This window comes from Sphaeramia orbicularis, chromosome 10, assembly GCF_902148855.1.
Source record: "Sphaeramia orbicularis chromosome 10, fSphaOr1.1, whole genome shotgun sequence".
NCBI classification, from domain to species: domain Eukaryota; kingdom Metazoa; phylum Chordata; class Actinopteri; order Kurtiformes; family Apogonidae; genus Sphaeramia; species Sphaeramia orbicularis.
In genome coordinates, this window is record NC_043966.1 from 50,509,598 (window position 1) to 50,653,776 (window position 144,179).

The 144,179-nt window shown below is 39.8% G+C and overlaps 5 protein-coding genes across 8 annotated transcripts in view; 2 read left to right on the forward strand and 3 right to left on the reverse strand.

Moving 5' to 3' along the window:
* The first annotated feature begins 6,492 nt into the window (after positions 1 to 6,492).
* On the forward strand, positions 6,493 to 27,177 carry ugl (ureidoglycolate lyase). The gene is made up of 15 exons (XM_030145088.1): positions 6,493 to 6,498; positions 7,614 to 7,742; positions 7,841 to 8,059; positions 10,164 to 10,254; positions 13,227 to 13,303; positions 13,782 to 13,892; positions 14,505 to 14,564; positions 14,864 to 15,020; positions 15,171 to 15,369; positions 20,088 to 20,166; positions 20,260 to 20,352; positions 20,515 to 20,587; positions 25,071 to 25,138; positions 25,347 to 25,471; positions 27,012 to 27,177. The coding sequence occupies exons 1-15, from the start codon at positions 6,493 to 6,495 to the stop codon at positions 27,175 to 27,177; spliced, it is 1,653 nt and encodes a 550-aa protein (XP_030000948.1).
* Positions 27,178 to 28,149: 972 nt separating this feature from the next.
* enpp6 (ectonucleotide pyrophosphatase/phosphodiesterase 6) lies at positions 28,150 to 78,505 on the reverse strand. The gene is made up of 8 exons (XM_030145970.1): positions 78,234 to 78,505; positions 42,455 to 42,634; positions 41,405 to 41,516; positions 37,663 to 37,804; positions 37,367 to 37,546; positions 35,473 to 35,610; positions 35,165 to 35,288; positions 28,150 to 31,736 (listed from the first exon to the last, which is right to left on the reverse strand). Exons 1-8 carry the CDS (start codon positions 78,484 to 78,486, stop codon positions 31,522 to 31,524), a joined length of 1,344 nt encoding a protein of 447 aa, XP_030001830.1. The 5' UTR covers positions 78,487 to 78,505; the 3' UTR covers positions 28,150 to 31,521.
* Positions 78,506 to 79,213: 708 nt separating this feature from the next.
* On the forward strand, positions 79,214 to 82,320 carry LOC115427420 (uncharacterized). Its single transcript, XM_030145969.1, has 8 exons — positions 79,214 to 79,428; positions 79,883 to 80,061; positions 80,220 to 80,353; positions 80,816 to 80,963; positions 81,079 to 81,232; positions 81,359 to 81,453; positions 81,582 to 81,852; positions 81,997 to 82,320. Exons 1-8 carry the CDS (start codon positions 79,240 to 79,242, stop codon positions 82,198 to 82,200), a joined length of 1,374 nt encoding a protein of 457 aa, XP_030001829.1. The 5' UTR covers positions 79,214 to 79,239; the 3' UTR covers positions 82,201 to 82,320.
* Positions 82,321 to 82,504: 184 nt separating this feature from the next.
* On the reverse strand, positions 82,505 to 88,318 carry LOC115427419 (uncharacterized). Of its 3 annotated transcripts, XM_030145967.1 has the most exons (12): positions 88,017 to 88,318; positions 86,605 to 86,829; positions 86,076 to 86,314; positions 85,829 to 85,935; positions 84,943 to 85,106; positions 84,669 to 84,860; positions 84,499 to 84,585; positions 84,130 to 84,380; positions 83,921 to 84,040; positions 83,503 to 83,643; positions 83,279 to 83,396; positions 82,505 to 82,795 (listed from the first exon to the last, which is right to left on the reverse strand). In XM_030145967.1, exons 1-9 carry the CDS (start codon positions 88,132 to 88,134, stop codon positions 84,026 to 84,028), a joined length of 1,398 nt encoding a protein of 465 aa, XP_030001827.1. In that variant the 5' UTR covers positions 88,135 to 88,318; the 3' UTR covers positions 82,505 to 82,795; positions 83,279 to 83,396; positions 83,503 to 83,643; positions 83,921 to 84,025. The 3 variants fall into 3 exon arrangements, with proteins under 3 accessions (XP_030001827.1, XP_030001826.1, XP_030001828.1); XM_030145966.1 differs by lacking the exons at positions 82,505 to 82,795; positions 83,279 to 83,396; positions 83,503 to 83,643; positions 83,921 to 84,040 and having other exon boundaries at positions 84,060 to 84,380; XM_030145968.1 differs by lacking the exons at positions 82,505 to 82,795; positions 83,279 to 83,396; positions 83,503 to 83,643; positions 83,921 to 84,040; positions 84,943 to 85,106 and having other exon boundaries at positions 84,060 to 84,380; positions 84,669 to 84,853.
* A 16,055-nt stretch (positions 88,319 to 104,373) lies between these two features.
* LOC115427090 (storkhead-box protein 2-like) overlaps positions 104,374 to 144,179 on the reverse strand; it is a 78,153-nt gene continuing 38,347 nt past the window's right edge. For both annotated transcript variants that reach the window (XM_030145486.1, XM_030145487.1), the window contains exons 2-4: positions 128,545 to 128,697; positions 115,253 to 117,686; positions 104,374 to 111,024 (exon numbers count right to left, since the gene is read on the reverse strand). In XM_030145486.1, coding sequence (XP_030001346.1) covers positions 110,820 to 111,024; positions 115,253 to 117,686; positions 128,545 to 128,697 — 2,792 coding nt within the window. In that variant the 3' untranslated portion in view covers positions 104,374 to 110,819. The remainder of the gene's footprint in view (positions 111,025 to 115,252; positions 117,687 to 128,544; positions 128,698 to 144,179) is intronic.

Consider the following 144,179-nt stretch of genomic DNA (forward strand, 5'->3'; position numbering starts at 1 on the left):
ACTCAATTAATCCCACAACACAGTTGCCACTGCAGCCTTCCAGACACCTAGAGCTGATGCATTTCACACCTGTCACTGACAAACAGTCCAAGAGACCATCTCCAGTCTGAGTTCAGCCACATGTTGCCTCGACGAGTTGCCCTCTAGATTTTGAAAAATCTGTGCTGAACAGTTTGTTACCTCAGCTCACTCACTTAGTTAATGTTTCATTACGATCTGGAACATTTCCCAGGGCCTTGAAAACTGCTGTCATTAGGCCTCTCCTAAAGAAGAGTAGTCTTGATGCAGCAGTACTGACCAACTATCGGCCCATATCTGCCATTTTTAGGTAAAGTCCTTGAGAGAGTTGTTTACCAGCAGCTCTCTGACTTTCTTCTATTGAACAATTGCTTTGATGATTTCCAGTCAGGTTTCAGGCCCCATCACAGCACTGAGACTGCTCTGATCAAAGTGACAAATGACATCCGTCTGAACACAGACACAGGTAAAGTAACAGTCTTAGTCCTGCTGGATCTGAGTGCTGCATTCGATACAGTTGATCATGTGATCCTGTTACAGAAGTTAGAGGACTGGGTAGGCATCTCTGGTCCTGCCCTGAAATGGTTCAAGTCCTACCTTGAGGACAGGAAGTATTTTGTTCAAATTGGAAACTGTGTGTCAGACCAAATGGCAGTGACCTATGGGTCCCCCAGGGGTCCATCCTGGGACCCCTCTTGTTCAATCTTCACATGTTGCCCCTGGGCCAGTTAATACGCAGTAATAACGTGTCCTACCATAACTACGCAGACGACACTCAGATTTACATCTCGCTGACAGCAGGTGAACATGGGCCTGTGGACTCACTCTGTGACTGCCTCCAACAGATCAGTCTAACCCTAACCCTCCAACAGATCACTGTGTGGATGCAAAACAACTTTCTCCAACTAAACTCAGACAAGACTGAAGTCATTGTCTTTGGCCCACAAAAACCCAGGGAAAGTGTCATCACTCATCTGGAATCTCTTACTCTAAAAGCTAAAAATCAGGTTAGAAATCTAGGGGTAATAATGGACTCAGTTTCAGTTCTGAGCTAAACTCTTGAACAGTCTTCCTGATGATGTGAGACAGGTCTCTACTCTGATAATGTTTAAGTCCAGGCTGAAAACGGCTCTGTTCAACTGTGCATAGAACAACTGAAAGGGCTCTATCTGCACTCTCCTCTTTTACTTTGTTTTAATTGATTAATATTTGTTTTATTGATTATGTTTTAATTGTAATTGTGTGTTTTTAACCTGTCTCTTTTCCATTGTTGTAAAGCACTGTGAATTGCCCTGTGTATGAATTGTGCTATACAAATAAATCTGCCTTGCCTTGCCTAGAAGTTTCAACTTCAAACTACAACATGAAAGTCATGGAACATAGAGTCTAAGCTTTATAACCAGATGTTTCCAACCTTTCTCTCTATGAGATAGCATTTTTCTGTCCAGTGAATGAATGCTTAGTCCTACTCAAAACTCAGGTTGGAAGGTTCATGCTTTAACAACCTTAAATCACAAGCTCCTGAGAACGTATTTCACATAAAACATGAAAAGGTCTTGCACCAACATTTTCTCAGCTCTGTCACAATAGCACTTCTGCTGCTTAAACAACTGAATTACAACAAATTACATCAAATTTTGACAATATGGATTAATATGCAGGCTGTTCCTCTGTTTTAATTAAAGGTGCGGGAGACTTTCGTGAGCAATTTCGAAGTGCCATCCACCATAAACAAATACCATGTGTTTACATTCAGAACCTGGAGGTAACTCGGGCATCTGCGGAATTTTTTGTTGCAACGTGCATTGTGGGAAATGGAGGCTCGTGCTGCCACTGCAGGGAGGTTCGCACAGCCGCCTCCATTTCCCTCAATGCACATCGTGACAAAAAATTCCGAAGATGCCTGAGTTACCTCCGGGTTCTGAATGTAAACACATGGTATTTGTTTATTGTGGATGACACTTTGAAATTGCTCACCATAATGCAAGAGATTCAGGTGAGTAATCACAGAAAGACTTACAGATTCGTGATACTGAGGATATGACTGAGGTTTTACAGATTTGATGAAAAATTGCTCACGAAAGTCTCCTGCACCTTTAAACTGACCTGGTTGACAAAATAACACATTTCGAACAATGAAATGACAGCAACTCGATCAACAACCCATGATATCAGTACCAATGTCATAAGACATAAAGGACAAACAGTGCACAAACAGCAACACACTTTTTGAAAAGTACGACATGAAAAACTAACCACCTGATACCTGGAGCAGTAGCATAATTATTTGAAATCCCATTTTAGACTTAAAGCTGGTTTTTCAACAGGTTCAATTAATGATCAGCTCATCATCAGGCTCTGCAGAAGCCCGATAACGATGTAATGGCTTCCAGGTGTGATGGAAGAGGGAAATATCTAAAACATGCAGGATACCAGCCCTCGAGGACCGGAGTTGGACACCCCTGCGTTAGAAGTAGCCCCTCCTCCTCCATTAAAACATAAAGTCAACCATTGAAATGGTAAATTGTGAAATACATTGTCAAAATGAACTTTCCCACAAACAGCTACATCTACAAAGTCCCAGACACATCAAGCTGACTTCAGAGATTAAATCTCAACTGCAGCTCAGTTTGCAATTTGGAGCAAAAGATGCAACTGCTCATATGTACAAGTTAAAATGGTGGCCCTTCACAACTCAGTGGAGATAAAAAGGTGTGGTCATGAATAAAACTTAGTGATTTAAATCCATTCAACTTAAACTTTTTCATACTTTCGACTATGTCTACAAATTAGTAGAATATACTTAACATTTTATTGTAATGTAATAAAACTTAAATCATTTAAGTACAGTACATTGTAATTAAAGCATTTTAGTGAATACAAAGTCCAGGCTTACAGTGTAAGTAAACCATCTCTGCTCACTGTACTTGTGATGCTTTTTCATTCATTTAGAAAGTATTTTATTGCATGGTATATTATCATTGCCACTGATGTCATCTGTGTGGAAAGTACTTTTCCTGGACCTGCTAATGAGAGATTTTTCAACACCTTCCAGCAGTTAGGTCGGCCATGTTCTCTGATACAGCCAGACGTTTCATCAGACTGTGCTAACATCAAGCTTCTGCTCAAGTCAATCACAGTTGATACCAACACTTCCAGAACATCAACATGCAGTTAGTTCATCAAAACTGACATGTGATATAGCTGTCTGCAGTTGCATATACATACTGTACATCAGCAGTTGTAAGTGTAGGCTGAGAGGTTGGTGTTTCAATGATGAGCAGTCAATCAGTCATAGCCATGTAAAAACAACAGCAAAAAATGAACAGTATGCATGTATCAAAGACAGATGAAAATAAAAAATAAACAACTGTTACAATAGTAGAGCGCATGGGAGTTTTTAGCCCATTTTGGGGGATGCTGAAGGACCCCTAAATTGATTCCCAGCACCCCTAAAATATTTTAAGGTTGCTGAAATTTTTCTTTTTTCTTGTTTATTACATGTCCATTCTTAACATGCTAGAAAAATGTCAAAACCATATACAGTACATGGTTGAAACGTAATATTTTAACAACAAGAATGCAGCATCCCCCCACCCATCTTGTCTCAAAAATGGTTTGATCCACTCCATCCCTCCCCCCTTTCCCTGACTCAGACTTTGGGCTCCACCTGTATAGAGCAGTGCGCAGGCGCTGCCTTCTAGAGTTGAGTACAATAGTAGTGTAAGTACCTGGTTTAAACCAGGACATTTGTTTACTTCTACCACTTAATACCAACACATTATTATCATTGCCAGTCCCTAGTTTTGCTGCATTGAAACATAGATCACTGTTTATGCTGTAAGGTGGGAGTTAGCTGATGTTTTTTCTAGCTGGGAAATGTTCCATGTGGTTCAGCCAACCTCTGTCCTCTGTTTGAACTAGACTGAGAGAGGCTGCTGTTGTGTCATGTGCATGTGTTCATATTAAAGACAAGGGGCTACTGTCTTTATCTGACTGGCTAACTGACTGGAGGCCCATTAACTCCTATCCATTTAAGCCCTCTCTGGTGGTAATATGACCCCATAATATGACAGGAAAAGTTCAAGAATTTTACGTACCAGACTTCAATGAGAAAATGGTTTAAATTAGTAAAATACACTACAAATGTCAAACATCACCAGTTTTCTTCTAAATAAAATGCTGACATTTTATATGTGTGTTTGTGTGTGTGTGTGTGTGTGTGTGTGTGTGTGTGTGTGTGTGTGTGTGTGTGTACAGGAACATACATTGTTTTGTTTTGGGGGTTTTTTTCTGAAAAAAAAAAAGAAAAAAAGAGCCAGATTGAGGTAAGAGTGTAAAATCAACTTGTGTATCCTCACTTTTCACAGCAACCAAATATTCTATTACAATGATGTTGTGAGTTGAATAAATGTACCAGTTTATTTCTCTTATTAGATATAAAACACATTGTTACCTCCGCCAAGGACGTTATGTTTTTGCCAGCTTTGGTTTGTCTGTCTGTCTGTCTGTCTGTGTGGAAGATAACTCTAAAAGTTATTGACGGATTTGGATGAAAATTTCAGGAAATGTTGATACTGGCACAAGGAACAAATGATAAAATTTTGGTGTTGATCGGGGGGGGCACTGATCTGCCTTGGCGGAGGTCTGCGCTCTCTGAGTGCTTCTAGTTTGGTTATTTGCCTTTTGGTTAAAGCACAAAGAGAGAGAGGAGAGCAGAGAGACACTTAACATATACACTTGTATACAGTTTTTTAGAAATTATCTGCCTCAGATTAAATGTGCTAAATGTTACGTATCTTAATCATAATAATTGGAAAACAAATGACAAAAGTGCTGGTTTGCTGATGTTTTGACGGTATGATAAAGTGTTATTCCACATATATGTTGGTTTATGTACATTTCTAAACAGATTTATAAATGTTCTACTGATAGAACCTGTACAGTGAATGTATTGTCATGTACAGACAGTGTTTTGAAGTAGATCTGGTAGCTCTGACACTAATATTCCTCTGGAGTTAAACGCATTCTCTCGTATATGTATATGTTGAGGAGCTGCTGTATCAAAATGGAAGATTGTCTTCCACCAGAAATTAGGGTTAGGGTATATTTCTTTTATGATTCAAATCCATTCCTCTTTTATTGTAGCTCAGTATTTATGTTTATGTTTATGTTTATGTTTACGCATTTGGCAGACGTTTTTTTCCAAAGCGACTTACAGGGGAAAACCAATTAAATCACTCAATCAATCAAATTTTATTTATATAGTGCCAGATCACAAAAAAAGTTATCTCTTGACACTTTAAATATAGAGTTGGTCAAAACCAGACTCTAAGCCAATTTACAGAAACCCAACAGAATCCTCCAGGAGCAAACACTTGTGACTGGTGACAGCGGCGAGGAAAAACTTCCCTTTAACAGCAGAAACCTCGAGCAGACCCAGACTCCTGGAGGATGGCCGTCTGCCTTGACCAGTTGGGGTTAAAGAGAGAGAGTAGAGAAGGGGAAAAAGAGAGAACGATAGAGATAGAGACTGGGGGAGAGGGGGAGAAGGGGGGAGTAGGGGGGGAGACACATGGAGGCCGTTGAGGATAAGTGAGTGGTGATGATGAGGGCAGTGAAGAGGCCGGACCACCGCAGCAGGTCCAGAGATAATCCTGGAAGAATCTGTGGTTATCCTGGGAAAAACCTTATTAGAATATTTAAAATGGAATGTTTGAAAGTGCTAGGATAGGAGGTGCTCTCGGAAGAGCTGGGTCTTCAGGAGCTTCTTGAAGATAGGCAGGGATGACTCTGTTCTTGTGGCACTTGGTAGAGCGTTCCACCAACGTGGAACGACCCATGAAAAGAGCCTGGATTGTCTTGTACAAGGTCTGGGGACCACCAGACTACATTCCCCAGACGAGCGGAGTGGTCGTGGGGCGACATAAGCTTTTATTAGTGCACCTAAGTAGGTAGGAGCAGACCCACTGAGAATTTTGTAGGCTAGGATTAAAGATTTGAATTTGATAAGGGCAGCTATGAGTAGCCAGTGTAACTCAATGAGTAAGGGGGTGACATGTGCCCTTTTAGGGTGATTGAAGACCAGACGCACTGCTGCATTCTGGACCATCTGTAGTGGTCTGACAACACAAGCTGGGAGGCCCATTAGAAGAGCATTGCAGTAGTCAAGACGGGATCATCAGATTTGATGGTTTAATCACAGAGTTTCTCATACCCAAAAAATGTTATACTTTTCTTTCAAAAATGTGGGAACGATGGCCCAAAATTGCATTAAAATGTACAAAACAGTGAAATTTCTCTTGCCTGGCCAGCCAGCACTCTGGGTGCTCAGCACCCCTGAACCTCAGATCCTAGAATCGCCCCTGCTTTAAACCCAAAATCCAAACAAACATCTTCCTGGTCAAACAATAACCAAAGTCAGTCCACTACCAAAGTCCACCTGTACTGAGTGAAGCCAGGTTACCCTTCAGCATGTCCGTGAGTGAATTTATTCTTATATATAAGTTATAGATGAAATTATGACTGGACTGGAAAACTTATCACTGTATAGGAATAAAGGAAGAAAATAGAACGATATGTGGTTGGACATTGAACAGCAGCAAATATCTGAGTACAATCTGAAGTTTTAAAGGGAAATCTTCTTTAATAAGAGTCTGCCTTTTGGCTTTGTCAGTTAGCTCCAGTTAGTTCATTACAGTCTGCTTTTTGTATGCCATTATAGTGAACAGTGAAGTAGGTAATCACATATGTATGTAATCAAAGTTTTGTTAGTTTGTGAATGTTACAGAAGTAGAACTTTGTTGACTGCTTTGATCAAAATTTAAGTTGCATTTATCTTTTTATCTTCCAGCATGGGGACAGCATTCAGTCCTTCTGTCTGTTTCTCAATCATCATTTTGTTTTCAGAGCATAACTGGAGAACCATTCAGCATTTCACTAAACTTGCTGCAATTTATCAGTATGTGTTCGGGTAGGACTTTTTGCTATTTAGAAGCCTGGGGAACACTAGGGGGCAAAAGAATAAATGCAAACTTGGTATAACTACGTGGTTCATTTAAAAAAAACCCAAAAAAACAATACAAGTAAGTGAATCATAAGGACACACTGGGGTCACTGTAGAAAAGGACTGAGCAAGAGGATGAAGTGTGAACCATGAGTTAGTGGAGACCAAAACCAGATTTAATCATAACAAATTAGTTCTGACATTCATCATTTGAAGACATATTGACCTTCAAGCAAACACTCTTGTTTGATTACAGCTTGTTTGACTGCTGCTTAGAAGAAAAAAAAAAATCAATTTTATGCAGTAGAAAGAAAACATTGCTAATGAGTAAAGTACAGTAAGTTTTTGATTACCCCTGCACACATTTGACCTCAGCTACTCCACATTGTACTGCAATGTCCTTTGTGCAATTGTGACTGTTAAGGTTGAATTCACTGTCAGATTTAAGAATATGTTAAGAAATGTGGTTTGTGACAGATTTACAAATATGGATCCCCTACCTTTGGGACTTGCATAATTAACACAAAAGTGAAAATCCTCTCCATATTATTCACACTCTGATATATGGATCTAAACCTTTTCATGACAGGGACCATTGGGCTTGGAGCTGTTTCCTCCTCCCCAAGGATTGAAAGCAGAGTATGACACTCTTTTCACCAAAGACTGCCTCCTTTTCCTTCACCAGTTAATCTCTACATTCGATAAGGAAGTTGATCAGGTAGGGTTGCTCAGTAATCTCATTGTTTTCAAAACCGAAATTGATGAACTTGTACTTCATTCAGGTTTGGAACTTGGCTCTGCTTTTTCTCCATTCAGGTTTTGCGTTTGCGAGTGTCTAGAAAAGCACACTTGGACTTATCTGGTGACCTACCGGGTTTCTTAGAAAACACATCCCATGTCAGGACAGACCCAGACTGGAGGGTGCTCCCTGTTCCCCCGAGGCTCTGCAGGAGGCATGTGGATATTGGGGACCTGGCTCCTTGTGATACACAGCGGTTTATCAAAGCTCTGCAGTCTCCAGCACAAGGCATACAGGTACCGTATCTGGAATGTACTGAGTGTACAAACAGCAACAGTGACACGTGTTGACATTCATGTAGTTTAGGTGGTGTTTCAGCTACATGTTAACTAGAAATTAGAACTACAAACTAGATGATGTTCCTTTTTAAATCAAGTGTAATACATGCATGTTGGCCTTCCACTTCTTTTATAATCATACTAACAAAAAAAGTGGACGTTAAAATAATAATAATAATAATAATAATAATAATAATAATAATAATAACAACAACAATAACAACAACAACAACAAGCAATGTTTTAAATATTACAGTAAACTAAACATCAAGGGACAATGGAATACCTAGTTTGGTCTTTTGCAAATCTGATTCATTATTACACAGAGAATACCCCAAGTGTTTCCATGTAACAACACAGCACCAAACAAATTATTTACACACTATTACCTTGATGAATTTCAGTATTATAAAATGGCAATTCAACAACTTTGACATTCAGTATTTTACATTTAATAATATTATCACGCTATTAGTCTGGTTATTACTTTGGCAGTAACATGGTATTATTTAATAAGTATTTCTTTATTATCACTCTTTTATAATTCTACTATTATGTTAGTACAAAGCTGTAATGTAAAGTGCTACCAAATGCAAATGATAACATTTGACAATTGGACAACATGTAGCTACACAAAATTATAAATTGTTTCAAGCTATAATGGATTGCATTGACTGTTTACACATAGTAGATGGAAGAACTGGGATGTTGCCCATTTGTTTCTGAATTGTAATCAAAATTTTGTGATTTGGCCATTATAACATTGGCTTTGTTGATCCAGAAGTGACCAAATTTGGGAATGCTGCAATGCAAAGGGTCAGAGGTGAGCTAATGTTCTTACACTAGCCTAGTGACTTGGTACAGTATTGAGCTTCATCAACAATCATAACAATAAAGTCATTTTGTAATCTATTAACCACAACTATAGTTGTGCTGTGTGTCAGGAAACAAATGTGTCTTTATAAAATCAAAAGACTCTCAGAAAGTCTTACTTGGAAGAGGAGTGAACTGTCATACAGATCTGAGAAGTGTACCACTCTGCTGTGTTAATTGAATAGATGCTTCTCCATAATAGAAATGTATCGTTATACCATTAGAATTTTGCACTAATTACCTTTAGGTTCTCGGTAACACTGCAACAACCCAAACCTCTAGCCATAGCTTCATCCATCAGCATTAGCCATAGTGACCAATGGCATTATAACCAGTCTTGCATCAACCCAAGTAACCTTACCACACCTGGTGTTCTGAACAAAAGTCATATTTACGTTAATGTTAAAATTCATGTGGATAATTTTTTAACATATGCAATTGCCATGATTCATTGGGGGGGGGGTGATAACATGTTTTAAGGTGGTCCTGAGCACAGTAATTCTGGCCATTAGAGTCATCCAAATTTACAAAAACTTCAGTCAACTACTGGATAAATTATAATGAAATTTGGTTCTGACATTAATTTTACCCAATTAATAAACTGTAATAACTTCCTCTGACCTTTCAGTTAGCAACATTGTTATGTCACAGTTTTCTGCTGGTGTAGTTCATAATTAAAATGCCTGTTTCCGTCAGTTTTGCTGCTCTTCACTGCTTGTTAGAAAAGATGAGTTTCAGTTTAGTTTTCATTTAGCGGTAGTTTTCTTTTTATATGAGGGAAGGCTTGAATAATAGAGGATGCAAAAAATAGAATGAAAGAACACATGACATCAAATAAGATTATAATTTACTAAGGTATGGAGCTAGTTTCTTGATGTGCCATTCATACAAAACATTTTTATCATAATATAGTAGTTAAATTAATTGCGTAAAACAAAGGGGAAAAGCTGATTTCACCTGGAATTTGTTTTCAATTTAGTTCACATTTGTACTTTTTTTAAATTGTGGTTTTATTGACTTTGTTCTTGAAAACCATTAGTCTTTAGTCCATTTTTCTCACATATAGTGACCATGTTCCCCTTACACCATCACATTGTACACTGAAGTGTTCTTCCATCTTTTTTGTCTGATCTGACTTTTTATAAATCTCCTCAGTTATGCTGATGTGGACATGCTTTGGTTTTGGTAGGTTGACTTTGATGATGGAAACTGCCCAACATACCACAACCAGATCAGAGGGATCCATAATGTCTTGAAAGCAGTCCACAACCAGTTCTCCGGTGAGTGCTTTGTTTCACATCCTGTATGGTACAGCTAATTAACACTTCTGCTCCAACAGTTCAAAAGCACAAGAAAATTAAATGTGGTCTCCTGAACATCAGATTTTTGTCATCCAAAACTGTACTAATAATTTATATTATATCAGATTATCATACAGATTTATTTTGTTTGACAAAAACCTGCTTTTTGAATACTTAATAATTGTCTAGACTCAGCAGCAGCCTGACAAGACTTAGTCTTAGCCTTTCTCACCCAATGTAGGGCTGGATCTACTAAAGGTTTGCGTGTATAAAAATGTGTACAAAGTCATTGCACAGATATATTAACAGTGCGCACTAGGGGTTGTGTCTTTCAAAGGTGCAAAACAGCACATCTGCATCCAGTTAGTATGTTTGCCGCAATGAATATGCAATATGGGGTGTTTACACGCAATTGCGTCTCTGCTGGGAGGAAAAATGTAAATATATTAATTTAGCACTCGCAAAGTGATTTATCAAACCTGAAAGGAATTTTGCTCTTAGAAACTGCATCTATATTTAACACATCTCAAAGGGAGTTTCAAATGGTTTGCATGTATAATTGCACACACATGGCTGCAGTTATTGTTGCAAGAAGGACACATCAAAATGATGAAACAAGACGCAGAGAACACATTTTTCACCCTTATGTTAACGCAAATTTTTGATGACATTTAACCAATATAATGTATATAATGCACCTTTTTGGTGTCTGCTTCTCAGTTTCTCTTAGATGTCTTAGTGGGGCAAGGTGGGCGAAGAAATCTTTCCGTTCTCTGTTCGGTCCGGTTTTCTGATTGCGACTGTGTCCAGGCAGGTGGAAGCATAGTAAAGCACGCAGTCACATAATCAGGTCAATCAAGATATGCCCTCTCAGATATTATATCCAGCATTTTATTTGAACTTGATTTTTATTAGGAAAAGTTTGTGGTGTTTGCATTATAATGATATATATATATATTGAATCATTAAAAAATATTTTTTATTAGTATTTTTTTTTTTTTTTAATCAATTACTAGAAATTTCAGGTGACCCCATTTGAATTCCAGGCGACCCCACGTGGGGTCACGACCCCAAGGTTAAAAAACACTGCCCTACTGTATAAAACACTCCACTTTGCTGTTTGTCATAGTGTACCGTAATCCTGGTCCATACACTGAGTTTTTATCAGAGTTCCTATCCTGTGTAGTCCTTAAAACAGATAATGCTATTACCATAGGTGCCTTCAGTATTCATGTAGGCAGTGAAAATGATAGCTTCAGTGATGCATTTATGTCATTATTGGACTCAACAGGCTTCAGTCAGTGTGTACATAAGCCCACTCATTGTTTTAATCTCATTCTTGACCTCGTCCTGATCTATGGTGTGGAACTTGAAGACTTAATAGTCTTTCCACAAAAATCCTCTCCTCTCCGACCACTATCTAGTAACTTTTGAATCTTTATTATTCAATGATTCCCTTCCTTCTAAAAATGTTTATAACAAGACATTTTTATCAGATCATGCTCTATCTAAATTTAAGGAGGAAATCCTTACAGCGCTAAATTTGATCCCACCGCTGAACTTCACAATAGATTGTTTCTCAAACTCAGTCAATTTTAGTCCACCTCAATTTGATGAGTTTGTTGATAGTACAACACACTATGAAAAACATTAGATCTAATCACTCCAACAAAAAAGATTATAAAACAAGACAAGTGGGGTCCCTGGTTTAATTCTCATACTCGCCGATTAAAGCAACTAACCCGAAAACTTGAGAGAAAGTGGCGTTCTACTAAACTAGAAGAACAAAATTCAGTCTGGTAGGACAGTCTAAACTAGAAAAGCACTTGGAGAGTGCAGACCTCCGCCAAGGCAGATCAGTGCCCCCCCCCCCACTCACCACCAAAATTTAATCATTTGTTCCTTGTGCCGGTATCAACATTTCCTGAAATTTTCATCCAAATCCGTCCATAACTTTTTAAGTTATCTTGCACACAGACAGACAGACAGACAAACCAACGCTGGCAAAAACATAACCTCTTTGGCAGAGGTAATAAATAAAGGAAGGTGTTCTGCTAGAGCAGCTAATTCATCACAAATAGAGGAAAACAAGAACAGTCACTGGTTTCTTTTCAGTACTGTAGCCAGACTGACAAAGAACCACAGTGTATATGAGCCTAGTACTCCTGCAACTCTCCATAGCAATGATTTTTTTTAACTTACAGAGATAAAATGAATTGCCTCTTGTCCTCCACAAATTCTAGTTCATCATTAAATCCATCAGACCCAGGAAGAGTTGACTGTTGACCCATTTGGCTATATGGATTTCTTTTCTCCCATAGAGGTCGATCAGCTAATTTCAAATCAAGAAACTAATAACTACCAATAACTAGTACAAATAGCCAACCTGTAACTGCTATTACTACTACTCTAAATACAAGTGCTAACAGTGGATATACTACAACTGCAGCTGTTAGTACCAGTAATAGAAAGCTCTACCATCCATGTAACTGTATGATAAAGACTATCACAACTATATGGATAAATTAATAATAACTAGAAAAGCACTCAGAGAGCGCAGACCACCGCCAACGCAGATCAGTGCCCCCCCCCCCGATCAACACCAAAATTTAATAATTTGTTCCTTGTGCCAGTATCAACATTTCCTAAAATTTTCATCCATAACTTTTTGAGTTATCTTGCACACAAACAGACAGACAGACAAACCAACACTGGCAAAAACAAAACCTCCTTGGCGGAGGTAGTGATGGAGGCAGGATAGAGGCAGGACCACAGCAGCAGGTCCACAGATGATCCAGGGAAAACCTGTGAGAACATAACGCCTGATTTTGTAGATACACACACATCAGTGTTTGTATGAAAACAATTTTGTGAATACTTCAGGTATAACATACAGATGCATATCGCATAGTACACACATGTATGTTCCCATCCTGTTTCTTTGTTAGCAGATGTTCCTCACATATCTGAGGTGCCAGTGCTGATGCTTCGGCCTCGTGCCTGGAACATGGTGGAACCCAACATGATGGTAGGATTATCTTATCAAAAGAAACTATGGACTATGGTGCAGGTTTGGGGTCTGTTCAGATGTTTGAAACCCTGTGGGAGGTACAAAACCTACACAGTCTCATATTCCATTTCCTTTTTAAAATTTATTTTCACCATGAAAATCATTTTTACAAATGCTTGAGTCATCTACCCCATAGGTGTTGTTATAATCAATGGTTTGATTGTGCATATGCATGTTGTATTATTATTCTAAGAAGGTTTGTGAGGGGAAAATAAGTAATTGTATCAAACTCAATAATTTCTAACATGTTAGCCCTGGATGTTGAATGCTTAGACAAAATCTGTACTAGTTGATTGGTTCAGGATTGACTGGAATGGTGATAGCAGTAACTTAAACTGCATTTCGCTGTTTTGCTCAATTTCATATGAACGTAAATGAATACAGTGGATCCCTTTTTCTGGTTTGCTCAGTGATTTAGTTTGTGTCTGAATAACAGGTAGAGGGGAAGCAGGCTCCTGGTCCACTTTTTGACTTTGGACTTCTCATGTTCCACTGTGGAAAGACACTGTTTGAAGAACAAAGTGGACCCTTTTTCTACCTATCAAAGGTCATTTACACACAATCATTTACACACACAAGGTCATTTACACACAATTTACACACAATGCAGTTCTTTGCATGAACAGATTCTTTTAAATTTATGTATATATCACAGAAGTAATATACACAATAATCATTTTCCAAATCATCTCCTTGGGAGGGTCACAGGGCTGCTAGAGCCTAAAATACTATAGACATAATGTTACTACTGATTTAATTTTTAATAGTATCATTTTATCAGAGGTGGCCTATATCCACTCCTTTCCTTCAGTGAGAACACAGATAATTGTTTAAAAAATACTCTGGTACAAGCTCTGAAATGTACTCAAAGATTACAAGTATTTATAAGTATTTAAAATATACAAAAATAATTTTCATACTCTACAAAGCACAGAAACAAACATCTGGTAACAGAATCTCATTAAACGGATGTTATGTTTTTTCTGTGGACTGATTTGCATGGTTACATCCTTTGTGTTTATACACACACACACACACACACACACACACACACACGTATTTATTTATTTATTTATTTATTTATTTTTTTTATTGTTATATCTGATCCACTCTGCAAACATGCAGAGCATGTAAGCTCCTGTTCTTTAATGTTCTTCAGGTGGAGAGCTTCATGGAGGCAAGACTGTGGAATAACATATTTGTGTGGACGCAGCAGAAGGTCAGTACCAAGACCATTCAGGACACCACCTAAGCCAAATGAAATACAATCAATATGAAATCAATATAAGAAATCAATGTGGAGAGCATTAACACTGAATTTTGCCAGATTTACCTGATAAAGCTGGTCTGTAGTGGATTTCATGAGAAAAGGTTCCTTTCAAACTTTTTGGATATTGGTTTTGTGGTGTGTTTTTTCCAAAAATTTTAAGCACAAATATGATAATCACAATAATCTTAAATTATGTTAAATTCAATTTTTTTAATTAAAAAAAAAAAAAAAAACATTTCTGTGTGCAGCTCGATCTTCCACTGGGTACCATCAAGGCCACAGTGCTCATTGAAAACATCTTGGCAGCTTTTGAAATGGAGGAGATTCTCTATGAGCTGCGAGATCATTCAGCAGGACTCAACTGTGGAATCTGGGATTATTCAGCCTCCTTTGTCAATAAGTTTGGTAAAACAATCACGTGTGCTTGACCAATCTATGAACACAGTTTTCCAGTGAGCTTCTGGACTGAATCACTGCTTCAGTGTCATAATCACGAGTTACCTTTATATGAAGTCTACAAAGGTGTGTGGTCGGTTCATTGTTTCTGTGGTTCAGGTCATCGTGAGGCCTTCCTGCTGCCCGACCGCAGTAAATATGTCAACATGGAGAAACGCTTTCTGCGCAGCTACATGGACTTATTGGTTCAGACATGTCATCGTCGGGGAGCACTGGCCACCGGAGGCATGGCTGCCCTCCTGCTGCCTCAGGACACATACAGCACCTCCTACAGGACAGTACTGGACACTGTGACCAGGCATGAACACCAAACACACCCTCATGTAACTGAACCAGCCTAAACTTCACACCCTGCAGCACTCATAAACGAATGTTAACCACAAGACCACTCAAATGAGCACAACAGTCCACTCTTCTACTTCTTCACCTATGCGTAAACTACAGACAAACCTCTATTTATGGCCTGTGTTTTGGTGTCACTGGTTAGATAAACCAGAGACAATTAAGATAGAGGAAGTGTATTTATGGGTTAAATTTAAACAGATGGTTAATTCAACAAGTAAACCTAAGAATGACCACCTGAAGATTACTAGATTATAGACTTAATTTATATTTTTATGCATATCTTGAATAGATTTACTATTTTGGATAAAATCCCACTGATTCACTCATACTAACAAACTGAGCGGACAGGAGGATGAGTGTAAGTGACTGGTGGTGCAGGTTTAGCCTTTATTTAGGCCTATTTCTGTTGCAACCTTGATAAGGATGTCACATTGATAACCCTGTTGTCCACGTTTATGTCTTCCATTCACACAGAAATGGAAACGGAGATAGGATTTTGTAGTCTATCTTAAGAAGTTTGTAGTTTCACCATGGACCATCCATTTAGACTTAAGAGCAGCCAGATTCTCTCAACACTGCAGCATCTTTTCCTTACAAATTCTCCATTTTATCTTTCCTTTACACCATGATGTCTTTCAGTGAGGTCAAGTAAAAGGGGTTAATAAAAATAGATAGGTGGTAATTTTGGGGGATTTTTCAGACATCCTCCTGGTGTTGGTCCCTGGGAGTCACACAGTGACAACTCATTGCTCTTAATGTACCTAGGATATATCAAATACTGTTTCATACCTTAGAGTAAAGCTAAGTCCTAGATGAAAGTTGCTATCCCCAGGGGAACATCCCTGTGTTTCAGTCGTTCAGTAGATGTGAATCCAAACTGCCTTTAACCTTTTAACACCTAGAAGTATTTTGGTGGCAACCTCCAAAAGAACTTTTCTCTACCTCTCCTAACTGATTGATAGCCATTTATTATACTATCCTTTATTTTGTATTTTTCAGTGAAAGCCAGATATTTTCCTTTATTTCATTTTCCAATCATATAGCTGTGCATATTAGAGTCAGAGGGCATTATGTTGAAGCACAGAAAACTGAAGAAAAAGTGCCATTTTCAGAAAAATATGTCATTAACTGAACATAAAAACAAGGGTTTTCTACCGCTGTCATATGTGGGTTTTACTGGTGAATCAAAAATGCAGAAGATGTGTTTCCATGTTCAATACAGAACTCTTGAATGTCCAAATGGGTGATATCTGATGGTGATGAAACACTAAGAGGCTGCATTTTGATGAATTGTTTTCATGTATTGATAGAATGAGTAGTTCAGATGTTATCAAACATTTTAGATCAGTAGATGCTGGCAGCTCTTTAGGTCTTTAAAGGCTCAGTCACAAATGTAGTTACAAACTGCTACAAACACCGTGTGAATGATTTATGGACCATTTCATACGACCTGTTCAAGGTGGACTTATAAAAATGGAGAGTTCTTGGACCGTTCCTCAGTTCGTAGTCAGGTGGATGACTTTTGCAAGATTTTCTACAAACGCACTACAAAATCTCCTTTCATAGGGCGCCCTAACGAATGCTTTATGAACAACCTAAGAACAATGCACGACGTTCATGGGTCAGGAGGCTATTCCAGAACCCCATGTTCCTGGATTGGCCGCAGGTAGATCACAAGAACACAGTGCGTTGTTATTAGGGGTGTTTTATGGCATTTACACCAATGGACGTACAAACAGAGATTCACATGGCGTTCTTAAGGTGGACGTAAGGTGTTTATAGGCAATAGTACATCATTCGTGCAGCATTCATGGCATTCTTAGAGGGGGTCGTATACAAATTTTCAAGATGCAGTAAATGTTACGGACAGTTAGTGTTTTTAATGTTCATTTCTCTCTTATTCTGGTGTATCTTTGTTTTATTCTTATACCTTCTACTTCAAATTTCTTCATTTGATGTCTTATTATGACTCAAAATTTTTCTTATGTTTAACAGTGCTTGTCAGTTTCCCTGCATATTCTCTACGGGAGTGTGTAATTCAGCACCATGGACAGCACATGATCCCAAACATAAAACACATGCTGGGTCATATTTTAATCACATTAGTTCATATATCAATGTTCCTCTAACTTCTACCTTATTCCTTTATTCTGTTACCTACGGAAAAATAATTGGAGGGTAGTAATGAGTCAGGTCTTAGGCTCATAGAGTCTCATACTGTTCGTAGAGGCGCTGCCTCTTTATCCATGGCTGTACCCACCAACATCTCTGTCTTCTCTGCATCTTTTTCAGGACATTCTAAAATACTTAATGTAAAAAAGCCTAATGTAGCTTAAAGCTATACCGTATGATATGGCATTTTTACACTTTTCTTTTGTCATCTTAAAATGCTCCTAATAAGTGTGTGTCAAACTAAAATGTAAAAGAAATCCACCAGGTATTGAAACTCAAAAATGTTTAATTCTCATATATTTCTGATAAAAGTCTGACCAATCATTTTAGTCGGTCCGAATAAAATAATTGGCCGAACCTGACTGAGCCTCCTGTCAATCATCCATTACGACCATCCAGCTTCCGATCCATTATCGCCGTCTCACATCCGATATGTGTCCCTCTGAATCTGACGCTTCACTGGCGCTGCTTCTCCTGTCACTGACCACAGTCTACTGACCACTGACCACAGTCTGCTGTCCACTGACCACAGTCTACTGTCTAGGATGTGTTTGGATAGAACTGACATGCACATGTGGAAGGGAAAAAACTGATTTATGAACAGAAACAACAACTGAGGGGCACAGACAGGAGTCTGATGAATGAAGGATGGAGATAAAAGTCCGGAAGTCAGCTGTACTGGACTGAACAGGTCTGCATAAAGCTCAGCTTTTATGACGGTGGGACTCATACAGGTGCAATTACATGGTGTCACACAATGTAAGATGATGTAGGATGATAATTGTATGGACTATGAAACTTCAAATGTCCACGGAAAATTCGCGGAGGCCGCGCGTTCACAGTGCGCGCGCCCATCCCCTGGGCACTCCAGTGAAAACACTGACCCAGTACTGCACAGACCAGGTCTACTGATGGAACAGGTCTACTGATGGAACAGGAGCCGTGGGCCCGCGGCAGGTGGATGATGCGTCTGATTACTGAGGGAGGGGTCCGCGGACACGCCAAAACGGACCGGACCTCCACCTCTGCTTCCTCCTCCGTTTCCATCGCGCATCAGGAGAGAGGAGGAGGAGCCTCAGAGCTCAGGCAGCGGGAAGGGGGCGGGGCTTTGGAGGGAGGCAGGTTGTTCATGTTCAAACTTTTACTAAGTGCTGTGAGAAATGCCACATCGGTAGGTAAAGCTTTAATGTCTGAAAAAAGCGATCATCACCAAATTATGCGTAGACATCTCTAATGCTGGGAAAGGCTCCAGCTGCCCCCCAACCCTCTCTAGGATAAAGCAGTTCAGAAGATGAATGAAAAAAAAAAACCTCTAAGATTAAACTATGTTAATTTTTTTTTTAGCCTATGGAGAGGAAAAGGCTTAATGTGGACAGCAGCTATAATTCTGGGGTTTTGACTAGAGATGTCAAGCTGAGGCAAAAATCCAGGAAAGTAGCAAATCAAACTATAGAGCCAAAGTTCATATCCTACCACTGAGGTGAGCAGACAATCTGGCAATGAGTGGTGCAGTCAACCAGGCTTACATACAGAGGAGTGGAAGTGGCTGATTGTTGGCAGGTGGCTTGATTGAAGATGGTGTGCAGGTATGTAGGTGAAAGGTAACAGGTGAACTCCAGCCCTGTCCAGCTCCAGACAACACACACACGCAAATAAGACAGGGAAAGAACAAACAAGACACAAGCCCACTAAAGGGAGGGAGAACACAAGAAAAAACACAATATCCTGACAGACCAAAACAGCGGCCACAACCACTTAATTTTTCTTTTCTACGTCTTTCAGCAGAAGTTTCAGTCTTGTGGGCATTATAACCATCTTGAATGCAATGATCACGACACTAGACTTTTAGTACATGGCCACTGTTTATGTACTGATCTAAATATTCTGAAAAAGCATAAGATCTTCCTACCATTGACTTGAGAGTGCCGTGAGTTGCACATATGGGTGCCATACAGCCATCTTACAACAAAAAAATTCATCAAGTGGCTGTAGGTATGATGTAGTAAGGTCCCGAGGCATCCTTATGTGGAACGTGACAACTGTACGGTCTTTGTACAACACAAAATCATGTCATTTTCTCACGGAGGCATCAAGTTCCTCTTACGATTTGAATGGCAGCCTTATCAACTTTGTAAGATGGCTGTAAGAAACCACTGCTCCCTCCACAAATGTCTACAAACTCCAGATCTTGTACGAACCGGGAGATTCATATGAACCCATCGTTTGTAAGAAGCTTTGTGACTGAGGCTTAAGTGTTAAAATTCTAGTATGTCCCGTTTACTTGTGGATAGAATGGTAACACTCAGAACAGGTCAGAAGGTGAATATACAGTTTAGGATTTATCCTCTGGAGACTTTGGATTCTCACATGGAATTGTAGGTATTGAAGAATAAGAATGTATACATAAAAAATAAGAATGTAGACATAATCATATGGGTTGTCACTCTGACCTGCAGTTTCTTGACATGTTTTACTTTGTGTTGCCTTCGGATCAATTAGACTTAAGTTGCTGGAGATCCAGGCCGGTGTGGATGGTTTCATGGTATATGACCTAAGGTTGATTGAGCCCATGCAGGAAGTAAGTACTGATTCACAAACACACAATTTCCCACAGAAGATGACATGGATTGTCACTGTTTTTGTTAATGGTGTGATGCTTAAAATGTTGCAGCTCTTCAGACTCCACACTGAAGGGGACAACCAGCTTCAGCAGCTTCGACACGATGTTATTGTGTCTCCTGATGACCTGCTGTCCATGCCATCAGTTAGTTCTTTAATGTCTCATAGTAGCTATGTTGTTCCCATATATTTGTACTAAGTACCACCACACAAACACAGAGCTCTTTCTGGCTTTTATTTGCAGTATTTTACAATTTTTTTTAGAAAGACTAAAATGTACTGACGGGCTATATTTTACTTCATTTAGGGGGGAGTGACTCTTTCTGGACTGAAGCACAACATTGCAGTCAGTGTCCTCTTCATTAATGCTTGGTTATCAGGTCAGTATCTTCAGACGCTGTATTCACAACCACTGACAACCATGTTTTTAGACGGTCCTATCTAAACATTTCTAACATGGTTTCATGATTTAGGATTTATAATTCCAAGAGCAACTGAGATTAAAATGTTTATCTCAGTGAGAAAGTGGCATTGACCTTGTTTTTTAGGTATGACTCACCTTTTTAAAAGGTGTGACTGACTGAAGACAAAATGGCCATAGAATGGAGAGTAAAATCATCAGGACTAAATAAATCAGTGGCAGCTCATCAATAGAGGGCACTAGGGCACCGCCCCATATGTCTCACATGAAGAAGAAGACAATAGGAATTACATCAAATAATTTTACAAAAACATTTATATTTAAATAAATGAGCTATACATGATACAGCCTGTGAGTACCATGTATAATCTGCATTCAAGTGTAGTTTAAAACTGTTTTTGGTCATTTAGTGAGCAGTCAAGTAATGTGTTTCCTGTTTGGGACGCAAAAATCTGCACCTGAGGCTCTCCCTTGACCATAACAGACTATCATTATAAATGGCGCATGTGCAGTAGATCCCCCTCCACTACAAGAGATATGCAAGAGATAGGAGAGCCTCAGGGCACAAAAAATTGTGCCCAAGCACCACCCACAGGAGTAAACATCACATCCCTAAAAGAATCAAGACCTTCCTCAGAAATGGAATCGGCAAATAGGTCGGTAGGTAACACTACTGAACCACGCCTAAGCAGTTGACCAGCTCAATCATTAATGCAACTGGCTTTGATGTGGGAGACTGGGGGGATTCCCAGCACGAGAGGTATCGCAGACATGTTTTAGCCTGTTGGTTGATTTTCTATTTTTTTTAATGCCATGCGGTCTACTTGTACTACCTTCACCTCTGGTCTAAATGCTTTGTCCATACAATCAGTGGAAAAGACACTTGTCAGAGACATGCCTGACTTTAACAATGGAGTCATAGAAGAATTTGCATGTTTGAAGAATAGATGGGGGAAATTTACATACAAAAAACACATGACCGAAAACACATGCTGTATATTTTTATTTTGATTTAAATTAATATTTTAAAATACTGGTCGTGGGTGCAGCAGCCTCAGCAGAGAACCCCAGACAGCCCTCTCCCCAGCCATTCCCACCAGCTCTTCCAGGGAAATCCCAAGGTGTTCTTCGGCCAACCCAGAGAAATAATCCCTCCAGTGTGTCCTGGGTTGGTCCCAAGGTCTCCTCCCGGTTGGACACGTCCGAAACACATTCCCAGGTAGGCGTCCAGGAGACATCTTCACGAGATGCCTGAACCACCTCAACTGGCTCCTCTCGACATAGAGGAGCAGCAGCTCTACACTGAGTGCTTCCTGGATGTCTGAGCTCCTCACCCTATCTCTAATGCTGAGCTTAGCCACCTTGCAGAGGAAACTCATTTTGGCCGCTTGTACTTGTGCCATCATCCCAGATGTGGAAGCATGGACCAGCTCTGTACCCTTGCCAGGGTGCTGGAGATGGCATGGGAGTTTGCCTGTCCAGTCCACACGTGTTTTGTGGATTTGGAGAAGGCTTTTGGCCGTGTCCCCAGGGGCATCCTGTGGTCCAGGAGTACAGGGTGGATGTCCCCTTGCTAGCAGCCATTCAGTCCCTGTACCAAAGAAGTGCAAGCCTGGTCCTCAAAGACAGTAATAAGTCTGACCTGTTCTCAGTGAGTGTTGGGCTCTGCCAGGGCTGCCCTTTGTCACCGGTTCTGATCATAACTTTTATGGACAGAATTTCTAGGCACAGCCGGGTGGTGGAGGGGGTCGTGTTCAACAGTGGGAGGATCTCATCTCTGCTTTTTGTGGATGATGTGTTCCTCTTAGCTTCATCAAGCAGCGACCCTCAGCTCTCACTGGGGCAGTTCGCAGCTGAGCGGCCGTTGTGGTGAGGAGGGAGCTAAGCTGAAAGGCGAAGCTCTTGATTTACCTGTCAATCTACATTCCAACCTTCACCTATGGTCATGAGCTCTGGGTCATGACCGAAAGAATGAGGTCGTGAGTACAAATGGCCAAATTGAGTTTCCGTCACAGGGTGGCCGGGCTAAACTTCAGAGACAGGGTGAGGAGCTCGGACATCTGGGAGGGACTGAGTAGAGCCACTGTTCCTCCATGTCAAGAGGAGCCAGTTGAGGTGGTTTGGACATATAGGGAAGATGCCTCCTGGACGCCACTCTGGGGAGGTTTTTCGGGCTTGTCCGTCCAAGAGGAAACCTTGGGGCTGACCCAGGACACCAGAGATGTGGACTCGAGTCACATGACTTAGACTCAATTCACACTCGAGTCATTAGTTTGATGACTTTAGACTCCACTTGACAAAATGTAAAAAGACTTGCAACTCGACTTGGACTTGAACACCAGTGACTTCACTCGGACTTCAGCCTTATGACTTGAAAAAACTTGATACATTACCCAAAACTTTAAGATTAAAAAGTGTGTCATTAAAAAAGTGTACTAATCAAGTCATTTCATACCTTGCACCCATGCACTGAGCAATGCAATCCACCTCTCTTTCTCACTGCCTTGGTGTGCTTGAGTGACCTGTCAGCAGTAGGGGTGGATACTGAGCGTTATCATTTCTTCTTAACAATTCTCTTATTGCCCAGCTCGACGTTTTCTGGTTTTCCCAAGGTCGTGTCTTGGTACACACGGACCACACAGACTGCATGGACCGGGTCTGAGCACATGGTCTGCGATGCCACGAAGGGAAAACCAGAAAATGGGACCTCTGGAGTAACATGACCACATGCCACTGTTGTGATTTGTCTGTCACTCACCAATGTCACCACTGACCAGTCTGGATCATATCACCCTAACATGTTTTAAAGTCGTCAGAATTTCAGAATATTTACATTTATAATATTAAACAGTTCAGGAAAATATGATTGTGCTTTACTTTCTGTTTATATGTGTACAATGGTGAATATGTGTGACATTGGGAATGATTTGATGTGAAAAATGGTCAAATAATCTCCACTACAACCTGTTCAACTACTTTTTTCCCATTCAAAAAAAAAAACACTCAGAAAACAATAGGGAAGGAATAATAAGGAATTGGATTGTTAAGCAGAATCGACAATGGCATTGATACTGATAAAATCCTATCAATTCCCACCCCTGATCAGCCCTTTGTTTTTGTACATTTTGTACAAGTTATCAGTTCACTTATTTTATCAAACATGTTCTGATGAATAAATGCGAATTTAAAAAGTGTATATGATCTGTCATCTAAATGTGATATATTATTACTGTTAAAAAGACTTGAAGGACAAATTCAAATTGAAATTCAAAGTTTAGGACTTGGGACTTGACAGTCTTGACTTGGGACTTGACTCGGGACTTGAGGACAAAGACTTGAGACTTACTTATGACTTGCAAAACACTGACTGGGTCCCACCTCTGCAGGACATGCTGGAGGGATTATATCTCTCGGCGGGCCTGGGGATGCCTCAGGATCCCCCAAAAGAGCTGGCGGAGGTGGCTGGGGAGAGGGCTGTCTGGGCTTCTCTGCTGAGACTGTGACCCAGACCCAGATAAGCGGATGAAGATGGTACGGTACGATACTCATGCCCTTGTTCTTTCGGTCATTGCCCAGAGCTCATGCCCATAGGTTAAGGTTGGAAAGTAGATTGACCAGTACATCAAGAGCTTCGCCTTTTGGCTTATCTCCCTCTTCACCAAAACGGACCGGTTAAGCACCTGCATCACTGCAGACGCCGCCTGATCTGCCTGTCAATCTTTCGCTCCATCCTACCCTCACTCGTGAACAAGGTCTCGAGATACTTAAACTCCTCCACCTGAGGTGGGACTCCCCCCTCAAAGAGGGCACTCCACCCTTTTCCAGCTGAAGCCTCAGACTTGAGGGTGCTGAATTTCACCCCAGCTGCTCCACACTCGGCTGTGAACCGCCAAAGCGAGAGCTGGAGGTTGCTGCTCGATGAAGCTAAGAGGACCACATCGTCCACAAAAAGCAGAGACGCGATCCTCCCACCATTGAACTCGACCTCCTCCACCACCCGGCTGCACCTAGAAATTCGGTCCATAAAAGTTATGAACAGAACCAGTGACGAAGGGCAGCCTTGGCGAAGTCCAACCCTCACTGGGAACAGGTCTGACCTACTACTGGCTATGCGAACCAGACTCGCACTCCTTCTGCACAGGGACTGAATGGCTGCTAGCATGGGACTAGGATGTATACTAGTGTTGATATGTGGTTACAGTGCAGCTGAAAACTGACTTGGATACTGTGCCCCACCAAAAAATAATTTCACCAGCCACCACTGCTCTGGAGTATACCTTTTTCCCTAAAATAAAATACATTTCAATGTATAAAAAGAAAACATAATCATTCAAAATCAAACACCATTTCAAAAGACAAATGTGATTCTTTTGTGGCTTTTCACAAATACAAACCCTGTTTTTATGAATCCAGTCCAAACTCAACTCCACTCTGTTTCCAAGGTAAAGGTCATTACTTCTACAGAGGCCAGGTCGAGGATTCAGCTACAGCAGAGATATCCAGGTCTCAGGTGAGTTTATGATCACATGCTCCATATTTAACACCAGGTGATTGTGTGCCACAAAATATTAATTCATAACAGTTCTTCATGGTGTTTTACATCCACAGATCCACAACAAAATAAAGTTGTTTTTCTGTATTGTGTTTTTAAATGTAACAAAATATAAAGATGAAGAAGGAGTTGCGTGTATGAACAGTAGATGTGTGTTGTGTGTTAGGTGTGGCAGTGGATCTGTCATCAGACTCAGCTGGAGGATGACAGTAGACTGGTGAACCGGACACTGGTGACTGAACTCATCAAAGAAGCCCTGACAGAGCTCAGTGTATTCTGTCAATCTGCCAGGTAAACATACTCCATTTCTCAAAATAACTACATGACAATGAGTGAACACCTGTGGATATTACCAGTCAGAACCCATGCAAGAACATTTTTGCAGTCACATCTAAACTTTCTCCTACTTTTTTCATTATAATGGGTAGGTATTCCCCTTCATCAGATTCAGATCATCAAATTTATAAGTTGAGAATATCATGTAAATAGACTGCATAAACACGATAAATGAGCTTGTATCATCAGCTGTATCAAACAGAATGTCATCAAATTATGTTGTGTAGAGTGTTTTCAAACTGATGAAATTATTAATTTAGCAGAAGAGTGATACCTGATATTTCAAAATGTGAAAAAAATTGTAATTACAGCAAGTTATCGTAAATTACTTGAATGCAGCATGTCATAGCAAATTTGATAGTACTAGTGGTTCTTGCATGAGGGGTTGTGTTTTTACATCTCACACAATGCAAAACTCCATGGGAATGCTCAAGAGGGAAAAATAAAGGACACAACAAGTCTGCTGTAGCCAACATTGTGTCCATACTTAGCCCTGAGTTTTGTCTCAGAGTGTCTCAGAGTATGAAATGAGAAGAGCAGCTGTATTTTTTTTTATACTGTTTTGTTGCACAATGCTGTTACGAATTGGCTGGAGGTATGAACTCACACGTTGACCGCCAGAAATGTCCAAAACTCAGCAAAATAAAAAAGTATTGCATGCATGTAAATCCACCTCTACAAAATGACACAGGATCTATAGTGATGATGAACAAGGACAATTATTGTTTGAATCTACATAGGCCTTTTTAAGAAAAATGTTACATACTTCGCATTTAAAATTAACTAAACTCACTTCAGAAGTTCAACCTACCTGTATTGCTGTCAGTACAGCAATCCATTTTAATATACTATACAGTCATTAGATTGGGTATTTATTGCACAAATCCATCATTCATTTTGTCCCAGTTACAACATTTAAATGTTGTGTCATTGCACAAAATTCCACAACTTTCCTTCAGCAAATTTTAATAGAAGTAGTCTGAGAGGAAACAAGAATTCTACCTCCTCTGGACTCTGTTTTTAGGCTCTGGAGAATCTATCCTGTGATTGGAACTTTTAGGGCTAGAATATAATAGGGGTAAAATATGGTTAAGTACGTGACTGACAGCTGTAATTATTGATTGCTGTTCAGATTCAGTCAGACATCTATTTTCATATTTAGTCTTCTAATTCAAACTGAGAGATGCAGAAGGAAGGGCTGCATATTTCTGCTGGTTTGAACTCCTGCACTTTTGAGAGATCCATAGTGACATTCATCTATCAGTAACATAATTCCCCCAGGGACAAATGACATCACTTTTGTCATTCATGTGCATTTCAGTTTCAGACATCCAGAATGTTCAGTCAGCAATAGAATTACAACAAAAAAGTCACATTCTCACATTTCAGATATCTACATTCCTATTAGTAGTCCTGCATTTAATTTACTATTAAAACCTTTGTTAACAGTAGAGCATCCTTGGTATTTATTCATTACTTTTTTCTCTCTTTTCAGGGAGAAATGGAGGTTACACACAGCAGCAGACATGGTCCTGGAGGTGGTCCTCAAGAGAGATTTCCCAGAATTTATCACCACCTACCTGAGTCAGGACCACACCTTTCTGAGCTCACACAGCAGAGGACGATCAGTGGACTCAGTCACAGACCAATCCAAACTATGAAGTGTGAGCATCATGTTTTCACTGATGACCAATGCCTGCTCTCCATGGTCTAGGTTTTACTGTCAGATTTGTCTTACTGCAACTTTTACTTTTTTGAGTGTCTTTTGTAACATTTCTAATTTTCAATTTGTACCTTTTGCATAATTTTTGCCTTATTAAATCTTGTTGAATCTTTCACATTGTTTTTGGGTTGTTATATCTATTGTTGTTGTTCACAATGTGTTACATTTGTTTTTTGTGACATGCACAACTGGATTCACCATGGGTCATCTGTTTTTTGGTGTTATTGTCTGAGGAGCTTGGGTTGAAAACAGTTTTGATCCTGTGAAGTAGGGCAGTGATGCAAAATAAAAATATCTCCCTGAAATGCATTCAAATTAAACTAAGTAATAAAAAATAAGAGAGCCCTAAAGTGTGATTTATTCAGTGTTCCTTTGTTTCAGCAAGAGGTCTATCTGTATTTTGTAGGTAAACAGCAGCTCACATTGGGAGCACATCCTCCTCTTCCACTCCATCACTCTTGACTTCTTCTGACTGACAACATAACCTCTTATTCAGTAGTTTTCATTCACCTGACTTTATTTTAGCCACATAGAACTTCCTGTTAAGTAGGTAGTCTGAAATATGCATAACTTAGAATAGTGCTGACCTTCAATACCCCACTTTAACCACTAGATGGGGATGTTGCCTAATCTATTACCCTCATCTGGGTCAGGGGCTTGCGTTGTCAATTCACTTGAAGTCCATCAGTGGGTCACTGTCATTCTTTTTGTATACTGAATTTATTATCCCATCAATCCAGTTTACATACTACACACGTGTACTGATTACAGACCACCACTACTATAGCAGGGAATGCATAATAAGACCAAAAGAAGAACTGCCCACTATATTGCCTTTCCTCTCCTTGCAGCATGAATGTGTTGGGCAGACTGATAGAATGTTGATAGAAAACACATAATCACACAATACTAAGTTAAAGCACATTTATTTATAAAGATTTCTTCATAAAATACAGTCTTACACAATCAGATGAACAACATGAGTAACTAAAGGCTCAGTCACAAAGCTTCTTACAAACAGTGGGAGATTCCGGGAGAACCAGGAGATTCGTACAAGATCTGGAGCTCGTAGACATTCGTGGAGGATGCAGTAGTTTCTTACAGCCATGTTACCAAGTTGGTACAGCTGCTGTTCAAATCGCAAGAGCACCTTAAGGCCTCCGTGAGAAAATGATGTGATTTTGTATTGTATGAAGACCACACAGTTGTCACGTTCTACGTAAGGGTGCCATGGGACCTTCCTACATCATACCTATGGCCACTTCATTAATTTTGTTGTTGTAAGGTGGCCCTATGTACAACTCATAGCACTCTCAAGTCGATGGTAGGAAGATCTTATGCTTTTTCAGAATAGTTAGATTGGTATATAAACAGTGGCTGTGTACTAAAAGTCCCGTGTTGTGATCATCACATTTAAGATGGCAATAATGCCCACAAGACTGAAACTTCTACAGCTACAGCTGCAAGATGAAGAAGAGGAAGATCAAGTGGTTGTTATCACTGTTTTGGTATGGCAGCTGAAGAAGAGGGAAATTCTAAAATACTTAATGTAAAAAAAAAGCTTAATGTAGCTTAATGCCCAAGAACAGTGATCAATCATCACCAAAGTTCGTGTGGACATCTCTAGTCATGCCCACTTTCACCTCTGCAAAATCACAATGACAACCCCAGAATTATGGATGCTGTCCACATTAAGCCTTTTCCTCTCCATAGGCACAAAAAAAACAAAACAAAAAAACTTAACATTTTAATCTTAGAGTATTGTTTTGGTTTTTTTTTCATTCATTTATTCATCTTCTGAACCGCTTTATCCTGGAGATTGTCGGGGGGCTGCTGAAGCCTATCCCATCATTAGAGATGTCTACACATAAATTGGTGATGACTGATTGCTCTTTTCAGACATTAAGCTATGTTAAGCTTTTTTACATTAAGCATTTTAGAATGTCCTGAAGAAGATGCAGTGAAGACAGAGACATTGTTGGATGCGACCATGGATACAGAGGCAGTACCTCTACAAACAGTATGAGACTGTGAGTCTAAGACCTGACACATTACTACCCTCCAAGTACTTTTCAATAGGTAACAGAACAAAGTAATAAGGTAGAGGTTAGAGGAACATTGATTGAAGTAATGCAAGTCAAATGATTAAAATTTGGCCAGCATGTGTTTTATGTGTTTGGGATCATGCGTTGTCCACGGTGCTGAAATTCTCACTCCTGTAAAATATGAGGGGAAAACTGACCTGCAGCGTTAAACATAATAAAAATTATAAGTCATAATAAGACATCAAATGAAGACATTTGAAGTAGAGGTTATAAGAATAAAACCAAGACACGCAAGAATAATAGAGGGAACTGAACGTTAAAAACACCAACCGCCCGTCATCGAGTGCCTAACCCTGTCTGTCATGCACATTCTCTCCATCGCCCTGATCCTCGTCACCCAGTGGACTCTGCATTATCTCCCTCCAGGTTTTGTGTTGTTTCTTCATGTTAATTTTTCTGTTAATAAACACTTTCCCTTCAGCACCACACGACTGAGTCCAGTCATTCATTCCGTTTGTGTGAATGCCGTAGGAGGCCCCTAATAACAATGTAATATGTTCATGTGATCTACCTGCGGCCACCACAGGAACATGAGGTTCTGGAATTGCCACCTGACCCGTGAATGTCGTGCATTGTTCGTAGGTTGTTCCTAAGGCATTCGTTAGGGTGCTGTACGAAAGGGGATTTCATAGCGCCTTTGTAGAAAATCTTGCACAAAATCATCCACCTGGCTATGAACTTAAGAATGGTCTACGAACTCTCCATTCTTATAAGGCCGCCTTGAGAAGGTCGTACGAAATGTCCATAAATTGTTTGCACGGTGTTTGTAGCTTCATAATGGCATTTGTGACTGAGCCTTAAACTAAACCAGGTCAAACACAGAGACTCTGACAATAGTTATCAAAAAGGATGAAAATATCATTTGAGGGAACCTTGGGAAAAAGTCTGTGGCCGTAAAACCACTGCGGGCCACTTTATCTCAATTACTTTCATCTAAAACTACTCCTGAAGTTTACAGTAGGTATACAGACACCCTTCTGCATGAATGTTACGACTTTAAATGTACTCTTATGTGATTTCTAAAGTTTTCCCTTCTGGTCTGGATATCCAGGGGGTTGATGGTGTTTATGTTGTGTTTTAGTCACATGTTAAACACAGAAACTAGAAGAGGTCAAATAAAAGTCTAATACAGCCATGGCAAAAAGTTTTGGCAATGAAAATCCCTTATTGCATAAATGTGATTTATTTGCCAGTAAAAGTCTTTAAAACTTAAATTGCCTGTACTTGGTCTTCAGTGTACCTCAGAAACTCATGGTGAAAATGTCTTTTAAAAAATGGAAGTAAAACAATTCATATAATTTGGTTTTAAATGTTTTCTGTTTCAAGCGTAACCCTAATCCTGAACTTGGCTTAACTCATGTATTTTAAGTTCTGTTTCAGCCACATTAAAATAAGAAAATAGACAGAATTAAACTTTACTAACTCTTCCGTGGAAGTAATTGATTTTAAGTTAAAATATTTGTTTGTTTTCTTTACTTTACTTCATTTTTATGCTCTTTTGTCAATAACCACTAGTGTGCTAACTGCAAGAAGGCTGAACTCACAATTCACATCAAGGAACTAGACAATTTACTAATGTTGAATGTCAATTTCATCACAGTTTAGGACAAAACACAGACCACTAGAGATTCAGGCAAGACACTTTAGAAACTCCTTTGTACAGTACCAAAGTGAACTCAACTGGACTGACACTACTTAAACAGAAGTGAATCTTATCTTATTTGCTGATGGCAGCCTTAAAGATTAAATATCTACTTATAGGTGCGTCCCTGGTTAAATAAAATCAGTACATTGATTGATTCAATCAGCTGACCATGGACAAGCATCTCTTCTGTCCGTCAATATTCAACAAATAATCAAAATGTAAGGCCATAGCTACAAATCTGTTGTGAATGTTGAAGTATTGTGGTTGCAGAGGGACTGAACTAATTCACTGTCAAAGGGAACATTTGGATCCCCTTGGTAAGGCATTGTGGGACATGTAGGACACTTTATCTGCATAGGGGAATAAGGTCCTGAATCAAATTTCCAGGCTTCAAATTCTCTATCCATGAGTACATTTGACAACTTTCCAACCAATTTCCCCTTCCGTTTAGGCTGCATTTACTTCATAGTTTCACTTACTCTTTTTAGGACATCACACCTATCCACCACCTGAAAGCAGAGACAGATGGTTTTTAGTCCCATAGCAGAGCAAGCAGTGTCCCTAAGAGGCCCATACAGCAGGTCCAGAGGGCTGTGGGTCCAGATGGACCATGAGCACTGTTCAGGAAGTACTCTACCCGAGACCAGGACCCGTTATTGGGTAAAGGCTCCACGCCTAATGTCCAGCACATCAAGTTATAGATGTCCACTGCTCTAATCGGTGCTGCCCTAAAATTCCTCTTGAAGTCTGGAAAGAATACAAATGTAAACAGAGAACAGAAAATAAATTAAACATATGAAGATCAATTTTGGATACAATTCAGAAGCCATAATAACATACTCCAATAAATGCCATTTACCCACACCTGACTGAAAACCCTTGTCATGAGTTAGTAACTGATTTAGTTCATTTTAAGATTCAGTGAATAGCTGATTTCTTGTTGACAGTCTAACTTTTGATGACAGACCAATGTATAATCAAAGAATGCAAAAACGTGCCATGGTGTTCTGGTAAAAACTATCCTCGACCAAATGTACTCAAATCAGGGTTCAGGCCTGTGACCCTGACTGAAAATCTGTAAAATGTCAAACTTTTGGGTCCATTCTGTTTCAGTGGTTTTGTGCTAGATCCAATAAATGCTTTGACATCCAAGCTAAAACATCAACATCATCATCTCATCTGACCATCTTTTCTGACCATCCTTGAGGAGCATCTGGTCCTGTTGTATAATAAAGGCAGACAGTAGCAGAGGACCATGGCCATTGGTCTGCTTCAGTCTGGTCAGAGCAGAGCACCTGAGCTGGATCTAGAAGACTGAATGGCAGTCAGTCTATCATTATGATTTGATGCATTTAGCCAATGGCCACCACGCTTCCCTCCAGTGAAAAAGAAAACAGCTCGGTGCTGCCTCATAGACAACTCATTGACAGTCGACATCAATGGGGAATTCAACAGTGTAGGCTACTGATACAAGAACATATCTGGGAATTCATGTCGGAAAGCAAACAATAAACAGCTGTCTAGAATGACATAGCCATAAAATTGGCTCTATGCACAGCCTCACTACTTCCTCACTACTTACTTTATTTCCTGTCCTTCATTACTGGACACACTTATTAATCCAAGTGTGCCTGCTACTTCTCATTGTGACTACTGATTAATCAGGCACACCTGAATTAATCAGTGTGTCCAATAATGAAAGACAGGAAATAAAGGACCCACTTGAAGTTCAGGAAGTAGTGAAGCTGTGCAAATGTAATTTGTATCTTTATTGTAAATTCAACAGTGTAATTCTGCCCATTTATTTCCTGAAATGTTTGGGGAAGTTCAGCTTCCCTTGCTGTCTAAAAGCAATCGCCTCTGGTTACAATTTGCTAAATTGTAACTACTGTAAATCTTAATTCTTACTTGTTTCTTGCATGATTAGTAGAATAAAAATATGCTTAAATGTTGTCAAGACCTTTCTTTTCAAAATCCGTAAACGTTCATATTAGTGTACCTTCATGATCACAACTAAAGTTGAGATGTCTGCCTGGAAAAAAAGTCTTCAACTGAATAAAGTGTACACGAATCTGAACTCCATATTTTGGTAATAATTTAGTCACATTTACAGGAACTGCACTGCCAGGCCAATAAATGTCTTCAACTGGATTTAACTCTTTCAATGCCGTGGGCCGATTAAATCGGCTTTACGAAAACAACCTGTAAAGTGCCACGGGCCGATCAGATCAGCTTTGGAGAACACGCCACATTTGTGTACAAACAAACCATCCACCCCCATTTCTTTCTCACATTTCGATGACATTCTTTCTGTGTCCCCCTTTTGAGACCAAGCAGACGGGAATTTGAGGTCACGCGACCAAATAATATTTTTCTATCTTTTTAATGTTTCTTATTCTCCGGTGTTTCATCAGAGGGAGCCCTCCATGCCGGGGGGCGGCTGTGGACTCCGGGGGCTGTGGCGCCTTCTCTCACTGGGGTCCGCTCCTTTCTGGTGGGTGGGGGTCCCAGTTGGCCCCCTCCCACTAGTTGGGATGCGGGGCTGTGTTGCTGGTGCCTGGTCGCCGGGGTCGCCGGCTGCATCCTGGTGCGGATGGCTCCCTGAGACAGCGCCTCCTAAATTGATGTTTTACTTTTACTTGTACATTTTTGTTCTGGTCTACCCGTGCTCAGTCAGTCTTCTTAAGTATGTGTGAGCTTGTGGGTTTGCATGTATATGTGTGTGTGTGTGTGTGTGTGTGTGTGCGGGTGAGTGGGTGGGTGTGGGTGGGGGGCGGTACTGATTTTTTAACTGATATGTAAAGCACTTTGTGCTACAGTTTTTAATGTATGAAAAGTGCTATATAAATAAAGATTATTATTATTATTATTATTATAAATTATGCAAATTACAATCAATAATGAATCGGCTGCGTCCGGTGCGTTTTGAATCTAATCAGCAATCGGTCGGATGTTACCAAGCGGTTTCCTGCAGGATTCTTCAAATATTATAAAAACGACGCGAAATACTGAAAAACGGCCAAAATCTGTGGCACTTTTAAGGCTTATTAGCCCCTTAACTGTCTGGCACTTAAAGAGTTAAGTCAGTAGTCAATAGTTCAGATCCTTCCATTGGATAATTACTGCAGTGATTAATATGCTTCAGCTTCAACAAGTTCTGTAACTCTAACTGATGCAGTATGTAGCTTCTCATTCCTGAAACAACCATGAGTTTGATACAGAGCAAAAAGATTGGACAGTGTTTCAATGGAAAAAGTTCATGTGGTCTGATGAGTCTAAACCAACCCTGTTCCAGAGTGATGGACACATCAGGGTGAGAAGAGAGGCCGATGAAGTGAATACCCACCATGCCTAATGTCTACAATACAAGCCTGTGGAGGTAGTGTTACAGGTCAGGTCTAGGTTCAGCAATGTTACATGTCTGAAAAATGATGGAAATAAATGTTGTGACATTATATGAGCTTATCAAAACAATGAACAATGAATGCCAACTAAAATTAAAGCTAAAGGCAGTACAATGAAATATAAAAGCATGGGACTTTTTTGGCCTCCCGGTGGGACATGCCCGGAACACCTCCCCAGGGAGGCATCCAGGAGGCATCCGAAACAGATGCCCGAGCCACTTCAGCTGGCCCCTCTCGATGTGGAGGAACAGCGGCTCTACTCCGAACTCCTCCCTGGTGACTGAGCTCCTCACCCTATCCCTAAGGGTGCGCCCAGCCACCCTATGGAGGAACCTCATTTCGACTGCTTGTATCCGGGATCTTGTCCTTTCGGTCATGACCCAAAGCTCATGACCATAGGTGAGGGTAGGAACGTAGATTGACCGGTAAATCGGGCATGTCCCATGGGGAGAAGACCTCGGGGAAGACCTAGGTCAAGCTGGAGAGACTACGTCTCTCGGTTGGCCTGGGAACGCCTCGGGGTCCCCTCGGAAGAGCTGGAGGAGGTGTCTGGGGAGAGGGAAGTCTGCGCATCCCTGCTTAGACTGTTACCCCCATGACCCAGTCCAGATAAAGCAGAAGATGGATGGATGGATGGATGGATGGATAGATTTTTTTGGCCAGGCTGTATATTTCCTGACAGTCAGATTTTAGAAACTGTCTTGTCTCTCTCTCACACACACACACACACACACACACATATATATTGTCAAAAAAGGATTCTTTCATTACCAGGCCCTGTTGCCAAAAAGAATCCTCTCATGTCAATGAACTCATTGTCATAACCATGCCATCCGTTTTGCCAGGCAGACGCCACCCCGCTGTCATTCTTCCAATATGGCAAGCTAGTAATGTTCTGGAAGAATACACAGACACACAAAAGAAAAAAAGGAAACAAAGGCTTTACTGACTGAATGCTTTTTGTCACATTCTTACCTTTTTAAACAAGAATATTTCAAAAAAGTAAAACCAGTTGAAGGTTTCTTTCATAATACTATAATAGTGACTGTCACAATAGTTGAGTCTTGTTGGTTTTGTACCTCAGTAATAAACCAGCCAGGCTCAGCCACCAGCGTCAGGGGGGAAACAAACTTTCCTCCTCTGTAATGGAAACGTTCTGGTATCTCCTGTCTGGCATAGACATTCATGTTAGGGACCTGGGACAATGCAGCATACACCTGGTGTAACACACATACACACTGTTAGTGGCATCATGTTAGTACTTTCAACAGGTTCAATAAAGTACAATGTTGATGACTTGAACTGGTGAATGTAAATAATTTTGAGGAATGCAAGATTTAACAAATAAGGAGCACAAGAGGGCAGCAATTTAATGGATGTGCCAAGTCAGGTTTCCCTGCTTCAGGTAGACGGGGAGTGAGATTGAAAGGCTTGTTTAGTGGAAGCTTGAACAGCTGGCAGATGAGATCAATGCAAGCAGAGACAGCATTGGTATAAAAATGCTATTATTTTAACAAAACTTGAATGTGAATTGTGAATTGAAGAGTGAATCGTTATCTAGTTATTTTGGCTGTTTAGATTATGAACATATGAATTAATGCTTCATTATGTGATTTGTTTTAGTTTATTTAAACTGAGATTTCTTGTGGCAATTTGTTGAAACAGATTAAAAATATATAATTTATAGCTAAATCTTAATTTAAACATTTAACAAACTGAACACATTAATCTAAAGTCTTAATTCAGAGTAAATATTTATAATTTTTTTAATTAACAGTCTGATCATGGTTTATTTAAAATAAAATATTTTCAATACTTTATTGAACTTCATTTAAAGTCATGTTTGTTTATATTTGTTTTAACAGGTTAACAACCATCTCGTGCCTGAAATAAAATTAAAGTAGAAAGAAAATGAGTTGTCCAGTGTCTTCTGATGGTTGCTTTGCCTGTTCGACTTCAGGCAGGTATTAATCAAATAAGTAAATCGACAAGGGTCAAAAGACACTGCATAGTGACTGATGATAGGTAAGTAACTTCTCTTTTAGTTCTTTAGGGTTTTTTAGGTTTATGTAGAGCACGTTGTGCTTTCTCTTTTTGTTATCCTTTTGTGCTTTTGATTTTTTGTAAAATAAATCCCTTTTTGACCACTGATCCTTGAGTTTCTTTCCATTTGGGTCCACACCAAGTGTTGTGCCGTAACATCATCTGCCTCTCTCCTCACCCTGATGCACCCATCACTCTGGAATAGGGTCAGTCTGGACTCAACAGACCACATGACTTTATTCCTTTGAAACACAGTCCAATCTTTATGCTCTTTATCAAGCTAATTGTTATTTAAGAAGAGAGAAGGTCCTCACTGCATCAGTAAAGGGTTAAAGAACTTGTTGGAGTTGAAACATATTTATCACTGTAGTGTACAAAATAACTTGAGAAATCATAATAAGTTAACATTGACAGCAACTATAATTCATAATATCCATCATCTCTGTATCATGATCTGTTCGTGCAATTCCCTCAACTACTGGTAGTTACAGCATATTGTAGTTATAACACCTGTTTTGTAAGATCACACTGGAGTTGACCTTTGTTCACTGAACTGTAATCCGTTCATTCTTGTGGAATGTTCCTGATTTTAAGAAGCTCACTTAAGATGTCCCATAACCACAAATTTACCTTTAGTCCATTCATTCAGTTCTTGGAACCTTGGTGGTATTTCATAAACCTGCTCATGTTTCCACTGGTTTTGAGCAAAAACTTTGTAACCAAGGATGTGTTATTCATGGAGGACACTGCCAATGCATCATTGTTCATTATATGTTAACAACTCCACTTCAAGACAACTCTTAACCAGGAGCATTCTATGTTGGTAAAAAAGGGATATAATACTCTTCATATTGTCCATCAGCAACCACTAAGCCTTATTATTAACTAATCAAGGAGTGCAACATGGGGGAAAGTAAAAGTGACACTCACCTTTTGATAACTACCACTTTTTGGCCACAGATTGACTACTGGCCCTCTGTCCATCATCTTCATAATATCTGACATACTGATGTACTTGTCCAGTTCTATGACCCTGTCCATCCACTGGATCTTGGTCATTCCATGGTCTGAAAACAGTATAATGTTCAGCTTGTTGGCCAGGTTTTTCTCCTGCAACAATGGAACCGGAAACAGATGAAGATGAGGAAACCACTGGACAAGAGGAAGCTGCTGTATGACAATGTCATGACAGTGATATAACAGTGAATAATAGAGATTTTACTGACTTTGATTTTTCTGTTGAGAGTCTGCATGGCCACATCCAGCTGTAGAACAGCTGTTCTGACCTGCTCAGAGTCTGGACCAAAGTGATGACCCTCCACATCGATCCTCTCATAATATATGGTTGCCATGTCTGCTTGGCCTGACCTGTGTATACACACACACACACACACACAAACTATTATGCATTCACTGCTGTCGTTGTGAATTTTCCAACAATTTTAATTGCGTAATCCATAAAATGATATAGTGAAAGTAAAAGATCCAAGCTGTAAATTTTCATAAAGAAAAGGTTGGACATTTTCTGAGATTAAAGAGGTACATTTGTGAGACCCCCTGCCCCAACTGCACAGACAGTGCAGTCTGAAATTACCAGTGACATGCAGTCAGGGAAGGCAGGGGAGGAAAATAAGAACAAAAATAAAAATAAAATGTTGATAATTGTCCGCTGATCTGTACTATAAAAGTAAATTCTGTGTGATTTCAATAATTTGGATTATTTTTTAAGCATTCAAAATCGCAGAATTTCCACATTTCCCATTCAAACACAGGGAAGAGATATGCAGTATGGCAACAACAAACTCTGCCTCACCTTGGATGTGTAATCCCTTACAAACTGTGCTAGCAACCCCTTGCAATTAAGGTATGTTGCTGTCTCTCTGTAAATCACCGATAAAATGGTTTCAAACACTGTGATTATACACCCTGTCAGAATATTGTATGAAATGTATGTGTGCAACTTGTTCAATCTAGTAGATCAATCATAAAACTGCATAAAAAAAGGCACTCAGTGAGGCAGCCTACTCCTGCCTCAGAGGGCCCTCCTGAGCCCACAGGTACCTCTTGCTACTATGCGAGTCAAGTGCAGCGATTCATTCATTTTTCCTTCTTGCCCCACCTTTATCTCAAAATGGAAGATTACACATCCAACATAATTTGACTGAAAATTACATCTTGACCTCATTTGAAATATGTGTCATGTATGTATGTGTAAAGAATGCTGATATGAGATATGACACATAACCTGTTAACTGTTGCCAATCAAATGGTAAATAAGATACTCTTTTGGGTTCATATATTTGTAGATTTGACTCTGGAAGAGTCAGTGCCCCACCAGCCATGAACCTCACTGCATGGCACTGGAAGTTACAGCAATACATTTCTGAAAAGAGATCCTTTGATATTCTCGAGATATAAGAGGTCAGTTTATTGGATGAAAATGATGAAAAAATGACTGTCCCTGTTGTGTTCTTATTACTGTTTAGTATAAGTGTCCCAATGTCTTATGGTCTGTGTATGTCCCATGGTGTGATTGTTCTTTGTATTGAGAAGATGATATTCTCGTCTTAAGATGCCATACTGTGTGTCAACTGTTATTGTTATCATGTGCCTCATACATAGTAAAGTGCCTGATGTAGCAACTTTTGGGTATAGAAGTGTGCTCTTTTGGATGGTCGGCAGATATTTCTCCTTACACCTCAACTGTCCTTGCTGTATGAGCTCTAATCTGTGCACAAATGAGGCTTTGAAATAAATAAAGCATCTGTTGTTCAAGCACCTTGTCTGGTGAATTTCAGTCTTAAAATCCCACAAAAAACTGCAACATGTGCAACATGTCAATTTGCAAAATCCTTCTATATCTGGGGTGTCAAACATAAGGCCAACCAAAGGGTCCAATCCAGTCCGTGGGATGACAGAAATGCAAAAATTACACTGAAGATATTAACAATCAATGGTGTCAAAATCATTTTAGTTCAGGGGCCACTTAGTAGTTCAGTTCAATCTCAAGTGGATCAGACCAGTAAAATAACATAATAACCTCTAAATAATAACAACTCCAAATTCTCTCTTTGTTCTGGTGTAAAAAAGTAAAACACATGAAAATGTTAACATTCACAAACTACCCTTTCACAAGAAATGTGAATAACATGAACAAATATGAACCTGAAATGCCTTGAGATAAATAAGTTCAATTTTACCAATATTCTGCCTATTACTAAATGTTTTGTGTGTTTGTAGATCCACTGTGATCTGTAAGTTGTAATGCACATGTGTAAATGATTAGTTGAGGCATAATATTGCTAAAATTGCACTGATTTTTCTCAAGAAATTTCAGGTTGTTTGTGGTTGTTCCTGTTATTCACATTGTTTGAAGGGTGGTTTGTAGATATAAACAATTTCATAATGTAATTTCACCTTTTTCACTCTATCATTTATTTATTTATCTATTTATTTATTTATTTGGGACAGTGCATTTTAATGAACATCTACAACAATTGCAGCTGTAAATATGCCAGACTGAAGCAACAGTGCTAATTTCCATCTGTCAATGAAAATGTTTGGAGTTGATATTTATTGGTTATTATGTGAAGTCCGGCACACTTCAGATCACATTGGGTTGTATGTGGCCCCTGAACTAAAATGAGTTTGACACCCCTGCTCTATGCGTTATTTTCTATGTAATGTTTTCTTGAAGCCAAAAAAGCATTTACAGATTCTATTCCACAGAGTAAATATCCACATGTATCGGGCTCGTGCTGTGCTTTGCTGGTCCTTTGACAACAGCACAATGTACATCAGTATCATCTGATAAAGTCTCGGTTTACATTTAACCAGATTGTCATTATGTGCAATATATTTAGCATGGTGCAATAAAACAATCAAGCCATATACAGATTAGATGAATTTAACTCTTTCATGCATGATGTCCACATTTGTGGACACATAGTTTAAGATCACTTTCCAAAGGGTTGTTAAGGCAATATTCTCCAAACTACATGGGGGCAGTCTCTATAGACCCTAAGCAATACAATGAAAAAACAGTACCATTATAGTTTTAGACTTCTGACTGCTCTGTGATCTCATAAAGTTAACCTCCTAAGACCCAGCTGTGGGTTTTCTGTTCACATTTGTGGACTAGAGTTTCACAGCTTTATACAAAACAAATAAACAAACAAAACTAGAAAAGCACTCGGAGAGTGCAGATCTCAACCAAGGCAGGTCATTCCCCCCACCCCCATCCACCAAAATTTAATCATTTGTTCCTTGTGCCAGTATCAACATTTGTTGAAAATTTCATGAAAATCCATCCATAACTTTTTGAGTTATCTTGCTAACAGACAAATAAACAGACAGACAGACAGACAGACAAACCCTGACAAACCGTCGCCATTACACTTGGCGGAGGTAAAAAACTGTCCACTGTAAAGGACATTCCATAAAAATGTTAAAAAATGCATCTGAAAAAACTGTTGCATCCTAATGTTTCCAATAGAGGCAATTATTTAATTAAAAAAAGCCAAAACTGGTGCTTTCCTGGGTCTCAGGAGGTTAAAAATCTTCTTAATAAAACCATATTTTTTAAAAATTCAAAATGCATTTCAACTTTAGCCTAATAATGAGTACTAAAATCAATCTAAAAAAAAAAGTAGATACTTTTTTCATAATTCATGCATGAAAGGGTTAATGACTTGCTTGTAATTCTGCCAATTGCAAATGCTACACACTCATGTGCTCGTGTTCCTTTCTATCTGTTGTTTTCCTCAGCCTAACGCTGTACTAAGTCTAATAATTAACACATGTGGCTGTAAAAGCCTTGGGTAATACAGCTTTAGATTTATTACTATAGGGTTTTTCCATATATAATTAACCACAACTTTAACTGCAGCAAAGGCAGTAAAATGTCAGCAGATGACCATCAGCAGAATCTCAGTAGCTGCGAGTCAGGGTTAGATACAGGATGGTTACCGTAGGACATTGAGAGCATTCTCTATGGAGTCAGTGAAGTTTTTCTCTGATGGGTTGTAGACATATTCTTCGCAGAATGATGGGCGGACACCAAGAATCTCCACCTCACAGCCTGAGGAAATGTACATATACATGAGATTAGTTTTCAAACTTTGGAGACGGTCGCATAAAGGTGTTGACATTAACTCAAGTATGTAACTGAGCACCAGCCTTTATTTATTCCTGCCCATCACCAGTCATTATAAGATATGCTGCTTGGAATTGACTCCCAGTTGTCATTTTAAATGTATTTTTCAGTATGAACATGCATACTGCCTTCATCGTGTTGAATAAGAAAAATGATTTTATTCACATATGCCAATGCATTCACACTCAGGATGTGAATATAAGATAATCAGATAGAACCCTTGACCCTGCATTCACAGTTTTTGGATAGTTGTCTTATGTTCCAGGTAGATGTCAACTTCCCTCAGATTAACTGCTGTCATTTTGGTTGTGGTTGTGATGGGTGAGTTTTTTACCTCCGCCAGGAGGCATTGTGACCGCTTTCCTTTGTGTGCGTGTTTGTTTGTTTGTTAGCAGGATAACTCGAAAAGTTATGGATGGATTTTCATGAAATTTTCAGGAAATGTTGATACTGGCACAAGGAAGAAATGATAAAATTTTGGTGGTGATCAGGGGTGGGGGAGGCAGAGGGAGAGCGCAGATCTCCACCAAGGCGGATCAGCCCCCCCCCCAATCTACCAAAATGTAATCATTTCTTCCTTGTGCCAGTATCAACATTTCCTGAAAATTTCATGAAAATCCGTCCACAACTTTTTGAGTTATCTTGCTAACAAACAAACAAACACGCACGGGAGGCAGATCTGTCTTGGCGGAGGTCTGCACTCTCCGAGTGCTTTTCTTGTTTTAAACAGAAATCATCCCAGTACTGAACAATGTCAGCATATGTTGTAGATTCTTTCTCTGTGTCACATCATGAGTTATTTTGATTGCCATTCTTTGTAGCAGTGCAGTTGTACCTACAGGGTGAACTACAGCTCTACTCACCAGGCCAGTAGTACATAAAAACCTTCTTTCCTAGCTTCTGCATGGTGACCCACAGTGGTTCTGATCCATCCCACCACAGAGATAAGCGGCTGTCAGCATTTGTCCCAATCAGAAACTCCTTGCCAGAACCCTCGTCCCACATATAGTTTCCAGTCATCTGGTGAATATCACAGTGACGACCTGCCAAAAACATACAGTGAGGAGAACCTCTGCTCTAATGTAAGGTATTTTAGGATCCATAAATGCAGTGGTTGCTTGTCAGTAGAGGGCGCTAGGGCGCTGCCCCACCTGTCTCACATGAAGAGGACGATAGGAATCACATAAGATAATTTTACAAAAACATTAATAAATAAACAACCTATACATGATACAGCCTGTGAGTACCGTGTATAATCCCCATTCAAGTGTAGTTTAAAAATGTTTTTGTCATTTAGTGAGCAGTCAAGTCATGTGTTTCCTGTTTGAGGTGCAAAAATCTTTGCCCAAGGCTCTCCATTTAACCTAATACACGTGTTACAAATGGCACATGTGCAGTAGACCCCCTCCAATACAAGCGATAGGAGAGGCTCAGGACGCAAAAAATTGCACCCAAGCACCGCCAACAGGAGTAAACACATCCTAAAAGAATCAAAACGTTCCTCAGAAATGGAATCAGCGAATAGGTCCATAGGTAATACAACTGAACCCTGCCTAAGCGGTTTCGACTATTATACAGACTCTTATACTAAATGAGTTCTCCTCTAATTTGATCACTTTACAGTATTGTAAATAAATGATGACATTCTACAGGGTGAGAATAGTGTAAATACAAATAAAAGTAAGGGATGTGGAATAAATCAAATTCATTCAATAGACTTTTCACCTCTAAATCAATTATTCTGTTTATTTTAACCAATGGTGCACAATAAGAACCTTACAAGTGCTATGTTTTACAGTTCATATTGTACAAAGATGATGTGTAGATTTAATAAAGAAATCTGAAGAAAAAAGTTTTTTAATTAATTAATTTGTAACAATCACTAACCTTGAACCCATCCATTTCTGAACTGCTTATTCCTTGTGAGATTTGTGGGGGTACAGGAGCCTATCCCGGCATCCCCTGGGTGAAGGTGGGGTTCACCCTGGACATGTCGCCAGTTCATCACAAGGCTCACATACAAACAACCATTCACTCCCACATTCACACCTATGTAAGGATGGGAATCGTTAAGAATTTAACGATTCTGATTCCATTATTGATTTTGCTTATCGATCCGATTCCTTATCGATTCTCATTGGGTGAGGGAATAAAAGAGTACAAACGGGTGTGTTTGCATTAACTGTCTTAAATTTCCATCTCTGCACAGAAAATATAACATATACAGTATGTACAAATAATAATAACAGATGACGCCGGGCCCGGTTCGGAGGGGTGTGGGGGGGAGCATACAGTGAAAGAGAAACTAAAGATGCTTTACTAATTCCTCTATTGCCGCATTTCTACTACATGGAACCAGTTAGACTCGGCTCGTCTCCCATTGTTGTGCACCTCATTTCCTTTCCTTTTTTACTCTCAGAAACTTGTATTTGAGGAGTTACGACGTTTGTTGCCCACACCGGAACCGGCCCGGCATTCACTTTGCCGTTACATTCACAAGCGCCGCTAAGTAGCTTATTTCTGTGAATGATTCACATGCTGTGGACAAATGTTTGAGGATATTGGAGGTATTCCACTCTTTTGAAGACATGGAAGCTTTGCAAGTATTCCAAGCAAGTGGACCTGGTGTCATCTTTTTAGACCGTTTCTGCCTCAACGTTCTGTTTTTTTTGTTTTTTTTTTCCAACTTTATTTAAATATCAATTTACAAACTTTGTCAAACATTTAACATATAACACAATACATACAATACAAGAGAATACAGATCTAAAAACAAAATACAATCATAAAATCAATATATGCACAAAATACATTTTCAATAATTCATATACAAAAAATAATAAATACATATATACATACATACATACATACAAAATTTCTCACCTAAAATTTCATCAAATGTCAGAGGAAACCTTAAATAACTTATAACTATCAAGGAATGTCCTATTTTTTTTATTATTAACAAGAGTTAATGATTTATGAAGTCAATTAAATTCAATTAAAAAATGAGGAAAGGTTGGTTTGGAGGCTGAAAATTTTTGTTTATGAATAAAATATTTACCAGTAAAATAAAAAAAAATAATAAAAAAAAAAGAACTAAATATTGGAGACATTTGTTCTTATTTTCATAATAACATATAACTTCTTTCAGGGAAAAACAGTATAACATGTTAACTTGGGTGAAGATATAAGAACACAAGTCAGACCAAAATTGCTTTGTGATATTACATTCAAAAAACAAATGGTTTAAAGTTTCATCAGCATGTCCACAAAAAACACAGGAGTTATCCACATCCTTGAACTTTGAAATGAAAGAGTTGACATGATATATCTTGTGAAGAATTCTGAGATGAATTTCTTTTACTTTGTTATGGTTACAGTATTTTTCAGGTAAAAACCATGCTTTTTCCCAGTCTATGTCCTCGAAATAAGAGCACCAATAAAATTTTCCTCGTGGTGAAAACCTCTTTTTATCTTGAAAATTTTTTCTTATATGTTTATTGTTACATTTCTTGTCTTGTATATTGATACCATTCAAAAGCAACACAGACTGGCCTAATTTCTTGACAGAAGGATAAGTGACTTTTCATTAAATTAAGTAAGCCAGAGGGGATTGCTTTTATCACAGAGTTATATTCTTTGAAAGGTATAGGAAAATTATGACGAGTTATAAAACTTTCATAGGACAGTACAAGACCATGTTCATCCAAAACAGACAAGATATTATCAATACTTCTCTCAAACCATTTGGGATAGAAAAGAGACTTATTTCTTATTTCTACACTCGTTATTCCATAACAAAGTTTTGTGAGGAGAAAAATTATGAGTGAAGCACAGTTTCCGGGAAACAAGTGACTGCTGATGAAATTTAGACAGTGAAATCGGAAGTTTGTCGAGTGAGTAGTTATAGTTTTGGCTACGTTCTGACCAAAACAATGCAGCGTATGTGTGACGTCATCACGCATGCACAACGAAGGCGGAATCGATAAGCAGAATCGTTAAGCAGGCAGGCAAACAATTCCAAGGAATCGAGCTACTGGGAACCGGTTCTCAAAAAGAACCAGTTCTCGATTCCCATCCCTACACCCATGTGTGATTTCGATTGACCAGTTAACCTATTAGTGCACATCACAGAAGGTAGCTGGAGTACCCAAACAGAACCCACTAACTGATCGATATCACCTCCTGATTAAAAAAAAACTAAAAGATCTAAGTGTGGATTGTTTTTGATTTTACACCTATAGATATGCAATAATAAATATTTTGTAAACTGTCCTATTGGAGGTAATTAATTAGCCTTGGTGTATCTCTGCTTCATAGGAGAAGGTAGTGATGCTACCTGTGACACCGAAGCTTTGAAGCATGTGTCAAAAAAAACAAACCAATTTTCAGCAGAGCTTGATCCATTTTTTGCTGATCATGTGACCCATGACGTCTGAAGCGTCATTTGACACATATGCCACGTGACTAGTTCAAACACTGATTCAATGGTAGCAGTTCACACTTCATTGCTGATAAATCTGTATGGGGGTTTTGAAAATAAATCAAATAATGAAATCAAATAAATAAATGAATTAATAAATGTATGATTTGTCCACATCACTAAAACCCGATGAAGTAAATGGATGTGAACGTGTGTGTATCAGTGGCGGCTGCTTGTCTTTCAGAGAGGGGAAGCTCATGTCAGCTTACGTCAAAAAAAACTATCAAGTTATTTAAACATAAATTCGTCCCTCCGTTCCTTTTTAAGAAAATGGTCAGTGACCTTATCGTACCAAGTAGGCGTCTTTTCCAGGGAACTGATGGCTAGTTCACTCCGACCTAGCCAACAGTATGATTGATTTAACTATCTACAAAACGACATTAAACTCGAACAAGAAATGATTAAATTATGTGACTGAAACAAGCAAACGTTGAAATTATGTTAAACTGAAACAAGGAAGTACAATGAGTTTACAGTGCAAGAAATGAACAAGTCATTTTGTAGTGGTTTCTCTCTCGATGTCACAGCAGAATGTGCGACAGTATTAAACTGAAATCTGTCAAGTGAAGGAGTATATCTCAAAATAGCTGTCAATCAAACAGGATTCAGCCTTTCGACCGATCCTCCAATCAGCATGTGGAAGCCCAGCCCGGCCGAGGTCCGCCCACAGCTCCATTCACCCCCAGAGACGCTGAGCATCCGGGGGCGGGACAGCATCATGGCATTTATCCAATTACCATCCAGTTTTGAGGCAGTGAAAAAAAGGGTTCCATGAAGTCCTATTGAAGTGCATGGACGCTGAGCCTCTACGGGCAAATGCATTGACCATAGATCATATGAGAAAACAGTGCAACGGGAATGTATGAGAAGTGAACAACATCGAGTTCGTTGATTTGTGATAAAGCTGATTCTGAACAAACTCGTCTTTGAGATGAACATGTTCTAACACATTTGTAGTCAATGAAATGTCAACACAACTGTACATATTTGACCATTTAATTTTCATAATTTTAGGGGAAGCTGAGCTTCCCTTGCAGTCTTTGAGAAATCCCCTCTGGTGTGTGTGTGTGTGTGTGTATATATATATATATATATATATATATATATATATATATATATATATATATATATATATATGGCCTGTAACGGTACACAAAATTTTTGGTTCGGTACATTTTTGATTTTGAAAGCCACGGTTCATTTTTTTTCAGTTCGGTTCGAGAAGAAAGAAAGAAAACCCCTCAAAATGTCCTTAATGCATTTATGAACTTTTGAACATTCTTCTACCAATTTTTGGAGACAACAGAATATAGAAAAACAAGAATAATATAATTCTGTTGCTATAAATCAAATAGAAAATAAAATATTACTAAACGTATTTTAAACATTAGTATTGCTCTTTTCCCTGAAAGGGAGTTTTGAACAATCAACAAAAATCTAATCACAGTTCTGTTAGTTCACATTCTGCATTAAAATAACGAAAAAAAAATCCACATGAAGTGCAACATTAACAAGAGAGCAAACTGGTATTCTGTTTAAACAAACTGAAGAGCAACACTGACAAATAAATTAACCTAATTATTTATTTTAGGACAGATAAACTGTTTAGGCCACTTTGTGTACTTGTGTGTGTGTGTGTGTGTGTGTGTGTGTGTGTGTGTGTGTGTGTGTGTGTGTGTGTGTGTGTGCGTGTGCATGCAGGGTGCGATTTGTCAAAAACACATGGGGGGGATTTCTTTTTTTTCTTTTGTCGGAGGTGGGGAGGGTTATACGTGGGGGTTCGGTCCATGACTAACCTAATAACTAACGCTGGCGTGAAACGAAAGTGAAACTTTACATCCTTTCAACTCCTTTACAACTTCCAACTCCTGGGTTCTATTCCTCTATTATACAGCGTGTGTGTGAGCGAGAGAGTGTGTGTGAGAGAGAGAGAGAGAGAGAGAGAGAGAGAGAGAGAGAGAGAGAGACAGAGCTAGTGTCAGTGTTTTAGAACTACCGCAGCTCCTAGGGGCCAAACATCGTCTGTCTTATCAGCGTCTCTTTCCCTGTTGTTGTCTTTCACCTGAACCTGTACTGATCCCAAACAGGACTGTAATGATGGTGGAGGGTCTTCAGTCTCTTCCCTTCAGGTTGACATCATATTTGTTGTTTTTCTTTAACCTTATGGAAGCTGTTATTTCATATTTCGAGTCATTGTGCGCTAGTTCCATATGTCCGTGTGGAAGTTGCACAGTTTTAAAGTTCCGCATTGAACGACGCCTTTCGTTCCTTTCTCTTTGTAAGTAAGTAAGTAAGTAAATTTTATTTATAGAGCACTTTTCACAGACAGTCACAAAGTGCTTTACCAATTCAAATCAGAATCAAATCAATTCAAATCAAAATCAAATCAAGTTTACAGAGACCCAACAGAGTCCTTCAGGAGCAAACACTTGTGATTGGTGACAGTAGCGAGGAAAAAGTTCCCTTTAACAGCCGAAACCTCGAGCAGACCCAGACTCCTGAAGGATGGCTGTCTGCCTTGACCAGTTGGGGTTAAAGAGAGAGAGTAAAGGAGGAGAAAAGAGAGAGCGATAGCGATATAGAGAGACTGGGGGAGAGGGGGGGGGGGGGGGGGGGGGGGGCACATGGAGTACTTTATGATGAATACATAGAGTGTAGTCAGTCTGTGGTGGCCCTGGGTCAGGTGGGAGACTAAAAAGCCTGTTTGAACAGGAGGGTTCTTTTTCTAACTTCGCTCGGTGTTTCACTATGGGAAGCGCTTTAGGCGTGACCATCAACTACGGAAGCTCCAATGACATCACGTCTGTCAATGACAGACAGGTCGAGCCGTGCTTGGGGACCCGCTCCCTTCTATTACCACGGTCGACCCTTCCCTCCTAAATCATTCTCGCTTTCTTCCGTGAGAAACTACATTGCTCCCTCAATGCGTTCCAGGATTTTGGCTAGCTGCTTAACAGTTCTCAAACGTTCCGTCAAGGAGTACGTTGTCGAACGCAGTTTCCATTTTAGTCCGGATCGTGCTGAGTAAGTACTTCACACGAGGTACCAGACTAACACGTCAAGGCGAGTTGAATTTTACCGGTTTGGGTAACATTAGGTTGTTATCCGAACTTATTACTCTGAGCTTAGCTAACGTGTTATGACGAGCTAACTCATAACATTGCTATTGCTAGGCTATAGCTGCGCTATTAGCTCTAGCTTGGACAGGTGCTACGTGTCGTTACGAGCCGAGTCTTATATTTACCCCCCCTTTCCAAAGTATGTCTACGGCCGCTACCCCCGCCAAAGGGTCGGAGCCGAAGGCTAAAGAAGCTGTATCCCGCCCGTGTCCCGCGTCATGTGGTGCCACCATTTCGGGCAGGGACCCTCATCCAATGTGCATAGCGTGCATGGGCCCTAAACACACCCAAGCTTCGCTAGCAGACCCACTATGCTGTTCTCACTGCGCTTCAATGCCGGAGAAAATTTTGGAAAGGAGGCTGAGAGTAGCGGTAGCCAACAGTCAGGACCTCTGTCTGGCGGCCCCGACTTCTAAGGCTGACGTCCATCAGGCGCGAGCTCCGCTGAGCTGGGCGGACATGATGGACGCAGAATCCCCAGTTATGACCCCGCTGTTCGAAGGTTTAGATCAAGGGCTACTGGGTGATGAGGACGCAGAGTGTGATGCTAACTCTGACCTCCTCGACATGGGGGATATGGAGGAAGAAGAGGAGGATGACTCTCCTTTCCCACCCCAGCAGTCCAGACCTTCAAGTGCTACTGAGGTGGTTTCACCCATGGACGGCAACTTGTACGAGGTCTGCAAAAGGGCTGCAGCCAAGCTGGGAATTCCCTGGCCAGCAGCCCAGGGTGCTAAGGGGATGGAGCGGGACCTGTATGATGGTAAGAGGCTCCCGCCAGCCCAGCCTCCACCCAAACAGCTTCTTCCAGCAGTACCTGCTTGTATGAAAGAAATGAGTCGGTACTGGCCCAGCCCCTTCAAGAGCAAACTGCCTACCAAGGGCTGTTCCAAGCTGGAGGTCCAGGGGATGAGTGAGCTGGGGCTGGCCGAACCCCCAGCTGTGGAGCCTTCAGTGGCTCCCCACCTCCACCCCAATCGGAAATCACTCTCAGCATCTTCTAGTATTTCTCTGCCCAGTAAATCAGATCGCCTCACCGCATCGATTTACCAGAGGATGTACAAATACGGAGCGCAGTCAGTGTGCTCCCTCAACGCTGTCACACTGCTGTCTGCATACCAGGCTGAGATACTGGAGGAGATGGGTCGTCAGCTGGATTCTCAGGCTCCGAACCCCATCCTCTGGGATGAGATATGTGTGGTGAATGACCTTCTCCTACACTCCTCTAGGGGAGCAGTTCAGGGTTGTGGCCGTGTTATGGGGCTAGCAGTCACAGGTGAGAGAGCCCTGTGGCTGAATCTGTCTGGTCTGGGTGATTCTCAGAAAGCTGAGATCATGGATGCAGCATATGACCCCACCAAGGGTCTCTTTGGCCCTGCATTGGAGAAGATGAGGGAAACAAGCACTCGCAGGAAGCAGGAGGGAGAAGCTTTTGACCTCTGCTTGCCACGTAAACCCCAGCCACGTCCATCTCAGCCCCCCAGTGCTGGCTTTGCAGCAGCAGCTATGAGGGGACAACACAGCGGCCCCAGGGCGCATAAGCCGGGGCCAGCACAGCAGACAGGCCACCAGTCTAAGGCTGAGAACCCAAAGCCATGGGGAAAACAGTCCTTTGCAGCCGTGGCAGTGAGGAATAGGCCATCTTCTCACCCCGGCGAGGGGAAGAAGAAGCGTGCAACCTAGCACAGCCTTTCTCTCCACCGTTAAAAAGACGGCAGGAGGGATTCAGCCCCTTAATACTAAGTTTGGAGGCTCCTATGGTTCCCTGTTCTTCAGGAGCCCTCCTTCAGTCTCTCTCCCCACAGATTCAGGGAGTGGAGACGCAGGGGCAGGTTACACAGTGTCACCAAGCACTTACGAAGTGTCACCACATGGTTCCAGGGTCTCTGTTAGTGCCACCAAACACTTTACAGTACCATCAGTCTCTTTGTTCTCTCTCAGGGGAAAAAGAAAAATTAAAGAATGCATCCCTGCATCCAGGCATGTTGCCAAGGGCAGAATGCTCCCCTCAATTAATGAACAAAAAAATGTTCATAAAAGAGAAAAGAGAACATTGCTGTGGCCGGCTGTTCCCGATAGGGGGAGCCAAAACTCCTCCGACAGGCAACAACCCTATTCGTCGCGGGTGGATGACGTCACTCACGTGCGACGTTTTGGGTCCGCTGGCTCCACGAGTGGAACAGTGGCGGGCATGCGCAGCTCCTCCATGGGTGTTGTCAACTGTTGCCAGGGGTTACAGACTGCAGTTTGCTACAAGGCCACCCAAATTCGGCGGCGTGTTAACTTCTGTAGCAAACGGAGCTTCAGCTCGGGTCTTGGAAGAGGAGATTGTGTCGTTATTAAACAAACACGCAGTCAGACCAGTCCCGAGCGAGGAAAGTCATCAGGGTTTTTATTCCCGTTACTTCCTCATTCCAAAGAAGGGCGGCTCATCCCTGAGGCCCATTTTAGACCTCCATATGTTAAACAAACATTTACGGAAATACAAGTTCAGAATGCTGACACACAAAGTGCTCTGCAGTTCGATCCGTCAAAACGATTGGTTCGTGACGATCGATTTAGCAGACGCGTATTTTCACATTGCCATTTATCCAGCACACAGGAAATATCTCAGGTTTGCCTATCGAGGAGCAGCCTACGAGTTCCAGACAATCCCATTCGGTCTTTCTTTAGCTCCGAGGGTGTTCAGCAAGTGTGTGGAGGCAGCGCTGTTTCCATTAAGGAACAGCGGCATCAGAATATTTTCATACATAGACGATTATCTCATATGCTCCCACTCATGGGAGCAGGCGGTCAAAGATTCTGTTACAGTGTTAAATCACCTCAGGGACCTCAGTTTCAGTATAAACGAGGTAAAGAGTCGCCTGGAGCCGGCACAGAGTACGGAGTACCTGGGGCTCAGTATAAACTCCCTCACTTATCGCGTCAGGCTGTCAGAGGGGAGGGAGACGGCTTTCAGACAGTGTCTCACACTTTTTCAACTACAGAAAGTGGTGACATTCAGACTGTGCCTCCGACTTCTCGGACTCATGGCGTCGGTTATATCTGTGGTGCAATTAGGGCTGCTTATGATGAGGGATTTTCAGAGATGGACGGCGTCTCTGCGCCTCTGCTCTCAGCGTCATCTGTACCGCAGAGTGAAAATAACGGCGCAGTGTGTCGCGGCTCTCCGGGTGTGGAGAGACCCGGAAGTGCTGACGTCAGGCGTACCTCTGGGAACGGTATCGTCCAGGGTAACCATGACAACGGACGCTTCCCTGTCGGGATGGGGCGCGACGCTGTTGGGCAGAACGGCCAATGGCGTGTGGTCCCGACGGATGGCTCAGCTCCACATAAATGTGTTGGAAATGCAGGCAGTGTTTTTAGCACTCAGGCATTTTTTGCCTCATCTACAGGGGCGTCATGTGTTGGTGAAAACAGACAACACCACTGTGGTAGCTTATATCAACCGTCAGGGGGGCACTCGCTCTCTGCAGCTGCACAAGCTGGCTCAGAGGATAATTGTGTGGGGCAGTACACGGTTCCTGTCCCTCCGAGCGACCCATGTAGCAGGGATTCTGAACAGGGGAGCGGACATATTGTCCAGGGGGAACCCACTGTACAGGGAGTGGAGGCTTCACCCACAGGTGGTGCAAAAGATTTGGCAGAGATACGGCCGGGCAGATGTAGATCTCTTCGCCTCTCAAGAAGACACTCACTGCCCACTGTTCTTCTCCGTCAGATGTGAGCGCACCTCTAGGCGTGGACGCTCTGGCCCACCCCTGGCCGAATGTCCTTCTTTATGGTTTTCCGCCACTCAGCCTGATCTCTCCGACGCTGGCCAGAGTGCGGGAGCAGAGGCTGTCACTAATTTTGGTTGCTCCTCGGTGGCCATCCAAACACTGGATAGCAGAGATAATGCAGCTTCTGGTGGACGAGCCATGGCCGCTCCCCATACGCAGGGATCTTCTTTCCCAGGCACGGGGTGAGATTTATCATCCTCACCCAGACCGCCTCTCTCTGTGGGCCTGGCCCGTGAGAGGTGGAACTTGAATGCTGCAGGGCTGCTCCCTGAAGTAGTTGACACTATTCAGAATACCAGAGCCTCCTCCACCCGCTCACTTTACAGTGGTAAGTGGCAGATTTTTGAGGAGTGGTGCAATAATAGGGGCACTATCCCTTTCCAGTGTTCTGTGGCGGAGGTGCTTTGTTTTCTGCAGGAGTTGTTGGATAAAGGAAGAGCTTTTTCCACAATTAAGGTCTATTTGGCAGCAATTTCAGCTTGTCATGTAGGTTTTGGTGAGAAGTCGGCGGGGCAACATCCGTTGGTACGTCGCTTCATGAAGGGGGCCCGCCGTAAGCTCCCAGTGTCCAGGCCGCTGGTGCCTTTGTGGGACCTGTTGTTGGTTCTGGACGCCCTTTCACACCACCCATTTGAACCCATTGAGGTGGTGGGGTTAAGATTTCTTTCAGTGAAAACTGCTTTGCTTCTGGCTCTGACCACTGCGAAGCGGGTGAGTAACCTACAGGCTTTGTCGGTCCACCCCTCCTGTTTGCAGTTGGCTCCTGGGCATGCTAAAGCATGCCTTCGGCCTAATCCAGCGTTTGTACCAAAAGTAATGGAGCCATCATATAGATGTCCTACTTTAGAGCTGTTAGCTTTTCACCCTCCACCGTTCTCCTCAGAGGAGGATGAACGCCTTCACACCCTATGCCCTGTGCGGGCTCTGGGGGTCTATGTTGATAGAACAGCTGGGTTCAGGAGAACCAATCAGTTGTTTGTTTCCTGGGCCACCCCTCATAAGGGCAGGCCACTATCTCGTCAAAGGCTGTCACACTGGATTGTGGAAGCCATTTCTATTGCTTACAGGTGTAAGGGCTCTCAGCCACCTCTGGGAGTGAGAGCCCACTCTACCAGAAGCATGGCCTCATCGTGGGCCTTATTTAGAGGAGTGTCAGTTCAGGACATTTGCACAGCAGCAAGTTGGGCTACGCCTCACACGTTTGTGCGCTTTTACAGACTTGATGTCGTTCACCCGTCACTGTCTCATGCAGTGCTGGAGGCAGGTACTGACGGTCTAGCGTAAAGGTCTCTCATGAAGTCGTGTAGGGTCACGGCGTCAAGGAGCGGTTGCAATTCGGGAGTGGGCTATATCTCCCATAGTGAAACACTGAGCGAAGTTAGAAAAAGAACGTAGGGTTACTTGCATAATCCCTGGTTCTTTGATAACAGAGTGAGGTGTTTCACCAACATTTCCCTCCTTGCTGGCATGGAAGAAACCGGCTTAAATGATTTAGGAGGGAAGGGTCGACCGTGGTAATAGAAGGGGGCGGGTCCCCAAGCACGGCTCGACCTGTCATTGACAGACGTGATGTCATTGGAGCTTCCGTAGTTGATGGTCACGCCTAAAGTGCTTCCCATAGTGAAACACCTCACTCTGTTATCAAAGAACCAGGGATTACGCAAGTAACCCTACGTTTTGAGGTGTTTCTTAAAGCTCTCTACAGAGTCCATGGACCGTAGGTGTAGAGGCAGGTCATTCCATAGATGTGGTGCCACAGCTTTAAAAGACCTGTCACCGCGTGTGCTAAAACAGGTGCGTGGAACCATCAGCAGGTGTTGTTCTGAAGACCTCAAGCTACAAGTTGAGCTGTAGGGCTGGATCAGGGAAGCAATGTATGCAGGGGCCTGGCCATGTAGAGCCCGGAAAGTTAGCACAAGAATTTTGAAATGAAAACGATATAGAACAGGGAGCCAGTGGAGAGATTTAAGAATGGGAGTGATGTGGGTTCTCCTGTTTGTGCGGGTCAGGAGCCTGGCAGCAGAGTTCTGGACAAACTGTAGACGGGCCAGCTCCTTCTTGTTTAAGCATGTAAACAGGCTGTTACAGTAGTCTAAGCGAGAAGACACAAAAGCGTGAACGATCATCTCGAGCTCATTGATGGACAACATAGATCTGAGTTTGGAGATGTTGCGTAGTTGGAAGAAACAGTTTTTAACTAGGTGTTTGGAGTAGAATTCTAAAGACATGTCCTGGTCAAAGATGACACCCAGGTTCCTCAGTTTGGTCTTTACCAAAGAACTCAGGTCTCCAAGGTGATGTTTGATCCCTGGGATTGCACTATCCGGGGCAATGATGAGGGTCTCAGTTTTGCTGGAGTTCAGCTGGAGGCTGTTATCATTTAGCCACAGCTTCAGCTCTGACAAGCAGTTGATTAAGGAACTCAGTTTGTGGGGCTCAGAGGAGTTAAAGGAGCAGTATATCTGGATGTCATCCGCGAATAGATGATAGGAGACATCACTATACTGTCGGATAATGTGGCCAAGTGGGAGGACATAGAGTAAGAATAGCATTGGTCCCAGGACAGAGCCTTGGGGCACACCACACAGTAGATCCGCTGAGTCAGATTGGAAGTTGTTTATTGACACAGTGAAGCTTCTGCCGGTCAGGTAAGAGGAGAACCAGTCTAGCACAGGACCTGACATCCCTACCAGGTCCCTCAGTCTCTCAATCATTATGGTATGGTCCACTGTGTCAAAGGCCGAGGAGAGATCTAGCAGGACCAAGACCGTGGATTTCCCGGAGTCAGCCGCCATCAGGATATCACTAGACACTTTTAATAGTGCGGTTTCTGTTGAGTGGCGTTGTCTAAACCCAGATTGAAAAGTGTCAAAGATCTGGTGTGTCTCCAGAAAAGCTGTAAGTTGTTTAGACACTGCCTTCTAAGGATTTTGGCCAATAGGGGGAGCTTTGAAATGGGCCTGTAGCTTTTGAAGTCTGTGGGGTCCAGGTTGGTTTTCTTTAGTTTTGGCTCTACGATGGCCTGTTTGAAGGAGCTGGGAAACAAACCAGTTGAGAGCGACAGGTTAAAAAGCTTTGTGACCCATGGTCCAATAGTGTCAAAGACACCGACAAGGAGCTTATGGGGGAGGATGTCTGCAGAGTTGGAGGAGGGTCTCATTTTGGATAAAAGTGCTGAGATGTCCTCCAGTGTGACAGGGTCGAAAGAGGACCAGGTTTGCAGAGGGGGATCAGCTCAGGTCAGACAGCCAGAGGGTGGTGGGATATTGTGTTTAATATCCCTGATCTTGTCTGTGAAGAAGTTTAGGAAGTCATTGCTGTCAGCTTTACAGAGCACAGGGGCAGCAGGGACAGCAGGGGACACAATGGACTGGATTGTGTCAAAGATTACTTTGGGGTTTTTCTTGTTTGTGGCTATAAGTTTGTGGAAGTAGCTGGATCTTGCCTCCTTAATCATTTTATTTAATGAGGTTATGAGATTTTAAGATGTAACCTGTGTACCTCCAACTGGGTTGATTTCCAAAGACACTCAGTTTTGCGACAAGTTCTCCTTAGGTTTAAAATGTTTCCATTTATCCAGGGACAAGACCACTTACGAGTGACATTGGTTTTCAGGGGAGCCACCTGGTCAAGAATAGAGCTGCAGTGTGTGGCAAAGCACTGGATAAACTCATCAACATCGGGACACTCATTAAGAAGACTAGGGTTAAACAGGGCACGGAAATCCTGGGCTGTGGACTCTGTAATAATCCTCCTCTTGGCCCTTCTAGGTGCAGGCTTGGGCTCAAGAGGCACACATAAGTCAAAAAACACACCACAATGATCACTTAAGTGGACATCCTCAACACACACATTTGTGACGTGTAAGCCCAATGAGAATACCAGGTCCAGGGTATGTCCTTTCTTGTGGGTGGGGCCAGATACATGTTGTTTGAGGTTAAAAGTGTCAGTCATGGCTAAAAGTTCCATTGCTGGGCTGGATGAATTGTTGTCGATGTGCAGATTGAAATCCCCAAGAATTAAAACCTTCTCTAGTTTTATTATTGATGTTAGGAAATCACTAAAATCGTTTAAGAAGGCACCAGCAGGGCCAGGGGGCCCTCAACATACCGTGCCATTTCAGTACAGCTGTGTACCAAACCGAACTGGTGTGTACCGAAATGGTTCGGTTCGGTACGTGTACCGTTACAGGCCTAAAATAAATAAATAAATAAATAAATACACACACACACACACACACACACACACACACACACATATATATATACATATACAAGGTCCAAAGGTGTCACAAGGACAAACAAGGGTCTGTTGCACTGGTCGCTTTACTATCAGAACAGTATTGGTTACTGTTAGCCGTAACCATACCAAAACAACAGACAGAAAAATTATTACGAATCTTAACTGTTGGATCTGTCTCGCTCTGTCTCTTTCTGCTTGCACCTGACCTCTTTCTCTCTCTCTCTCTCTCTCTCACACACACACACACACACACACACACAACCACACACACACACACACACACCCTGGTTCACTGGTTCCACCCCCATATCTTTCTCATCCACTCACCTCTCCATCATAGCCCCGTACACACTCAGTGCATTAGACAGTAACTGACACATATTCAAACACTAACATTAACAGAACAATTACTGCAGGGTCACTACTATACATGTACTTCCTTGGTTTTACTAATGTGGATAAACCATGCATTGATTTATTCATTTATTTGTTTGTTTGTTTTGTTAATATTTTTTATCAAATCACCCATACAGAGTTATCAGCAGTGAAGCATGAACCACTACCAGTGAATCAGCGTTCGAACCGGTCATGGTGTATATGTGTCGAATGAAGCATCAGACGTCATGGGTCACATGATTCAAACAAGCTTCAAGTAGTGAACTTTTTTCTATACAGTTGTGATGAAAAGGCTCATTACTTCAGAAAGCTTCAGTTTTCCCATCACTAGGAGAAGGTACATTTCACTGAACTTACTGACCTCTGTGTATTCATTAAGACAGCCTTGACCTTTGTACCATCTTTATGGTTAACCATCATCTTTCCTTCACTTATGATAATGTTTAACTTACCATAAGTGAAACTTTTAAATGCATTAACTGAAAAATCTAAAGCATAACTGCAAAACACAACGTTAATGACTGACATGGTGTTAATTAGTTTTTTCTATTGTACCGTGTGTAAATGTACACATCCTCTTTCTCATTCCGGAGATCCATTTATCCTTTCAATTGCTTTGTGATGCTGCAGCCAGCTGAGAACACCAAAGTGAACATCAGTACTAATGTTTAACTGCCAAGTTCATTCATTACATTCAGTCCATACATTCAGAAACACATTGCAATAGAATGTGCTATGGAAAAGTACAAGAAAAGCAAAATAGGAAAAAGTTCATTTGTGATTGTTGAGAACTCTGTATATGAGCTCTGCCAATTAAAGACATTTCAGAGTTTTCAATCTGTGCAGTTCACTTTGTGGACTGATCTGTTTTCTGAAATGTGAAGGAAGAACCTAAGAAATCCAAAGCAGCTCCGATTAAATAAACAGACAAAACGAGAGCAGATTGCATCCATTTAATCTTGGTGTTTTTGTGCAACTATATCTTCAGGTCAGCTGCAAATGCAGTGGAATCCATTCTTTATGGATTTGGTCTTATGTCTTATTTTTAAAGCTCATGGTCCCAGTGCAGAGACGGAACTCACACAATTCATATTTGGGGAGAGGGGGAAAAAGTGGGCCACACAGACATTCCCCCACAAAAAGTGGTAATTTACAAAGCTGTTTGCACAAGGGGCCTGGGGTGATCCACTGGGTAGCCCCAGAACAAAGGGTTTCCTGTTGATGTACCATTACCAAACTGAAATTGACTGCAAACAGAGGCTGTTCTCCTAGGATGGCTTGGCTTCAGCCTCAGTGAAAAACTGAAATTCCCACTTGGAAACTCAGTAATTGGGCTTTGTGCTTTGTCATACTGTGCCCCAGGTTTACAGGCCCTTCTGGAACTAAGTTTACCTGTCATTTTTACATGCCAAAGAGTCTGCAGGCGGTAGTTTCCTAAAGTTTGGCACCAGAGGGATACTCTGGCCATATCTCACTTAAAAACACTCACATTAATGCACAAACAAAATGTCAAACATGCCATGCACCATCTTTCTACATTCATGACGAAAATAATTTTTACTTCACTACATTTATCTGACTTAGTAGTTATTTTTGACATACAAGAGAGCTTATAAAGCATGAAACACTGAGTAAATGGCACTAACAAACTATTTAAGAATCGTTTAAGTATTATTTCAAGTAAGAATATCAGTTCTAAAATACCTGTCATTTTTGATTTTTTTTTTTATGCTTTTCCTTTCAGTGATTTTGATCATTTAGTAGGGGTGTAATGGTACTTGTAATTGTCCTGTACTGTGATGGTATGGCCTTCACAGTTCAGTACACAGTACTGCATGATATACATTATACTTATTGAAAATGCCCAGTTTTAAATTTTTTTCAATGAATTCATTTGTTTTACTTAAATTACTTAACCATTACTTAAATCTAAGGCTTGTTTGAGTAAACTTTGAGTATAATTTAAGTAACTTGAGGCAAAGCTGAGTGTCCACCCCAGCACAACAAGAAATTTTTATTCTTATTTCATGAATCTTGTGTGTTTGCTTTCATTTATTTATTTCTGTTGTGTGTCTGTTAACAGTCTGCACAGGCAGGTGCAAGTAGCAAAAAAGTAAAGTTTACTACTCTGTGTTCAAAATGAATGACAAGAAACTTAGGCATTTGGGATTTTTTGTTGATTTTTCTGCTTTTTACTATATTGTATTGTACCATGGCCTGTGACCAAAAGACTGTTGTACATACCAAACCATGATTTCTTTGACACCGATATTAATTAGGGGTTTGGTCTATTGTTTGGACTAAGCACCAATGTGTCACTTTGAGTGTCAAGACTATTTTCTGAACACTTTTATGTGGTACAGAGACTGACTGTAGGGACTGAAAATCATAATACAGAGGTTTTTGGAATTTATTTAGGCTATCTAACAGGGGCTATAAAGAGCAAGCAAAACATGACACACATTTCCATTATTATGTTCTGTTACTGCATTGTGGACACATCTTAACGTGAAGAAGGTAAATGCCTCTGTGTGGAATTTTGTACTGCTTCATCACATAGCGTGACGTTCAGGAATCCCAAGCCTATAGCTTAGAAAAACAGCCTCTCGCTGGCTGTCTACTGAGGCAGTGTGACGTTTTGTGCGCATGTGTGTCTGGTCAGTGAGTTGCAGCAGCAGAATGAGCTCCACCAAAACACACACATCAGCACATCATCAGTGAGCAGGCACCAAAGCTCACATGCCGATGTTCAGGAGAGGGCTGTTGTTTTTGGGGCTTAGTAAAGGGTGAGACTGGACACACAGCTTCAGTTTCCATCCTCCATCATGAACTACACAGGATGTGTTCAGTTTTACATTTAATTCCCTCTCAAAGTTAGTTTGTGTGTTAAAGACACTCTGGTCTGATCACTAAGAAAAATGTAGGAGTAGATCAGTGGTGGCTGGTTTTCTTCAGAATAGAGGATGCAGAAGTAGCATTTTTTCCAAATCATAAACTTACGATTTGTATGTGAATTCCACCCTCCTTTTCTTCTTCTAAGGAATGATTAATCATCCTATCAGACCAAACCGGACTTTTTTCCAGACTTATCAGCAATTTCCTTTCAATGAACTCCTTCAGTGATTCTTAGAAGAGTTCTCTAGCAAACAGACCATGCTGCTGAATGATGAAGATGTGGCAAATGACACTTAAGAGGACTACCAGGCACAAAAAAACTCCCGTCTCTGTTTCATCCAATCACAAGTGAAAGCCTTGAGTCCTGTCATTTCGATGGTCCTCACGGGGTTTTCAAAACTCGCCCTGCTCTATTCATCCTTATTGATGCAATGGGTCTGGGAAATGACTTATTTTACGTATTGTGTCCAATGACTGACTAGATTTTTTTTCAAACGCTCCCACCTTCCTGCTTCAATAGATTTGACATGAGAGCAACCTCTGTTTCAATGTGAGAAATCCACTAGAACCATTGTGCTTTACAAGAAATTACTTCAAAAAGGCTAATAAGTACAGATTTAAAAATGTGGTGTTCATGGGGGAAACAGCTTTCATGAGAATAAATCTTCTGGCACTATCCATATTTTTTTCTGCAAAAATTTTGGGGGAAGCATTTCTTCCCTTGTAGTCTTAAAGCAGCCGCATCTGGAGTAGATGTAGATGGGAATTAGTAGTAGAGACTGATGGATTCAATGGATTACAGGTTACTGGTACTAGCAAAACTGGCTTCAACAGAGGCTGATGGATAATATTAGGTTTCACAACTGGAAATTACTGATTTTGAGGGTTAAAAAAAAAATACTTGCAGAATAATTTTTTTTTTACCTGTGTCTATAGCAAATCTCTGTTTAAAAATAAATAAATAAATAAATACACAAAAGTTCTCTCAGTCTGACAGACTGAGAGAATGTGCATAAATATTATCTTGGGAGCAAGGATGAACTGACACAACGGTCAAAACCACAGTCACCTCATGTCTGTCCATTGTTATGAGTGTCATATCTCAGGAACATCTTGAGGAAATTTCTTTGGTACAAACATTAACTTGAAATCAAGGGTGAATGGAAACATTTTGATGGCCAAAGATCAAAGGTCACTATTTCTATGACTTCTTATCTGTCCACTCATAATAATGGAACATCTCAAGAACATATGTCGTATTGTTTTTCCCTAATTTGGGAACACTCACTCAGACTGAAGAATGAACTGATTATTGTATAGTGTCCAAAAAGTCAAGGTTGATTTGGCCACACAAACATACTATGGACCCTGCGAGGGATTGACAGAACTGTACAAACAGATTGTCACAGAAAGATAGTAGGTGCATTTGATTCAACTTCTGTTTTTTGTCTATGGTTGATATTCTGTTTCACATTTATTGACTCCCTGCTTTGATTCTGATGTTTAGTTCAGCAGATACAGTTCAGTGATACAGGTTTGTTTATTAAGGAACTTACTGCATTAACTTTGCATTAGCAGATATGTCATCTCTAACAAAGAACAGTGAATTTTGTTTTACTACCACCAACTATTGTCATAAAAATCCACTCAATCAGTTAACCTCTCTTCAGCAGTCATTCAGTAATCGAAAGATGAGAGCCAGAGATGTACAGTTGCCTGCTTTTTTTTTTTTTTTTTTATTTCTGAACACACCTATTTTATTATTTGTGTTTGCAGCTATATTATTTTCTGGTGTCCTTAATCATTTTTACAATTTTAAATTCTTAACTAAATTAGGTTCTATATAAATTTAAATGTAATGTGAAATAGGTCATTTGATATCAATGCTCTATTAACTGAATTTACAGAATGTGCTGTTGTGTATTGTTATCTGCAGCTATGAAATAACTAATACCAGGAGACAGGTCTATGTGCAGTCATCGCTGTAGTCCAAAGCACTGTCTGACAGCATAAAGCTTTGCACTTTACCCAACAAAGTACAACTGCACAATTCAGCCACACACATGGCAACAAATGGTGGTGTCTGGATGAGAGGAGTCATGTGACTGGGATCAGCTAGAGGGTTCAATAGTGAAAATGTTTCAAGTGCTTTCAACTTTTATGCTTCAAATCAGCTTTTTGGTACTTTTTATACTTGTTAACATTCTCATTTCTCACAGACTTTTTCTTGCAGAGTTTTTTCAGATTTTGTGCCCCCTTCAGTTCTTGACCGAACTCTGATGCAGGTTATCATGAGCTATCTTAAAAAGCATTGTACTTGGTCAATTTCTGTCATTTATAAATACTTTATAAATGATTACACAAATGTGGTGATGCTGTAATTTTTTTTTAAACTAACAACATTACTGTTTTGCATAAGCAGAACTGTGCATTATGGTCAAGACTGTTGCAATGATAACTAGAAGCACTCGGAGAGCGCAGACCTCCGCCAAGGCTGATCAGTGCCCCCCCCCCGTGGGCCCCCCCACCCCCGATCACCACCAAAATTTAATCATTTCTTCCTTATCCCATTTCCAACAAACCCTGAAAATTTCATCCAAATCTGTCCATAACTTTTTGAGTTATGTGGCACACTAACGGACAGACAAACGTGCCCCCCCCCCCCCCCCCCCCCCCCCCCCCCCGTGGGCCCCCCCACCCCCGATCACCACCAAAATTTAATCATTTCTTCCCTATCCCATTTCCAACAAACCCTGAAAATTTCATCCAAATCTGTCCATAACTTTTTGAGTTATGTTGCACACTAACGGACAGACAAACAAACAGACAAACAAACAAACCCTGGCAAAAACATAACCTCCTTGGTGGAGGTAAAAATGACAAGTATCATATCAGTCAATATCAACAATTAGAACTAATAATAAATCATTATTTCTTTCCTGGTCAAAGGCTTATGTTTGGCCCTAAGTGAAAGCTGAAGAGACCTGTGGCCTCATGTATAAAGTGTGCGTACGCTCAAAAACCTGGCGTACACCCTTTTCCACGCTCACGTTCAGATGTACAAAGACTGAAATGACCGTGGAAATGTGCGGTCCTCCACGCCAAGTCCATAGCTGGCGTACGCACGTTTCTAGTGCTTTGGAACCATTGGAGACACTTAGAGGTGACACTGAGAAACTGTTAATAATGTGGAAAAGGTCATTCCTCCGATTGATGGGCACATCGGAGATACACAGAAGAACAATGAACACACCGGCACATCATCCTACTGTCAGAGCAGCACATCCACCAACAGAACCAGAACCAGAACCAATTAGACCCTGTATCCATCAATGCCAATCCTGCCCGGATGGACATTCAGCAACAGCAAAGAGACAAGGACATAAAATTCATTGGTTGATAAATATAGTCTTCATGTCTGTGAGAACATTTATTAGTCGGTCCAGTCGCTCATTGACTCCGCCGATTGTCCTCACGATGTCCTAATGTGACTCGGGTCAGCACAGACCCATGCCGGTCGGATGGGCATCAGCAGTGGGCTGTGGCGGACCGGAGGACCGGCTAACACTGGGGAGTCAACAGAAGCCTCTGTGACAGGAGGATGATACTGGGTCTGACTGTCTGCTCTCTCATTGTTGGAAAATAATAATTTGAGTGATTAAACATGAGTCAAAGTCATTGATTTCCTCTTTGATATCCAGACATGATCACACATGAACCTTTATCTAGTTTGGCTGTGATCAGACTGTGTATGACCCATAGAATGAACTAATGTGTGACTTACACTAATACTAAATATATATTTATCTTGGGGGTGATCCGCATCAGCCCTGTGAGAAAAGTGTCACAATATCGGCGACTCTTTCCTCAAACAGTCTCAGTTCGTCTCTTTTCTCCTTCCGCCCGTTTTGGCCTCCGCTTCGCGTCCACCTTGATGTCATCATCTGATCCTGCAGACTGGGGAATCCCAGAGGGAATCCCACCTGCAGACCCTGTTTATACTGATTTGTATATTTAAATGTGGGCGTGGAGAGGGAGGAGTCAGGCATTCCAACATATGCGCTCAATTCCACGCTGATTGGGATGTATAAAGGAAGTGTACTTGGATTCGGGCGTACACACAGTTTTATACATCTGGATTTTTTTGTGCGTTCGGACTTTTCTGGATTTGGGCGTACGGCAGGTTTCAGTATGAAATCCACGCAAGTCTTTGTACATGAGGCCCCAGATGATTATTTATGGCTTCAAATTTTTCAGAAATGCAGTACAAATATAAAAACAAAAGAAACATTGCAACAAGATGAAAATGGCGTTTAAGGTGTAACCAGACAAAACCACACTTATACTCTCTGATTTTATAATCTAGTGCTTATGTTGTTGACTTTTTAATGTAATTTTATTTGTTTTAATTTAGTCAAGACATACAATCTGAGTACAAATTAAGGAAGACAAAAACAACCTGATGATTTAAGATTATGCTGTGAACTAAAATTATAATACTATTTTTTTTTTCAACTTCAAAATATGAGTAACATTAGTAAAACAAACATAAGTATTTTTACTTAATTGAATTTATATAGCGCTTTTCCATTTTGCGTACGCAAAGCGCTTACGTTGGATCCATAATTCATTCACTCTACAGACACACACACTGGTGTGTAAACAACATCTATAGCCACAGCTGCCCTGGGGCAGACTGACAGAAACATGGCTGTCAGTCCACACAACAGGACTGCCAACCCTTTGGTTATAAGCCAACCCACTGTACCTCCTGAGCCACAGCCACTCACTTAGTTGACAATGTAAACAAAATAAACCCTAAAGACACAAGAAAAATGTATGTCATAATAATAATAGTTATTCCAATAAAAAACATGAAAATAACCATACTTGGGGCTGGATGACCTCAAAAATCTTGATGACAGTCAATTCTAATTTGTCATATGATCTACTTTCAGGGGGATCATACATGTCATTATAAAAATAAATAACTGCACCGTCAAAACTCTCCTACTCATAAAACCCATTTATCAGTGTAACTGCAGTATTTTACAGGAAGTGTTGTACTAACCAATGAGTTTATTAGTATTAATGTTGCTTACATAGGTGTCTTGGCTTGTGAGTTCATTCAGTTTATAGTTTAGTTTATGCAACTGGAAGTCTTCTGTTCACAGTTGAAACTGAGACTTGCTTACTACGACTACTATTGAGGTGTGCTTAAAGCTGTTGTCCTGTGAGTCGCCAATCACTCAAGCTGTTGACTCTCAGAACATGTCTTCTGATTCTGTTGTGTCTTTGGGTCTGTCAGACCTCTTCCTGTCAGCATTTCCCCCAGTTTCTGAGTGCCTTTGGATGGTGAAGGAAACTGGACTTACTGACACCTTGACTTTCTTGGTAATTTCTCTGTAGGAAAGACCTATATTTTTAAGTGTTATGATGCTCTGTCTCTCTTCTATCGTTAATTGTCTTTTTCTCTTTTCCATTTTTATAGTAACACACTACTTCCTGCAGTACAATACTGTTCAAATAATGTTCACAATGGTATGGTACTAACGTGCGTTCCAGCACTACTTTTATGCAGAGGGGGTTGGAAGGAATTCAGAAACGTTGGGACACCTGTAGGAATTTGTAGCACCAACTTTTGAGGCTTGATCAACCTCCATTGCTGCAGAACTGCTTTAAGTTGTTAACCCATTTCTTGTTTGCCTTTTGTATAATTCTGAAATGTACATTATTTTTCAGTTTTGTTTAACCTTACCTTGTTTTTTTTGTTTTTTTACCTCTGGCAGTTCACCGCTTACCTTTGTATCATTTCAAGCTGTTCATTGGACTTGAACTGCTGGAATTTCAATACAAAACTGGAATAACTGGGGTGTTCTAAAACTTTTGACCGGTAGTGTATGTCACAGCACAGAAGCAAGGATTTTTTTTTTTTTTTCTTTTGCAACAACGTAGATTTTTTTTTTTTAAGGTTTCTTGGCTTTCAGTAAAGGTGTCACTCAATCATTTGTATGAACTGGACATCTGGTGACAACAATAATGGAGCAAATATGACAAAAATGATAAAGATAATGGACAACGCATGGAGCAGCATCGACAAATAACTGAACTATCACGAGAGTGAATAGTTTCTGTAACGTCAAAAGAATCAAAAACAGCACTGTGTGATTTTTTTACCTGGACACTGGACATAGACCCAGAGGACCACAGAAAAGTTGAATCCATCTCTATGATTGCTGTAAATAGTTTTGATGCAAAATATTTGCCTATGAAAGTTTCACTATTAGATGTCATTTTTTTGGTCATGCCACATATGTAAAGGAGGCTTTTCCTTTTTCATGTAGGGGACCAAAGGGTTTGCGTTTTCTTGCCATCAGACACTCTCTTCAGCCTCAAATACCTCTTCAAAGCTACCAGACTCCTTTGTCAAAAATAGTCATTTTAACCTACAAAACACAGGAGCTGTTGATATACTAGGTCTGCTTTTGTTTTTGTGTGACTCGTGTGACTTGATGACACTTTTTGCCAACTGGGCCTAGTGCCTTTTAACTGTGATTTAACTAGCTGAGCTCAGATTTTAGTAACATATCAACTGCTTGGAATGCTACAATGGCCATAGTGCATCCTGAAAAGTGAATATTTAAGGATGAAGCTAGTATATTGTACTACTTATTGTACAGATTATTAAGGACCATAGTATTAATATGTTTCAACGTCATCAGTTCTCCAATCAGTAATGTAGAATTTAAGAAATTATTGCAACAAAGAGATTGCTCATTTTTCTCATCAACTGAGTTTGTGATTGGTCTTTGCATCATTTGTCTATTTTTAATCCAGAACCTGTCTGGGCCTGTGTGTGACATCTGAGGATACCCCATGCGACAGAAACACAGAGATCCTTAGAACTTAAACTCAGTGATGCAAGTGCAAAATGTCTTTTATGTTTAGGCAGATGCATTAGCGGTCAGTCAAAACATCTAAAAACAGTCCATAACGTACATGCAGATAAATGCACACTTTCGAATGTACACTTCTGATTTCTTATCTTACATAGTTCATCTATGTCATTGCCCTTTGCATCTTATGTATGCTAGCTAGCAGACAGCAGTGGATTTGTAGAGGCTGATGTTGTCTGCCACAGCCAGACCTATGTTCAGTTCTTTGTTAACGCTGTGGCAATGCTGGATATTATCATTCTGGAAATGAGAGGGAAAAAAAGAACTCTCTGATCTGTCTCTGTTGGCTGATTTTTATGTCTTTATATTAGTGGGCCAAGATGGGTCATGGACCAATTTTTATTCCATCTCTAATTGGCAAAGTCAAATACATGAAAATGGTATAAAACATGAATTTATCTTTCTAATTAAAATAGAAGAGTTGCTAAAGAAGGGGAGTTGCTTTTTGCTGCACTGGTTAAATTATAAATCCCATCTCTTTCCATTGTACTTATTCGCACTTAACCTCTTACTGATACACTTTCCACCCCTTAGTGCAAAAAAATAATTTTATATTTTAAGGTTTTTTCAAATTTCTAGTTGTATTGCGTGTCAGCTGAAATCCAAATAACAATAACAGGAGGAAATTGTTTTTTGGACTTTGTGTGGTTTGGTGTTTGTTGCAAGCTAACATTAGTCAGTGTCACTGTTAAAAGTGATTGCTGACATTATTTGGTAGCTGTGACTGATATATGACAAGCTGTTCCTGATCCACGTGTTTGTCTCTGAACAGGTAGAAAAGTCTTTTCAGTCAACATTATTTTGATGATGAAAAAGTCAGTAAAACTGTACAGCATATTTGGGTCCAGAGAAGAAGGCAAAGTTCTCCTTTGAGTCTCACACTGAAAAAGTTTGTGAACCCCAGCTTTTAACCAGTCCTGCTTGTCCTCACTGTCAATGGTCCCAGTTGAGAGGCCTAATATTTACCATCAACCCCTATCATCACTGAATGCTGCCAGTACTGGAAGAGATGAGGAGGAGGTGTGTTTTACATAAATTAAAAGTACTGGAACACTGGTGTTTCAGGAGACAATATGCACTGCTGTCATTGAGCTATTGTCAATTTCTCCTTGCCCTTTCTACCTTCCTCTGGAATTTCAGCAGCTTTTTTACACACTCGTGTATATTTATCCGTGTGCCAATGTGACAGCGGCTTCCCAGCTGACTGCTGACATCATGCACAAACTGGACACAATCAGCCCAGAGTCGCCAAAATTCATAATGGGTGATTTTAACCATTGTACTCTAACCAAAACACTCAGGACCTACGAGCAGTATGTCACATGTCCAACCATGCACAGGAATACTACACTGGATCTCTGTTAAGGTTCTGTGCTGGGAGCATATAAGTCACTGGCTCTGCCCTCCTTTGGCGTGTCTTATAGCAGCGTGTATTTAGTCCCTGTGTATGAGCTGTCCTTCCAGTGCAGGGAGAGGGAGGAGAGGACAGTCAAAGTCTAGATTGAGGACAGTGTAGCCAGTCTCCAGGCCTCTTTGAAGTGCACCAAACGGGACTGTTTCTTCAATGCGTGTGACAGCATGGATGAACTGACAGATACTATTTCTTCCTATATCCCTTTTTGTGCAGACTCTGAAATTCAAACTAAAAAAGTGATCATGTACACTAACAATAAACCTTGGATGACTATGGAACTTAAATTTGTCATTAACAAAAAGAAACAAATGTTTTTCTCTGGTGATATTTTGGAAAGAAAGTCTTTCTCAAGGGAAGTTAAGAATGAAATAAAGAAAGCAAAAATAAATTATAAAAAGAAGATTGAAAATCAGCATGCTAAGGGTGATCTTAGAGCAGCCTGGAAGGACATTAAATCCATGGCATCGCTCAACCATTCTGACTGACTGTGAATCCTCACTAACAGAATTAACCCCTTGTGTTTGGCATAATAGACTCAGACCTGTCGTTAATGTGAAATCTTGGTATCGATGGTATGGGGTTCACATGTCATTATTTTTTTCCTGTTTTATGTATGCAAGTAAAAGACCAATGGAATTTGTCATCCATGGCGACAGATCTCATATTAACCCTAACACTTCCATACGCAAAAGACTTACATTTTGCACAATTCAAATTAGCGTTGTTCACTAAAGCATGAAAACTGACCCAGGACACTGGTGCCAATCAAGGGAGAATTACATGGTAAATAAACACATATGACCAGATTTTGAAAATGTCTTCACATTTTGGTTTTATGTTGTTTTTTTCTGAGTCTACTTTTTCTGATACACCCTGTGTAGCACTTTTCATGCAGAGTGCAAAACAAAGTGCTTCACACAAGAATAACAATAAAATGCACACATAAGGAAAGACTTTGTAGTGATAAAGACAAAATAAGAATAGCCTTCATAAAAGAAGGCCAGGAGCTGAGGAGGCACTAGCATAAGTGAGGAAACACCAGAGGCAAGATAAAAACTCAAGATAGCAAGCAATTTTAAATCAACCAATAAATAAGTAAACTAATAAGTTAAAATAAAATAAATAAGTAAGTAACAAAACAGAAGAATATGCCAGCTAGAAAACAAATTAATAACAGTCAATGAATACATAAGTACACAATTATTATAATAAATACAAAATAAATAAAGAGATAAAATTTAATTAATTAATTTATCCAGGATAAAGAGGTAGGTCTTGAGTTTGTTTTTAAACATATCAACACTCTCTGTGGCCCTCAGGTCCTCAGGCAGGCTGCTCCACTGACATGGACCATAATTATGAAATGATGCCTCACTGTGGATTTTTGTTCTAACTTTGGGGATGATTAAAAGGCCACTACCTGAAGACCTGAGGGTTCTAGAGGGTCCATATGATAAAAGCAAATCTGATACATAAGCAGGACTAAAACCATTAAGAGCTTTATAAACCAATAAAATGATCTTAAAATCAATTCTGAAGCACACAGGAAGCAATTTGGAGACTTTAAAATTGGTGTAATGTTTGCTTTCTTTCTGGTCCTCATCAGCATTCGGACAGATGAGTTTCGTAATAATTGCAACTGAGCAATGTTTTTCTTAGGAAGACCTGAAAGTAGAGCATTACAGTAGTCAATTCAGCAGGTAATAAAAGCATGCATCAGTGTCTCTATGTTGGCTTGGGAGAGAAACGGTCGCACACCGGCAACATTCTTCAGATAATAAAATCCAGTTTTTGTTATACTTCTAATATGTGGTTCAAAACTAAGATTCAACTCAAAGATAACTCCAAGGGTTTTTACTTGTTGACAGGGTTTTAGTACCAGTTCTTGCAGCTTTGTATTAAGTTTCTCTCTCTGAGCTTCAGAACCAATAGTTCAAACTTCAGTTTTGTCCTGGTTGAGTTGAAGAAAGTTTTCTGCTATCCAGGACATGATGTCTAAAATGCAGTTTAAAAGGGCATCAACTGGTCCTGAGTCAGCATGAGACAGGTGACGCACAGCTGTGTATCATCAGCGTAACGATGGAAACTGATGCAGTGTCTCCTGATGACGTTTCCAAGTGGCAGCATGTAACGATGAAAAAGTGTTGGACAAAAAATTGAACCTTAATCAGCCAAACTATACCACAAACTATACAATGGCAGAACATGTCAGTACCAGGCCAGAGGCGGCGCACATGACTGGGCCCTTTAAACCCAATAAAGCTTGTGATTACATCGCTTTACACCATACACATGCCTGGAACAGTGGGGCTTCAAGTGTTACAACATTTTTGAGACACAGCTCAAAGAATTTGAAAGTACGGGTTCAGCACCATGGACAGCAACCATGTCATTTTGACATCAATCAAACAGACATGAAGTCTAAGAAACCAAGAGAACAACAAAAACATTAGGCTACCTGGCCCCTAATAATAACAACACAAAGTCAAAGTAGTTCAGTACCACTGATAGCAACCACATCATTCTGACACCCACTTTAACGAACCACTTCAACTACTGACAGCACAGTAGGCTACTGTATCAATAGCTAGAATGTTTTGCAAAGTTGGCATGGTGGCCCACAAATTCACGTACGATCACAAATTCACTAAAAACTAGTAGACCTACTCACCACTATTTAAAAGGTACATGGCGAGCCTTACGCTCAGCGAACTCGTCCACAATGCGCTGTACGTCCATCATCTTGTCTCACTCATTCTCAATGGACAAAACTGCTAGTCCACTAAGTCTCTCGTGTCCCATCATGCTCCTCAAGTGGTTTTTATTAATGAGCTTTAATTTTGAGAATGAGCCTGCTGCTTTAATTTTCAGTGTCCGATACTTCCCTTTGCAGCGCAGGTAAGGAGGGGGGCTGCTGGTCAAACATTAGGACTAGGTCTTCCCTGGAGCAGCTAGTAACTGTCCTAACATCACCGCTGTACAGCAAAGAGATAAATAAGGGGATATACAGGGTGAGGAAGCAAAATTTACAATGAACATTTAGTTGTTTTTTCTCAGCAGGCACTACGTCAATTGTTTTGAAACCAAACATATATTGATGTCATAATCATACCTAACACTATTATCCATACCTTTTCAGAAACTTTTGCCCATATGAGTAATCAGGAAAGCAAACGTCAAAGAGTGTGTGATTTGCTGAATGCACTCGTCACACCAAAGGAGATTTCAAAAATAGTTGGAGTGTCCATAAAGACTGTTTATAATGTAAAGAAGAGAATGACTGTGAGCAAAACCATTACGAGAAAGTCTGGAAGTGGAGGAAGCAACAAAAAACATACCAAAGCTTTTATTAAAGCTCTCAAATCCAAAATCCTAAAGGATCCAACCAAATCCATGAGAAAAATGGCAATTGAACTTGAGGTAGACAACAAGACCGTTAGAAATGCAGTAAAATATGATTTGAAGTTAAATTCTTACACAAGAACACCAAAACACTTGTTGACAACAGCAACAAATCCAACTTAAGCAATTTGTGGGAATCATGTTTATGGCCGCCTTCTAGCCCAGATCTAAACCCTCTGGATTATGCTATTTGGGGCGTTTTAGAACATGCTACCAATAGAACATCACATAGCAATGTCGACTTTCTTAAAGATACTATTAAAGAAGAATGGGAGAAGTTGTCACCCGAATATTTGAGGAACACTTGCGCAAGTTTCAGGAAGCGTGTGAAGGCAGTTATTGAGAAAGAAGGAGGACACATAGAACAAAAACATTTTCTATTATGTAAATTTTCTTGTGGCAAATAAATTCTCATGACTTTAAATAAACTAATTGGTCATACACTGTATTTCAATCCCTGCCTCAAAATATTGTAAATTTTGCTTCCCCACCCTGTAAGCTTGGTGACGGGGCAACTACAAGAACAACCATATCGCCAACTAATTCACACATCACTTACTCTACACTGCCAGTGACTGTTAGAATTGTACCTGTGAATCTGGCTCCCTGACTGTGCTGTCAGTATTGGTGGGCTTCAATCACTGCTAGCAGTTGCTAGTTCATCTCCAGGAGGATTAGGAGTCGGACGGACAAAAAAAGTGTCTAGCCTCTGTAACTAGGCTTTTTCTTGCCCTCTCCTCTCCTTTTCTTTGCGTTTTGTCGCTCCACTTTTATGCTTATATGAACTGCCACATGATTACATTGGTTTAGATCCACATGCCTGGACTTTCTGTTGACTAGTGATTGATGATTCCATTGGTGGACGGCTGTTGATGATGATTAAACCCAAAATACATTTGGAGACAATATCGGCGATCCATTTGTAAATTTGAACATTGTAAAGTTAACTGTGAGAGTGAATATGAAGCCAGCAATGCAACACACACTTTTATGCTATGTTTTGAATAAACCCACAAGACCAAGGTCAATCTTTTCAAATTTTTACTATGACTCAATAAGGCTGGGACAACTTATATAAACACAAACATATATAGGTTCAGTCATCATATATTAAATTATTGCAGGAAAAGGTCAGGGCCTGCTCTTCTGTCTCAGGCCCCCAAGGCCTGGGCCGGTGGAACACTGCCCCCCAGCCCCCCCTGAAGCCCCGTCCCTGAAACTATACCACATAGGGCAGGCGAGAAATTGCCTTTTTTTTTAAATGGGGGGGGGGGGTCAGTTAAGAAAGACTAGAGTCTACGATTAGAGGAAGCACTACTGCACTGATCCACAGGGGAATGTAGCTACAGCTACAACAGCCTAAGTAGAATTCCATTTATTTATGTCTTGTACCCATCTTGTCACATTTTACAACATCTTGTTACATCTAGTGTATCATTTTCATCGTGTTGCTTTCATTCCCATTTTTTTCCCCTTGTTGTCTCTTTTATGTCCTTTACATCTCATTAGCCCTTTACTTACTGTTTCATCTTTTTTTGTGATCAAATTTTTTATTTGTTTTCCAAATGTTGAAAAAGGCAGTACATACTAATAACAAATACAAAACATAATGACAGAGATAAAAATGACAAAATAAGTGACTGCAATAGTAAAAAAAAAAAAAAAAAAAGCAACAAACAAGCAAACAAAACAAAACAAAAAAAACCCCACAAAGTAACGCCCCCCTTCCCTCCCACCACCCCTGGACCCCTCAGAACTGCAAGCTACAAGCAAACTAGGTGGCTAGATCCGCTCCTTTAGTTTCCCCACCACTGAAACCCATAGATCAATCATAGATTCCCTGAATCCAATCACACGAGCAGTGGACAATTCTGGGTAAATAATGTCAAGAAATGTGAAGATCCAATTGTTCATTGACAGCTTATCAGGGTGTTTCTACCTCATAGCTACTCACTTCTTAGCTGCAGTCGGGCCAGCAAGTATAAGTCTTTTCTGGTGCCCAGATGTCGACAACTGAGATAAATCATTTAGGAATAAAGTAGTCACTGACACTGGAATTATCAGAGAAAATATATCTGCTAAATGAGAAGATACCCTGTTCCCAAAAAAAGCAACAGGTGGGCACTGCCAGAACATGGGAAGGAATGTACCAGGAGCCCCAAGGGAACACAGGGTACACTGGGGATCAGGCACTAGACTCAGCAAGTGCAGTCTTCGTGGGGTCAAGTAAATTCCATGAGCAAAATTCAGATGAATTTGTTGGTGATTTGGATTATGTGAAGTCAGCAAAATGTCAGACCAGAATGTGTCCCAATCAAAATCAGGTCTATGTCCTGGAACATCACTTCTCCACTGTTTGTCTAAGAGCAGGTCCTTGTAAGAGGACTTTAGTACAAAAGTATTAAAAATAGAGACGAAGCTGTCACACCAGCTCCCAGACATTAGTCTGGTTTTGTCTGTCTTGTCTGTCATTTCCTGTTTTATTTTGTTAAGTCCTCCTCATGTGTCATGTCTGGTGTCTTTGCTTCCTCTTCCTAATTTTCCCCACCTGTGTGATTACCTTTCCCCGCCCTGATTTGCTACACCTGCATCTCGTTTTCTTCCCTTCCTCTTGTGTATTTAAGCCCAGTGTTTCCCCTTGTCCTGTGCCAGTTTGTATTCTCCTCTGTGCGATACTTACCAGCGTTTTTGGATCCTGTCTGTTTGCCTGTTTTTGACCCGGACTGCCTTTTTTGACTCCTGCCTTTTTGCCCAACCCTTGTCTGTGCCTCTGCCGCCATCTGATTCCTCGTGTGTTTGACCTTCTGCCTGATTTACTGGTACGTGAGCCTGCCTTTTCCTAATGTCATGTTGCCTTTCCGTTTGCTTTCCTGTGTATGACCTGGTTTGGACTCTGACTAGTCTCTGCTTTTCCCTAGTCGGGTTACCGACGCATGTTAACGGTCCGGGCTGTGAAGTCCAACCTCTGGTCCTGTCTCTGGATCCTGTGAAGAGTCCGGGATCCATTGTCTTCAAGGATCTGCTTATCAATATTGCCTGTGAATTGTCTCTTATTATTGTGTTTAATAAACACAGTGAACTTTTACGTCTGTCTCCGGGTCTTGCAATTGGGTTCAGTTTCCGTACTCAGACCATTACAGAAGCCCTTGGAAGTTCCTCTGTTCAGAATGAGTTTATAAAAGGGGTGGTGTTTCAGAAGCTGACCCCACAGGGCCCCATAGGCCTTAAGTGCCACTCTAAGCTGAAGATTTAAAAAAAAAAAAAAAAAAAAAAGATGAGCCTGATGGGTCATAAGAGTCTTTCAGATCCTGAAATGACCAAAGACTGGTGTCATTATAAACATCCCCAAAGGTATGTATGCCTTTTTTCTCCTACTGGGAAAAAGTAACAGGCCTCTGTCCTATCAGAATTTGGTTGTTTTTTTGTTTTTTTTTTGTTTTTTTTTAATATTCTATTTTCAGTTTTTTATATGCAATGTGTACAAACAAAATATACCATCAATATAAAGACAAAACAATATTAAGCAAGGCAAGAAGGCTAACCTTACAAAATGAAGAAAAAAAAAAAGAGGGCAAAACAGTCAGTGCACAAGGTCAATACAGATAACTACATTAAGTACTTGGTCTAAAAGATGTACCAATATGGTCTGAATATGGCTGCCAAATTTTCAAAAAGGCGTTATATTGTTTTCTGAGACAGTGATTTTTCCAGGGGGATGCAACTGTTCATCTCAAAAGTCCACCTTATCACCATAAGAGGAGGGCAATCAGATTTCCATGACACTGCACTGCACTTCTTGGCCACACATAGAGCAACTTCCATAAATTTGAGTTGAGCATTGTTTAGAGAACCACGGATACTTGTAAAGTTCCCCAGAAAACAAAGTTCAGGGTCCACTGGAACATCAGTTTCAGAATTTGGTTGTTATTAAGTATTGGGGACTCGAGGTGCCATGGACAGAGAATAGCACATGATTTCTGGGAGTTACGCCGAATCTGAATAACATGTGAGATAATGCTCTTTAAATATCTTACATTTTAATCCATTTTAAATTATAATGCCTATGTGTTTTGTACGAAAGCATATTGCATTCACACAAAAAACTAAATTCGGCTCTATTTTTCTGAATTAACGGGATAATTCTCTCGTAATTACGAGAAAAAATAAGTTAAAAAAAAAAAAAATCGGCGCTGTTTTTATGAATTGAGATACTGTTTTCTGAAAAACATTAAATTCGGCGGTTTTTCTGAATTTACGAGATACTGTTTTCTGAAAAAAAAAAATTTTTGCTCTGTTTTTCTGAGTTTATGAGATACTGTTTCCTGAAAAAAATTAAATTCGGCTCTGTTTATCTGTGTCAGTGGGACAGTGGTCCCTGATCCTGGCAGGAGCTCCTTCTACCTGTGCTGCTGAAAAGCCTTCAGGGGAGCGTGGAGTTTTTTCCGTTCTCGTAACCGGTTCCGTTCACAGATCATGGAAGTAGTTTGGTTTACAGAACTCAGAACCAAGCTGTGCTCTGACCTCCAAGCCCCGCTTCGCGCACGGATCAAGCCCTCCAAGCTCACCGGTGTGCAAGCCGGACAGGAGCCGGCGCTCGGAGCCTGTAGCCCGGCTTCCTGGAGAACATGACGCAGTGATGGGAGTTGGCATTAATGATGTCAAATAAAATGACATTCACCAGCATTAAAGAAAATATAAACAGCAGAAGAGTGCAAATGTGTATTAATTTATTTGTCGGACCTGATGGAAAGCATTACTCAGAACTAGATCGGTGGAGGAGCAGCTTGGTGTAACAGTTCACCGCGCGCCCCCGCACCCCACCTGGACCTGATGGAAAGCTATGGGGGGGGGGGGGGGGTGAACCGGCTTGCACACTGGTGAGCTTGGAGAGCTTGATCGCGCGAAGCAGGGCTTGGAGGTGTGAGCACAGCTTGGTTCTGAGTTCTGTAAACGAAACTACTTCCATGATCTGTAAATGGAACCGGTTACGAGAACGGGAAAAACTTCATGCTCCCCTGAAGGCTTTTCAGCAGCACAGGTAGAAGGAGCTCCTGCCTGGATCAGGGACCACTGTCCCACTGACACAGATAAACAGAGCCGAATTTAATTTTTTTCAGAAAACAGTATCTCGTAAACTCAGAAAAACCGAGCAAATTTATTTTTTTTCAGAAAACCATATCTCGTAAATTCAGAAAAACATAGCCAAATTTAACGTTTTTCAGAAAACAGTATCTCATTAATTCAGAAAAACAGCGCTGATTTTTTTTTTTTTACTTATTTTTTCTTGTAATTACCTCGTTAATTCAGAAAAACAGAGCCAAATTTAATTTTTTGTGTGAATGCAATACACTTCCGTAGTTTTGTACTTTAATGCTGCATTTTAAAACAAACATCTACACAATTTCACCTCAGTGCTCAAGTTCATTACACAGCAAAATAAGTGTCTGGTTTCTTCAACTTACATATAGGACAAAGAAAAGTCTTTAAACCAATAACAACAATATTTAAGATAACTGTCTTAAAAAATCATCACTACTGTGGATTTCAGATTTCTGAATATATAGTTTCTCTCCTGTACTGTACAAAGTCTGTCTTTGACTTTGTTCTAAACATGTTTTAACCATTATTTGCACAACTTCCCAAAATACACCGTTGCCCATTGAATTGGAGTAAACATTTTTTACTTCATGAAATGATTATGACTGTGATTTATTCCTGATACAAAGTGTAACGTAGACTCAGTATGTAATTATTGCACCTGGTCAAAGATGATTACTGATGTGTAGAAATAGGAATAAAAACGGGAATGTATCTAAAAACAAAACTATTCCTTTTTTGGGGGGGGGGGGGGGGGGGTAACGACAAACATTATTAGTTTTTGATTTATTGAGGAAATTGTAAGATGCTAGCTGTCCCTATTCTCCTCTACTACAACAGTGGACGGACGGATTACCTGTAAGTAGTGAGTAGTAATTCGGGTATGATAAACTGGGGAAGTCCGGGGTCATGTAGTCCACTTTCACTCCAGTGGCCACGAGCTCGCCGAATCCGGGAAGCGCGCGCAGGTCGTTCATGTAGTCGTATCGGAATCCATCGATCAAGAACACGAGCAGCGGATGGGCCGCGAGACTCGGACGGTCAGCGAACAGCAGCATCAGCGGCACGAGGACACGGCACGAGGACACGGCTCTCTCCAACGGGGACATGGTGGAGCTGCCGAAGCGGGGGGCTGCAGTAGTGTTTGGGCAAAGCAAGTGACGGGGACGATGCCCACGGACTCCTACGTGGGTGGGGTTACGGTCTGGACGAATAGGACACAAGGGTGCAAAACAGTATGGAATCACAGGAGTGCCAAAATTAAAAGGAAATAAATGTGGAAATAAAAAGAGAATCAATAAAAGAAATTTGGAAATAAAAAGAGAATCAATAAAAGAAATTTGGAAATAAAAAGAGAATCAATAAAAGAGAATCAATAAAAGAAATTTGGAAATAAAAAGAGAATCAATAAAAGAGAATCAATAGTAAAAAAAATATACAAATGCAGTCATATCATTGCTTTTGCTTATTCCATTTTGACATTGTCTTTTCCATTTGCATTTTGACATTGTCTTTTCCATTTGCATTTTGACATTGTCTTTTCCATTTGTGTTTTGACATTGTCTTTTCCATTTGTGTTTTGACATTGTCTTTTCCATTTGTGTTTTGACATTGTCTTTTCCATTTGCGTATTGTCATTGCTTTTCCCTGATGGCTCAAGCTGTCAATCAAATGGCTGTGGGCGGGTTTTCCTGTCCAGGATAACTAGTCGATACCTGATCAGACGATTCCTGCTTGACAGTGGCTATGCAGTAGCTCTGTTTATGTGTTAGCTGTTAGCGCGGGAGACCGGAAGTAGCGTCACGGACAGGACGTAGACGCGCATACACATTTATCTGAAGTAAAAAGAGGGAAAGTTAAATATGGTGGACGTGGATGAATTGAGAAGAGGCGTTCAACGAGAATTATTAGCAATTGCTCGGTATGTGGAGGAAAATTTTCCAAAGGACTATATTTTAAGGTTGGTGGAAGATGTAATGGAAAGTCTTGGAGAAATATCTGCACTGAGGGATGCAGACATGGACGAAGCTGTATGGCGCAATCTTGAGGAGGTAAGTGTCTTATCCCCAAATACGATCCTGTCACGTTATCGGTCAGCTTTGTACACAAGTCTTAAGAGGGACAAAAGCTACACTATGACTCTGATTCATGTATTAGGCATTCACAATACACTAATTAGCAGCCACGGCCGAAGTTAGCACTAGCTATGGGCAGAGCTGGGCTCAGTTCACACAAACGAACAGATTAGGGCAGAGTCACACAGTGTGCTGAGGTGAAAAGGTGTTGGTACACAGTTTTATTCAGTAAATTACTACAACGGCAGGTTTGTGTGTGTACTTCATCTGCCTCCGGTCTGTCAGTCTTGCCGTAGTTATAATCATACTTTGTGACACTTTGCAGCAGTAGCCTGGATCAGCTCCACATGCAATGATAGATTCAGAAAAGATATTGTGGTTACACATAATTCTTTTCCGGATGTCATTTGTCATGTTTGTGGTTTCCTAGGTATGCATGCAACTACGTGTTGAAGCTAGGCAGTCAGGACCTGGACGACCTAGACTAGAGATACCAGTGGACATTATGGAGTCATATGTTCTTCTGGGGTTACCTGCTACCAAAATAGGTGAACTGTTTGGAGTGTCAACTAGAACCATCAGAAGGAGAATGGCATCCCATGGATTGAAGTGAGTATTTTATAGATCGTAATTTTATTGACAGTATTGTTTACACAACAAGAAATGGATTCACTAGTAACATAGTCATTTAAAATGAAAATAAATCATACTGGTAAGTCAATAGATGTTCAGTTTTTACATTTGGCTGTTGTATAATCTTTTGGCAGGTTGTCAGATTTGTACACTCCACTGACTGATGATGAACTTGATGGCATTGTCGCAGACATCCACAGGCATAATCCCAGAGCAGGGATTAGGATGATTCATGGTCTTCTTAAATCACAGGGTGTACATTTGCAAAGTAAGTATGGATGCTGGAATTTTCCAGATCAAAGTCACAATTTAAAATGGACCAAGTATACAATTAACAGAATGGAAATAAATGTAGAGATGATACCATCAATGAAATATTTCAATATTTTCTTTAAAATCCTTTGAAATGCTGTTAAAGATTTCCTTCGCAGACAGGTTCCTAGGCCCTGGTAGTCCTTATAGTGTTTACAGCTATAAGGACAACTTCAGGGCCTGAAGACCTGTCTGAGAGCAAGAGAGCTTAAATGGTTGCATGGTAATAAAGTTATAAATCCTGTTATAAATGCTCCTTACATTGTGCGTTTCTGCATATACAGGAACAAAACAACTTGGAATGAGGAGCAACAATTATAGTTATGTCATTGGCAATAATATAACTTATAAACCAATACTTATTGTTACTGGACAAATATGTTGATTTCAGTTTAACTTTTGTGTGTGTGTTATGCAGCCTATCGTGTGCAAAACTCACTGCGACGAGTGGATCCTGAGGCTGCCCTAGCACGGCAAATATCCATGCATGTGTTGAGGCGCAGGCAGTATGCAGTCCCTGCTCCAAACAGTTTATGGCACATTGATGGAAACCACAAACTAATAAGGCAGGTCCTTGCATTTCTTTTGTTCTTTGTTGCATTCATGAAACTATTTTGTCCTTTTTCTACACCACTGTGTAATTCTAAATATATATTTATATTTTTAATATTTCTTTTATAGACAGCGGATCGTGATACATGCAGGAGTGGATGGATTCAGCAGGCTTATTGTTTACATTGATGCAGCTACAAACAACAAATCCACGACTGTTCTGGACAGCTTCATGTCGGCTGTTGCTCAGTATGGCTTACCATCCCGTGTAAGGTCTGATAAGGTAAAAAGTATTGCATTATTAAAACATTCATCTTCTGCATTGAGATGACAGAAGTAATACAGAACTTCTGAAAAGTACAGCATTTTGCATTTGTTTTTATTATATATATATATCAATTCCCTGAAGGGTGGGGAAAATGTTGCTGTTGCCCATTACATGGTGAGCCATCTAGGAACAGGCAGGCAGTCCCACATCACTGGATGCAGTGTGCATAACCAAAGGTAATGTATGACTGTGGAACTAATTGCTGTCATGGTGATCAGACATATTTTGAAATGTTGAAAAGTAAATTCCTTCTGTATATATTTGCAAAATTTGAACTAATTGTGTTTTTTTGGTCAATCAACAGAATCGAAAGATTATGGAGAGATGTGTATGGAAATGTCCTCGACTTGTTCCATACACTCTTTCGCAATTTGGAATTGGAAGGGTTTCTAAATCCTGACAATGAACTAGAGTTGTTTGCTCTCCACTGGATCTATGTTCCACAGCTTCAGCAGCACCTTCAGGCATTCAAGGATGCCTGGAATCACCACAGCTTGAGGACAGAGAGAGGGCAGTCCCCCATGCAACTGTGGCTTAGTCAGACACGTGAGGGAAATAATGCTGATCCACTTCAGGTACAAGTTCCCTGTAGTGTTTGGAGTACTTGTGTGTGGATAATAGAAGTTTCACGTACCAAGAAAACTTCCAAGCGTGTGTGGGAGTTTACTTGCCAATAAAACTTTTTTGTGATAACTTTTCAAATTGTGATTTCTCTTCAGGTTGCTGATGATTACGGCGTAGACTGGACAGGACCTCACAACCCATACCCAGACGGTGTCACTGTACCTGATGCACAACTACCCCGGCAGCTTACACAGGCTGAAATTGCATCATTACCTGATCCGGACATTCCTTTTTCTGCGGCACTGCAGGCATACATGGATACAGTGAATATTATTAAGGACATTTTTCAACAAACATAGGCATATCATGATGGACTGTACAATAATCATAACATTATAAACAGCACCTTTAAAAAGACATAAATATTGCAAATTCCACTTTATGAAATGTTTGGTGATTAATGTTATGACAACTTGTGGATTTATAATAAATGCCTAAAAAAAAAAAAATTCTGTTCAACTTCAGTTGGAAATTAAGACATGGCAAAGGGATACAAAACTGTTTTTATTGCATTTGAACATTTGAACATTCAAACATTCTTCACTTTAACATTCTAAAAGTCAAACATTCTTAAAAGCATTAAGAAAATTTGGGGGGGGGGGGGGACATCACAATAGGATTGAAAATCCTCTCATTTTTAAAATATTTTTTTAAACTCTTAACTAACCCTAAGATTTTAAACAAGTCCAAAACCTGTTGGAACAGAACTGATTGCTGCGTTCAGAGCCTCACAAAAAGCGTCATAAGAGCTATAGTGCGACGGCAGCCGAAGGGTCTCCATGCAAGTGCTGGATTGTGGCATTTGTCCATGCACAATTTCTACATACAGCTCTTTTGGAGGAACTTCCCATCCATGCCAGAACTTCAGAAGTTCCAGGAGACATTGTGAGGAGGCTAAGAAAGGATTTGGGACATGGTAAGTTAAAGTACATATGTCAGGCACATTTCCTACCATCTGTGCAATTGTATGTCCAGGAAATACAATTACAAAAAGGCACACATGTGAGCTGTACATGTAGTTTTGAAATTTCAAAGGTATACAATTATCAGCAACTTAATTTTAAAGTTAAAAAAAAAAAGTTTAAAAAGTGTTAATGAAAGTGGAATTACATAATGTTGCATAAAACCCATTCAATTCAGTGATTAAAATACATCAACAGTACAATAACGAAATGAATTTGTAACTTGAAACTGTTAATTACCTTTAGTTAAAGCATTTAGGTAAAAATGTCACATTTAAATTTAGTATAGCCAGGATGAAAAAGCTAATTCTTTTGAAAAACTCAGCTTCCTTTGAAGCTAATCTTCTTGGGTCTGCAAAGCCAAACTGACGTTGAGGGGTTATCACAAATGAAAAAGTACTGTTTGAAAACTTACCATTTTCAATGTATTCTCTTAGAAAGCCAGAGATACGGCACTTTTCCTCCAGACTCATGTCATCAGTCTCATCATCACTGTCAGACTCCGCTGGCCAAATGATGCGTCCCAGAAGTAGCTGTACAATTACAGATAAAATCCCATTGTTATGCAATATAGCATGTATGGAGATCAACAAACTTTAGCTTATAAACAGTTAAACAAATGAGTAGCCATACACATACCTGTGGTGAGTACAACACAGCACAGCTTCTTGGAAACAGCAACGGCAGGGTATCTGGTCTTTTGGTCACTAGATCCAAAACCTGCGTTTCTTTTAGTCCTTTTCGTAGCTGTTTGATTTGACTTTTTGATCTGGAAAGAACCTATGAAAAGAAATACCAATTATTATAAGACATCTTTGTACTACTTCACATTTTTGTTTTACTTCACATGCACATTATTATTTCTATGTCAAATATTTTATTTATTATTTATTTGTTATTCATTTTGGGGGGGAATTTATTTGACAATTTACGGATCATTACAAAACGGCTTTCAGAAATTGCTAATACATTATGGTAAAGAGTTAAGAGTTTTAAAAAAAATACTCAAAAATACAACTGCTGAAACAATAAATGAGAGAGAAAAAATATTATTTACAGCATGAAAAAGAATCTTTTCAGTCAGCCATCCTGTTTTCTTCTGTGACGCCAGGAAGATCCCATCCAACTGCCAAGCTCTGTATGGACCTCTTCTGATCTGCTGTCAGGTCAGTGGACCCTTTCAACCGTTGAAAATAAAGCAAAATCACAGCAAACAGAAAGAAAACAAATAAATATGCATTTTTTTTGTTAAAATAATGTCTGTACCAGTTCAACTGCCTCCCTGACATCTGTATCGCAGCAGTCTTTGATGTCAATGGAGGCCATTTCAGGCATTCCACCACCCAACACATGAATAACAGCTTGGCTTAGACCAGTTAAACAAGGGCCATTGTGAAGAAAGGAATGGCCAATCATTCGGCCAGCTACCACGAAAAGGTCACTATCCACAAAGACTTGAGATGCTGCAGGAACAAGGTGATCCTTTTCACCCTCAAACAACAGGGTCTTTCCAGCACCTGAAAGAATGACCCAAGAATATGACCTTCTAAATATCTAACTTCCTTTAGGGGTTAATATTTATCTCTCTATATCTGTACAAATGCAGTATGCTGTACAAGTACACATCATACATACCAATTTTCCATTCAAATCCAAACTGTAATTTGGACATTACAGTTGAAAGGCAATGTCGTTTCACACCATCCCCTATAGCTGCATCACCTGTTTTTGGAACACAACAAAAGGTATAATATAAAATTATTCCAGCTATTAAAGCAATAAAGGCTTTATATTACTTGCTGTACCTTCAAGAGTACAGGTTAGGGGAGCCGTCCAGTCCACTCTTTGTCTTTTGTAGAAGCTGATAATGGTCTGTTCCCTGGCCTCATTAGAATCCCTGAGGTCCATTCTGAAGTGAAGCTCCTCACCAGAATTCTTCATGACACTTTGTCTGAAGAGCTTTATGGCCTCAAGTGGATCATTAACTGTCCTCCAATCTGAAATAAATAAACCCTTTTAGTGTTATATTATTAATTTTAGATCACACATTTATAAATTATTAAAAATACGGACACAAACAGTTGCCTGCCTCTGCGTATGAACAGCCTTCCCCTGAATCTGTCAAATCTACACTCTGGATCAAAGGGAGTGATGACCCTGGGCTCGATGGCAGTGGGACTGTTATGGCCTCACACACGGACGATGGCCCTGCCTGCACCACAGCTGCTACATTTTCTGCCGTGCTTCAGTGTGTAAAACAAGTTTAGTTTTATAAACATAGTGGCATGCAAAAGTTTGGCCACCCATGATCAAAATTTCTGTTTTTGTGAACAATTGAACAAGTAGAAGATAAAATGTTCTTCAAAAGGCATAAAGTTAAACATGAAACACTCCAATATCTGTCTGTAACTTCATGCATTTTGGAAATCATTTCATCTTCTACGTGTTTAATTGTTCACAAAAAAGGACATTTTGACCATGGGTGCCCAAACTTTTACAGGCCACTGTATTTATTGAAGTTTAGGCTTTATTTAATGCCATCACTCCAATAATTTCCTTAAGAATAACTTCGGTACTTCAGAACTTGAGCCTCAATTTGAATAATGTCAACACTGTAAATGACTAAGGGAAAAAAGTCTTTACTGAGCTCATTTTATTATGAAACAGAAGAGCCACTGTAAGCTACACAAGTTACTCTAGTACAATTAATTGGTACAATAAAATTTTGAAATGACTAAAATGCCATTTAATGCAGGTTGAAATTTCTAAAAGCTGTGCATCTGCCAATGTAAACACTACATAAAATAAGTGATGTAAAATATTATGCACAAATAATGTACAGCAGCTTTGAAGACTGTAAATAAAATAATGTATCTAGTGTCTATAGTGAAATATTTAAATAAATTGTTTTTGACAGCCGATTAAAGGCTTGAGATGATTTAGAGGCTTCTTTAAAACAACCTACCTATTACACGTCTCACTGTGAGCCTTAATTGCATCAAACTGGAACTCTACCCCACAAGACAGACATGCAATCAGAGGTCCAGTTGTGTCTGAGGACTCGCTATCTTCCTGTGGTTAAAAAAGAAACAGAAAAGAAAGGCGATCATAGATATTTACAAAATTTTAAAAATACCCAGAAATAAACATTTGTGTAAACATGTTGTAATGTGTACTAGTAATATTGTGTGTTAATTTGCCTTTCTACTCACTTGATCCATGTTCAGGCTTCTCTGAAGTGGTCGAATGTAAATTACTGCATGCCCTATCATTGCCTGTGGTGATTTCAAATATTTCACACTGTACCCTGTATTTGGGCAGGAAATTAAAGACAACTCCCGGCTTCGTGTTGAGCCTCGAATCCTAAGAAGCTCAAATCCCCCAGCTTCACTCAGCTTCGGGAATGTAACAAACAGACATTGCTTAAAATATTGGGGGCAGGACTCTTTGCCTACAAAAGAAGATACATTCAAAATAACAGTAAATACGGTTTGAGAATAAAATTAGCACATTGTACATTTCAGATGAAGCATATTAAAAACATAAATAAGATTGTTAATCCCTGTGTCCTCGAACCAGAGCCATGTTGGCTCCCAAAAAGTTCTTCAAAAGAATTCCTAATAAGATGTCTTTTGATATGATATGATATCGGATATGTGAAAAATCTAAGTTAAATTCAGTAACCAAAAAAAACTGCAGGGTGTTATGTATGCGTTATTATTAACCTTAGCATAGGCTTACCTTGAAAAGTAATTCTTCTCTCACCCAAACCTGCATTCGCCAGCTCCAGCTTCTGGTAGCGATTTGGGGCCATGGTTGTAGATTTTTTGCTTAAACAGCAGAAGGTGTGTGAGTATGACGGAGCAACAGTTCCTCTGGCCTCAAAGTTACGAGGTATTGGCCTGTGACGCGGGGTCAGAGACCTTGATGTGCTCTGATATGGCAGGAATAGTCTTGTCACCTCAGCTATGAGAAACAGAAAAGAAAGTTTTACTAGAAGATTCTATATATTTTTTTAGAAGAAATATTATAACATCTAAAGTTGAGGCAGAGCAGAGAAACTGTATCTATGTACAATTACCGTGTAAATAATTCTTTTCATGTTTTCTTATATTGTACATACAGTTTATAGCCTACATTGACTTTTTATGATTTTTTTTTTTTCATTGAGTGCTCTATTTCTGCTCTTCTCCTTTGCTGCTTTGTATATTTCCCTGTGTGGGGCTAATGATGGCTCATTTCACTGTATTCCATATTTCAATTATGTTAATATGTACATTAATAATCTAAAACAGTTCTTATTCTCGGCTGTCGCTCCAACAATGTTTACCACGAAAAAAACCCTCTGTACTCAGGTGTATCTCGTAGATTACACCACACAAAAATTGTTTTCTTTATGCACGTATTTGCAAGTAAGGATATATTTCAGTTGTAATCAGTCAATTTACGATATGTTGAAAAAACGCCCCGCTCACAGTGCGCTGTCAAGAGCATAGACATATATAGGTAGACGCCGCATTGAGCGCTGAATCACACGTTGTCATATTAGATGTGGCAAGAGCGAACCAAAAACACGTACACCACTAGAGAGTGAACGGAGAAATAGTATAGTTGTATAGATATATGTATGTATATACGTTCACCAATGCCCTCCCCGTACAGAGTCCTAAATATATAATTAGTAAACATTTATAATCATCACATTAAAACTTACAAACGTTGGTTTTGATGCCTATTTGTTTCCCAAATACATTAGTGTGTGTGTTAATGGGTGAATAAAAGGCATTAAGCGACATCAAGGCTTTTTATGAAGTTCGGTCCATATGCTTGCATTAGTTTACGAGGCAGATCTACCACTACATCTTCTGTTTACTTCTCCGACAACCTAAAAGCAGGAGTGGAGCAGGAAAAGGTCGACTCTGATTGGTTGTTGACACGTACATTACCGTCGTGTCTGATCGAGTAAATATGCTCACAGCTGATCACCGTGATCGACCTAAAATTAATCGCCATCACGATTCACGATCATATAATCGCCCAGGCCTAGCGGACAGGCTGACGCATCGCAGCAACGGGCTCACCCGCTCAATGAGGCCTCTACCTATATACGTCGGAAGTCAAGATAGTTTACAAAGGAACTGAAAACTACTCACCATCAACGGGATCTCTTGGAGACGCAGCTGGTACAGCTGACTGTTGTGGCGATGATGTCTCTAGCTCGTCCAGCTTGTTAGTCGCTTCTCTCAGCAGCTTCGATATAGACGACTCCATTTCAGAAGTTCGCGCTAAGTACGTGCATGTCGGCGCGACAGTGACGTTACTTCCTGTCCGTGACGCTACTTCCGGTCTCCTGCGCTAAGAGCTAACACATAAACAGAGCTACTGCATAGCCACTGTCAAGCAGGAATCGTCTGATCAGGTATCGACTAGTTATCCTGGACAGGAAGACCCGCCCACAGCCATTTGATTGACAGCCTGAGCCATCAAGGAAAAGCAATGACAATACGCAAATGGAAAAGACAATGTCAAAATGGAATAAGCAAAAGCAATGATATGACTGCATTTGTATATTTTTTTTATTATTGATTCTCTTTTATTGAGTCTCTTTTTATTTCCACATTTCTTTTATTGATTCTCTTTTTATTTCTAAATTTCTTTTATTGATTCTCTTTTAATTTCCACATTTCTTTTATTGATTCTCTTTTATTGATTCTCTTTTTATTTCCAAATTTCTTTTATTGATTCTCTTTTTATTTCCAAATTTCTTTTATTGATTCTCTTTTTATTTCCAAATTTCTTTTATTGATTCTCTTTCTATTTCCAAAAGTCTTATTGATTCTCTTTTTATTTCTACATTTATTTCCTTTTAATTTTGGCACTCCTGGTATTCCATAAAACCGAGGTGAAGTTAGCAGCGGGTTGGATATTCCATGGACATTCAAAAGCCATCACCTTAGGGACTATCAATAAATTACTGCTCTAAACGCTGGGGAAAACTTTACTCAAACTACACTCATTTAAATGTCATAGAACCAATAAATTGTCAGCTGAATTGCACTTTTGCAATATTTATGACATAACTTTAGGAAACACCACTTAAAATTGCTGTCCAGTCTGTATTAATATTTTTTGATGAATATTATTTATATTTTTTTATGAAAAAATTTACATTTTTCTTCAATAGCTTCCCAGTCATATGACCCAGTGACTCCAAACGAGTCTCAAATTATGATACTAAAGAGGACCTTTAGGAAACACCACTTAATATTGGTGTCCAGTCTATATTAATATTTTTTATGAATATTAATATTTTTTATGAAAAATATCAGTTTTTCTTCAATAGCGTCCTAATCACGTGACCCAGCGACTCCAAACCAGTCTCAAATTATTCTACTAAAGAGGACCTTTTGGAAACACCACTTAATATTGGTGTCCAGTCTATAATAATATTTTTATGAATATTATTCATATTTTTATGAAAAAAGGTCAAATTTTCTTCAGTAGCTTCCTCATCACATGTACCAGCGACTCCAAACCAGGCTCAAATTATTTTACTAAAGAGGGACTTTAGGAAACACCACTTAATATTGCTGTACAGTGTATATTAATATTTTTTTTATGAATATTATTCATATTTTTGTGAAAAATATTTTTTCTTCAATAGTTTCCTAGTCATGTGACAGGCTCAAATTATTATACTGAAGAGGAACTTTAAGAAAAAAAACCACTTAATATTGGTGTCCAGTCTGTATTAATATTTTTTAATGAATATTTTTCATATTTTTATGAAAAAAATGTCAATTTTTCTTCAGTAGCTTTCTAGTCATGTGACCCAGCAACTCCAAACCAGTCTCAAATTATTATACTAAAGGGGAACTTTAGGAAACACCACTTTATATTGCTGTTGACTGACTCCAGTCTTCCTCAGAAGCGTCATCTGACATGCTGCTGACATGTCATTTATCAGCTGACACATCAGCAGCATGTCGGATGACTGGAGGAAGACTGGAGTCACAATCGAAACTGTCAAGCAGGTAATATCTAAAACACTATACCTTGTCTGAACTAAAGAAAAAAGAAAAATATAATTACATTAGCAGAAGACAAAATGAACGTCATAAGCCATAATTAATATTTTACCCCCCCCCCCCCCCCAAAAAAAAAAAGCCTTGTAAGGAACATGTGACATTACTGTTTACTAATGCAAACAGATCTTTTTGGTATAACATTCAGCTCTTCATGGGTTCCAGGGGCAGCAAGTTCTGGCTGGTGCTGGAAGTCTTACTGTGGGAGTGGTTTACCTTGACGATAAGTAAAAAAAAAAAAAAAAAAAAATTAAATGTGACAGTTTATGTGTTAGTGTAAGGGTAATTTCAGAATTTGGGATACATTTTGCATCTCCCAGATACACCCTTTGTTTTTTTCTTTCCAGACAAATCTTTATTGAAACAGTTTTTAATACTACTACTAATTGAATCAAACTTTAACAAATAATAATGCTTTTTGTTTATTTTTGACAAAGTGTATACAGAAAATATTAGCCTAAGAAGTCCCATCCCATCTACAACTGACTGTCTTCGGCTCAGGATTCATACATTGAACTTGAATTACAATGAAATAATTTAATATAATTTTATTTTTTTGTGCTCACTCTAATAACAACAATAAAATCAATTGCACAGAATATCTATTTTCTTTATTATGTGAAATTTCAGTATTAAATAAATGTTTTTGTCTGTCTATACGTTCTGGTCAACTCTGTTATCTCTGTTCTAAAACTCCATAAAAATCTCCAAAGCATTCATATAAAAACATGAGACCTGCATATTGTGATATCACTTCCTCTGGCAGAAAACATGTTGAAGGCAGTAAGGTATATAATTTTTCTTCTCCCATTATTTTGTACAAAATGTTTAGGATACACCAATAGTATATTACTTGTCAACTCTGTTATTGTTAAATTAGGGTGAATCAATCATGAAACCTTTAAAAACCAATGATATGAGAAAAAACTATCAAAATTCAATTTTTTTTTCTTTTTTTTTCCTTGTCTTTATTTATGGGCTCAGCTGGCTGACAGGTAGCTGTCTGTAGCGATACGGCAGCAGCTGACACCAACTGTACTCCTACATCACTGCCCATTTTTCTGACACCTTTGCTTGTGTATCCTCTCTTATTTGGACATTTTACCAGGGAGTATCTCACACTACTTTCTTTTTTTTTTTTTTTTTCCCCCTACTTGTCTTGGCCAGCATTCTAACAACAGAATGGTAGTCTGGCTCCTTTTGGTGCTGAACAAATTTGCTTAGCGAAGGGTAACTTCATAAAGTATATGAAGCGCCCTTTGATACTGTACTGTGTTTATTATGAGTTTTGTTGAACCACATTTCAAAAATTCTATTTTTAGAAATGCCATGTGGTATCTCATTTTCATCTAGCACATGGAGTTAAGGTCAAAAATGGAAGAAAATGTCAACTCTGTTATGTCAGCTCTGTTGATGGTTTGATGATAACAGACACTTGACAGTGACTTACAGAGTCAAATGCTCCTAGTCTTATTTGAGTATTTTGAGGTATTTTACTTTTTTAATATACACACATATATTCACATTTATTATGGTTGCTGACTTACATACTAGAAAGGGAACATCAGTACTATAACTTTCCAGTTTAAGGAAATTGAATCATATGTTGTAGGTAGATGAAGATGAAGCTGTCAGGGGCAGAAAGGCAACAGCAATACAGGGAAAGCAAGACGCCGACCCTGTAAGGAGAGCAGAAAATGTGCAAAAAGACAGAGATGGATGGAAAAAAAAGAAGTGCAGGGCAGACAAGCAGAGTGGCAGATTTGAGTCAAAGGGAGCAAAGACAAAAACGCAGGTATTGGAGAGAGGCTCAGCAAAGGTGCAGAGCAAGAAGGCAGAGAATTTCAGAGATGACACCACCACCAAGTCCAGAACCAAACCCTGAACCACAGCTGTCCAGGTTAGATTAGTACATGATTACATGGCTACATAGGTCCATGAGTTTACAATTATATACTATAAAGTAACTGTAAGTCACAGATAGATTGAGACACGTGTTTTTTATTAGGGTTGTCAGTATGTAACTGAACTGTCCAGTGTGTTGTGTCTTAAAGGCACATTCTGTAATTTATGCATGGCTTTAAATAAAGGTGCACTTTTTAGCAACAGATTTTTGTAAAAATTTTGGACTTCTAGATGGGCAATGTTCTCTTTTTGTTCTCACCATAATTGATATGATGCCCACCATAACTCTAAAGACAAGCCTGTTTTGCTATTCCGTCTACCAAAACCTCTATCTTCTTTGTTTGATGATATGATTTCAAAGTAGTTGTATAGTGCACCTACAATAATAAATACTTATTTCTTGAAAAATATAACTCATTGATGAAGTGGGACTTTAGGCTAGTTAGGCCATGTTCTCATAAGTTAGGCTACGTCCTAACTTAAACTAAAGAAGAGTGAATGCGTCATATGATATCACAAACTGTGTCAGGAAAGATATTAAAAATCGTTTCTACATTTTAAAATGTTTTTAAAGGTTTCAGAGTCTGGCAGAAATGTTATTGCTGTTTTTAACTATGGGTGGTTAACTCTGTTATTCATGTCAACTCTGTTAACATCAATGTCAACTCTATTTGTTTAAGGTTTTGCTTTAAAAAATAATTATCAGGTATATTTTATTGTTAACAAACTTACTAGAAGCTGTGTCCTTACTACCATTCTTCCTAAATGAAATTTCAAAGGTATGTTTACAGAAAATGCACACCCTGGCGGCAACATGTCAGTTAAATGTAATGATATTTTTACTCCAAAACAAAAAAAATTTATCTAATCAGACCAAAGATTTACTCAATGGATTTAGAGACACAACATCTCTAGGGAAAAACAGTGTTTTAAATTGTGTGACATTTGTTAATTTTATGTACTGTGCCCAATTTGTCTGCAACATAGTTGACAAATTTTTCTGCAACTACATTGTTTTTCATATTAAAAGTTTTAAATGTTACAGGTTTAAGCTCAGTAAATACTAGAAAAGTTAAATTTAAAGTGTGTTCTATGAAATAAAAAAGTTTAAAGAAAAAAGAAACACTCCCAATTTTTGTTTTCTTTCTCCATGTGAAATGTACCTGCAATTCTGAAATGAGCCATAAAACTCAGAGCACACCATTTGATCTTCCAATGAACAATCATTTATAAAGTCAAACAGGCTAGATATTGGTCAGAACTTCTGCTCTTGTCACAGTGATGTTATTACAATGAACAGTAAGTGTTGTGCATGTGTCAACTCACCAAGACCCCTGCTGCATTGTCTCTCCAACAATTTCTCAGTTGATGGTGCAGCGACACCACTGAGAGGGCCAAGGCTGCGGGAGTCGGCTGGTCTCAGTGTTCTTTTCCGTGTCATGCCCTTCCCTTTTGCCAACTGGTCCAACTTGACACGTAGTATAGTATGCTGGAGGTCTGGGATACTCGTAATTCCTCTTTTCCCTCTTTATGTATAAGCAGTATCCACCACTAGCCATAACATGAGGTATGGGTGTGCATGAGAAATTCAGATGTGTCCTTATTTTCTACTACTTACCAGCGCATGTTCTGGAATCAGAACATGCGCTTCAACCTGTAGCAACAATGTCAGGTGGCTGTGAGTTTTTACTCAACTTTTGCTTTTTTTTGTTGTATGTCTGTATGTTATTTTTATACTGTGTGAGTGTGTGTTTTTGTGTATGTGTGTGTTTTACCAACCAAGCTCTACAGTTGGTACAGCTGTCTTCACATCCAATATAACATCAGCTCTCTTTGTATTCCATAAAGTTTTTACAGTGTCAACACAGTTGTTGTCTTGGATGTCTGCAAAGTAGTTTTCATTGACCATCCCCATATTCATAAATCTGAAAAGCAGTTTGACTTTAGTGTAGTTGTTCCCAGAGAGCAGTATGTTTGACGGCATTAGGAAGTCACCCAACTGACTCCCAAATTTCAAAGTTGGTCATGAGGACCACCACCAAACAACATGACCTTGAGGACAGTACTTAAAAAGGTACAGGACAGACAACATATGGGAAATTTAAATATGAGAGATAAGAAAGACCAATTACCCAATCAAAAAAATATTTCCATGTGTTGACAAAACAAGACTTACCCATTCAGTAATGTCAGCTGTGACACAGGATTTGACACAAATGTCAAAAGGGCCTCATGCCTCACACTGTTTGTTGGTTCTGCGGTCCTTTGCTTTACACATGTCAACTGGTACTGTGACATGATCACAAAGCTGTTTCAGACAGTGATGGTAGGCTATAGAAGCAGGCCTGCCAATAATATCCTCCTCAACTTCAACTCTCATGTCATATTTGTGTAGGTGACTTTTTTTCTTTTTTTTGTGGAGGGGGTGGTGACTCTTCCACCTGCTCTGGCTCACAGTAATCTTCCTCAAATTGTTCCTGATCGGTGTCATCTCCTGCATCATGGACAGTGTCTTCCATGTTCACAGTTGGGCAATCTTCAAGGCTGAGCTCTGTATTTAGAGCTCTCCCTTTCCTGTGTAAACAGAATTAGAATTGTTATGACCTGGCTCAGAGGCCACAACAAAGAAGGGGAACACACCATAAATTAAGTTTAACACAAGAATACTTTATTAAATCAAAGTAAGCCAAATTAAGCCAAATTAAACCAAATTAGACCAAATTAGGAAAAAAACAAATTGAAGTATTTTACAGAATGTGAATGAGCCATCAGTAAGGTCAGTAGTGTAGGTGTGCATGAGTGAACATGTGCTGATGTGAGTGTTGAAAAGTGCAGAACAGAACAAAATATTAAAGCAACATAACCAACCCAAGAGCTGACAAACCAAGGACCTGTGAGGGCAGCAAGCAGAGAGCGAGAGAGCTACAGAGAAGACTACAGGCAGACTATTTAAGGGCAGGAACTCTGGGTGCCACAGGTGTTCCTGATCTCCCCATCAGGTGCCTGTTGGAAGGCAAGAGCTGGAAACATACATAGCTCCCCCAAGAGGACCCCAGGGGCTGTAACAGAATTAATTATGAGATTTACTATTATCATTATTTATTGAACTAATATATAATAACTATTTTGACATGTTGTTGCAAAGAATGGTTAATGAACATACCGCACACAAATACGAGGTAGGTAATCAGGATCGTCGCTATCATCATACTCTGACTCCTCCTCTACAGTCTCATCCTCTTCAAATGATGATACTAATTGGGTCTCCATTTGTGTTTGCCAGGTGGGGTCGTTTTCCTCCTCGTCATAATCGATGCTGGTGAAAAATGCAGGAATACAGATGGAGTGTCATGAAATCACAGAACTTCACTCAGATATTGTTCTGTAAAACAAGAAAGTAGTCACAACCCTAACATTCCTATGAGTAAAAAGCTAGAATACAACACTTACAGAAGTATAGCCTATTAAACTCCTCAATGACTGGACATAGTTTATCACATTGCTTTTGCTTCATTACAAACTCTGCATTCAGGACCCATCATTGCGAACTTTATGTCCTGTTATCATGGCCTTTCACAGCCATAATCAATGTATGTTCAAATAATCTATTTCAGAAAAAACTTACATGGAGTTTGTAATATCATTGAAGTTGTCCTCTGTGATGCCAAACAATGTTGGATCTTTTGAGATAACGCTGAATTCAGAAAGAAATTAAAACATTGGTTTTGACATCAGCATTTTGACAAGTGAATATAGAGCTTAATTTCTTTAAAAATATTGCTACTTTTCAAACATTGTAAATTCTAAGTTATGTGCCACTGTACCTTGCATGTAGTGGGAGAACAGAGGTCTCCTCAGCAGAACAACTGGATAACTCTTCTACTCCAGCAACATCCAAATTCTCCTCTCTGTCATATCAGTCCCCGGACTCTTGCTTGTTTTGTCTGTCTTGTCTGTTATTTCCTGTTTTATTTTGTTAAGTTCTCCGCTTGTGTCATGTCTGGTGTCTTTGCTTCCCTTCCCTGATTGTTTCACCTGTGTTGATTACCTGTCCCCGCCCTGATTTGTTCCACCTGTGTCTCATTGTCCTCCCTCCCTCCCATGTATGTAAGCGCTGTGTTTTCCCCTGTCCTGTGCCAGTTTGTATTCCTCCTTTTGGTGTGTCTACTTACCAGCATTTCTTCAGATCCTGTTTGTTTGCCTGCCTGTCTGTTCTCGACCTGGATTGTTCCTCGACTCCTGAGTTTTGCCTGACCCCCTGCCTGTACTTCAGTCTCTCACGTGTTCGACCTTTTTGCCCGGATTTATGGTATGTGATTCTGCCTTTTCCCCAATGTACTGTTGCCTGTCTGCTAGTCTCCCTGTGTATGACCTGGTCTGTCCCCTGACGCTTCTCTGTTTTTTCCTAGTCAGGTTCCTCTCGTGTGCTCCTGACCCAGGCCATGGGTTTCCTCTTTTGGATTCGGACGTCGTGACGAGTCCGCGAGGACAATTCACTGAGGACTCACCCGAAACCTTTTTTATGTGAACTGTATTCCCTGTCTGTGTTTAATAAACACAACTATATTGTATTTTTGTTTGCTGGTTGTACTTTTGGGTCCAGACATCATACTTCCAGTCCTATCACTCTCTAAAGATATTATGATTATGAATTAATAATCAATTCATTAACTACAATTGACTAGATAAAATTAAAATCTAAAACAGAGTTGTCCAATCCTGGTCCTTGAGAGTTACTATCCTGCGTATTTTAGATGTTTCCCTCTTCCAGCACACCTGATGGTCATTATCAGACTTCTGCAGAGCTTTGATGATAGGCTTATCATTGGAATCAGATGTGTTGGAAGAGGGATGCATCTAAAACATGCAGGATAGTAGCTCTAAAGGACCAGGGTTGGACACCCCTGATATTAAACAAGCGTCCACACAGCATGTATGATTAAAGGTCATTTTTTGTGTTCTAAAAACAACTTAACGTTTCAATTTTCTGATGAGGGGCAGGGGAAAGTGTAACTAGAACCTGATTAAAATTTTCCACTGTAATTTCAAATGAAAAAACATGTGATAAATGTTGATGAGCATCAACAATAACAAAAGAAAATTGTTTTTCTACTGTTATATATAAAGGTGTGCTGACCGTTCAGAGAGAGAGTCTGCAATGGTTGACAATGGTGGAGGAGGCCTTGTAAATCCAGGTCTTACTGGAGTAGAAAATGTTTTTTCATAACTGTAAATCACACACACACAGATTACAAGGACGGATTATCACAATGTAAAGTGCATTACTGGTAAACAACACTTCCACATCATATGGTATAGCTTTAAGAAGTCACAGAATAATTCCAATGGATTATTGTACAGACAGATGAATACTATGAGTCTGTTGCATTTTTAAGACAATTTACTTTTAAAATGATTCATAATTTAAAGGCAAAGTCCACGAAATAATCAATATCGATCAAGTAATTTTCTAAATTTTGAACCCTTATAAAATTATTTACGTAAGAAGTCATAGAATAATTCCAATGGATTATTGTTCAAACTGATGAATACTATGAGTCTGATGCATTTTAAGACAATTCACAGTCAAAATTATTAATAATTTAAAGGTAAACTACATGAAATAATAGGTGCTGATTGGCTCATTTCTCTGTTTTTAGACCCACAAAAAAACATTATGTGAAGAGGTCACAGAGCACTTCAGATGCTATTTTGTTCAGACTGGTGAGTACTATTAATCTGAGGCATTCAAGAAGAAGTACTGTCAAAATTAATAATAATTGAAAGGTAAAAATCATGAAATGATCAATGGAATTATTCAGTGACCTCTTAAGGAAATGATATTATAAGAGTTCAAAGTTTAGAAAATTACTTGATCGATATTGATTATTTCATGGACTTTGCCTTTAAATTATTAATATTTTTGACAGTAAATTTTCTTCAAAATGCATCAGACCCATAGTATCCATCACTCTGAACAAGAGCCCATTGGAATTATTCTGAGACCTCTTAAGGAAATTATTTTATATGGGTTCAAAGTCTCCATTATCAAGCGTTCTTTTTTTCTTTTTCCTGTACTGTAATGTCTAGAATAGACATGCATAGATTTTAAAGTGTGGCCCACTTGACTGCAGTAAAATACTCACTACAAGAAAACCCCTTGGCCTGACTTATTAGGCACACTATTGTCCCCAGTGGCCTGACATGTCAGTGCATGCCAAAGTTTTTGGACAGACGGATGGACGACCAACTGATGACAATACCCTGTAGCCAGTGGGGCCGAGGGTAATAACTAGATAAATAATACAATAAATATATATCAATAGGTAATGTCATTACTATACTATCTATGTATCTATGTATCTATGTATCTATCTGTCTGTCTGTCTGTCTGTTTGAGGGGTAGATTAGCCAAGGACAAAAACACATGTATAATTGAGGGGGTGGCCACAGTGAGTGTGTGCCTGCTTGTGGCCTTTACTAGTGATAGTTTGGCTGATTCAGACATTCAGATGCCTTGTTTATAGAAAGCTGAAGCCCCCCCCACTTCAACCAATTCCACTATACTCTATGGGACCTAATGGACAGTGGTCATTTTTTAAATCCTGTTTTGAATTGTGCCACCATTTACCCATATATCTCACATTTTTAAAGATAATTTTACAAGCCAAGGAAGTCACTATTTCAGTTTTGTCCGAAACAGCTCCATGGACTGCATCTTGTACTAACAAGCGATAGATGTTACCAAAGCTGTTACATCAGCATATTTCACCTGACCAAGAGTGATGTGAAAAAGTATGAAAGGAAGTGAAAATCACTACAGTCTGGAGAAGAAACAGTGGTGCTTCTAGAGGAGCAATTTTAGTCACTAACAGCAGAAAAGTAGCTCTACTGCAATGGAATGATATAATGATTTTCAGTTCTCATGAGATTCTCATTAGCTGTAATTTGACATATTCCACTTCTTCAAAAAAAAAAAAAAAAAATCTGAAAGGAAAAATACAAATATTAAAAAAGTTAAGTAAGCTGAAGTAAAATGAATCCTTTCCAGTTTATGTAATGTAAACTGACCCAAAACATAAATGTGGCAATGAGTATCAATGAACTGTCTATTTTTTCTTTGTGAATATTCAAAGATTCAAGATCCAAGGTCCAGGGTTTCCTCCCTAGGACATTTTGAGCAAAAAACACTACTTCATGGATTTTGATGAATTTTATGCACCAGTTCATGTCCTTTATGAATCTGTTTATGATAGAAATGTCCATATGTAAAGAAAAACACTAAATTTATGTTTGAGTGAAAAGCTTGACAAATACCATAGGTTTCCAAACTTCCTGCATTGTTTTCAATTAATAAATCTCATGTAAATCAATGTTTTTCATTTATCCCTGTTGAGTCTTTTGTCTAGGGATGGTGCATTTGTTTTGGGGTGATTTTAGGAATACTGATGCAAACTGAAAGCCTGCAACATATTGTGATCATAACCAGGGGCGGACTGGGACAAAAAATCAGCCCTGGCATTTTGAACCACAATGGACCACCACATTCGATAATGCATACCTTTTCAGTCTTTTCAGTCTCTTGAATGTGTATACCAACTGTGCAGCTCTTTAAAACCACGTACCTTAAGCCACACAATGAGTTAATACCAAGTGTTTGCTCCTGGAGGATTTTACTGAGTTTCTGTAAATTGGCTTGAGAGTCTAGATTTTAACTGGCTGTACAAATAAAGTGTCATGAGATAACTTTTGTTATGATTTGGCACTATATAAATAACATTTGATTGATTGATTGATTGATTGATTGATTGATTGATTGATTGATTGATTGATTGATTGATTGATTGATTGATTGACAGGAATCAGTGAGTGTGGACACATCAAATCTTCAAAAAATTGTCATTTGTTAACACTACAAAACTCATTTAAATGTATACTTCACCACTCCATCACAGTGATGAATCTTAAAGCAGCATTCATCCTGTTGGGTGTGCCTGTGTTTCAGGGAGGAAGAAAAGAGAAAGAATAGGGATGAGAAATGATGGATCAGATGCTACCTCTTCCAAGACTCAGTAAATTGTGAACTTACCTAGTCAAAAAGGATGAATGTAGCTGAACTCCTGAAGGAACTTTAAACTCTGTGTACATATGTTTGAGAGCGAGAGAGAGAGAGAGAGAGAGAGAGAGAGAGAGAGAGAGAGAGAGAGAGAGAGAGAGAGAGAGAGAGAGAGAATAGTCCTAGTCGACCACACACATCATTAATTGTTATCATAAGTAGTTATGATCGGTAACTCCTCAGATCTATTCAGTCTTCCAGATTAAGGGGGCATTGGATTACTGTGAACTCACCAAGTGAAAAAAAAAGATACAAATGACAAATTCCTATGATGAATTATTTGAAATTTGTTGGAGTGTTGGCATCCTCTCAGAGAGCAGGAGGGGTTCAGGCTTGTATGAATGATAAGACAACTGTTACATTCCAATGGATATTTTCATAATTAATGATAATCAATTCAACAAGTCCCTCTCATCGTATGAACTTAGCGCGCCAACCCACCGGGAAAATGCCAGATGCCAGATGGCCAGTCTGTCCCTGATCATAACTGATTAAAATATTGAAAATACTGATTAACTCTATCAACGTACACAATGGAGCAAAACAGCGTCTTTCAAAATTTTAGTGGGAGAAACAACTGGAGAAGATGGTTTTTGGAAAGAATTGTACAGAACAAAAGGGACCTCTGCTGGTGATAATATGTAATAGCACAATTTCAGACTTCTGTCAGAACACCACTGGAGACAACATCAGTTTCCTGTATTCTACATGGCCCTTCCATGCTACATTGCAGCAGTTACCAGGTGAGGGCCCCATCTGGATAAGAACCAGGGACAGACTGGCCACCAGCATACCGGGCATTTTCCCGGTGGGCCGACGCGCTAAATGGGCCGACAGTCCCGACAACACTTTTTTTTTTTTTTTAATTATATATTGCTCTAACCGGCCTGTAAAGCCAGTAGATCAGCGGCCTGATTGACACTTTAGGGGAAAAAAAAAACAAAAAAACAGTCAGCCAATAGTTTGCTTCCTCACCACGGGCCCTTGACACGCTGACCTGGGACCCATTGGTTCTTTCTTCACTGACACGGGGCTGATCCAATCATATCCTGAAACACCTCCTCCTTTGGCTCAGTGTGCCGGTGTACAGTGGAATGTAGAATGAACAGAAGCTGCCCTTCTAAGTTCATACGGTGAGAGGGACTTGTTGAATTGATTATCATTAATTATGAAAATATCCACTGGAATGTAACAGTTGTCTTATCATTCGTACAAGCCTGAACCCCTCCTGCTCTCTGAGAGGATGCCAACACTCCAACATCTTTTCAAAGAATTCGTCATAGGAATTTGTCATTTGTGTCTTTTTTTCCTGGGTGAGTTCACTGTAGTCCAGTGCTCCTTAATCTGGAAGACTGAACAGATCTGAGGAGTTACTGATCAGAACTACTGATGAAAACAACTGATGATGTGTATGGTCCACTAGGACTATTCTCTCTCTCTCTCTCTCTCTCTCTCTCTCTCTCTCTCTCACACACACACACACACACACACGCACACACACACACACACACACACACACACACACACACACACACACACAGGATGCCTTCACTTGTTCGTTATAGGAGCAGTTCTTAAGGGATGACTTCACTTCCATCCTTTGTCCTTGGTAAATTCGCAGTTAATATAATCCAAAAGGCACAGATGATCCTTTCATTCTTTGTATCTGTGTCACACATACAAGATGATGCCTTCATTTTGAAGGATTTGTCCAAGGAAACAGTGATAATCGGATCAGTCAACCATGTCTATTATTTCTCTTTCTCTGTCCCTCATACATGTGTTATCATCCCTCTTAAGTTTTCAGTTTCCACCCTGCTGTTTTTGTCTTGAAGACTCGCCAATAATGAAATCTCTCTCTCTCTCTCTCTCTCTCTCTCTCTCTCTCTCTCTCTCTCTCTCTCAAACATATGTACACAGAGTTTAAAGTTCCTTCAGGAGTTCAGCTACATTCACCCTTTTTGACTAGGTAAGTTCACAATTTATTGAGTCTTGGAAGAGTTAGCATCTGATCCATCATTTCTCATCCCTATTCTTTCTCTTTTCTTCCTCCCTGAAACACAGGCACACCCAACAGGATGAACACTGCTTTAAGATTCATCACTGTGATGGAGTGGTGAAGTATACATTTAAATGATTTTTGTAGTGTTAACAAATGACAATTTTTGGAAGTATTTAATGTGTCCATTCTCACTGATTCCCATTAACTCATTGCATGGCTTAAGGTACGAAGTTTTAAAGAGTTGCACAGTTGGTATACACATTCAAGAGACTGAAAAGACAGAGAAGGTGTGAATTATCAAATGTGGTGGTCTGGTGTGGTTCAAAATGACAGGGCCAATTTTTTGTCTCAGTCCGCCCCTGCTCTCCCGTAAGTTGCAATAATTTATAATTTTACAGTGTAATAACTTTTAATCGTTACCTCTGCTCAGAGCCTGCAAGCAAACTAAGCAGTTGCTTAGGGCCCCGTGGCCCTACAGGGGGCCACACAGTTACTAGGGGGTCCACATTCATGAATAGCGTTGTAGCGGTGAGACCAGGAAGTTCTTTGTAATGTCTACACTCTTATGAACAAGGCTTTTATTTTGACAAGTCACAGCCCGCCGAACCGGTCCGCCAAACCCTGGAAAGTGGTTGGAGCATTTAAAGCAGTGTTTTTCAACCTTGAGGTTGGGTCCCCATGTGGGGTCGCCTGGAATTCAAATTTCTAGTAATTGATAAAAATAAAAAAATTACTCGTAAAAAAATATATGGTGAGTTGAGAGAGACAATCACAATACATAAAAGTCATGACAAACTCTGAAACTGAAGCACTGTGGTACTGTTTATCTGTCAAATGTCCATTCTGGTCGGTTTCAGTTGATGCAGCACTTTTTCATAATTCATAGTTTGAGTTCTTGTTTGTTCAGTATTAATTGTCAGCCTTGTAAATCCAAGCTGGACTGACTGTACATATCCTGACCAAGGAAAATAAAATTCTCCCATTGTGCAGTAATCTACACCTGGATTTTCTGCCTCCGTCCATAATAATATACATTATATAGACTAAATGTCCTCTAAAGTTAACATTTATTTGCAACATAGTATAGTAAACTGTTACAGGATCAAAAACAAATTAAATTTACCAAAAAAAAAAAGTCTCCACTTTGAATGTCTGGGGTCGCCAGATATTTGTGATATTAAAATGGGGTCAGGAGCCAAAAAAGGTTGGAAACCACTGTTTTAAAGGCACTGTTCTGCCTGTGACTTACAGACATGGTGTCATTTCAGAAAAACAAACATGAACATAAAATGCCAGATAAACTATTGCCACACTCACCTAAACTCCCATAAACACAATAACCCCATGAACCCTTGTACATGACACGGAACATAGAATAGAACATAGAATGTCAAACACCCACAGAGTAATGTGGTAACATCCCCGCAGCCCGCCACATTGTCATTTCGTTTGATTTGTTGATGACCTGACAACCTCAGACTGGGGCTATTGTAGGCCTTAGAATAAAATTCCTGTATCATTTTTAACTTAATTTAATTAAAGGTTGGTTAAAACTTACCTGCGTGGACTCAAGCTTGAGGCGGCACAGCCACAATGAGACTTCAAGTGAAAAGCGCCAATTCGGAAGGTTTGCTTTCCCACATTTCACAACAAAGAAATAAGAGTTAGCAGAACTGTTGTCCCTTGTATTGAACCCCAACTTAAAGATATAAGTATTAACAACTCACCAAATTGTTTTGGAGCACACAACTGGCTTGCTTTGTTGTGCTAACTCAGTTTATTGCCTTAAATGTCAATAATTTATATTTTCAGGTTTTACAACCTTAAATTACTGTTTTTGGCCAAAAATACAAATTGGATTTTTTTGCAGTGTATATGTAGTTGATGGTGTGATTTAAAACACAATTTTTTCATGTCATTAAATTCACAGGAAACTTTCCATCTTCTTAAATGCAAAACTTTGCCAATGTTGTTCTTCATCTGCAACAGTAAACTGAATAGTGTTCAGTTTGGAGCCAAAACAGACACTTGAGGACTACATCTTGGTCTTCAGGAAAAAACAGATTACATTTTTTTCAACATTTTATGGACTAAGCAGTCAACTGATTTATAACAAAAATAGCAGAGGGAAAAATCAGAGTCCTAAACTTGCATATCTATGATTCTCATAGCATGCAACAAGCAAGTGAATAGAAGGAAATTGTCCAAAGCATATTAGAAAATTGACAGCGGTACCTTTTCTCCCACAAAGGAAACTGATCGGGAATAATTAATGCTGTCAATAAAGAATGTGACTGATAAGCAGAATCAATAATGGCGTTAATCTAAGGAAAATCAAATGACCTCTTCTCCCACTGTCTAAGCCACAAGTTCTTATTAAATGAAAACACACAACAGTGGTGTAACCAAACATTGTTATTTTATTATCTTAAAAAGTAACACAATTCCCATTGGGTATCACGTACACTACAACAACAGTAACACCAGTACTACACATCGAAGGGACTTTCAGATATTATAGACATTTTAAAAATCCCTCTTTTTATTGTTAAAATTATTTGACTAGGCATGACAGATAAACATCATTTACAGGTATGACATACTGTCACCATTAGAAACAATGTTATTGTTGAACCTCCATTTTTATAAACCACTGCCAGTGTTAAGGGAAGACATTTCATGGACTGTCAGTGTAGAAAAGGGATGGTAGGTTTCAGGACTGTGATTGAAAAGGGAAAGAGGAAGAGGAAGCTGATGGGGGGCCACTGGGCCAGACACTAATGGGGAGAATTGAGATTAGGTTTAGGAAGGGTGGGCGGGGATCAGTGCAAACATCAGACATAAGGGATGGGACCCATGGACTTCGGCAGACAGGGACGGGAGCCCTATTGCATTATTGGGAAATTAAGTTTACTCCTTACACCTCTGAATGTGCAGTATGAACAGGATGACACTACATGAGTAGGACCCAACTCGAGTGGTAAACCCAAGGATAGTAGTACAGTGAAGACTCAAACTACTGCAGGGAGTGGTTAGCACCCTCTTAACGGAAATGGTAGGACAGAATCTGTACTGACAGACTCTTTCAGTACTAACAAAATAGCAGACAAGGCCCACCAGACTAAAATCCTTATGTAGAGGTAGTGTAGGGACTAGAACCCTACTGTAGTGATGACATAAGGACTAAAGCCCTACAACTGTGGGCTTCGTGATGGATCAGAACCCTACTCTTAAGCTAGAACAGTAGGATAGACAGAAATGTGTCTATACCCCTAGAACATAGACAGGAGAGCAAGTCAAACCATGACAGGTAGAGTAATTAGAAGTACTGACAGGGTATAATTGGGAAATTCAAGTCCAGACCTCTCAGCTAACAAGTGCTGGACTAGAATCTGAAATACTAATGACAAAATGAGAGTTCTGGGCCTTTAAACCCATTGGGACAAAACCCCAAAAAGCAGCAGTGGCATACAGACACTAGCATAAGAAAATGTAAACTCTATTGTAACATCATAACACTAGAAACGTAATCTCTGATGGGGAAAGATGAAGCTGAAGCAAAGGAAGTAAAAACTAATCACATAGGTCTGTGAGGGTTATCAGTCTGATCCCTGTTGGATTATGAAACTTGTGTTGTGTTGGAACTGGTGGTCTTTGATGGAACCAATTTCTTGCCAAATATATTTTACAAATACCCTACAATGCAGCATGTATAAACTTAGTTCAGACCAAAGATTTAAGGTTCCAGTGAGGTGACCTTGACAGTGCCAGCTGGACTCAAACCAGATGATGGTGTTGTTGGTAATTGAGTCAAATCAACAGAACTACTGAAGAACAGAACTGCTCTGGGAATAGTATGAAGAGATTTTCAACCCTTTTTTTAAATCTTCCCTACTTTAATACCAGAAATGCAGCTTTAGTTAATACTACTCAAACTACAAAGTTCGAGTAGTATTAACTACATACTATAGTGAAAATCAACAAGTATAGAGTTGTTGCTATTGAGACGATGCATATCTCATCGCATTTAGCTGAGCTGGGAGAATTTCAAAACAACAGTTAAAATTTCTCAGCTCGCTGTGAATCTTTGGTCTGAACCACATTTTATAAGTAAAATGTATAAAAGTATGCTGCAAAGAAAAATCTGCATGACCCTTCGCACAATTGTTCCACCATGATTGCAGACTTTAGGTAATTTATTACTATTTGCATTGTTTTCAAGCAATAGTTTGCCTTACAAGTCACCACGATGTCCAGTTACCTGTATACAGTTACTGTATGCAATGAGCATGTACAACTCAACAGTGCACATATGTCATGTCATATCTGTTTCTAAGCATGATGTATGAGAAGTTTGTTGCATATTTGTTTACTATGTGTTTGATATTAGTAAAATAAAGTGCTTTGATTTTTAATATTTGCAAACCTAACTAGTGTTTACTTTGGCAGGTAACTATCTCCATTGGCCTTTGCCTAATAATATCAGCAATGACAATCCAACAGTCTTTTACAAAACACAACTTGACTATAACAGCTTTGTATTGTTAATCAGTTTAATATTATAGACAAAGTATCAGAATCTGCTGTGGCCAACTTAGTCCGGACATTGGGTGACTGCTCCTCACTTCAGGACATGAAGCACAAAAGAGGTTGTAGGGGGCAGTTTCACCCATTGGTAATAAGTTGCAGAAACACACAAAGTAGATCATAATTCAGCACTAGATCAGCAACAACTCACTCAGAGGTATCTCTAAAAGGAGATTCATACATAAATACTTAACAACTTGATCTCTGAGCATCAATGTTATCTATGCAACCACACCCTGTCTAAAACTAGAGACGCAAATTGTTCTGGAGATGCTAAGTTAATACTTGTGTTGGTATTAGTACATCCTGTTTAAGCATGTTTTGAATTTGAATCAGGGGTCCTCACACTTCAGTATATTCAGGATTTGTGAACAGGTTGCCACTGCTTTTTGGGCTGAAGTCCCATCTTGGGGATCAGAGGAAGTCATGGACCACTAGGTGACACAATCATGTTCAGGAAAGCTGGGAGGAAAGTGGGGACTGCTGGTTGGTAGCTGAATCACAATGATGTACCATTAAAAAGCTTTGGAAAAACAAAGTCCAGCTCTTTGATGTCATGTATGAGAGTATGGCTATGAACCCAGTTATTGGAAATGGGCCTGATCTATGAAGAAAGGCCATTTCTAGAGTTAGGCGTTCATTTGTAATAATTAGTTACAGTAATGTCTAGTGGATGGATTATGTCAATGATGCACCTTTTCCAGCAACATGGAATTAGTACTGCTCCAGGGCACACTCTAAATATATGAGTAGGTTTAAAGGTCCAGTGTGTGGCATCTGGTGATGAGGATGCAGACTGCATCTAACCAAATTATCTCACCTCACCATACCTTTTCAAGAGGGTAGAGAAACCTTAGGGATAGTAGATGTAAGTGAATAATTCTATGGTAACACATCAGACACTAATGAAAACGTATTCAATTTCTACAAAAGAAATCCCTGTAAAGCCTACACATTGCACTGTTAAGGTTAGGGTTAGAGAGGGGTATGTTCTGAGCATGGTCAAGATTGAGCTAAGCCTCCAGGAAATTAACTGAAGTTAGTGTGAAGGCCCCTAAAAATGAGAGGGTGCACGATTGAACGGTTATGTTAATGTTTTAGCTGGATCTTTGTCACATCCACCAAACCACACAATGGATGTAGTGTGTATCATGTGGTAAACATAGAAACAAGAGGGTGATCCCTCTCAAGAAGTGTCATTCATGAATTTCAGTCTTGGATTTATAATTCGGTCTTGGATTTATAACTGGACTTATAACTGGGTTCCAATGAAAAGGATGGATGTCACAAATGGATGGATGACAAATTACTGTTTGAAGGTTGAAGCTTGGCTCTAGGGTTAGTGTTAGAACTGGGTTAAGATTAGGGTAAGAGTCGAGGGAATGCATTATGATCATCAGATTTGAGGATTAGCAGAAGGGTTACTACCTTAAAAGATTAGTTTGTAGGTTAAGGTTAGGCATGTGTATGTGCTGACATTCACAGGCTCAAGGCTGATGACAGTGTGTTAGTAGATAGGACAGGCTGTGTTTTTGCTCATATGGAGGTAGTTGTAGAGGAGCGTGTGGGACAACACTGGGATGACTGACAGGTCTCTGAGCCTATAGGAGGATGGCTGACCCATCAGTGGAGCTATAGGACTGCAGGTTTCTGACATATAGGTTGATCTCACACCTTCATGTGTTGTAGTTTAGTGCTCATCCTGGCCATCTATCTGTTCATCGAAATCCACTTCCAAATCCATTTCCAGAAGGGCTCATCAATTAGGTCCGCAGGTGAAACCTACTGTACAAGTTTCAGCAGCCATTTCATATTAAATTCACAACCATAGCGGCACTCTTTTTTTTTAGTATGATTATTATTATGGTCATCCCTGACCATAATACATCTTAGCACCAGAAGCGAGACTGGCTCAGGGATTTGATTCAAACTGTTTCAAGAAATGAACTATAAAGTAAGGAAAATGCAAACAAATAAGAAACACTGAAATTAAAAAAAAATAGCAACTGAAGTCATGTCGCTGCTGGTTGTTCAAACACTGGTGTGGATTAGTTTGGTTTGATCTCTGCTGGAATCTCAGCCACCTCAAGTGCCGTGGCAGTCATGCCCAAAGTAGAAAACTGATCCTGAATGGTGTTAGTCATGCATTTTCATCCAAATCCGGTCCATTAAGCGTTGTATCAATTTGAATATACTTGGTTTGGTGCAGATTCAAGAATCCTACACCTTATTAGGAATTCAGGTGATCTGCCTCCTGCTACAGTCCAAATGTGAAATTGCACAAAATGCAATGATCAGTACTGTCCACTGGATGCAGCTGTGTCATGTTCAGTTTGCATCAAGTCTCTAAGTTTTACAAATACAAGACAGTTTTTTATTGTTTCATATTTTTACCATTTCACTCTTTAGTCTTTGAGGTGCTTTGTCCTCTGTATTATTAAGCGTTGTTTTAAGAATTTTATTGCATTCTTATGTCTATCTCCTTCAATTTGGAAATCTACATGAATAATGAGAGTCTCCAGTCAAGAACAGGAGCTTTGGTTATAGAAAGAGAGGGTACAGTGAAAATGTGCTGGAGGCTTGTAAAACTCCTGAGACACTAAGTAGTATATTTAATAGAACGGTGTCTACTCTGAAAACAACTAAAGAAGAAAGATTTTTTGAAAAAGTTCTGCTAATTAAGAAAAAGCAACCACAGCAACTGAACAACAGTAGCTCCAGCATTTTTTCGGATATTTTCAGAAGTCCAAAAACATGTCTGCTAGTTCAACAGGTAGTGTGGACCAGTGAGGAAGTGCCAATAATTCTTGTCAGTTACCAATCTCTACTTTTATTCTGTGCATTATAGCCCTGTGTAATGTAGCCTGTGGCACCATCTGCTGACCACATGGCATCATGTCTTCAGCCCAAACCAGAAAATGCAAATGTGTCTTATCTTTTAGCAACATTTCAAGTTTACTGCCAATTCACTTAACATGATCTCAGAATTATTATTATTATTATTATTATTATTATTATCAAAACACAGCCAGTGTCAGTGGTGAAATTGTGTAAATGACTATTCATTGAATTTCTTGTCTGACATAAATTTGACACACGATGCTGCTACATCAGGCGGACATGAAAATAAAAATGAATAAAACAGGAAGCAGATTCATAATCACGACTTTCATGACTGAAGTCAACACTGATACTGCCTGAACAAGGGGTGGACCGATCAGTTTTAGTGATATTGGTAAAGTTGTATTTTAAAATACAACTTAAAACCTAAAAAATAATCTGATTATGTATTTTACATTGCTATAATAATAATTATCTTTTATTTAAAAACATACAATGGTTTGCTGTATTACTTCATTTTACCATTGCAGATTTTGATGTTGAGAAAACATTTCATTATAAGTTTTGTACATGTTCTATTGCTTGTCAAATGTCCACCAGCAGTTATGAGGATTTTCTGATAAACCATCTTCTTTTGGCTACTTGGGCAGCACTGTTCAGGTAGGTGAGATGGACATCATGGCGTCCAACAGATCATACAAATTATTCTACATGAGGCTTTACGATTCATACAAGCCCATATGCCTCCACCGTCTCTTTTCGTGGTGATGGTTCGGGGTTTGAACTCATAGACACTCATAGCATGGCATGAATAAATGTGGAGAAGCATAGATAAGTAAGAAAGCGGGAGCTGGATCGGCGTGTGTGTACCATCAGTAACAGTAGCGAGCAGAGCCACATCTCTTCAGTGTGTAATACCAGCAGACAGCATTTGAAAAAAGATGCTTGATCTGGAGCAGCTGGAATGGGAGGGAGAATAACATGACCTGAGATTACAGATTATGCACACATAACCCGCACAGTACACAAATAGTACGCACACACACTCACACACATACACACACATAAGTGAAACAACACAACAGCAGTGTGTAAACTAGAGGCTGTAGAATGACATGGTCTGAGTCCGCCCAGTGGCCTGGTGTTTACAAGTGTGTGAGAAAAAACAGTTTCCTGGTGGCCTAAATTCCTCTGTTCATATCTGTGTGTGGGTTATGTTAACAGCTATAGCTCCATGTTGGGCCTGTGGCAGCTCCACTGATTCAGTCAGTCTGTTGGTTTAAAGGTATAACAGTCCTTTTGGGGGAGGGGGTATTCTTATTCTCTGACTCCTCCCCACTGCCCCTGCTGCCCACCTGCCTGCCCGCCTGCCCATTGGCTCTTGGAGCAATGCCCCAGCCCTTTTTAAGTGTTCCTTCCCTTAGACGCTGGTGATTGAAGCAAGGCAGGCGTTGGGCTTTTGGAGTTTTTCTGCCTGGGTACCGGCAGGTTCTGTGATCGCACGGAAGGAGAAAGGGGGACCGTTGGCCGTCGTGATGCCAAGGTGGCCGGGGCTCAGTGCCAGGTTCTGCCGACGATTGCTCTCCACTATGGAAGAGGTGTTCGATGCAAGGCTCTCCCTTGTGCTGCAGAGACACAGACAGAGGCACATTCAGAACATATACAAAGATGTACTGTACAAATGAAACTGAGTATTAGTTGACTCCTCTCCTCTTGTTTCAGTTCCCACCTGAGAGATAAGGGGAGGAGTCAAGGTAAGCATTTTACAAAATAACACATCCTCACCGCAGACGAGTCATTTGAAATAAATATCAGTAAAATTAGCCACACAGAACGCTGCATCATCGGTCTTGTATTTTTGTTGCATTTACTGTAATTTAAACTTATGATTGACTTTAGTGCAATTCACAGTGTGGAATAATGCATCAAGAAGGTCATACAGGGATGCCATACATGCATTTGATCATTTTGAATAATAATAGTATAATATAGTCTCTGCTGCAGTTTGTATAATCTAAACATGTGTCATGCATCTTTTACACATCTGATCAATAAAGAAAGAATCTACAAAGGATACAGCCATTTATAGATGGTTATATTTATAAGCCTCTGCTATGTGTGAGCCTGTGAGTAATAAGACTAGCCTTGAGACATCTATAAACAAACTTCACACCTGTCAGATTATTCATTAAGAGAAGAATTCTGACACTATCAACAGTTTTTGCAGAACTCAAATAAAGACTGATGCCCAGTTACAAACATTAGTCTTAAAAACTTAACATCTTATAAAAGCATTTTTCCTGACTCTCCTTTTATATCTATAGTCACACAGGACACTGTTGCACTGAAGTAAACACAAAGGCCACTGAACTGAAATTAGTGTTTATAGTTCAATTTATAAGTTGATTTGTGTTGGAAGCTTGCAAATGCATGAGGGAATGAAAATGTGGATGAGCAGGATAAAGAATATACAGTGCATAATTCTGTTGAAAAATTGTCTAGAGAGATATAAAAGTGTCCAGTATGGTATGGAGGTCACACTTAAAAAAAAAAAAAAAAAAAAAAAAAAAAATGGTGTGTCTGATTTAAGTGCACGTATAGAAGTGTCCCTAAGATTACATTCCATGTGATTGATTTATTTGACAGGGACAGTGCACATCATTCGTAACTGCTGTAAATGTGCCAGAGTTATCCCAAAAAACAACACATGCATCCTATATGAATAAAAAGAGAAATGAGATTTGGGCCACTTTTTGAAACCATTCTTTATCTAACCTGGAAGTTTTAGTTGCTCAGTGTCTAATCCTTACTTAGAACAGTAGGAAAGATGTTGTGTCCTGTAGGTCATATTATAAATGAAATGCATTTTCATGTTGAGACATCCTGAGTACAGGGAGGAGGAGGTTAAAATATTTTAGGTACTGTCAATATCATGGAATATTACTGAGGTTGTTGAAATTTAGTGCAAAATCATGCTGAACAATTTACTATTCCAAACTAAGTATATTTACTATGCCCTCCATCATGACTATCAAATATCTTCAAGTCTGGAGAAAACCCACCCTGCCATCATGCTGCCACTGTAACGGCCTGGTTAACATGTGTTGCTGTAATACCAAATAGTGCCACAGGAAGGTGTGTCCCATTGTTTTGATATGATGTGCCAGAGGTCATTCTCTCTGAGGGTGCAGTGGTGTTCTACATGTTTGCACAAGTGCTCCCTTTTTGCTGTAAGGTGTGGGTTTAGGTTATTCTTTTATACTCCACTGTTACTGTATGACAGGTGGACATACAGCCTTGGGGACATGGCACTACATGGTCAACATAGTGTTTTGTATAATAAAATGTTAGTGTGGAAACCGCCACTTTGTTGTCTATTGACTCTCTGAGCAAAGTCACATTACATCACTCTGTATCATCAACTCGCTCTAAATTCTCAGCATTGCATAAGGATCAAGGGTCATCTAGGAGCTCCCAGTTCAAAAAGTATAAGTCTTGTAAGCCCACATCCCTTTCTTAGAAATCAGTTAAATTATTATAGATTTTATGTACAATCTTCATCCAACAACTACAGAAAATAAAAGTATATGGTGCAAGTGAAAGCTAAAATTACATCGCTTAAGAGCAAATGTAGCCAGAAATCATGGTCATCTACTTAACATGTTCATCAGTCATTAACTAATGCTCATTTACTACTGCTACCTGTAGAATCATTCTATAGCTGATTAGATGATTGACCCACTTAGGGTCCCTCATTCACTTAGGAAAGATTTGATGCTTTTCCTTTGTGTGGTCCTTGACTACTTTGACCAATCAGTAACTTGTAGTGTTTTCACTTCACCTCTATTGACATTCCAAGGAAGCTGAGGCAATACCAAAATAAGTAGCAAGTACCACATACTGTCCACAACTTTGGTCATATGGGAAATTAAAGGTTAGTAGAGTCTAGTCAAGCTCAAAAAGAAAAGTGCAGAGGACAGTCTGTTTGAAGCAAACCCAGCATGTTTCTCCTTGGTGTGATTTGTTTGGTCATTTGTGAAAATTATATTATTATTATCATACATAATCATATTATAAATACTGGGATACCAGAACACACATACTAGCTTATATAGCAGCTAACTGTAGAATGTTTCTCTGACAAACACCTGCACTTCATGACCCCAGACGATACTCACTCTCTTGATTCCTCAGTAAGACACACCTGACCAAGAAGCAGAGCAAATGTTCAGGTGGTTTGTAGTGCTATATTGTGGTTTGCTTAAACATTTACAGTGGGAAATACTCAAAATTTAAAAGGGCACCCCAATCCAAAATCTGGACTTTTGGTAGTCTTCTGTGATAATATAATTGCACAGGTGGATACTGCATTGAAAATTTGATTTAAACTGGAGCAGCAAACCAACGGAACTGGATTATGGGTTTGTTTACAATAGATAGTTTGATTACTTCAAGATGTGCTATTAGGGATGCAACAAAACTGTGTACTATTCAGTCCGCCCTGCACGGGACAATGTGCCCTTATGGACCGTGAGTTTTCAGTTTTGCAACTGATTTCTCTCTCTCTCTCTCTCTCTCTCTTGCTCGCTCGTTCGACATGCATGTGAGCATGCAGTGCAGGGAAGCCCCGACCCATGATTAAACTCTTTGTCTACACAGTACCTCAACTTTTAAGTTCCTGGAGGTACCTGACCCGGGTGCAGGACTCTGACACACATACAATACCATGATGCACTATTACAAGGAAATGCGTGCGGTAGATTACTGTGGTGTTTTTATACCACCTTTTCTTTTATGGCCAATTTCCTTAATTGATTCAGTTTCGATTTATAAGGCTCTGAATCGATTAATCACGATTCAATTCGATCCAATATCAATTTGATTCAGTATTAACGGATTGATTCAGATTCATTTAGTGATACCAAAGTACAATTTTGAGCTGTAACCTGATTATTTGACTACCACAGCCATGCACCACATCTATACTGGTATCAATATTGATATTAGTAAGGAAATAAATATGACATTTCAGCAGTAAATAGATGAATCTGCTGTTAAATAAGGAACGGGACAGAAACATTGCCATGTTTCTACAGTGGCTCAGAACGGACTTCTTCGTCATCTTTATTTTACTCAGCCATAGGTGATAGTATCACCTATAGCTGGGTGTGGATAATATTCCTGGAATGACTGGGTTCCGCAACCCGCCACAGAGAGCCTCTAGGTGGCCAGTTCCTTCACACTGCGAGTTTGACTTTGAGGCCGGGAGGAGCTCCTGTGGAGGGGTTTCCCCCACCCTTCCTCTGAGTCCGTCGCGAGCGAGATCGAGACGCCACGTCTCCCCTGGGGGCTTGCGAGATGGAGCTGGCCACACCTCCGCGTCAGCGGTACCCGGGTCAGGTCAATCGAAAATTGATCCCATCCACTATTAGCTGAAACGAAATCGGTCTAAAATCGATCAAATCGATTTTTTTTACCTAGCCCCAATCCCTATGCAGAACACGAATTTATTTATTTAAAAAAAGCCCCCTTCGAGCCCTATGTATGTACGTGCCTGTTTTATACGACTATATACAAGTAGTCAAGGAATAAGAATGGGTTGGTCAGTACAGAAAGTATTATTTTATTCAGTACAGTGATATAATTTGTTCTTAGTGTAAAATTCAGTTTGCTGACAAGTAAAATAAAAAAAAATAATTTTGGGAGAAAAAAACCCTGTTCTCTTCACGCACAAAATACATACTGAAACCAAACCGAAACCATGGCCCAAAAACTGAGGTACGGACTGAACCGTGGGCTAGCTGTAACGTTGCACCCCTATGTGCTATGTAGTATGTATGTGCATGTTCTCACCGTGGCGAGTTGAATCCACTGTCAACAGTCACAGAGCTGGAGTCCATACTGTCCAGTCTGGCAGAGTGGGCTGACTGCTGATTCGGACTAGGTTCTGGAAGGTTCTCTTTAGCACCAGGGAAGGTGAGGGTCCTTTCAAACCTCCTCTGTAGGTCCCTTTCCTTCTCCCTCTCCAGCAGCCACTGCATGGTCCCTGTACCCCCTCCCCCCATCCCAACAACACTTCCTCCAGCCTTTTCATTCTCTCCCCGCCCTTTAGTACCTCCCTCGTCAAGTTCGTCATCATCAGAAACATTATAGTAATCGAAGGAGGCCTCTGCAGCACTTGTAGTGGGTTCAATTCCCTGTGGGGGAGCAGAAGACGTAGCCACCAGAGGCTTAGGGGCATCAAAAGCCTCTTGGGAATCAAGTGCATCGCAGGATGATGACAAAGTGGTAGAGGCAAGGGTGGGAGGTTTTCTCAGGGAACTGTAGCCAGGCAAAGGGAGACTAGGAGGAGGTTTGAAGAGTGTGTCTTTACTAAAGATCTCCTTACATTTCTCCTGACCAGAGGAGGCACTATGGGGAGGTCGTCCATTGGGAAGAGGGGATTCGGGAATAGACAGAGGTATTGGAGGCAAGCTGCCACCTTTAGGTCCCATCTTGGCCAAGTCCTCTTTATTTTCGGGGGGATGAGGTGTCTGTCTGTCAAGTTGCCTGTCAGTGCTGCCCAGTTTTAAACCATCATGGCTACTCTTGGCCAAAGTTCCCAGTGGGGTTGCTGTTGTGAGAACAGCCTCAGAGGAACCAGAGCATTGAAAGTAATCATCAGGGACAGGGACAGAGCTGGCCAGTGGTTTGGGTGAGTAAGCTGGCAGGCTGTCCCTGCTCTTACTCTTCTCCAAGCTGCGGCCCCCATCCAGCCCCAGCGAGTCCCCAGGCAGCTTAGTTGAAGGGGGTGTGGTACGAGAATAATGGGAGGAGCTCTGATTGGCTCGCAGGGTTCCATCGTCAGTATAGTAGCGGCTCCGGTCATCATAATAATTGGGTGGTCCCATCAGCCCAGCTCCAAGAGGTCCTTTGGAATTGTCCATGGATCTGGACCGTTCCTTTGCCTTGTCGCTGCGTTCATTCCTGGACTTCCTCTCCTGGGTATGGGAGTGTGAGCGATGGACTTTGGAGTGATGGGCTGATGGACCATGGCTAGGCTCTGGGAAAGGCATTTCCGTCCTCCGTTTGGCAAGCTCACCGGACACATCCCACTCTGGTGTGACAGGCAGGTGGGATGAATCGAGGATATTGGGGTTACTGTGCGCAAGGTGAAGACGGGCTCGCTGGCGTTCCATGGCCAGGGCATGCTCTCTCGGTGACCGAGCTAGTGAAGATGAGTAGGCTCTGTAGTCCCTGTCAGTCAACTCCAGATGGGAACCATCGCTGGGCTCACCACGGGACGCCCTTGTCTTACTATGCGAGCGGCTTAGTTTAGTCTGAGACGGCTTCCTGTGTCTGCCTCCACTCCTTCGACTTCTGGAACTCTGATTGGCTGATGATGCTTTACTCCTCTGAGCACGCTCTTCTTCAAGTCGCTTCATTACTGCTGTGTGCCGAGCAAGGTTCTCCACGGTGAGGTCAGGGTTGATTCTGCGGATGATCTCCATCTCCACATGACGTGGCAGTTGGCTAGGTGCCTCCTCATCGCGGAGAGGCCATTCTTCAGGGGGGAACTGTGCAGAAAAGGTGGCCAGCTGCTTGGCCTTGTCCTTCTTAAAGCTCAGACGGAACAACTTAAGGCCAAACTTCCGACTTCCCATGCCACTTCCTCCACCTGTCTGCTTATCTATCTCTGTTCCTCCTCCAACTCCTACCCCGCCACCACTGCCACCACCACCTCCTCGGTGTTTGGTTAACGTGTCCGTCTTGAAAGGGAAACTGAGGGTGCTACGGCTCTTTTCTGTGTTGCCTCCTGCTTGTTGAGGAGGCGTTTGTGGGGAATGTGGAGATGAGTATGCTTCCCGGTGGTCTTTGGGAGATCGCCGTTGCAAGGTGGTGTGGTGGCTGGGTGGGTCTTCTCCACGGTAATTGTAGAAAGAATCTCCTCCAACTCCACCTCCCCCACTGTGGTTCTGGTTGGCCTTTGGGTGTGTTCGATCTCGTACACCTCCAGAGGTGGACGGAGTGATGGTGCCAGAGAGGGGTGAGGTGCACTGTGTTTGCTGATGCTGTTGTTGGTTCTGATGCTGCTGTTGTTGTTGTTGTTGCTGCTGCTGTTGGTGTCGGTCAGCAGATCGCTCGTCTAAGTGATACCACTTGGAACTAGTGCGAATTAGGCTTGGAGTGATGAAGTAAGTCTGAGGTGTTACAATAAAATATCCGTCTGGTGTTGGGTAGATCTTCCGTTCACGAACCAGCATGCTCAGTGTGTGGTGCAGGACCTCTTCTGTTGGCGTAGGAACACCTGCACAAAATCAAGACAAGAATCAGAAAATGAACAGAACAGAATGCACAAGTTTTTAGACACAGACCTCTACCGAACAGATGAGAAGTCATTTTATACTATATATATTGCTTCATATGAAACTAAAAAAGTCAAAAGTACAAAGCATTGGTGATTTATGTTATACAGTATTTTGTGTAAAAGTACTATGGAGTAGTATTTCAACATACTTATTTTAGATATTATCTATATGTTCTATTCTAATTGGCATTTCTCATAATTACAAAAATCTAATGGTACAGAAATTTTACCTTGTTAAGATTTTCAGCCGTATGGCCCAGCTCTACTCACAATGTTATAAATACCTAGAAATAAATGTTGAAATGTTGATCTCTTGTTCAATATTCATCTTTTGATCAAAACCAAATTTTTTCAGTCTACAAAAAAAGGGCCTGGTCAAGTGGTAACGGATCAAAAATACTGTTGTTCAAATGAGTAAACTGTTTCAACTAAATACCCTAAAGTAACTTATAAAACATATTTTTGTAGGTATTTATAAATATTTTGATATGGCAAGAATGATGATTTACTTAAATGATGTTTTTGTGATAAAAAAAAAAAAAAAAGCCTGGTAATGGATTTAAAAAAAAAAAACATAAGTTTTTTTTTTACTTATGCAAATGCCCTGTTCCCGACAAAATTTTTACATAAAATACTGTGTTGTAGCAAAAATCTGCCATAATTAAAATTTCATCAGAGGCAAAAGAAAGTAACGGATCAAATTGCCCACTGAGTAATGGACCCAAACAGACTATAGTCTCAAAAGCACAAACCATTTTGTTTGAAGAAAACAAACACTCAACTCAAACACTCATTCAATCAGATAAAGTCAGACATAGAAACCTCAACCTAATCCTCTACCTCATTTGGTAGGAGTGTGAGGGTGCTGCCACTCTGCATGGCAAGCGAATGAAACCACTGCTTCCTGTAGGTACCTATAGGCCATGAAATCATATCACAAAATAAATCATATAGGTGTTCATGTGAGGCCATTCTTAAGAAAACTGGATAAAACAATTCTAAATAATTCACTTGAACCAAAATTTCTGTTGGACATATGCCCAATGTTTTTGACACATATACCTGAAAAATTCTAAAAAGGGAATAAATTTCACTGATTCTGACACACCCTGTCCTTCATCAATACATAAGTTGATGTTAATTCATATTTGTGTACACTTGGTATGCTTAACTGTTATGTAACCTTGTGCTCAGGATGGCTTGTTACAATATTTAGTGCAAGTATGATAGTCATCGGTAACGGATCAAAGAAAAAGACATGCAAAGTTCACATACTTATCTATAATTAAAAAAAAAAAAAAAAACTTGGATAAGGTACCTTAAAATAGGTATAAATATCTTTACTTTCTGTAATTTTTATTATCCAGTTCCAAGTAAAACCATTAAATTTTTTTTTAAATCATTAATTTCATAGTAATGGATCAGATGCCTAAAATCTCCAGGCCCCAAACTTTACATACAGTAAAAAATTACTTTCTGGAAAAGGTAGTATAAAAATCTCAACACAGTATGTTGGATACACATAATAAAAAGTAAAATGTGGAAAAAAAGAACTTCATATATTACATTTTCCAAATTTTTCTTCTTCATATGGCTGTAACTTTTTCGTCAACAGGAATTTTTCAAAACCAAAAACAGATCCAAAAACTAGACAAAAAATGAGCTATAATAGGGTACTGGGGGACAATTTTTATTTTTTATCCCACATGTATACCTCCCCTTGACCAGGCCCAAAAATAAAGGAACTGGCCTCACTGTTCCAGTACTTTTGGAGTGGAGGGTAGAACATAGTTGTATATGACCAAGAAGTGTTGTGCCTGAATTAATTCTACATGCATTTTCGCCTAAAACCAACACTATCTTTTTATCTCAGCATCAGCTCTACATTTCTGTCCATTCCATAAATAAAATCATTACTAAAGAAAACATTTGTAGATGTTAAATATATGAGTATTTGATACACAAGAAGATTCAGTTCTTTGGTTCCTTTTATGTTCTTGTGCTCTCTCTTCCACTGTCAGTCTGGAGGCATTACTGCCAGTTACATCATAGCAGCCTTTCAGCTCAGCCAGAATGATGCAACACCAAGCAGACAGACAGACAGACAGACAGGCAGACAGACAGGCAGGCAGGCAGGCAGGCAGACAGACAGACAGACAGACAGACAGACAGGCAGACAGACAGACAGACAGACAGACAGACAGACAAGCACACACGCACGCACGCGCGCACACACACACACACACACACTGTTTGTCCATCTCTTTCTCTGTCCATCTTGTTAATAAGGAGGCTGAGCAGAGGGAAGGTGGTGGGACATGAAGCAGATCGTACTGGATTCAGAACATGCTAATCCTGCCATCACCTCACTCACCATCCACAGTGACACATACATCCAATGGCACCATATATAGTAGGGAACAGACATGAAGCTCATCGCTGTTTGCTCCAACGTTCCAAAGGAAACTTGCTGCTGTTATGACTGTTACTATGATGAGATGGTGTGGAATCAGTTCTTCGCAGTCAAATATAAGATATGTTTACTGTGTTGCAAAGCTATTCTATCTCACATACTCAATACTGTGATGGAAACAATGGCATGCAGGACGTTATTTTTATGTTTTAATACAGATGCTTTCTACCTTTGGGGTTTCTCACCCACATGCTAATGAAGCTTTAGGTTACCAAGACTGAGGTTATTTACAGGCTAACTTACAGACTGTGCGATTTCTGAGGTCTTACAAATTTATCAGCAGCAACACTGCATCATGTATGTAATAAAATAGGTATGATACTTCCAGACTGTAATGATGACAAATCTTCTGAATCCCTGGCTGTGACATAAGAATAGATTAAAGAATTAAACATCTACAGTGCATGTTGTGTACCTCGACTGCTATAGTAGAAAATAATGAAGCTAAGATAATGATGATACTGTTACAATTGTGGTCTTTATGTGAACAGCAAAAATCCAAATTAAAAAAGGAGATCGTGGAGTGGACCCAATTGTGACTCAGTCAAACAAAGGCGACTTGGGATAACAATTTTACAAAGACAGCCTCAAGTCAGCAGTTTTAGTTACCTTAACACACCTGCTGCATCGATAAATGTGTCAATTCATAGTGTGTTCCTATTGGTTGGTTGGCAGATGTAGGCTGTAGTAGCTTCTCACTGTGTGATGATCAAACTAAACTTCTGACACTGTCAGAGTTTTACCTGTCTTTAGTCATAGGACCAGGTCAATAGCCATCTGTGAACCTGCCTGATGCTGCAATGTGGGATAACAGCTTTCCAAGTGAAAATTTTGACCATTTATTTGTTCGAGTGAACACTGAAAACAGAGAAAAGGAAATCATATCTATGTTTCATACCTCATGCCAGTGTTTCCTTTATATACATTTTACAGCAGTGGGGATACTGCAAGATGTTTGCTGCTGTTTTGTCATAATTCTACTGAATACTGTATCTTGGGGTCACATTACATGACTTCTGCTGAGGCTTTAAACATGAAAAAATAGATGTAACACGTGGAGACGTGTGGTGAAGTTTTTGGCTTGTTTTTGGAGCTGTTAACATAAATCCTGTCAGCACATCCTACAGAAAACTCCCATCCATCAAAATGAGAGTACATGCCTTAACAATAGTCATTTATCTAAACAAAGAAAATTGAGAGTATACTAAACAAATGTGTAATGTTTGCAATGTGGTTGTAAGTATACTGTCATAATGACACTGAAGGACTTTTTTTTTTGTGTAAATTTAAGGTTAAAAAAAAAAAAAGGAAGAAAGAAAGAAAGGAAGAATATTGCTGTGTATCATGTATGACCACAAATGCAACAAAACCCAATACCCTTTACTCCCACCGTTACAAAAAAACCTGAAAAAACCTAGTGGAAACATTGCATGCCATTTATTGCTTTACTGTGAACATGTACTTCAGGGAAATGGCAGCAGATATATCCTGGTTTCATCACATTTGATCACTGCATAACTTGGTATCATTAACCCACTTCACTGATGAGAAAAAAGTCTTTATCTTTGCTAATCTTATTATTAGTTGGACCATGGGTTTTGGAGGTTTAAACTCTGTCTAAATTGGCGGTTGGTTTGAGTGTTTTTGGCAGTTTTAGCATTCTTGAAATTTGGACTGAAGGTGAAATAGTAATTTGTTGTTCTAAAGGTAATATTTAACAACTAGAATTTTTTTATCCAGTGTCTAAACCTATCTCTGAGGAATCAAGGGGGAAACCAATGTTATGTTCTAGTAGTGTATTGAGTTTTTATTATCTTGCCACTTTATACAGTGTTAGTTTTTCATGTCCTCATAATCGTATTTCTGGATGAGCTCTAATTCAAACAAACATGTTTTTGAATACGCTTTAATGTAACTGATAAATATCAGCTGTGTACGTCTAACAAGAACCAAAGTATGGCACAGATCTTTCAAATCAAGGTAAAGTGACTGTGTGCCATTCAGATGTACAGTGGGTTAGGTGAATGCCAAAAGTCATCACAGCTCCATTCAGTCAGGCATGAGAGAACTTGCTGCACTATTTGACACCTAGTGCATGACAATGCCCAAGAGAGCACAGACATGAGAGGACAACTCAGTCACACAGCATTTCCAAAGCACAAGCAGGTCCACAATAACATCTATGTCTTCCCCTTGTGATGCTTCAGTTTTCTTCTTAAACTGACTGCAGTGTATATCCAGACTTGTGCTGTGTAGAGCGATAAGCAAACGTTCTTAAAAGTGCAGTCTTTCAGTATCATGAAACCTACTGCGCTCTTTTCTTTTCAGCCACCAGGGGGCAAAATTTTTCTTATCATGAGGTGACACATTTTGTCAACACATACCTCACCTGAAGACAAAGACAATGCCACATCATTTCTTCTACATGTTACATTCTATAGGGCCTGTAGTTAAGAAGAAGAAAATGACATTCATTTTAGCATAATTTAACACTACCACAGAGTTCACTGAGTTTGTGGAAGAGTTAAGGAGTTGTGGTCCTCCAGCGAGGCTTATCACTGACATGCTTTCATCTATCTTACTCTAGGGCAGTGGTTCTCAATCTTTTTCTGTGGGGGCCCCCCTTTGAAGGATGAAAAATCTCCAGGCCCCCCTCAACCCCAACAACATTGTAACAGTGGTGCAATTATAACTTTTAACGAAAGAAACATCAATATTGTACCAATCCTTTTTGTTGTTCCTTGAATAATGTTTTGTTCAAATTAAAAATAACTTAGATTTTTGCTTGAACAATACAAATAAACTCAACAAGACTGCTCCTCAAGACAATATTTTTTCAAAAAAAATTGGAAATGCGCAATTATCTTACAACAATGACAATAAAGGTACTTCTTTTTAGAACAAGCAAATTTTGGTAAATAAGATGAACATTTTATCAATATCAGTGGCTTTACACTGCACATCTCAGAACAATAAAGTGCAAAATGTACAAACTGTGAAAAAACACAAACATTGCACTTTTTTTCCCAGTAAAATCCTTGTCCATTCTCCAAACCTAAACTCTCTGTCTAGTCTAGTAACAGATCACCATGGCAGCACATTTCTTTGCTGTACGTCCCTAAAATGAGTCCAGGGTGCTCCAGCGCTAAAACATCAGTTCCAACTGCTACATGTTCTAACCTGAGGAAGAAAAAAAACCACCCAGCAGCGATCCCATGCCCCCCCGGCAAGTCTTCGTGCCTCCCCTAGGGGGCCTGCCCCACAGTTTGTGAAACACTGCTCTAGGGTAAGATACGTCTCTACCATTCAAGAAGTACATGTAGTTACAGTGTTTAGTCTTAGGTTTTAATCTGTCTGTCTGTTCCAAAGGTCTGAACTGAACTGAGAACAAGGCCCTTAAATCTGCTGCTCCCTCTGCTTAGAATCAGTTACAACATGACATGCAACTTATGGAGCCAGTCTCAATGGACCCCTTTACACACACACACACACACACACACACACACAAATGTGTGTGTGTGTGTGTGTGTGTGTGTGTGTGTGTGTGTGTGAAAAATAATTTTAAAAAATATATTTTTTTTTTGTTTGTTTTTTGGGTTTTTTTGTTTGTTTTTGTTTTGTTTACTACATACAGGGTATTTTTAATCTCAAATCTTAACTAGTTAAATAAAAGATAAATAAAAATAAACTGTACACCTTCCAATTGAAAAATAGACATACATCATTTTGGATAATTACTACCATATCTGTCTGGGAAAAAATAGAAAGTGCAGATAATAAACACCAACCATAAATAAAAGAAAAGGGAAAGTTAATGAGAATAACTAAAATACACACACACAATCATGGTAAGTCCTTGTTGATAATTTCAGTTTCAAGGTAGCGTTAGGGTTATGTGGGGTGAAGTTGGGGATGAATGTGTTAAGAGGCTTATCTATATCACTGTCCCATCATTAAAGCATGACTATATCTGACTAGAATTAGAGTGCATTAATTTGAAATCTATCTATGTATCTATCTATCTATCTATGTGAGTGTGTGTGTGGGTGTGTGTGTGTGTGTGTGTGTGTGTGTAAGGGGGAGGGGTTGCCTGTTATTACATCATACGAGGGCAGCTGCTTTGGCGACATGATGCAAGGTCTCTCAAGAGGGGAAACCCTGACTGACTGTGCACACACACTCATATACCAAGTACGTATACATGCATGCTAATATTCTACTATTACTCCAGATATTCCCAATTTGACAGGTGTCATGTAAACAGCATACTCTCATTCTGAATTAGGACATTTTCCAACTGCAAGTGGGATATGCCACACAAGCCTTTCCACTCTGCTGGAGTAATGGCAAAGATCCTCTCTGGTAGAGATGGATGGAAAGAAAACTCCGTCTGTCTGGCCACAAAAAGAAAAGCATCCACTGTTGCACATTATGACAGAGGATAGAAGATATTTGAAGGAATGAAAGAGAAAGGACGTGGATACAGTGGAATGTCTACCACAAGTAGGAAACACTGACCTAAACAGCAGAATAGAGCCAAAGTATTTTAAATTGACAAATGTCATACAAGTCAATGATGACAGAACTCAACAAGGATAAAAAAAAAAACCTGTCTCTCGACATTGAATGTAATGCAATGTTTTTCCAAAGTAAGGTCCCATGGGACACAACCAGAAGTAACTGGACTTCAGTTCTATATTAGTAGACTACTCACTTTCATGAGTCATGTAAAGTGCTTATTTGGAGTTTTATCTTTCTTGAAATAAGAGCAAAAAACTGAATATTTTCTGTATGTACACCGAAAATTTTTATACTACACATCATTTTGGTGAGTGTTTGCAGCCTCTTCTCTTACATTCAACAGTCCAGTGTAAAATATTTAGCAGTATCTAGCGGCAAGGGTACACTCTGCATCTCATCAGTCTACACTACCTCCCTTCTACAACCTGCTTTATGTGGACATTTGTAAAGATGCTGGACGAGACAGCTGGTCAGTCAATTGAGTTCAATGTCCACTATAATATATTTCATTCTGAAAAGGTGTGTCCATCTTCAGTTGAGTATTAACTGCTGCTTAAAAGGCCAAAACCCATTCAAGCAGTTTTTTCAAATGTTGCCTTTGCAATGAACTATAACTTAATATAATATATCAAAATGTGCAGAAAAAATACCCTGAGGAGTCTGAAGACCACAAGAGCTGAGAAACCTAGTTCAGAATTCCATCCCATAGTCTTAAAAGAGTCACCCCATCTCAGATCGCCGCTACTCATACACAGATAAATCTCAGACAGAACTACAGAAACAGCAAAGGCAGCTGCTCACTGTATTACCAAAGATTCAAAGATTTTTTTATTGTCAATTCACTAGATGCACAGGACAGAGAATTGAGATGCCATTTCTCTCTCACCTAGTAATTTAAAAAGAGGTAAAAACAGAACAAGAATAAATAAGAGGTATAAAGAATAAACTATAATAGAATATAAAATGTTTTAAAATCCTTTTTTAAAAAAAGAGACAAACTAATACTATACAACACCAATGTTAAAAGGTGCAGCAGGTGACGTTTCCATGGTTTCATGTCAGGCTTCCCTCTACAGCTACATATCATACAGGGCTGTCACAAAAGCCTTTTTAGGCCCACAGCAGCTGCAGGTCCTAACTTAACACCAACTGACCTAAAAGTAATTTATGCTTCTGAGCACAGCTGACACACACCTGGTCAGAAATGTACTGACGCATCAGGCTTCGGTGTTAATGAAAGATACCAAGAGGGGACTTTACTGTGACAATTGGGATTCCTCTACAAGTTTTTGAAGCCCCTTTCAGACTTCAGTCCATAAGTCGGGCAGTGAGTGAACATGTTGTCTACATGCTTGGGGCTGGTTTCAGACAAGTGTTTCAGACGGTCTGTGGTGTTGATCATTCTCAGTTTTAGTCTAATGCAAGACAGGCAGTTCATAAAAATTAATTCTGGCTTACTTAAACAGGGTTTTCTCTATCATTATAAGGCCAAGATCGTTTGGGAATCACAGTCACCAAATTAATGTAAACTGTATAATTAATTTTCTGCTTTAACATCTCCAAGAGTTAGGGTTAGAGTTAGTACTATGTAGTAGTAGTAGTAGTACATAAAATTTTCTTTGTTCACGATATCCAAACGTCTGACCTCTGCACTTGATTCTTTCACAAATTTACAATTTAAATTTTCTAGTTCATTTCCCTTCTAGGACAAAAAGTGCAAAACTCATGACTCACGCATCTTGTTTTTAATTTGATATTCTATATTACCTGTATATATTCTATAAATGTTACATATATTTCTTCGATCTCTGGTACACAGTAGGCATTTCATATATTTTCAGTATTTCTTTGTAGTTTTGTATATCATCAGTATTTTTCAGTATATAATTTCAGTGTAATTTTTGTGTAATCATTTTAATATAGTCTTTCTTTTTATAGCTTAAGAATTTGCTACTAACGACAACAGAGCTGCTGAACTGATTTTCATTGTTCCTGTAAAAGTGACAATAAAGATTTATTCTATTCTATTTATTCTGCACTGATCTGTTCAAACCACACCTCCTCTGAGAGAGACCATGGTGGTAAAGCAAGCAATAGATTGAATGGGAGGAGCGTGCAGGTGTTATTGAAGGTGTTAGTGTTGCTTGGTTACACTGTCGTCTCTCACATTAACAGCAGAAATATCAAACATTTTGGAAAATGATCAGGGTGACTCTGATCAGTCTGTTAGCTGTTGAGTAGTTTCCATCCTTTCCATACACATCTCCTCCCTCTCCTTTTATTTACCGTTTCCTCTGCTTATACCGCTCCTTACATTTCTCCCTATAAAGTGTCCTTCCAAGTCTCCTTTGTCTCTTTATGCATCTCCCTCCTCCTCTCATACCTCTTCTTCTGTCTCTCATTGCTCTCTTTCTATCATTTAAATAAAATGCTCTGTCAGCAAATATAAACCTACTGAATCCCAGATTAATGTCATCCTCGTTAATGCTTTACACTGTCATAAGTAATAACAGGAAGGCGACATGATGGAATTGTTACAAAAATGTATTGGTAGGTCCACTGTGAGTACATAAATCATAGTCTTGCAGTCATTAATTCATCAGATGTACAGACACTCAACAAAATCATGGACCACAAAATAATATCCCTACACCCCCAGTCAGGAAAGGGAGCCATGCCCTTCACATCACATTTGCATCTCTGTCATTATATTATTATTGTAAAAGCTAGGATAGACTTCAATAGAAAAGCTAGGATAGACTTCAAAATACTCCTCCTCACTTACAAAGCCCTTCATGGCCAGGCACCTACTTATCTGAAAGAGCTTTTAGTTCCATACAATCCATCTACAGCACAACGCTCTCAACATGCAGGCTTACTGGTGGTCCCTAGAATCTCGAAAAGTAGGATGGGGGCCAGAGGCTTCAGCTATCAAACTCCACGATTGTGGAACCACCTCCCTGCCTTGGTCCGGAAGGAAGACACCCTCTCTATGTTTAAGAGTAGGTGAAAAATGTTCCTTTTTGATGAATCTTATAGTTAGGGCAGCTCAGGCTGCTCTTAGTTATGCTGCTATAGGCTTAGACTGCTGGGAGACTCATCTGGATACATTGAGGTTTTCTCTGCTCCTCCTCCTCTCTGACCCCCTCTCTGCTCCTCTTTCTCCCTGACCTTTTCTCTCCTAATTTTCTCCTCTATTTACACCCCAGTGAATTCATGTTACTGACCTGACTTCCTCCCTGGAGTCTCTGTGCTTTATCGTCTCACAAGTTTTCCCAGGATCATCTCTGGACCTGCTGCTGTGGTCCTGCCTCTCTCCTGCCTTCATCATCATCACTCACTTATCCATATAGTTATGTTAGAGTTTATTATATAGTTCCATAGATGTTGTAGTTCAGTTATCTGTGCATCAACTGCATCAATGTGTCTCCCCCTACTTCCCCCTTCTCCCCCTCTCCCCCAGTCTCTCTCTATCTCTATCACTCTCTCTTTTTCTCCTCCTTTACCCTCTATCTCTAACCCCAACTGGTCAAGGCAGACGGCCATCCTCCAGGAGTCTGGGTCTGCTCAAGGTTTCTGCCTGTTAAAGGGAAGTTTTTCCTCACCACTGTCACCAGTCACATGTGTTTGCTCCGGGAGGATTCTGTTGGGTTTCTGTAAATTGGCGTAGAGTCTGGTTTTGACCAACTCTATATGTAAAGTGTCATGAGATAACTTTTGTTATGATTTGGCGGTATGTAAATAAAATTTGATTTGATTTGATTTATAATTCTGAGTGTGCAGTGGCTGTGTGAGTTGAGTTACCTGGAAAACATGTCTGAAGGTGTTCAGTCAGAGCCTCCTGAGTCACAGGCTTATGGGCGGAGTTCATAGCAGAGATAGCCAATAACAGTACCTCTCCCAGAGGGATGAACTGTGATTGGCTGATGGGGGACATACTGATGGGTGACACATCACCTGTTTAAAACAAAAAAAGGAAAAGAAAAGAAAAGTGAGCATTTTGAGCAAAACAGTGCCACCATCATCCACTATAAAGGGCATGCATATAATGTCACAGTCTATAAGCTTATATGCTGCAAAATCCCAAAAACGTATCTTACAAAAGACAAAAAATCAAATATGTAGGAAACGCACATTCGTCTATTATGCAGCTTAACATTACCTTCACTACTGTTAACAGTTATTGTGTAACTAAGTATTTTGCATCATCACTGTACTTACACAATAAATAAGTGGGTACAAGCCATGTGTATTTCATTGTTGTTTTACCTATATAATGTTTGAACCCTGTACTTCACATTTGTCTTTTATAGGGTTGCTTGTATAGGGTTGTGATTGCTAATACACTAGTCAACATTTGCTAGGGATCAGGACTATAACTTTGCTATATTCGGGGGTGTAATTCTGGAAACTTGACAGTTTATTTTCCCAGTGGAGTACAGCCTGCAGATGCGGATGGTGGCCACACACATTATTGACATCACACCGTATGTGTTTCAGAACATTCTGAGTGGTTTCAGTGAAAACAAAATTGGAAGAGTAATTGTTGTGAACTCTAATTTCTAGGGTTGTATCACCCTTTTGCCTGAAAGTGCAATAAAAATTTATGTTTTTTTACCTTTTGGTCCATTTTTCTTTACATAACTAGCCAAAGTACACACATAATATATGAAGTCACCCAAAATATTATACATCAATTACTGTGCAAATATAAAACTGATCCCTAGCAAATGTTGACTAGTATATTATGGTCAGATCCCCAGTAGCTGCTCATTACTTAACTTCTTTTGTTCATTTCTTTTTTATAAAATAAATGAATGAACTCCGAGTCCTTGAACAAGTCAGTAATTTAAAAGAACACAATTATTTGTGGTTTTCTTTATGCTTTAAGCATGTCAAACAATGACACAACATCTGAACACTTCATGCTTGTCTTTTTTTCTTTTGTTCAGACAAGGTATAGTTTTAAAAAAAAAACAATACCTTGTCTGAACAAAAGAAAAAAAGAGAAGAATAAATACATTAACAGAAGACAAAATGAACATCATTAGCCTTAATCAGAACACTTCAACCTCAAACATTCTATTAGAATGATAATTGTAAATTATTGTACATTACAAAATTAGAAAAAAGTAAAACATAACAGTGAAGCATTTTGTTTTTACTATAAAGATGAACACAATAAACTGCAATAAACAAAAAATTATAATGCAATAATGACGGCTGCATAATCTGAGATTTTTAGTGTTACATCACATGACATGATCTTAGTTTGTGTATCACTACCACTGGTCTCTGCAAAGTCTGATGTAATACATGATAAGTGTTTTGGTGCTTTTAATTCAGAAGGCCTCGTCTAGAACTTTTCATCAGGCGACCTGAGCCTTTTTACTTACTGGGTGGATACTTCAGAATGCAGTCACATGTTACAAAAAAAAAGGTCCGGTCAAGATACATTGACATTGTAAATCTACTCTCACCCAGATGTAATCTGACAAATCTTTTTTTTTTTTTTTTTTTTTAATTACCCTTTATTTCACCAGATTGGTCCCATTGTGATGGGGGATCTCATACATATACAATCAGTTGAAACATTTACAGACTAGCAGCCGTGATTCCAGAGTTTTAACACTTTCTTTAAAATCTTTCATAGGAATCAGTGTTCATAGATGGAGCTCAGACTGAAGCTTGTTCCAGGCGTCATGAGCCAAAAACCTAAAAGATTTCTTTCCTAATTCAGTCCTTATCTTTGGAACAAACAGATACAAGGTGTCCATTGAGCAGAGATTGTAACTTCTATAATTCCAGGTTAACAGTGAACAAAAATAAAAAGGAAATCTCCCCAAAATTGCTTTGTAAATTAAAATATACCAGTGACTGAGCTGACGAGCAGATAACTATGACCAGTTTACGTTTCTGTAGAGAACACAGTGATGAGTGAGAGAAGCACCGTTAGCAATGAATCTCAGAGCCCCATGATAAATACTGTCCAACTGGTGAAGAGAACGGGCAGGTGCATTCACATAAAGTATGTCTTCATAGTCCAATACAGATAAAATGTTGACTCCACTGATTTCCGTTTTACATTAAAAGAGGGAGACATCTTGTTTCTATAATAAAATCCTAATAGCAGCTTCAGTTTTATGGCATACATACAGAATATAACATATAGAGGGCTGGATCTACTAAAGGCTTCAATGTATAAAAACGTGTGCAATGAATTTGCACACACACACACACAAAAAAAAAAAACATATTTCAAAGGTACAAAATAGCGCATCTGCATCCAGTTAGTATGTTTGCTACAATGAATATGCAATATGGGGCATTTACATGCAATTGTGCGTGTGCTGGGAGGAGAAAATGTAAATATACTAATTTAGCACACGCAAAGTGATTTATCAAAGGTGGAGGTGCAAACGGTTTGTATGCATAACTGCACACACATGGCTGTGGTTATTGTCGCAACGAGACATTGAAACGATGAACCAAGATGCGGGGAATGTATTTTTCATCCATTTGTGAACATTTTTTATTGTGATTAAAAATATGCACCGACATTAGGCTACAGTGTGACAAAATTATGTCATTCAATCCAACAACCCCCCCCATGGACCTCCCACCTCTAAAACAAATCCAGCGCTGCTGCCCAGGAATGCCATTTTAGAACTTCTAGGGGAACTAGGGGATGATTTAGGACCAGTCACAAGAAGGAGTCATGCAATACCTTCTATGACAAAGCTCCTCGCAATGATACATTTCTGTGCATCTGAATCATTCCAGCGTACTGTTGCCATTACTGCTGGAGTATCCCAAAGCAGTTTTTCAAGTGTATTGTCTCCATGACAAGCACATGCAAATTCCTCATTTAAATAGGGCGATCTCCAAGACTTTGGACCTGTTTGTGATTTGAGCAAGCAATCTTATAAATCACCTGCAAATCAACCCCACACACAAAATTTTAGATTGCGCACGCAAATTAGAACATGCAAATTGGGATCTTAGTAGATCTGGCCTAGAATATGCTCCTTAAAAAACAAGTGGTCATCTGTTAGGAACCCTAAATATTTAAAAGAAGAAACCAACTCTATTGGATGACCAGTTTTTGTTACTATACTTTCTGATTGAGCTGATCTCATCATGTCGGAGACAGTGAAAAAAGTGAGCTCTGTCTTCTCTGCATTTAGAACAAGTTGTAGATGATTAAGTGGTTCCTGTATTCTATTGAAAGCATGCTGAATCTTTTCAAAAGATTTCAAAAGAAAGATTTTTCATTCTTAAATAAGAAACCAGAAGAAATAAAATGATTGTTAATATAATTTAACATTGTTTTCCTGTCAGTCATCCTCAGACCGTCAACTAAAATACTGGGTGGAAGATTGATCTGCTTACAGTCTGCAGATAAGGACTTAAGATTCTAAGATTCTTTATTTTGTCAGTATATAGATCACATGCGTAGACATGCACTGCACACCGAAATTGACCTTCTGCATTTAACCCATCACTAGAACATGCAGGAACACACTACACACTGCAGCCTAGGAGCAGTGGGCCAGCCATATCAAGCACCCAGGGAGCAAATGGGGGATTAAGAGGGCACATCAGCCAAGAACTTTCAGCCAGTCCCTGGAATTGAACCAGCAACCCTTCAGTGCTTGTCTACAAGCACAGAAGACATTTTGCTTTTCTCAGGAGAAAGGTAAATTTATTCCTCAATTGTCTAAAATGAATCCAATCAGCTTCAGTATTAGGTTTGTGTTCCCTAGCCCATGCATTATTACGTTCATGAAGGACATCTGTGAGGTCTGGTGTGAACCAGGGGTGATTACGTACTTTGATTCCAAATTTACGTAAAAGAACATGTTTATTTACAAAACTAATGACATTTTTAAGAAAATAATCCCGGGCTAATTCAATGTCACCAAACAAAGCAATTCTATCCCAATTAAAATGATAAACATCACGCAGAAAGGATTTTTCATTAAAAAGCTTCATATTTAATTTTTCCCATGTAACAAAATTGACTTTTTAGAATCCTTGTATCTCACACAACTGCTACCACAAAATGATCACTCACATCTTTAGGGAAAACACCTAAAGCAACAAAATGAAATGTCTTGTTTGTTAGGATTAAGTCTAAGAGTGTAGATTTGTGAAGGCATTTGAGATTGGGTCTTGTGAGTGAATTGAGTGAGGTTTGAGGAGGCACATTACTGCTTTCAGGGGACCAGATGTAGGTGCAAGTTGATCACAGTTCAAATCAGCAACCAAAAATAATTCATTTTATTTTAATTGGGACAGAATTTTTATGAGTGTGGACAGGGAGTTAATATTAGCAGATGGAGGCAGATAACATCCCACTAACATAAAATGGTGATTTGTAGACACTCTTAGTTCAAGAGCTAACACCTCAAGTTCTTTGCTAAGTGTCTCAGATAGTACTACTTGAACATCAAAGATCTGCTTTACATATATAGCCACTCCACCAACTTTTCTTAGTCAATCAGTGCTGTAAACATTGTAACCATTTGTTAAAATATCCTCATCAAGCACAGATTTTTTTTAAGCCAAGTTTCAGACAAAACAACAGTATCTGTATTTATTGAGTTAATCCAAATCTTTGTCATTTCCAGTTTAGGGAGTAAACTCTAAACATTGATATGAATGATCCCAAGTCCAGATCTAGACTTAAAATCTTGCTGTTATGTTAAACATTATGCATCATCAATTGGACTTGGATTTGTCTCAAAATTCCCAGATAAAAGGAGCAGTAGTACAACTACAAATCAGTGCATAACGTTACAATGTAACACAGGTACTTCACCATTTCACTGAAAGAGAATGCACTCACAAAAGTAGAGTTTGCAGCAATAGTAAAATGATCTTTCAGAACCAGCAAACAATAAGTGTGAACGGACTCATTAGTCAAAAGCAGCCATTTTGATATATGTGTAGTCACTAAAGCCCTTGGCAGAGATGAAGTTGAAAAGGTAACTTTATAACAGACATTTTGTGGAGATATATTTTCATATATATCACAATGAATATTGGTATATATGATGAAGGACAAAAAGTATAATTGACAGGCTCATTGTTAATTTTGTTGATAAATAATTTTTGTCAAAGTCTTTGTCAACAACATAGTTTTTCTGACGAAAACTAAACAAGAAGTTATTCACAAGATAAAAAAAGACGGACTAAATGTAGTGACACTTTCATCAACGAATAAAAACTAGATGAAGAGGTTGGCCAGAGACGAGATCCAGTCAGAAGAAAGAGAGAGAGGGAGGAGTTGAAACGACATCCACTTGATAGCAGGAAGAGGCAGGATAACTTGAGAACAAGACCCACTTGGAAGGCGGAGGAGGCTGCACAAGTTGAGAAGAGCTCCAATCAGAACTCAACTTTATGAGCCACACGGAAGGCACTTACATTTATTTTGATCTAACTGCTGGCAGAGTGAATCGACAGCAAAGCTGCACATGGGGACCAAAAAATCTTGTCGCATGGGAGAAAGAGAAGAGTAGATATATGGGAACACTTTACTTTTGATATTAAGGCCAGTAAGATGCACTGTAAACTATATTGTGCCATTATTCCCAGTATTATTCAATGGTATTTAATGCTGTTGTCAAGGTTTGGAAATGTGTTTTCAATTCTATGCCATTTTTTTATACCAGGTTCAAACCTGGTGGCATTATGACATCCTTTGAAATGTTTATGACAATTTTAGCCACTGAAGTAGTGTCAGGTGAGCACTATTTATAGTTAAATTGGTTTCTTATGGCACTGCTGCTTTTACAATCTAAATTTCATGGAGAATGTCATGTGCAGTTTGTTATGATTAATGCACATCTTAGCCGGGGAAAGTAGGACTCTACTTCTCATTGTTTTTCTATTGTAACTGAGATGCCCTTTAATGAAATCTGTGGCAAATAAAGATACATTTATGTTTGAAAGACCAACAGTGAAATGTATGTGTACTGCATATTCAAACCTAAATGCCTTTCTATAATACTTTATAAGTTTCATTTAATCTAAGTCAAAATCATGACCTCAGATACGCTTTATATCATTACATAAGAATTTTGTCAACTAAATCTATTGTAGATTTAGTCAACTAAATTTTAATGATATTTAGGTGACTAAAACTCAACTAAAACTAAAATAGTTTAGATGTTTAAGTTATGACTAAAACTAAATTATATTTTCTTCTAAAGACTATGACTAAAATTAAAAATTGTTGTCAAAATTAACACTGGACAGGCCCATCTAAAGTCAGAGAGAAATCCCACAAAGATGAGGCACAATGTAGTGACTAGAAACATGGTAAGAAATTAAATTAAAGAAAAAAACAAAACAAAACAAAACTGTTTCACCACACAAAATGATGATAGTGAGCTGTGCCTTAAAGAAGGGTAGCAGATCCAACGGTGGACTAGAGACTAGCAATCCAGGCCAGGCAGAAGGACCTATTGTATAGGGGTAGCAGGCAGGGCTTACAACTGTAGACCACAGGCCAAGACCAGGCAGCTAAGGCAAGTATAGACAGTTAGCAGCCACATCCATGTGGAAGAGCCAGATGTGAAGCTAGAAGGCAGGGCCTATAGCTGCAGGCTAGCACCCAGAGCCAAGTAGGAAAGTTAGGTATGGAAAGTTGGTAGGAAGGACCAGGTAGGAAAGCCGGGTGTAGTTAGGCAGCAAGCTAGCACGCAAGGCCAGTAGCAGGAGGCTATCTGCCAAGGCCATGCAGTAGAGCTAGCTGTATCGGGTTCGCAACCAGATCCAGGCAGTAGGACCAGGTGTAGAGGGTTTCCAACCAGATCCAGGCAGTAGAGCAAGGTGTAGAGGGTTAGCAACCAGATCTAGGCAGTAGAACCAGATGTAGAGGGTTAGCAACCAGATCGAGGTAGGAAAGCCAGCTTTGTTGAACAGTAGGATAGCACACTAACTCTACTGCTACAGGTTAGCAGTTAGACGTTAGCAGCCAAGGCCAGGTGCTGTATAGGCCATGGTCTCAAATCAGTTTAGGACTGGAGCTCCGATAAAATCCAGTAATATCTTAACAAAAAATATATCATCCAGAGGTTCCGAAACTCATGAGAAATGTTTGTTTAATGGAGTCTTACACATTCAGCCTCAAATGTAAACACCATGCCCGACACAATAAAACTCAAACTTCAAATGCTCACATCCACACAAGAGACTGTCTTGGCTGCCATCTTGGATTGATCACATTATTCTCTGACCCCATCCAGTTTGCAGTGGACACCAAATTACAGTGTTTCATCTATCCCTGTGTCCTGCATCCTAGACGCATAAAATTAGAAAAGAATGCAAAAAAATATGGCCAAAGAAGTCCCAGAGGACGCAAAAATAAAACAAAATTTACAATCATTTTTTCCCCACCAGTGGACAATAAAAATGTCTGTTCCTATGAGCCAGCCATTTAGTACACGGTAGGTAGTCAGTCTCTCAGTCTCAGTCTCTCACTCACCCTCATCCTCACCCTCACTCTCAAATTTCACTCAGTATGCACATGTCGTAACATTGTGTTGTGAATTTGTCGATCACTGGAGTGTACACTGGTGAAGATGCCTCCAAAAAAAAAAACTACCCGAGTCCAGTTGAGAAGGTAGTCCTGGGTACAGACTGCCTGGACTCCGGCATGGTACATTGCCACGTGAATGCGATACGTGCCCGAGACCGGACATGACCTAATCACCATTCCGACAACGAAAGTGAGTTAATCAACATGAGACCCTAGACGGCGCTCCTGTTGTCTCCTGAATAACCCTTGGATCCCCACGGCACAGGCTCACCTTACCAACTGAACCACACGGTGAGATATCAGGGACAATGAAGGTCATTCTTCTTCACTTTGCCCCAAACAGGCTAACAGATAGAAAAGTATTGCCTGTGAACAGAACAGTCACTCGGTTGATGACGTAAGTGTTTGTCTTCTTCTGACTTCCGCGTTTGTTGGATAGTAACAGAATTCCTTTCACACCACCACCTACTGTTTTAGCCCTTAACACCCACTCATACTCGGGCACGGGCCATGGTACGTGCTTGTGAACGCAACATCTGCAGGAAACGGTTTGGTACAAATGAGTGCATCATTACACCTCTATTATATAGCACTTTTCTATTCACGCATACTCAAAGCACGTACAATGGATCCACTATTCATTCCCTCACACTTTCTCACTCTGGCGGTGGTAAACTATGTATAAAGCCACAGCTGCCCTGGGACAGGCTGACGGAAGCATGGCTGCCTATAAGCGCTGACAGCCCCTCCGACCACCGTCAAACAGTCACACGCAGTCATACAAAAATGTGGAGGCAAGGCAGGTGAAGTGTCTTGCCCAAGAACACGACGACACATGACTAGGACAGAGTGGGATTTGAACCGCCAACCCTTCGGTTATTGGATGACCCTCCTCCTTAGCCACAGCTGTCTGTAGCCTCAAGGTAACAACAAACCTGTATACTAACAAATAGTAACACCACACATGAATCCCACTAACATCATTTATTTTCAGGATCTAATAAAATCCAAGGTCAGACCAAAGATTCACGTGTTTAGAATGTCGCAGATAAAGGCTGCAGTGTGCTGAAGAACACTGATTGATGGAACACACTTGTAGCTTTCTACACTTACATTTATCCACTACAGCCAGTGTGTGGCTGCAAAGTTGTTTATTCAATTTCTGCAAGTTTCAGTTGGAAAACGGAGTAAAAGAAGAAAAGCTACAAGAAACTCATAGACAATGATGTTCATTTGCCGAGTACGCTCTTTAGCATTTAAAGTCGCTCTTTTGAGTGTATTTGTCTCTCTCCTATGAGTACATTGCAATTATCTGTCTGTCCATCTGAATACACTAAATAATGTATTCAGCAAACACACTCAAAAGAGCCTAGACCTTGTGGAACGTATATACCAAATGCGTTAAAAGAAATTCAGTTTTCAATTTCAAAATTCAATTTTGTTTCGACTCAGCGACTCAGCGACTTGTCACATCCCCAGAGCTGGTTTTAGATGTGGTGTATAGTGTATGTGTTTCTCAGTGTTTATGGACTGTGGTTCACCTGTTACCACAAAACACTATATTCAGCTGCTCCACTGGTAAAATCCTGTCTAGAGTTTGTGTTTTCTCTGTTTATAAGAGCATGCACATACTCCTCTAAACAGCAGGGCTGCTCTGGAAATAGACAAAAATTCCAGAATTTTTTTGTCACGAGGCTACACAACCAGGACTTATCTTTATCTGTTATTTGCGGAATGGTTCAGATAGCATAATTTATTAAATTAATGACAGCTCTGTCCAAACTTTCCTATTCACTAATATTCATTTAAAATGCAACTGCAAATACAGAGAGCACTGCATTGTGGGTAGGTAGCATTGCTGTTTCTTGGCTAATAAGTGTAGTTGGAGTCTGTTTGTAATGAAGTTCCATCTATACTAAAATGTTCAGTTAGTCCACAAAGTAGAATGTACAGTTTTTGTTGTTTTGATGCTGTTGACAAAATAATGAGAGGCCAAATGATGACTTCTGACAGTGATGAATTCCTGTAAGCATCTGGTCCCACTTCTGAAATCCAGCAAAAATAAAATCACTTACTCCATGTAGAAGCCCATGTTTAATTCTTTAGAGTCTGTCGACACTAAAGGTGTCACTGTTAAGGTTGCATCGATTCGATATTAGGATCGGATATCAGCCCCAATTTAAGCTGGATCAGGGATCACAGTAAAAGCAACCGATCTGTAAGGTCAATCCTTCCCCTTTAAATTTTTGAGACACAGACCATATTATGCATGCTGACCGTAATTCTAAAAGTAATGTGACAGACCTGGGGGGTGGGGGACAATGTGTTGGACGATATGCCCCCAGGGCCCCCCCCGCTCACAGACCTCAATCTGTAAGGGAGAGGGGGGGGTATGTGTAGACTGATTTATATTGTTGTGATGTACAACAGCAGTCACAAACGCACGCGCATGAAGATGTCACTCGCAACCCCACCCCCCCGGGACAGTGTCCCCCCCAGGTGAGAACCGCTGCTCCAAATCAGCAATATTGGATCGGTATTGGGTATCGACCAATACGCAAGGTATCAGCATCAGAACTGAAAAAGTCTGATCAGTGTATCCCTTGTCACTATGAAAATAATATTAGATCAGATGGTCTCATTATAGTAACTCAGACCTACAGGTGTCCAACTGTGCAGTAAACTTAGGGACCGTGACTTTATACATACTTTAGTGAACAACAGCACAAAACACATTAGAGTCATTAATGTGAAACCTGTGAAAATAGCTTACATTCATTATGAAACTACACTAAGTAACTTTAAAAATGCACAATGTAATTCATGAACGTTTTACTTTTAATTCATGGGCTATATTTCCAATTATAGTTACTGTTCTTATTGTACACATTCTGGGAGACATTCACACAAGATTTTGAATGGTGGAGTGATGGATACCAAGTGACGTGCAACGTCCGTCTGCGTCATTCCTGCATGCAGCATCCCAACTGCCTGAACATAGTAGGCTGTACTCAAGCCTGGCATTTTCGCTACAGACATTTTCCCCATTTTTAATTCAGGGTTTTTATAGGGAGGGTCACATGTATACAAAGCCTACACATATTTGGTTAATAAGTTAGCTGATCCCATTATTTTACTCCCCTACCCAGTTTGTACACTTGTGAGTACAACTTCCATAAATTGGTCTGTGGTTGAGAAAAAGCACAATCAGTCAGGTAGAACAACAGTATACTGTGTGTCTGAGAAGCTGTTTGTAGTGTCTGAGTACATCTCATGACAGTTCTAGCAAATTTTTAAATGTACGTTTTTAAAGTTGCTTAGTATATAATGGAACTGCACTGCACTACTACCACTTATTGCCCCCCTGTGCACAGAGGAGGAATATCTACAACACAACAGCCATAGCAACTGCATCTAACATTTATCTGGGAGGCTGGATGAAAGACAATTGTAGATTGAAGTATTGACAGATTTGTGTGTGGAGACTGTTCCTAAGATATAAGAACAAGTGAACTCTGACATCATTTAAACAGGTAACTGTTGACTGTAGCTACCCTGATTAGCATTTACAATCTCCTATAAACATTTCATTGGGCCTGTTCACATCTGGTATTAACGTGTTTTGGGTGACAACAGGTTGATATCTCCAATGAATGTATGTATGAACACACATAATATGCACAAAGATCTCAAACAATTGCTCAGAACACATTCAGAGAGGGTCTTTCAGCAGTGTGGAACCAACTGAATCCAGGTCCACACTGAAGGACCGCCTACTCAACTGATGTCGCTCAGTATGAGCACCATAATGTACTCCTTTCTTATCTTACACCACAAGCAATGAATTTGTCCAAATAGTGATATCTAAAGGTCTTTCCACATGTCACAGGCCAGAACACAGTCAAATTCCTCTGTCCTAGTCCTTGGGCTATCACCAGTATTGGTTACATGTCCTTATACAATGACTGATTTGTAACCTTGTAGCAGGAAGCCTTTTCTGTTTTAAAAAAGAAAATAGGACCAATGGCCCTGTAGCTTACCGGCACTTCCTATCTCTTATAATAGGGAAATTTTTCAAAGTGGCACCAAATCCAGAATCAGAGCCGGATCCAAATAATTTCACTAACTTTTGTTGACATCATCATAAAGAAGCTGTATACCAAGTTTGAAGTCAATCGGAATTGTAGTTTCGGAGAAGAAGACAATTGAAATTTTTGTAACACACGACAGACAACGACGACAGACGACGACAGACAACGACGACAGACAACGACGACAGACAACGACGACAGACGACACATGCCAACAATAGCTTACAGCCTATCGGCTGGTAAGCTAATAAAAATAGGACCAATGGCCCTGTAGCTTACCGCCACTTCCTATGTCTTATAATGGGGAAATTTTTCAAAGTCGCACCAAATCCAGAATCAGAGCTGGAGCCAAATAATTTCACTAACTTTTGTTGACATCATCATAAAGAAGCTGTATACCAAGTTTGAAGTCAATCAGAATTGTAGTTTCAGAGAAGAAGACGATTGAAAGTTTTGTAACAGACGACAGATGACAGACGACGACAGACGATGACGACAGACGATGACAACGACGACAGACGACGACTCCGCCGGAGGCCGCATGACAACAATAGCTTACAGCCTTTTGGCTGGTAAGCTAAAAATGGCTTGAACAGATTCATGCTGTTACCACTAAATTAATATGTTGACTTTGCTGTGTTGTGTTTTCCTAAGGTGGCATTTTTGTCTTGTCTGCCTATAAGATGAATTAAAGTTTCAACATTTTTTTTTTTTTGAGGAAGTGGTATTACTTGACACCATATTTCTATATAAAGTGTGCCATCGTGGCTCATTTTTTCTTCTTCTGCTTCTTTTTTCTCTCATTTTAAGTGGCTAATGGAACTACCTCTAATTATTCTATATCTGATTGGTGTTTTCACCTTGAAACTTAAACCCGTGGTTCCGTTTCACATGGAGTAAGACCCCCTCTGCTTGCTCTGCCTGTCAATCAAAGGTTTGGCTGTGTGTCTAAGTTTCTATGATTGGTTTGGACACTTGTTCAATTTGATCTGGGATGTGACCACTTTTTTTTGTGAAACCAAGGTTCTGCCATTTGGTCCAGACTGCACTCTGGAGGAGGTTTCACACCTGTACTATGTCACATAGAAAATTTAGATAAGGAGGTTTATAGGAACAGAACTGTAAAGTTCTTGTTAAATGGCTGTCAATAGCTTGTTGTTATTTTAATTGGTCAAAAGGCCCAGACCACCCCCCAAAAAAGTGTCTTAAAAGTAGAACAGAATGAGGTTCAGTATGATCTGGTCTTGGGTCTTTTTCTGTCTGTGTGTCAGACTACGGGTCCAGATCATAGAGGGAGGTTCCACTGAAGAGTGAATGCACCCAAAATATATGCTACAGATAAAACTGTTTGTAGGTTTAGTTCAGTGCTGGTGTTCTCCTCATTATGTAATAACAACAGAAGTATTGGCAATTACCACAGTGGTGAATGAACATGGCTACCAAAAATCCAACTTAACAATAAGAGCAGATTGACCCAGTACCACAAAGCTAGCACATATATACAAACACCTAGACATAAACTGTCACTGAGTAAGCAGACACTATCATTGGTGTGGTCTGTGTGCTTTTTTGTATTTATTTATTTATTTTTTTACAGTCTGCACCAGAAGGACCATTTCCACTCTAGTCAAGCCAATAAGCTCACTGAGCTGAAGGTAAAGCAGAGCCATTTTGTAGCCCCTACTCACTCCATTACTATTATACTGTCCAAAAGCAGAGTGAGAGAGCTAGTGAGGAGAGGAGGAAGAGAACATGATGTGTAGGGCGAAGAGGAGAGTAGAAAAAATGAAAACTGTGATGCAGAGAAAGACGGAAGGAAACAGGGAATGAAGAGGACAGATTTGTTCAAGTCAAGTGAGTGGAATTGAGTAGAAAGAGTGATAGAGAGAGTGATGGAACATTGATCGGCCATGTCTCTCTCACTGCAGTGGTAGTAAACAATCAGCCAGCCTCCTTTGTCCACAGCACTAAACCACACCCCCTCCTTTTGTCATGCTCTCCCTCCCTCCCTCTCCTACCCTCCATGTCTCTCTTTCCCCCTCTTCATCCATTCCTCCATTCTTCCATTTTTTAAAGATTTTAAATCCCACAGTAGTGTCCATATCTCTCTCTGTGCTACAGTATGTCTGCATCTATCCCTCTGTTGCTCTGCCTTTCCTGTCATTCTACGCATCTGTGTATCTGCACAGCTGTGACGCTATGCTGCTAATGCTAACTAGCAGCTGCTGTTAGTAATCTAAAGGGCTAATGAAAGATTGAGACAGATGAAACACTGAGACACAAACTGAGAAATGGACCGGTTCATACCTTGGCTGATGGGAATCCTCTTCTTTAGAAAGAAATAGAATGTGCTTAAAAAGCCAGCGTTGCGTTTGGTTTTCTACGCAGGTCCTTCTCTCTCTCTCTCTCTTTCTCTCTCTCTCTCTCTCTCTCACACACACACACTAGCTCATCTTCCTCTCTCACACACAGACACACACTCTGCTCCGCCTCCCCCTCCTCCCTCTCCTTTACGCACACACACACACACACACACACACACACACACACACAGGCGTCGTCCTCCTCTGTTCTCACGCACATACACACATTCTCTTTTACAGCGCTCCCTCCCCTTCTTTTGCACACACACACAAATGAGCATTCAGTCAAGGGCTTCCCACAATCCCTTGCGCCACACAAAGACAAGGGGGTGTGACCAATCACACACTGCTTCACTCCGCGCCCATAGTTTTTTTTTTTCCCTCCCTTTCTGTGTAATGCCCACAGATACACAAGCTCACAAGCTTGTGGGCAGGCTGCCAAGAGGGTTGTCATGACAACGCATCCCCAGTTGCTCTTTGTTGCTATCACTTGTATGTTCACATGCGCATGCACACACACACAAACGTATATACATATTATATATATGCACACAAACACACACACACACACACACATATATATACACACACATATATATTATATGAACATATACATATATACACACATACACATACACACACACATATATACATATATATATATATATACATACATATATATATATATACACATATATATATACACATACATATATATATATACACATATATATACACATACATATATGTATATACACATACACACACACACACACATATATATATATATATATATATATATATATATGAACACACACACTTTTCCCCTTTCCCCTACGATATTTCTACCACTCCTTTTGCTCTGCCTCATATCTTTCCAAACGTGTGTGTGTGTGTGTGTGTCTCGGTGTTGCAGTACTGCAGCTGGGTTCTGGTGTGACCCACTTAGAACACTAAGGCTGGATGTAGGACACACAGGCACACATGTACATGCCCGCATACACACACATCTTCCTTGTATTTTAGGGACATTCCATTGATCTACATTCATTTCCTGGACACTTTCCCAAACCTTAACCATAACTATGACTAGCCTTACCATAAACATCCCCTAATCTTTACCTGAACACTGCTCGTCGCTCTTAATTTTTTTCTTAAATATACATTTTGGCCACATAAGAGAATTCAGTCCCTACAAGTGATCACAGAGACTGACTCATTAAGATAAAACATAGGACATGCACAGCCTACATAATGTGTAACTACTATTTTGCAGTACAGCTTAATATCAAAGCTAGTGCTACAGCATGTATATTAAAGTCTTACACTGACTGTATTGTGGTTACAGTACAGAAAATATCCACCTTATGTTTCCTAGCAACAAGACAGCTCACTGCTGGAATATTTTGTGTTTTAAATTGGTTATTTATGTGA

Bases quoted from the DNA above. Each gene is read 5' to 3' on its own strand.
- LOC115427419 (XM_030145966.1), bottom strand. From the start codon at position 88,134: ATGGAGTCGTCTATATCGAAGCTGCTGAGAGAAGCGACTAACAAGCTG. The intron at 84,861-84,942 runs GTTTGTGTCCGT...TATTTATTTCAG, and splicing joins ATACGCAGAGGCAGGCAACT to ATTGGAGGACAGTTAATGAT. The intron at 84,586-84,668 runs GTACAGCAAGTA...TTCCAAAAACAG, and splicing joins CCTAACCTGTACTCTTGAAG to GTGATGCAGCTATAGGGGAT.
- enpp6 (XM_030145970.1), bottom strand. From the start codon at position 78,486: ATGTCCCCGTTGGAGAGAGCCGTGTCCTCGTGCCGTGTCCTCGTGCCG. The intron at 41,517-42,454 runs GTGAGTAGAGCT...ACATTTCCTCAG, and splicing joins TTTTATGTACTACTGGCCTG to GCTGTGAGGTGGAGATTCTT. The intron at 35,289-35,472 runs GTACAAAACCAA...GTATTCTTCCAG, and splicing joins CTGGCTGGTTTATTACTGAG to AACATTACTAGCTTGCCATA.
- ugl (XM_030145088.1), top strand. The intron at 15,021-15,170 runs GTAAAACAATCA...TCTGTGGTTCAG, and splicing joins CTCCTTTGTCAATAAGTTTG to GTCATCGTGAGGCCTTCCTG. The intron at 20,353-20,514 runs GTTAGTTCTTTA...TACTTCATTTAG, and splicing joins ACCTGCTGTCCATGCCATCA to GGGGGAGTGACTCTTTCTGG.
- LOC115427420 (XM_030145969.1), top strand. From the start codon at position 79,240: ATGGTGGACGTGGATGAATTGAGAAGAGGCGTTCAACGAGAATTATTA. The intron at 80,964-81,078 runs GCAGGTCCTTGC...TTTCTTTTATAG, and splicing joins GGAAACCACAAACTAATAAG to ACAGCGGATCGTGATACATG. The intron at 81,454-81,581 runs GTAATGTATGAC...GTCAATCAACAG, and splicing joins TGCAGTGTGCATAACCAAAG to AATCGAAAGATTATGGAGAG.